This window comes from Hemibagrus wyckioides, linkage group LG06 (assembly GCF_019097595.1).
Source record: "Hemibagrus wyckioides isolate EC202008001 linkage group LG06, SWU_Hwy_1.0, whole genome shotgun sequence".
Classification (NCBI taxonomy): domain Eukaryota; kingdom Metazoa; phylum Chordata; class Actinopteri; order Siluriformes; family Bagridae; genus Hemibagrus; species Hemibagrus wyckioides.
Genome location: NC_080715.1, coordinates 29,802,398 through 29,921,453, shown reverse-complemented (window position 1 = coordinate 29,921,453; position 119,056 = coordinate 29,802,398). Strand labels below are relative to the sequence as shown.

The following is a 119,056-nucleotide window of genomic DNA, read 5'->3' as shown; positions in this document are numbered from 1 at the left end:
CAGAGATAACATACACTATTTACTTTCCATGCAAAATCTAGCATTCATAAATCTCGCTCGCAGTCTCTGCTCTAATTCATCCCAAAGGTGTTTTATCGGGTTGAGGTCAGGACTCTGTGATGTTCCTCCACACCAAACTCACTCATCCATGTCTTTATGGACCTTGCTGTGTGCACTGGTGTGCAGTCATGTTGGAACAGGAAGGGATCATCCCCAAACTGTTCCTACAAAGTTGGGAGCATGGAATTGGCCAAAATATCTTGGTATGCTGAAGCATTAAGAGTTCCTTTCACTGTACCAAAGGGGCCAAGCCCAACCCCTGAAAAACAACACCTGAATTCAATGATTTGGAGGGGCGTCCCAAAACTTTTTGGCAATATAAGTGTATTTGAAATGCTTTCAAGGAACCACAAGATGGCAGCAGTGACCACATTTTCCAAACATCAATGCCTTTTAATAATACAGTAACGTGAAAGTATTAATCATCAGGTAGCGTCGCTCGTACCATTAAGGAGCTTTAGTTTGTGTTATATAACTAGCCGATAGATTTGTAAGTGTAATTGGGATGTGTGATGCTAATGGAGTATGCAAACAACTGATCATAAAACAAATATGGCCTAAAAAAACGGTGTTCAACACGGTGTGATTAATGAGATCTCCAGAAAATCCCAATCAACAGTATTTTATTCACGTGCATTTATTAGAAGCACATGCACTTATTTATTACATTATATTATCATTTATATATTTCACATTTGTGGATGGACAGTAGGTTTTGTGCTTTTAATGCGTGATTTATTGTTAATGTGCCTGGAGATGGCTGTACTCTGTAACTGGTACCTGCAGCTTCCATAAATAACCGAGTGGGGAGGAACACAGTAGTTTCTCCACCTATTAGTATCAGGTGAAGAAAAAAAAATCTCGGACAAACTGGATGACTGCAACACGGAAGTCAAGAAGCAGTGAGCTCAGTCTCGAGACAGGAGAGCTTGGAATTCATTCATTCATTTATTTATTCTTTTATTTTTCCATTTTATTTATCTACAAACTCCAGGAACTGAGCTCTAATCTGGACACTGCATCGAGTTGATTTCCAGCGGGACGTAGACGCGTCGCAGCCTCTACATCCAGGATATTTCCAAAGATGCTTTTCCTGCTGGACTTTTAAATCTTGTGGAAATGTCGTCGGAAGTTGAGACGGGGAAGGATCTGAGCAGCGGCGAGGTGAACCGCGCTTTCATGGAGTTCATGGTGTACGTAGCGAGGTGCGTGCTGCTGCTCTACCCGGTGTTCATATGCGGCGCGTTCGGCTTCAGCGCCAGCTGGCTGCTGCTCACGGTGCTGCTGTGGGGACTGTGGGACAAGAACCGGCGGCGCAAGGTCCAGCGAGTGGATACCGCCATCGACTTCGTGGAGAACGAATGTCACGTGATCAAGAATGAGATGTTGACCGCGCTCAACTCGCCCACCTGGGTGCGTAACACAAAAGTGGGGCGTGTCGGGGGGGGGGGGGGGGGGGGTAATTATGGGGTGGCCAGGTTAAACCAGTCACTTAATTTGGGGTGGCAACTTAATACTGAACTTAACAGGCACAAGCACATTTGTTTGGCACATTTGCTGTTGTCTAGGAAACTGAAAAAACTCACAAGTAACAAAACATGGTATGAAGTTCACTAGTGGTACAAATTACATATGAGTAGCTAATAAAGAGTTAAGAGTTTTATTAACATTTGCCAAGTTTTTGTTTTACCAGAGATGTTGCTGTGGGGTTTCAGAACTAACCAAAACAAACTAACCATTTCCCAATCACCAATTCTCGAACATATAAGATTGGTAACCTCACTACTGTGGTGGAAGCTCAAATGGTAAAGGCTCTGGGTCGTTGACTGGGAGATCGGGGTTCAAGCTGCCACCGTTTGGTCGTTGAGCAAGGCCTTTAACCCCACCTTCTCCAGGGGTGCTGTATCATGGCTGACCCTGTGCTCTGACCCCAACCCCCAAGGACGGGATATGTGTAGAAAGAATTTCACTGTGCAGTAATGTATATGTGACAAATAAAGACAACTTAGCTTAATACTATTACTACTACAAATAATAATAATAATATAACGTCTTACTGGCCGCCTCTTAGCTACACACTTGGGTAAAACAAGTGGCTTCAAAGCAGTGTGATTTATCATCTTTTGCCTATTGTCACAATAATATCATTCTTTGCCGTTCTGATATCAATGCAGTAACTAAATGTATAATTTCTAGGAGCACCTTGAGCAATCTCAGATCCTGTGCAAGAAAGTTAACTGTCTTTTGACTAATCACACCATTCTACGTGTACCTTTACCCTGCAGTGTTTAGTTAATTTGAGTCTAATCCTGGTGTGAGTAATGTCTTGGTGCACTTTATTAAGGCAGGTGTGAACACAGCAGTAACGTGGGTTTGACTAGAACAACCGGTCCAAGGATTCCTCACAAACAGTGTCTGTCTGCCTGCTACAAACATTAGCATGATTCGACTGACAAATGAATTCAACCCTATCATCCCTGCTGCGTATTTTGTATACTTAATCTCATTTCATTAGTACCAGATCATTGTTCTCTGTACTTTTTCTCCATACACTTGATTTCTCTGATTTCTACACACACTTAAAGGTTTGTTTACCTTTTCCCAGCTCTTTTTTTGTCCAGTGATAGAGTTATACAGTGGACATCATTAAAAGCAAATGAAGCAGCAAATTTTATCATTCTGTGTTTTAAGTTAGTAGTAATTTTCCCTAAATTTCTAAAATGTTCCTGCAACACTGATGCTACCTTCCTAGTACTAAAAATTTTCCATTTCTGTTAGTCTGAGCTAAACTGAACCATCAGGCCAGGTTTAATTCATACTGCAAAAGGTTTCTTCTTAATTATTCTATGATCATTAACCATAATCAGTTCTGTTGACCTCATGGTGTTTGGGGGTCTTAAACCCTGCAATCTACTCAGGATGTCCAGTCATGCTTGCTTCATTTTAAAATAGAAAATATTAAACTCTATGAGTTCTAATGAGGTATTATGCTGCAGTGTGGATTTGTTTATGTTCATTATGGTAACTCTTGAAAGATTGTGGTGTTTTGTTTAAGGTCAGTCTTATAGTGTGAGAGATTCACACTTCTCACATGTTCAGCACTGGTTCATTTGGAAGTATTGAAACACCTGACCATTCCACAAACATTCCCCTGTCCCATTTGCAGCTATAATATCATCCACTCTTCTGGGCATGCTTTTTACAAGAGTCTGGAGTGTTTTAGTGGGAATTTTTGCCCATTCATCCAGTAAAGCATTTTTGCAGGACAAGAAGGCCTGGCTCAAAATCTCCGTTCCAGTTCATCCCAAAGGGATTGAGGTCAGGAGTCTGTGCAGTCCAGTCAAGTTCTTTAACACCAAACTCATCCAACCATATCTTTATACATCTTTCTTCATGCACTGGGGAACAGTCATGCTAAAATAGAAAATGGCTTTTGCCAAATTGTTCCCCAAAATGTCTTGGTGTGCGGAAGCATTAACATTTTCCTTCACTGGAAGTCAGGGGCCTAGCCCAAGCCCTGAAAAACCATTATCCCATTTGCTGGCACAATGCAGTCAGACAGGTAACACTCTCCTGGTATCTGCTAAATCCAGACTCACCCATCAGACTGTGAAACAGCGAAACGTGATTTGTCACTCCACAGAACACGTTTCCACTGCTCCAGAGTCCAGCAGCAATGTGCTTTACACCACTCCATCCAATGCTTGGCACTGTACATGGTGATGTGAGGCTTGCTTGCAGCTGCTCAGCCATGGAAACCCACTTCATGAAGCACCCGCCATGCAGTTTTTGCTAATATTAATGTCATTGGAAGTTTGGAACTCTTCAGCTATGGAATCAGAAGCATCTTGGCGACTTTTATGCGCCATTCTCCTCAGCAATCATGTCCCCGCTCTGTAACTTTACATGGTCTTCCACTTCGTGGCTGAGTTGCTGCTGTTCCTAAAAGGTTTTGACTTTCCAATAATACCCAGCAGGGATGTGATTTCATGAACTAACTTATTGCAAAGATGACATCTTACCATAGTACCACCTTTCAATTCACTGAGCTCTTCAGAAGGACACATTTTTTCACAAATGTTTATAAATGCAGACAGCATGGGTGGATGTTTGGTTTTCTACGCCTGTGGCAATGGGTCTGATTGAGACAATTCAATAATTATGAGTTCCCAATACTTTTGTCCATGTAGTGTATGATTCAAGCCATTTTAGATCACACGCTATTTCAAAACCTTATCAGTCGAATACATTCCTGAACATTCAGGTAATGGATTTTGTTGGCTGGAAATAGGATTTATGTTTATTGTGTATGGTGTCTGAGAGGTAGTGAGGCGAGTAATATTTTTTTCCATGCAGTTTTGCTGTAGTGTGGTGTGGTTTTGGATTCAGGACAGAGTGTCAATCCACTATTGTGTGTTCAGAGGGGTGTGGTCTTTGTTGCGTTGCCTGGGAACCTTACAGGCAAAGCAGGTTTCATTTCGAAGCTCCACCTCTGCATTTTGGTGTTTTTGATGCCAGTTCCATGGCACAGCCCTATGTGTGTGTGTATGTAAAAACATGAAAAATGTTCATTGCAGTGATATTCTGCCTCTAGAGCTGTTCATAACATTGCGTTAGAAATGCATATAATGTGTATTTTAGGACCATTGCTTGATTTTGGAAATCTTCAGCAGTGTGCCAGCTATCACAATGGCATAGCTGGAACATAAATTACGTTAATACAAACCAGAAAGCAGACGTGATTGACATTGACAAGGAAACGGTAGCCCACGGCTTTTGCACTGTTGTGCCATTATGTATCATTGTGAAAACACTCGAGCAATACTCTTCAGTAATTTTCCATGCATATTTTAGAGAGGCCACACCTGAGTGCTAATGGTTCTCCTTAATTTATGAGGCCAGAGTGGAATTTTTCTGTAATGGCTAAAATTTAGCCTATTGTTTGGATAATACTGAGACAATTTCTCGGTTCAGTGTTTTGTATACATCACTCCCAAATACCTGGTGTCTGTAGGCTACAGTAATTCCTCTATACACAATAAATATCAGCAGTGTCATTTCCTTCTTTCTGTATTGTATACGAACTCTATTTGATGCATCCAGAAATAGTTTACCGTGTGTAACTAATATGTTCAGGTCATATCCATATTATAATCTTACTTCAAATCTTTATTAGTTTAATGCTATGCAATTTGTTATGTGCATAATACACCCTGCATACTGTATTATTGTTACAGTCAGTACTAAAGTCGTTTTTTTTTTGTCATTTCCTGCCATACATATTTAATTCATTGGACAAAACGTATTGGGTGTCCAACACATAGTTGCTTGGCTTGCAGGGGGTTTATTGTAATGTACTGTATATAATTGCAGTATTGAATTTTGTCGCCAGGGATAAAGTGGAGTCTGAAAGGTTAGGGAAGAGTTTGCCATTTCGATTAAAGCTCATGACATGTATAGAAAAAATATTGCTGAATTGTTATGAAACAAAATGAAAAAATCTCACACCAGCCCAGTGTTCATGACATCACATTGCATTGTGGACTAAACAGGTAGCTAAACTAATCCCCAAGTCAACAATCTAGCCATAATCTTACAAGCAAATTTGGATGAATTATAGATGATTATTGTATATATCATTACAAACTGACAAGCACTGTTTAAATTCGACTTGATCATCTTGCTTTCCAGCGTACATTCGGACTGTTCGCTCGCTCCTCTTACTTCAGAATACATTATGGACATTATAGTTTCTGTGATGCAGTGACCGCAAGTTTGGTTCCTGCTGTCATTCACGCCTCAGATCATTTCAAAGCAGAACATTTGAATGTTTAACCTCTCGAAGGTTCCAGAAGGATCTAGATGAGGATTGGTTCACCAAACTTCAACCCACTGATGTCACTTTGGAATAAGAAGAACTGTTCCTGTTTGACTTTGGTACCTCTTGAGGTTTTTCTATTTTGTATCATCTCAACTTATCCCTTGCTAAATTGTGATCTCAATCTACATCTGGATTTGTGACAATTGTCTGTTGTCTAACAGAGATAAAAGGCAGATATGGGACTTTGAGGACTTTGCTGTTGTATGTAATTTTGTTTTTTTTTTAATGACAAAGTATTAAACCTACATAAACTGCCTTATTAAGGTATTGGGCCAAAACAAGCCAAAACATCAGTATTAAATTAGTGCAGATTCTACAGATCTCTGCTAGACTGGATAGATGAGTAATATCACTTCTTTCAAAACATACTGGTGTTTTATATGGTGGTGGTGATTGTGGTGGTGGTCCAATGAGCATGCCAAAATATCCCACAGGTTTAACTTTGTTTTGGTTTGCAATTATTCTTCCCTTTGAGGGAACAAGTGGACACAAATGTGCCATGCCGGCAAAATGCTTCACAGAAGAGCCACTGGGATTTCCATTTAATTTCTGACCTGTGTAGACAAACTGTCATTTTTGTAGAATTAATCTTTCCATATTCTTTGTTTTTCTCTGCTCAATAGATTAATTTTAATGAAGTTGAGAAGGCTTCCTGGATCAACAAGGTAAGAATAGATGCTTGAATAGAACTGAATGCTTGAAATGCAAGGTAAGAATAAATGCCTCAGGAGATATATAGACATGCACAGTGTGTATATATACCAACACCAAAACATCCAGAACATTCTCTTTAATGTCTACTGACTGGTATTATTCACTTTATATAACATATGATGTGTTATTCTTCAACAAATGTGAGGTCAGTAAGAACAAGGAAATGAAGGTCTATCCTTCCATGCTTCATAAAATGCTTCATAAAATTCTCTTGACAGCCAGGCTGTTTCGCCATAATATCCTTCAAGAACTAGAAGAGACTATTTTTTTTTTATTGTGGCATTGTCAAAGAGTGTTTGTTTTTCTTTTACTGTGCCATATTATAGGATATACTAAATTTAAGCGGGTTTTGTCCTTGAATTTTGTAGCAATAAAACTTATTGCTTCTTGTGATATGTCAAGGTCAAGTATGCTCATTTTCATGAGATACATTACCTAGAAAAATGTTGATAGCTACATATAATTGTTGGGTGAAAACGTTCACAAATAAGGCCACAGAAATGAGAAGAAAATATGCTCTGGCCTTTTCTCTATACAGTATTATAAAAATGACTTTTTCACAAAAAGCGACATTCTTTATATTTGCAGGAAAATCATGTGCGATTATGTGCTTCGACAGGAATGTCTGTGCTGTCATGATATCTTCTGAATTTTCTCAGATTCTACATCAAGCCTGGCCGTTCTTTGGTGTCTACATGGACAAACTCCTGAAAGAGAACATCCAGCCTTCGATTAGACAATCCAGCCCTCATCTCAAGACCTTCACCTTCACCAAGGTCCACTTTGGCCAGAGGGTGAGGACAACTGCTTTATCAGACACAGCATGGATTAGAGTTGATGTGTAGACATTCATGGTGATTCTTAGACAGCAGTAGATGTTTTTTAGAGGCTTGCTTCTTTTCCTTTTGCTGAAGAGTGTAAAGTTGATAGACTAATCCACACCTCTGGTTGGTGGTGTTTCAGGCTCCAACAATTACCGGGATACGAGCATACACACAAGAAGCAGACATGAGGGAAGTCATCCTAGACTTCAACATTGCGTAAGTTCTGTGGTCAGTGTGAAGGTATGCACTAGACCAAAGTATCATTTTCGTTTTCAGTCTAAGATAACATTTAATACATGTTTCATCCTTCGATAAGATCAGAACAGATACAACTTTTCAACCTTAAACATTTCTTAACTAACTTAAAGATAACATTTATAATCCTACAACCCTAAGGTCAATCTGTGTTGGTGGATCTGGTGCAACTTTTCTCACAGATTCATCAATAGTTGAGGTTCTGGTGACGTTTATTGGTCATCAATACTCATAAAATGCTATCACTGATTAAATATTTCCTGATTATTTTTTTCTTAGTTACGTAGGGGATATTGACATCGATGCAGATGTAAAGCCACGCATCTCAGCAGGAGTTAAAGAAATTCAGGTTGGCTCTGATTGCCTTTTATTATCAATATTCTTTTCATTTTTGGAATAAGAGCTAAGCTGTATAATTTGTTTGTGTGTGTTTTAATTGTCCTTATATTAGACAGTGACAGCTGTAGGGTTTGTCTGTTGTAGGATCAAGTGATATATGAAATTTGGTTAAAAAGGCCATTGCTGTATAATTACATAATAACTTTTCAAATGAAAAAACATCAATACATACTTTTAACATTTCAGTTGTTGAATATTTATTTTCTCAGATGTATTTAGGAACTTTTCAGGCAAATATTAAATTTATTTAGTTTGGAACATCTATGCACATATATTCATTCATAAAGTTTGACCACTATTTTACCAAGAATTAAAGCAGTTATTATTTCTCATTCAGCTTCAGGGAATGCTCCGAGTGATTCTTAGCCCATTGATTGGCCAGTCCCCACTTGTGGGCGGGGTCACGATGTTTTTCATCCGTCGACCTGTGGGTAACATTTTACTTAATTTACATAAATCATTACTGCAAAAATTACTGACACGTTTCATTCATTTAAATTTCCAGACCATGCACTTGAATTGGACTGGCATGACCAATCTTCTGGATAGTCCAGCTCTACGGTATGCGCGGTTTAATATTGCTTTTTATTAAATCAGTCATGGGCAACATGCTGGTGCAGCAAGTAGCATTGGCGCCTCATAACTCTGGGGTCCCCGGGTCAGTCCTGGGCTCAGGGTGGCTCATGCTGTCCTTGTATCTGTATATGTTTCTACAGGTTCTCTGGTTTTCTTCTCCCAAAAATAGTGTTTGTAGGTTGATTTGCTATACTAAACTGCCCTTAAGTGTGAATGATTGTGTGAATGTGCATGGTGCTCTGGAATGGACTGGCATCTCATCCAGGGTGGATTAACACCTCACCAGCATTCCCAGTACAGGCTCTGGCTCCACCATGTCCCTGAATAAAATAAATAATAAAATTCACACGTTTCTCTGCAGACAATTTTCCGAGTCGGCCATCATGGACATCATCGCTTCCCTAATGGTCCTACCAAATCGTATGTGTTTCCCATTAATAGACCAAGTCAAGGTGGATGAAATGAGATTTCCTCTGCCTCGAGTGAGTGTGATCACTGTGTCTGTTAAAATGCATCTGTTATCAGTGGAATTTTTATGTGCCCAGGTTTTCTTTCCAGTACAGTTAAAAAAAACTAACAACCTATTCCTCTTTCATTTTAGTCAGTGAAATTGTTTAGTGATAAATTCTAAAGATCTGACCTGTTGTTGGTCAGACTAGAGATTAAGTGGCATAAACTGCAGTAAGATAACACACTGAGTGACTGCTGTCGTGTTGGTTTTTTTGGACAACATCTAGGGTGTGGTACGAGTCCATGTGCTAGAGGCTCAGGATTTGAAAGCTATGGACACAGTAATGATGGGACTAGTAAAGGGCAAGTCTGATCCTTATGTAGTCCTCACCGTAGGCAACCAGCGCTTTCAAACCAAGACTATTAAAGAGACCTTGAACCCCAGATGGAATGAGGTGTATGAGGTAACGGTTAATGCTATGCTTTGCACGTATAACAACTACAAAATTTGCATTCAAACTGATGTTCAATCAGCATTTTGCATAATTGTTCTTATCTTGCAAATTACTCTGTATTAAACAAGGTTTTTTTTGGTATTTTGATATAGTGTAAATGCTCTAAGCATACAAATGAGGCTTGATAATGAATCTTGTTAAACCTGCTGAAATTTCCTGACACAATCACAGCAAATTAAACAACTGTTGTGTTACAATAAGGAAATATCAGGATCAGGAAATGATCCAAGACCCTGTTGATTTTGCTTTGTCAGATAAATCTGATATATCTGTATTTATTCCCTTTGAGTACAGTTTGTGGTTCATGAAGCTCCAGGCCAAGAGCTTGAAGTAGAGCTCTATGATGAGGACACGGACAAGGATGACTTCATGGGCAGGTGCCAGTTTCTGTTTTGTTTCTGTTTTTTAGAGTCAGTCTATGATGTACAAATCAATCTGAAGCCTGTGTAACAGACATAGGGTTAATCTGAGGTAACATATATTACACTCTTTACTTAACACAGGTTTAAACTGGATTTTGGTGAGGTGAGGAAGGAAAGAGTGATCGATAAGGTATGTGTCATTGCATGATAGAATTCCCCATTTGGGAATAAAATCTGAAATATGTTAATGGTGTAAACAGCTAGACCATTTAAGAAGAGAAGTTGGAATGTTCTATTGAAGAAAACAGTTTCACTATTTAAGTATAGCATTTTTGATATTCTAATAATTTAAGCCACTAGATTATTTATGAATAGAAGCTTAAATCCACTAGATGATTTTAGGATTAGATTCAGAAATATTCTACTGATCAGATCATTTCTGAAAGAGAATCTGAAATATTCTACTGATGTCAACAGTCAGATCATTTCTGGAATAGCATATGTAATATTTTTCCAATGTTAACAGTGAGATAATTTTCAGAATATAATCCGGAATACTCTTACTTATCTGAACAGTTAGATAATATTTGGAATAGAATCTGAAAAATTCTACCAATCAACAGTGAGATCATTTTCAGAATAGAATCTGGAATATTTTTCCAATGTTAACAGTGAGATCTTTCTTGGAATAGAATCTACAGTATTCTTCGGATGTTAGCTGTTAGATAATTTTTGGAATAGGATCTGGAATATTCTACCAATGTTAGCAGTTAGATAATTTTTGGAATAAAATCTGGAATATTCTACTGATATCAACAGTGAGATCATCATTGGAATAGAATCTGGAATATTTTTTCAATGTTAACAGTGAGATCATCATTGGAATAGGATCTGAAATATTCTACCGAAGTTAGCAGTGAGATCATTTTTGAAATAGAATCTGGAATATTTTTCCAATGTTAACAGTGAGTTCATTTTTGGAATAGGATCTGGAATATTCTTCCGATGTTAGCAGTTAGATCATTTTTGGAATAGAATCTGGAATATTCTACTGACGTCAGCAGTGAGATCATTTTTAGAATAGGATCTAGAACATTTAACCAATGTTAGCAGTTAGATCTCTCTTTTTTTTTAATAAAATCTGGAATATTTCTCACAGTACTTATTTGTTCCTATTTGTGTTTTCTTACAAATTGCGGGAGTGTTAAGAACTTTGAGCTGGGACTCAGCTAAGCTAAGCTGGGACTTAACAGTTAATCTTAAAGCTTAATCCATGAGTGCACATGATCTAGCGCTAATTCTGTTGTATAAAGGGACAGCGTTTTTGATGTAGAGTACATGTCATCATATAAATCAGAAACTTTTGTTTCTAAATTCATCCCTGTATGTTGTTTGTATTTGCAATAAGTGTTTAGGAAGAAAGGTTTACACACAAGGCCCCAGCTGATGCAGACCTTTACTGTATTCATATAAAATGATTTAATGTTGATATTGATAATATTACAGTGGTTCACCCTGGAGGAGATTGAAAAAGGAAAAGTACACATGAAAATGCAATGGCTCTCTCTGCAGACTGATCTGGAGCTACTGAAAGAGGTAACCTGCAAAAATCACAGCACTCAGATTATTATACTTACCATAAATATTATGAAGATCACTTGTGTTTGTGTCTTCTTTTTTATACACATTAAAATAGGTAATGAATTATTTTTTCCTGATTAAAATATGTGAGTCGGGTCTAATTCGGTGTGTACACAAGTCTAGAAATCTAATATTCATGATTGCGAATATGCAACAAAGCCACAGCGACCTAAAAGTAGACTATTTTCAGGATAAAGTGTGCACTTTGGAGCCTATATTCTGTTTTCCTAACAGATGTGATTATGTGTCTATGAAAATAGACCAGAAATGTATGGGAAAACATTCAGGAAGTATTCATAAATGACAGCACCTGGAAAATCCTGCAGATTTTCAACCGCCATGTTGACCTTCTTCACTATTACCTTCTAGCTATTTTGCACATCTGTGGTCCATATTAGCAGTACAATGGGTGCATAGAGCTTTAATGGGACTTATTATTAATTTCAGCCTCAGAATGAAACCATAATAATGAAAAACATTTAGCAAATATGAGAGATTTTTGTCATTTATCATTTGTTTCTAGTATCATTTTGAAATGGGTGAATGCAACTTCGACTGTATGACCATTCTGAATGATTGAAATACGAGACATTACTTAAGACGTTTTTTAATTTTCTTTAGGCTAAGGATGGCTGTGCCTGTGCCATGCTCGCTATATATTTGGACAGTGCCTCTAACCTTCCTGTGAGTAAACTATCAAACATTTCATTTTAGATACAACAGGCAACAGTTGTGGGTTAACATAAAATGATTTCCAACTATATGCAATATTTTTACAAAATACTAAGCAGAAAACCCATGCAGCTAATCCACATACCAGCTTTTTTGATTTACAAGATTTATAATTTTTTTTAGTTTGATATTACGACTGTACGTTCCTTTAGATTTTGTCTGTCGTTCTGATCTTTCTCTGTATTTTTAGAAAGACCACAATGAATTAACCCAGCTAGAGAAACATGGGAAGCAACCCAAAGAGGCGAGGGTAAGTCGTCATCGGTTAAGAATGTATCTCTCCGCATATCATTCCTATGTGACGCCACATCATCGTTCAATCAGTCAAAGGTGACCCGAAAGACAGGATGCTTTTCATTCTTTTGGTTACTTGACCACAAAGCAGTATATTTGTATTCATACATAAAAGCCTGCATTTACTGTTTGTGGTAACATTATGTTTGAATGTTTGTGCAACCACACTTCTATAATATTTCAAACAGCCAGAGCCTTGCTTTAGAGACTCTTGCTACCTGAAGCTAAGAGCTTCCTTAACTGAGGAATTGTTTTTTTTTTCCTAAGGGCTAAACGAACCAATCCGGGATTTGCCGTCCGTCCTGTTCTCCTGCGCTCATCTTTCCATTTTCTTAACATGTGCATTCCAGTGTGTCCTGTTGCCTAGAGGTTTTGTTAACACTTTAGAGGAAGAGTTGACAGCCAATACTGCTTCTGGGAGTTTGGAACATGTGACCTGTTAAACAAATCAGTAGACAGGAACTAAAATTCCCTGTTTAATCAGTGCTCTGACAGGGATGATTGAGGGATAGAAACTTCGAGAACGCTTCGAGCTTTGTCTTTCTTGAATCCTTGAGAAATAGCAAAATACATAGCAGCTTGGGTTTCCTTTTAAATCATGGTGATCTTTTCTACATAGTTCTGTATATTTGCACCTTACAATATCATTTTTTTCAGGAGAACACATGAAAACTTCCCACTGTTCCTAAAATTTCTTGCATTTCAATAGAGACGGTTTTTTTTCCTATGCAGATATTATTTGCATAAGTCAAAAAAAATGCAGCATTTTTTTTTGTCATATTGGTCAAGAATGCAGATGAGCATGAGCTAAAAAAAGCATTCCAGAGTTGCATACAGACGTGGTGGTAAGGCTTCTGTCTTTAGAAGCAGGTTTTGTTTTGTAAATCACTCCTGAGACCGGCTGAACCGGTTTCTTTCAGGAACACATGATCATAGATGTACAGCTTAGTTTCACTTACACAACTGTTGTGATTCTGTATTGTATGCATCATACAAACTGGACAACACTGCAAAATACCAGTTGATGGTTAAAATAATGTTAGTTTCTATTCCTTTTGTTTTTTCTTCTTCTCCATCCGTTTTCCTTCTACAGCCCATCTTTAAATGTTAATTTATTCCCCTGACTTGTGCACAGGAAGCCTTTGAGGATTTATGGGTTAAAGTGGGGGTTTTTTGTTCATTGCAGCTTACAAGGAGGCAACACAACCCAAACTCCTATGTGAAGTTCTTCATAGACCAACAAAGCCAGAAAAGCAAGGTACCATTTGCATATCATTTGCATTACTACTACTACTGACAAACGTAGACCTTGAGCGCCCTCTGCTGGAATACATTAGAACACACAAACAAGGTGGAAAACGAAGAAACTGTCCATAAGCCTAATGTTTACGCCTCCTTTTTTTTTTGCTGTTTCTAACCTTTGTGTGTGTCTTTTCTTTTATTTGAGATCGTGTACGCATCCAGAGATCCTGTTTTTGAGCAGTACTTCACATTCTTTGTGCACAATGTAGAAAGCCAGGTGCTTAACATTCAGGTATGAAAGAATTAAACACTGCCAAAACAACCTCATGGTCTGGTACATTATATAGAATTTAAACTGTTTAGCTGTTTAAAATAGCCCAGGTGAGAGCTTTCTTTCTTTGCAAAAGTAACCGTGTTATCATAAGTTGATAGATGAATGACCATGCGTAATAAGGCAGATTAGTGAAGTGATTTAATTTATTATTATAATCACACTCTCTGGTGTCACCCAAATGAGGATGAGGTTCCCTTTTGAATCTGCTTCCTCTCAAGGTTTCTTCCTTATACCATCAAATGGAGTTTTTCCTCGCCACAGTCACCTCAGGATTGCTCACTAGGGATGATTTTGCATAACATCTAGGACTTTTTGCACTTTGTTTCTTATGTTCTGTAAAGCTGCTTTGAGACAATGTCCATTGGGAAAGCATTATACAAATAAAATTGAATTGAATTTAGAAATGAAATCCCATTTTACAGTCTGCTATGTCCTCATAATCATGCGTAGTTTAGTGAGGGTTTATGCTGACTCACGCTAGCTGTTGAGGAAGTCCTAATTGGAGAAATAGAAATAGAACAGTGTGTTGTCAGAGGGAAGCACAAAACATGCTGTTGATAGGTGGTTTTCACACCCGGCGCATTTGCTGTGTAATCAGCTAAAAGACACTTTACTTCTTACACAAGTGTGGACCCGAGCACAAGTTGTGTTCATTGTGTTCAGGTGCTACTGAACTCACTGGTATTTTTTGGACTAAACTGCTAATGTGAAAAGCCCCCGGAGTTGACCATCACTCTGATCCTGTAAAACACTTAAGATGAACTAATTAGTGCCTTAAATGCACAAGTGCTATTCTTCTTCTTATTATTATTATTATTATTATTATTATTATTATTATTATTATTATTATTATTATTTTTACTTTTATTACTATTGTTATAACCATACCCAGAGTCATATTTGTCTCCTATTATTTATTTGGTTTCAGGTGAATATGGCTGAAAAGAAAACCTCCTTGGGCATGCTCACTCTGCCTCTCAGCCGTCTAATCAAGGTCTCAGATCTGACTCTGGACCAGTCTTTCCAGCTGGAACGTTCTGGGACCAACAGCCAGCTCAAGATGAAAGCCATCCTCAGGGTGAGCTGCTAAACTGAGATCTAAATGGGTCCATGCTTCTGCGTGTGTGTGATAAACCGTTTACATTTTAGCCTGAAGGCCCTCTAGTGCTTGGTTCCTCTTTAGTATAATTAGTTCTTGTACATTTTCTCACTCATGAATAATGTTTAATGGTTCCTATAGTGCCTTATAGTCTTGCATTTAAGTGTGCTTACAATACTTTTTTACACTTCCGTGTGTACACTTTGGTTACTAAGCTCTTTATCATCCCAGATCCTGAAACTGGAGAAGCCCAAGCCCATAGATAGAAACCCTCCAGTTGCCAAACCTCGAACAGAGATTCAGAGCAAAGATCCTCAGCAATCCCACACCGAGCTTAACTCCTTGAGACCTGAGGAGAAAAGCCAGGCCTCCTCGCTGTCTCAGACGCAGGTGCCCAGCAACTCCTTCAGCGGGGCCCAGTCTGAGTATAATGCCCGGAGAGGTTCTCTCATGGTCTCTGATAACCGTCTCACAAGCTCCGCTCGAATGAGGCGCTATGACTCCCACAGCCTCCTCTCAGAAAACTCTCTCGCTTCTTCACGCATGGACCTGCTCGACGGTGTCCCTTACCCAGAGTGAGTGTGATGCACAGTATAACACCATATGAGTATGACAACAGACGCGGAAATATATATTTGCAGGCGTAACATTTTCATTTAGAAAATGCATAATCTATTATTACAGGCTTTTAAGTCAGTCTAAAAACTATACCTTCTAATGAATTATACTTCGGGATTTCTTTAACTGTAGGGGTTATGAAAAAGTGTGAAACAGCCACCAGAGGGCGCTAAAGGTTCACTAGTAAAGCTATCATGATATCGCCAAAGCTTTAAACGAAACGGTTTATATTTCATATATATTTAAACAGAAACTGTCTATATGTATAATCATATATCCATCTACATACATCTAATTTTCATTTAATTAATATTATTTATGTGTATAGTTGTTAATAGTATTGAGTAATAGCTCATAGCCATATACACAATCAGTCATAATATTATGACCACCTGCCTAATATTGTGTTGGTCTGCCTTTTGCTGCCAAAACAGTGCATTCTGACACCTTTCTATCAGAACCAGCATTAACTTCTTCAGAGATTTGAGCAACAGTAGCTCGTCTGTTGGATCGGATCACATGCGCCAGCCTTCACTCCTTACATGCATCAGTGAGCTTTTGCCGCTCATGACCCTGTCACTGGTTCAACCCTGTTCCTTCCTTGGACCACTTTTGGTAGATACTGACCACTGCAGACCGGGAACACCCCACAAGAGCTGCAGTTTTGGAGATGCTCTGATCCAGTGGTCTAGCCATCACAATTTGGCCCTTCGTCAAACTCGCTCAAATCCTTACACTTGTCCATTTTTCCTGCTTCTAACACATCAACTTTGAGGACAAAATGTTCACTTGCTGCCTAATATATCCCACCCACTAACAGGTGCCATGGAGATCATCAATGTTCTTCACGTCACATCTTGGTGCTCATAATGTTTTGGCTGATCAGTGTATTAGCTATTAGTTTGAATAAACTCATGGCCTTGTGCCAACTAATAGTTTTGATAATCTCACAGCTGTATGCTAACTACTAGTTTTGATAACTTCATAGCAATGTTCAAATTGAGTTTACATAATTATTGTCTTTCCAAACAACTATTTGACACAACGCTTTGTTAGAGCACTAGGGATCTTTAATGCTAACTATCCAAAATTAGCTTTCATGTAATATTTGCAGTGTTTGTGGTAAAATATTGTTCTGAAATGTTTAGCATATTCACCCAAGTAGCAGCTTCGCATATTACTTGGGAAGGCTGCTAAAATCTTAAAACGATTATCATTACAGTGCCATCCTGAATCACCAGGGCAGCTTTGGCCAGATCCAGTTAACTATCCGTTATGCCACACTGAGGAACAAGCTCACTGTGATGGTCAATAACTGCAGGTGAGATTATAGACACTGCAGAGGCTTCTGCTTCAAGACTAAAACTAATCAGTTAAAGCTAAGATCATACATATTAACCTGCTGAGGTTAGCATTTTGTAATGTAAAATAAAAACAAGGTTATATATTGCATTGCTAAATTAAAATGGCATCTCCTGTAACACTGCTAGGAACCTGTTCCCCTGTAACACCCACGGCTCGGACACCTACGTGCGCATTTACCTGCTTCCTGACCAAAAATGGAAAAATCGCATGCGCACAAAAGTGAAGAGGAAAACCGTGGATCCTGTCTTCGAAGAGAAGTGAGAGTTTGTTCAAATGATCTACGCAGGATTTATAGCGCTGATTATTTGTTAACTAAATGTATGTACATGCTCAGGTTCGAGTTTTCGGTGCCATTTGAAGAAGCCAAGACCCGGAAGTTAGATGTTTCGGTGAAGAACAATCGCATGTTCCATACCAGAGAGCGAAAAGAGATCGGGATGGTAAGAAAGACGCACGCATTAAGAAGTTCCAAATATTTAGCTTTGGTTGTAAATCGATAAAACTGTCATCTGTCTGCTTTCTGCAGGTCTTGATTGATCTGGCTCAGTTGGATCTTGTGAAAGGTTCCACAGAATGGTCAGTCTCTCTTTCTCTCTTCTCTCTTTTTTCTCATATGTTATGTAAAAATGTAGCTTCAATTTCATTAATCAGGAATTGTCTCTGCTTTTTCCCCCCAAATCCAGGTACGAGCTCACTATCCCAGGGCTGAAGAAAGCTGCCTAGAGGAATAAAGATCAACCGTATACAAGACCCTCAGATCAAAATCCGTCACCATTAAAAGTTCTGAATTTTCTTAATTTCTACACCTCTGTTTACAACTTCACTGCTGAATTTCTCTTACCTCTCAGGTAGTGGTGAATATGAGAATGATGAAATTTTCTATTTTTATTCTAACACTGAAGAACTATAAAAAAACAACAACTGTATTTTACATATTCTTTTTTTTTTCATCAATTGTGAGTGGATTTTTCACCTGATATTGGAAAGCAGTCATCTTTCTGTCAATCCTTATGTTTTTCTTTGCACTCTATGCTCAATATCATTTTTAACATCATACTTGAAGCACTGGTGCTGCTTTGTGTTATATATATATATATATATATATATATATATATATATATATATATATATATATATATATATATATATATATATATATATATATATATATATGCACTCTCAATATCTTTTCTCTTGGCATTAGAAGTTTTAATACATTGTTTGCTGGCTACTAACTAATTTGCGTCTATGTGGATCCACGTTCCAGCTCTTGATAAACCAAAGGCAAGTAATCAGTAACTCTTCAGTAACTGCTGAGCACTATAACATAACAAGCACTATAATAAAGCAAAAAGTGCACTCTCAGTGATGGCCTTAAGGACTACGTTCAGCTGATATTTATATAAATAAGCATCAAGGAAATATTAGGGATGTAATTAAAATGGAATGTAAATGCACTGCATACTTTTTTTTATGTCAAGATAACTGTCATGGGTTTCATGTTCACTACTTGAGCATATTTATATATTTTTATCTGTATAAAAAAAAGATATTCTGTAATCAATTTGTATAATCCTATATCATGAATTGATGAATTGAATTGAATTGAAGTGTTGACATTTTTCTGTTTCATTTTCCTCAGTATTTTTCTGTATATTCGTTTAAACTGATCGTGTTGTAGTAAACGCTGGGAAATGTAAAGAAAATGAAATAAATTTATATCTTATGACAATTATTAAATAAACTATGCCTTTTATTAAAGTTAAACTGAGTGTCAGACGTTTCTACACAGGAAAAAGTACATGTTGAGTTACCGGTGAATAATGTTTACAGACAAAGCAAACTAAAGCGTGACTCGATTCTTACATTTTGTTGAAAGGTAGAAGTCATATACCAGACCCAACAGCCCACGTTTCCATGCTTTTGCTTTGTGCATAAACATAAACATGCATTGTCTTGAAAGTGCAAGAAAGGTTCGAATACTGTAGTCAATGATTTACGGATAACAGATTATATTCTCTGTAAACATGATCACAGTGTATCATCGGGTAAAAATCAGCAGGAAGACAGCAACACAGAACATGAACAAGCTGTAAAAATCACCACACGATATCAAATTCCTTAGTTTTAGAATGTAAGCTATATAAGGATATTGCTATTCTTTAGATCTAGTCAGAAATTGATGTAACTAAAGTATCAGTGCCTTGCTTGACTTTCATAACAATGATCACATGCAAAATGGGAAAAAAATCCCTTCAAACTTCAATATCAAGAGAAATAGGAAATATAATGGTCTCCCATTAATAGTTATAATAGTCTTGAGCCAGCAGCCATGCTATTTCAGCAATCCGTGGTTTTAAGGCATACAGGGGATTAGCATGTGCTGAAATATTCAAGTACACTATAAATCTAGTAGACCTGAAAATTAGATCAGAACCATGAGAATCATTTGTCAAGAAGTCTCTAGTTATTGAGATGTAGTTATGCTTCTCAGGCTCTCATCAATAAAAGCAGAAGTCAATTCTAATTCAAACAAACCTAAAAGCAGCAACATGTTTTCGACACTTGATCGTCGGTTAGTATTACACGGTTACAATCTGGAACTGACATGGACTGAAATATGTATTAAATCTACACAAAACACTCTATTTGCAAAATTAATTTGGTGCAACCATTTTCCATCAAACATCACTTAATTAGTTGAATGGAATTCACTTTAATTATGATTTCAAAGCATTTTTGTTTCTGGAAAAAGCCAAAAGATATCTTAGAGAATATATCTGGAATTCTGGAAAAATATGTATTATGGTTTGATTCTACAAATATATACATTTTCCAAAAAAAATAAATGCAAAACACCAGGGTCTCTGCCTAGAGGAGACCATCCTCAAGATTATCAGGTGATAAAAGCATTAATCTTAGAAACAACCAAGAGGACAAGGGAAACGCTGAAGGAGCTGAAGATATCCACAGCTCAGATGGGAGACACATGATGACCATAACGCCTAAACATCACACTGCTTTGCTTTATGGACAGTCATGTTACAGGCATGTTGGAGACTCAGGAAACGTAGAAAAAGTAAGTAGTCAGTTCTGAGACCTTGACATAAAGCGCTATATTTGGTGGACACAGAGACACAGCCGCCGTTCCCTACAGTGAAGCATGGTGGTGGTAGAACATAAGTACCTTGGATGCTTTACCGGGTTACTGGTTTTGGGAAGACATCCTCCTCACTTTATTTTCTTGCACCAGAACTAAATTTTACAATCACAATTATATATTGTAAATATAATTTTTTCAAAATAATATAGACCCTGCCCCCCCCTTTTAATATTGTCAATTATTTTATTTTAATTTATGAAAATGGAGTTTATTTCAGTTCCAGGTTGCATCACTACACAGGTATTCATGAATCGTGCAGCCATCTTTGGTTTGCAGTTCAGGTAAAAGTAATTAGATAGTCCGGATACGCATGGTAATCACGGAACACCACAAAGATGGTTGGAGTGGCTGTGTTATCCACCACAGTGTCATAGAGATCTGTGCCGTTGGCGGTTTTGGGAGGGGGATCGATCATTGTTTTGTTTCCAACTGTATATTCTCCAGTGAGAACTCTGCAATAATACATGTGCTTATTTCCTTGTGCATTTGGTACTGAATATGTATCCTGGGCCGAGTAAGATGCATTAAGTGCAAAGTAGGTTCCTTTTCCATAAACTGCAGCTGCAATGAATCAACATAAAGAGATTAGTGGATCTAGCCACTGAGGCTGACGGAGTCAAGATAAAAACTAAAGACTGTAATCCGTAGAAAGATATATTAACGTACCATTTTTCCCTGCATAGCTCCGGTTGAAGCCATTTTGGTTTATGTGGTTTATTGAATCTTCTCTGGTTCCATGAAACAGCATTTTCTCATTGTTCTGATGGCCTTTCATTTGTTCCATATATTGTTTGTTAATTTGGTAGTTCTTCCACATGCGAGGATTCTGGATCCTTGCGATCTACGAGAAGCAAAAACAAAAAGGATTTTATACATAAACCACTACAAATGTTAAGAAATGGAAACTGGACTAATTTGTGCTTTACATACCGAAAGAACATTATTATTATGGCATGTTTTTCTAAAGTTGCCCAGGACATCGTTGTACTCTTGACTGCCAACTTGCAGTGGACAAACCTTGTGTAACTCATTAGATGCCATGACTTCCCATTCCTTCGGGAGGTTCTCAGTAGCTGCAATTAAAAAAAAACAAAACAACAACAATGGTTTTAATTTCAATTGATCAGAATTGCTTAAAGGTTATAAGGAGATTTCATAATAGTTCTGATTTACTAGCTCGGGGGTGGTGTGGATGAGGACCTGAAAATGTATTTTAGTTGATTTAAAAAAAATCAGTAGTTCACTGATGAGCAGTGGAATTCTATCCAAATACATGCATCTGTGTAAATTATTTAGCTGATGGAAGCTCACTGGACCAGAAACTAACTACAGGGCTAAACACATTAGTTCACAAATGGGAGAGTTTCCAGAGACTTATTTTATCTACCAGCTTTGGTCTGTTTAATGATGAATATATTTATTCTCTTTGTGTCGAATTCAGAACAAGTATCTCATCACTTCAGCATACATGTTGCTAGTTAAAAGTGGTCATGTCATGCACCAGTATGAAACAAAACTTAAATACCTTGAAATTGTCTTAGATATAACAACAAATTAATCAGTAATTCTTAGGTATTACACGTATGTTCTTAGGATTTTTATGCATGTTTACCTTTATGAATGTATGAATGTATCCTAGTACTTGTTTAAAATGACCTGGATGACCCATGCAGAAGTAATTAAAAATTACCTCTTAATTTGTCAACACGTCTGATTTCCATCTGGATGCCACCACTAGCACTCACAGCAGGACCCTCAGGCATTTTGACTTTGTACACTTGTTTTTGAAAATTGATGTCCACTTCTTGAGAATTCAGATGAAATGCTTCTTCCAGTTTGAAGTTTGTAACTTGGTCAAAGCTGTGGAACTGCACACCCAGTTGATATTGCCAGTCCACCATCTCAGCTGTTAATTCCATTCTTTTATTCAGGTTCACTTCCTCTCTGGTTGCTCTTAACATCTCATTGATCTCGCCTACAACCATCAGAACATCCCTGCTGATACCCTCTACTGTAAGCTTGACCTGGTCTGAATCCGCCTCTTTAGCCACCTGATCCTTGTGTTCTATTCTCACATTAACGTTCAGGGTCCGTTGCAGGTCCTGGATTCGTTGCTTGTACTTATCGGACAATTTCAGGATCATCGAATCACTGATGGTCTGAAACGCCTGCTCCTCTAAGATGAGCTTATCAAGTAACTGCAGGGTTGCATCCACAGCGTTTTGCGAAGGCCCGCAGATGGAGAAGCAAGCCGCAGTCACCATCTTGTTCTCGATTACAAAGTCAGTCTCTTTTGGTGGCTTGACATCTTTTGGCTTGGAGCTTATAAAAAACGATTTGGTAAAAGCTGTTGAAATAAAAGACATGTTGTATGAAAAAAACGAATCAAAATCTCACATTAGTTAAGAACATCACTTCTTGTTCATACTAAAGCACTTTAAGCAGACGTACATGTCAATCTTGCCAGCACACCCTCATTCTTCGGCTTCTCGGTGGCTTCTCTTCTCTGCATACTCTGATAAAAATCTGGTAGCATGGGTGCTTGGAAGATAACTATGCGCACTGTTTTGAGTGAAGAATGTGGAATCTTCTTCAAAAAGTCAATTACACCATCCAGCATGTGGTCTGCAGCATAGCCTGAATTAATTCCACCCTGACCTGTAAGAAAAGACAGATTTATTTTCTTTGGTCCATTCTTCATTAGGAATCATTAGGGATAAATGTTACCCCTAAACCATTTTAAACTTTAGCATTTATATCCTATACTTCTGTAAATCTGAGACAATGTTCATTGTTGAAAGCGCTATACATATAAATTGAATTGAACTCTGTGGTGGACAATGAAAGGGGGTCAACCATTGAAGGAATTGAAGGTATTAATGCAAAATGGGTTACCAAATTTGGAATGAATCAGTATTGAATCAGCATCATTTCCCCAGTGATGTTAGACCAGAGATCACACGACTCAAGAAATAATGATTTTAAACACTTTTTACCTCAGAAACTCATGCAGATGACACTGATATTATCATCAAAGTACTTAAAACATTTCTTACTGTAATCTTCTCATTCTAAAACATCTGTCAGTAGTGTTGTTTTTCAATAAGCATGTATGGTAATAAATATTGAGGTACACAGCAATAACATAGGAGCTTCCGTTATTTCCGTTTTCACAGTTTGTAGCAGCCATGTTTTAAATGCTACAACAGCGAAAAGGGAAACATATTTCAGTTCAGGAAAACCCCTAAGTCACGTTTATGTAAATGCTCCAGTATTACTTATGAATGTGTTAAAGCCTAATTCTAGATACTTTTTTTTACAACATGCTATATACAGTGGCCGGGAAGTGCAAAACAAAATAACAAATCCAAATCCAAATAAACAAATCCAAAAACACGACAATTTAGACAAACTGGAAAAGGTAGGTATAGTTTGAGAATGGAGTTCTTAGCGCTCATTGGACAAGACATCTGTCACTCAGGATATACAAGAAGTCCAGCACGCTGCAGCAGTAGAAAGTTGATTGGTGTGTGTATGAACACAGCTCTGCTCTTATAGCGCTCCTTACTGGAATAGCTTTGTCTTTAAGACAAATCTGCGTTCTTTAGATGTGTTTGCAAACTAATCTTTATGCCATGATACATCACCAGTATATACAAAATCACGGCATATGAACGTCCTTCCTCAATGTAGCCTTGAATGAATTCCACTCTCTTATAAATATAAATATATATGTTTGTTATTTCCTCTAAACGATTTAAAGTTGCACTATAGAAAGAAATGGTTTAAAGTGAAGGCAGAACTCCACACATGTACAAGAAATAAAGTTAGATACACAATTTCCTACTGCTTGTATATCTTGAGTGACAGATGTTTCTCGGTAAGAATGATATAAACCTACCTTTTCTGCTTTGTTTGTATTGTCCTTGTGTTTTTGGATTTATTATTGTGCTTTCGGATTTGTTATTTTGTTTTGCACATCTCAACCGCTATACAATGTGTTGGCAAAAATTTACACCTAACACATACACTGTGTCAAATTAAACATCCTATAAGGCTTTTGTCATATGCAAAGTTTATAAAAGTGTTGCAGCTCACCTGTTCCAAAGGCAGGGAAGGCAATGGAGGTGAAATTGTTTTTCACACACATCTCTAACGCGTTGGTAACTAGTTTTTGGATCCTTTTAAGATCATTTTTCGCTGAAATGTGGATGATCTTTTTGCATTGCAGGTTGCCTTGCTGAGTCACTATCAGTCCATTGTTTGGCAACGCTCCTGTTAATATATAATGTGATATGTAACATGTATTAAGTCACATGCAGGAAACAATGAGAGACATTTTCCTGTTATTTTAGAAGCTGATTTCAATAAGGTGATCAGTTCTCACCTTGCTGCTGACACTCAGCTTCAACGTTTGGACCTGCTACGTCTAAAATAGCCTTTGAGACACCTGAAATAAGAGAGATACGTTATGTATTAATTATCTTGTCACAGCTAGTTAAATAACAACTGGCAAATTTTAATTATAGGGAAATTATAAAAGTTGCACTACATTATCACATCATGTAGCATGTTGGAGGTGTTTCACCTATACAAATCAACTGCAGCATATAGCAATTGCTTATTAACTGAGCATCTGGCAGATTTTAATAATACAAATAAACTTTGGTGTAACAGCTACAACCTTAATTTTACTTTCCCTGGCCCCAAGCTGCAATTTGTTTAAAATTCTTTCATTGTTATGTGAATAGGCCTCATAGCTTCCAGGACGCTATGAGAAGACTGATACATGACATAAATGTGTGCAAATAAATAAACTGTCACATTGAGCAGAATTTTCTAAATGCAATTATCAGCCACAGAAAGTTTTAGGCCAATGCTAAAAAATTAAAAATATCCCATATCACACGATCATCTGGTCTGCATATTAGACTTGAAACAAGTTTTACACCAGATGCCCTTCCTGACGCAACCCTCTGATTTAATCTGGGCTAGGGACTGGCACTGAGAGTTAGCTGTTCAGAGGCCAAGTTAGATCCCTGCCCGGGAATCAACCTCAGACCACAGCAACAAGGGTGTGGGATGCTGCCGCCGGACCACCAGGAGGCTTAGAGTGCAATAATATTCTTGCAAATTAGATCAAAATTCTAGGATGAGATTTCAGAAGTATGGATTTCAGCTAATTTTAAATAGATCAAATTCTTACAGCAGAAATATTAATCAGTGGTTCAATGGATTACGACTACATGCCCTTATTGTCCATTAAACTGGATAAAAATCCACCAAAATAGAGTTTTTGCACTCTAACTATTATAACTATTAACTAGGGCTATCAATCGATTAAAATATTTAATCATGATTAATCGCACGATTGTCATAAGTTAACTTGTGATTAATCGCAACTTAATTTCACATTTTTATCCGTTCTAAATGTACCTTAAATTAATGCTTTTTTAGTTTTTAATACTCTAATCAACATGAGCATGGACAAATATTGAAATGTATGTTGTTTATTATTAGTGAAACCATACTCAACATAGAACATGAAGACTAGACATGTTTCAAAGGTCATAGATATTTTTCTTGTTCATGTCTATTAAACATATGAAAAAAAAGAACATAGAAAACAATTACTTCTTTCTTTGCACTGAGCTATTTACTTACACAAGCCTGTTAACATTTTCAGATCACTTCTTCTAAACATGCAAAGTGTACATTTATTACTGAAACCACCTTAAATATAAAGCATAAAGAACATAGACATGTTTTACAAATAACTTGTTCATGACTATTAAACACATGAAGAAAAGAACATAACCCAGGTTCACATTACATCCCCGCTGAAAACAATCTAGTATTGTCTGCCTTTGGCGAGGGGCAGGAGAGCTCTCTGTATCACATGTATGCTTCGCCATCAAGTGATATTTTAAACTCGACGTGCTGCGGTGATAACTTAATTCACATCCACAATAAATGCAGACTTTCTCGACAGAACCATCAGACATTGTTTTATATATAAAGAGAATGTTTTTATTCCTCAATTTCGGTTTGCTGCTGCATCTCCCATTTCCCAAACTATGGGCAAGGCCAAGGGTCAAACAGAAAATGTGCGCTGCGTTAATCACGTGTTAATAAAATTAGTGCCGTTAAAATGAATTTGCATTAACGCATTATTAACGTGTTAATTTTGACAGCTCTTCTATTAACCCTAGCTACAACTGATGGTATGTAGGTAACTGTAACCTGGCAGCGGTAATAGGTGATAGAGAACTAGCTGAAGTTCTTGGTAGTATATACATAGTGCAAAGTAGCCACGCTCCAAGAATTGCATTATGAGAGTTCCTGAATCCTTATCTAATATTAACTGCTAGCCCTTTCATTTAATATCGCAACTGTACATCACTGTAACATGTAGAAAGTTGGAAGAGAGATAGATTTTCAGGCATGATCTTTGTAAAAAAAAAAAAAAAGATTACCTGATTTCAATGTGAAATTCTCATTGGTTGAGTTCACAATGACATCAGTTGTCTCCTTGCTGATGTCTCCACTGAGAACCTGAATCACAACTCCTCCCATTATAGTCTCATGAATCCCTGTCATTGATGTGGTGACCTTTGAGAAGTGGCCTAGAAATATCAACATAAACAGGAAATTAACACAACTGAAAGCAATGAGAATGTTACTTTTCCCATATCTGTTATATTTGTGCATTTTAAAATGTCATTAGATTTGAACCTTTGATGGAGCCACTTGCTAAGGATGACTGGATGTTGAACTTTTTGTTGAATTCATCTGTGAAAGCCTGGGAATAAAAAAAAAACACAAATTATTATAGTGAATAGTCAGCATTCAAGTACATGGCAATGGTAGCTCAGTGGTTAAGGTGTTTACTACTGAGTGACTACTGAATGGAAGGTTGTGAGCTGAAATCCTGGGAACAAAAAACTGCCACTGCAGTATCCCTGAGCATACCTTTAACTCTCAGTTGTACAAATGTGATAAATGAAAGTCACTCTGGATAAGGGTGTCTACTAAATGCTGTACGCATGTAGTCAATATCCCACATTACACCTTTTTAATTGATCTCTTTAAAGAAAACACCTTCACAGTCTACTTGCAAATGATATTCATTCTTCCCATCCTGCTCTTTAGCCCTCCATCTAACCTCCATTGTGTCAATGACAGAACCTTAAGATTACCTCTTTATCTCTAAAATCATATTCTTTACCTTACCTGAATAGTTGAGTGGTCAGTGGGATGGAGAGCAATCATTACTTCTTGTACATGATGTGAAGCTCTATTCTTGCTAAACTTTAGAAGCGAGTCCAGGATAATGGTAGCCACCAGCGTCTTTGGAAAACCCAAGTTCCCTGTTCCGATAGCTGGGAAAACAATAGACCCCTGCTTCTTCTTTTCAGCCAGATCTAAACATGCATCCATGATGCCTTCCATCTGTAGGAAGGAGAATCCATTAAAATTGAGTTACAACCTAAACCTACAAATATCTACTATAGAAGGAAATTTTTAGAATGGATAAAACTGTACCATCTGGTCTGAACCTTGTCCCTGGTTCCAGTGTGGGGCTACAGCATGAAACACCAATTTGTTTTTCAGATTGCAACCGCTAGTGATGAAGATCGCTCCATTGTTTGCCTGGCCTGTAGCCTGCTGGTTAAGTTCTATCTGAATCTGTGGCCCTGCTGTAGCTAGAATGGCTTTTGCAATAGCTCCATGGTTAAGAGCCAGATCAGCTGATACAGAGTTCACAACCACATCCAACTAATGACAAAAGAACAAGCAAAAAATAAGACTAAAATTTTGGTCCAGAAGAATTATAAAATTTAATAAAAAAGCATATTAAGTAGGAGAATTGAACTCACTGAGGTGTCCTGAATGTTGCACTTTGCAAGAGTAATAGTCAATCCTTCATTCGTCTTAACACTCTGGGTCGATCCTTGGTTCGAGGAGCTTGATGGTTTCGGGTTTTGCTGTTGACTGCTGGAAATAGTAATCAATGTTGGGCCCTGACTTGTGGAACTGCCCCCATACACATTTTGCACTGCTGCTTCGAAAGCCTCAATGGTTTTATCATTTTTGTCAACCAGATGGATCTCCTTTAAACACATGTCTCCATTCATGAGCTCAAAGAATTCTTTCAGGGCTGAAACAATGGTGTCTGCACAAAGGACTAGTGGGAATCCAAGGTTGCCAGAACTTATGGCCGGTATTGCCAGTGACTGACAATACTCTCTGTCCGCAAGATTCAGACTTCTCCTTACAGCATTTTTCAAAGTGCTAACTGCTTTCTGAGGATTCGAAATATCATATTGTGGCCCTACTGCATGAATTACATGCTTGCAAGGCAAATTTCCAGCCTCAGTAATGACAGCCTCACCTGCATTCAACCTTGTCCGCAGTTTGATAATCTGGTTACAGGCTTTCTGCAGTTGTGGTCCTGCAGCATCCGAAAGTGCTTTTGATAGACCTCCACTGAGTTCAAGCTTGTCATTGGCTGCGTTCACTATAGCATCTACAGGATAGGAGCACATGTCACCATTGTTGACTATAATCTCCACTCCATCAGGTGTGCGAACTCTCTTTTTCCCTATGATGCTAGAAGAAACCTGCTTGCTGTAATCTTCCTCCACCAACTCAACTATACACCCCATTTTGGTCTTTGCTGTTTCAACAATCATAAATTCCTTATTCTTAAAAACCTTCTTGGCACCAGGCTTGTCTACTTTAAATCTCTGGTAGTAAACAGATGAACATAGGTTCTCAAAGACAGTCTTACACCTAGACACATGAAACCTTGGGCCATTCAGTGAGATTGCATTATCCACAAAGCTAACTTTTACCTTGTTTTTCACCATTTCACACCAATCTTCCTTTTTGTGCTCTTTTATAAATTTCACAATAATCTTATCAGCCTGTACTGTTGTGGTGATGTGAGAATTGTTAATCACATAATCAGACAGTTTTTCCTGAACTAACTGAACCGATTCAACAAATCCAGAAATCACAATTTGTCTGTCTGATATGTCTATTAGAATCATCATTATTGATGAATTTACTGTGTTGCATAATCTGTCAACAAGATTTTGGCATTCCGTGCTCCTGAGCACACTGGGATCATCTACTTCAATGCATGCATGATGTAATTGTGCGTTCAACTGATCTTCACTATCTTGCAATGCTTTCTCTGTTTTAGCAAGGAGAAACGCCTGGTTATTTTTAATCTCCAACGATGCACAGATTCCCTTGGATAAGAAAAGTTCTTTGGTCAATTCTTCTCTCTCCATCTTTATCAGGTACTGCAAAATAGATGGTGGGAGTGCTATCATTCTCCGATTGAGGTCAACAACCGCTTGTAGAATTGTATTCTTTGACTCTAAAACGTCTTGTTTTAAACCATAAAGAGTTAACTTTTGAGAAGGAGCATTGTAATTCAGCTTCAGTTCGGGACATTTGCTACAGATTTTGTACTGCAAACCATCTTTCATGATGATCTCATAAACTGATGGTGTCATTTGGATCTCATCTTCAATGCTGTTCTTCTCTCTTTGGATTCGTTGGGTAATGCTGTTAACAGTGCTCTGCACCACATTCCCAGTTCTGTGTACATCTTCTGCGAGGCCAGCCATGATCATCCTTCCTTGATCTTCATTAAGGATCAGTGTTACAGGTTCATAAGACAACATCTGGTGGACTTGTGCTTTCAATTCAGCCCATGCATCTCTCTCAATCTTGATTTCTAGTGACTTATATTTGGACACTGTAGCAGTAAACTCAGCAGAGGCCTTCTGTCTCCACGTCTGGAGAAGTTTTTTCGTTTGTACACCTTGATGAAGGATGGAGTCCAGAGGACAGAGTCTCACAGCTGGGTCTTGGAACTCCAGGTGGCAGAAATGCTTCTGCATATGTTGCTTGATTAGGTCCAATGTTTTTTGGTGTTCTTGAAGATATTTCCAAACAGATTTATCAATATTTTCTGTAAAAGATTCTGGGAGTTTCAAAATGGGTCTCTCATCACCATAGAGTGCAACTCCCAGCGATTCGTAGTATGGAAATACCCTGATCTGGCCTTTTCTAATATAATGTTGTTTTCCGAGAACTGTCTTTACACCTGAAAAAAACACAAAGTAAAGCTTTTTGTCTTGTAATATTTATTAAGGTTACCATTGAAAAAACAACTTTACGTAATTTAAATTTACATTTACCTGCATGGGTTTTGAATGTGATTATAGCTGATTCATCATCTTCAAGCATTTCCACGTCGCCATCTACTTCACCGTACTTTTCGAAATAGAGCACGATAAAGTCAGAGTTCAAGTCTGAAGATAAATCTTCTACTTTCACCTTCATGGTCATCTCAAGGGGACTGACTTCCAGATTCTTCTTCTTGAAAATTGAGTTACTGGGGCAAGAGTCAATGAAGTCTACTGCATCTAAATCACAGAACATTATTACATTCACTTTAAATGAAATTATCATATTGGCTTAGTGGGGCATACACCGATCAGGCATAACATTCTGTGCAGTGACTGGTGAAGTGAATAACACTGATTATCTCCTCAGCATGGCACCTGTTAGTGGGCAGCAAGTGAACATTTTGTCCTCAAAGTTGAAGCAGGAAAAATGGGCAAGCGTAAGGATGTGAGTGAGTTTGATGGTCTGCAATGGTCAGTATCTATTAATATTGGTCCAAGGAAGGAACAGTGGTGACCCGGCGACAGAGTCATGGGCAGCCGTGATGCATGTGGGAAGTGAAGGTTAGCCCGTGTGGTCCGATCCAACAGACGAGCTACTGTTGCTCAAATTGCTGAAGAAGTTAATGCTGGTTCTGATAGAAAGGTGTCAGAATACACAATGCATGACGGGTCAGGCTGTTTTGGCAGCAAAAGGGGGACCAACACAATATTAGGCAGTTGGTAATAATGTTATGCCTGTTCGGTGTATATTATTATTAGATGTTGATACAAATATTGAGATATACAGCAGCTTTGCTATTAATTGATCATTTATTCATTTATGTGATGACAAACTACACTATGTAAAGAAGGATGAATTTACATTAATCAATTTTTCTAAATAAAATTGAATAGGTTTAAGTATTAAAGTTTTGATGTGATTTTTTATGTAATTATATTAAATTATATAATATTTTTTATATAATTATATTATATACTACAATTTGAAATAATACGCACCAATAAACGTATATGTTTTGTGTCATGTGTAATGATTTACCTTTGTTATTAGGAAAAGTAACCACAGCAAATCCACATTCAGGGATAACTTCTATGCTGATGTTTTTTTCCTCAAGATTACACCCGAGGACATTCTCTACCAGCATATAAAGATACTCCTCTTTCAGATTCTGGACATTTTTAATTACAGCTGACGTTGGAGATGACTCCTCACTGTCCTCATTTGGCTCAGATCCTGCTTCATCTTCGGTCCGAGATTCAGAGGATGTTGGCTTTTCATCTTTGGTAGATGATTTTTTTTTAAAGAAAAGGCAGTTATTGAATTTGGTCTAAGTAAACCTTTTAATTAAAGCCAGTCATTCTCAGTTATGGGAACAGCTTGCGTTTGTTCTGAATGAGACAACCATTCATGACACTAAGCCTATGTAAAAGAGCATGGAAAGACTGAGGAATGAGACTGAGAACCACTGTAAATGGCATGTTTACAACTGAAAAAAGTGAAAGTGAAGCTGAAGGTATCTAGAAATAAAATCTCAGAGGATTTTACACCAACAGTTTATAACCCCAGCATAAAGGGTACTATGTGTATATCAAGAGAAATTATTAACTCATTTAAACTTCAAAGACCAAGATCATTTGGTCAAGACTTCACAATAAGCTCACAATAAAAATATGTCACATAACTGTTTCACCTCTAGATGGAAGCATGAACAAAAAAAAGGTTTAAATCATGACAAAATGGCTTACCTGTTAGATCTGTGTTAACTGAAGACTTTGTTTCCTGAAGAAAATATATGTTTCGAGCAGTCACATTTAAGCATTAACAATTTCTATTCCAATTCAATTACTTCTACATTTTTAATTTTTAATTTCTTAATATTTTTAAAATAATTCAATAAAATACTCACCAGACTAGATTTGGCCTCATTTGGAGGAAGATAAACACTCAGGCTCAGGAGACCTTTACCAAGCTTAATTTCATGCCCTTCCTTCTGAAGAACATTCTGTCTCACTGAAGCACAATAAAAAAGTTAAAGGTTAGTTAAACATAGGTATTATTTGTGAAAGAACTGGTTAAATAGGTGGACTTGAATAAGATTTGAATACTGATAAGATTTTGATACTGAGCCCACCCATGTACAAGAAAACTCCGTCCAAATACTTATGTGGGATCAACTAGCATGCTAGTTGCTTAGCATTCTATTTGCAAAGGATGGTCAAGCCATCGCTTTCAAGCACACACTGAGATTCAAATGCCTGAAAGTTCTTATGTAGTAATTGATAATAAATAATAAATTAATATTGAGTAACTGAACACTCTGGACACAGTATGGCCAAATGTTCTGTTTATTTTTGCTTTATGAACAGAAATAGATCCCGAAGCCTGCTAACTAGCTGAAAGTGATTTGTACATTTATACATGATGAACATTCATATTTTCAGTCAGACATTATATACATGAAAAATATATTATTTGCCATGCCACGGTTTCAGTGAACTGTTGCTAGAATTGGAGTTTTATTTGGCAAACACAGACTATAGAGTGATACACAGATACAGTGAAAAAGTCCCAGTGCGGTTTATAGTAAAAATAATAAACGTATCTCGCCCCGATCCTTTCAGCAGGATGGGAATAACTGTTATATGAAACTCTATAAACATGCAAAATTCCCCTCAGGATAATTTAACAAGATGCGTACTGGAGTGTGTACATAATAAAATGAATGACAAAAAGCCGATCCAAATACAAGCCAACATTCCAGACTGGAAGTTTACTGGAAGATTTGTTTTGCTTTTGTTTGTTTGGGGTTTTTTTTTCTTTTCTTTTCATGTTCAGCAACAACATCTTATATTTTAGCATTTCTACATAATTTAAACCATAAAGACTGTCGACTACGGCACTTTTAAGAGATCCAGCTAGACTTTTTTCTCGTTGCTGAGGTCTATATCTTTTACCTGCAAGGAAGCATGTGACATGTTGTGTACCTAATTAGCTGTTACATAAAGCTTTACATGTACTTCAGGGTTTAATAAAGCACATTAATCCTTTTTTTTTTACTGTAAAATATATTCAACTTTCCAGGTTATACAGTAAATACATTCATACTACAAGTACAAAACTCTTGAGATGGTAACAGGCCAGGAAACGTATCCTACAGTCATCAGGTTAGTTTGTTAGAATAGAGTTTTAAAAGAACTGGGGGGAAAAAATGATATCACAGGAGGGTTGAATGTCTGCAAGGTTTAATTAAGCACATTAATTCATTTTTAAAGTAAAATATATAAACCTTTCCATGTTATACAGAAGACACATGCATACAACAAGCACAAATCATGTCCCCCTCGAGATGGCAGCAGGCCAGACAAAGTATCCTACAGTTCAACAGGTTATTGTCATTTCTGAGTGTGTTGATTATGATTTTTATCTTGATCTTGTGGTCATTTTTCGATCAACTTTCCACAGATTGGAGAGTAAATAATGGTAGCCTACCTTCTTCCGTTTTGAAGCGCACGCTCGCCTTTTGGCCGTCAGAAACCTCGAACTCTACCACACAATCTCCTCCGTTCGACTTTTTGCTCTGGAAATAAATAGTCAGTTTGTTTTTCAGCTTGGGGGTCTTGGGGTCCCATTTTCCCTCGACGACCAGGGCAAAGGGAAACTCTTCGTCCATCGCTGTATATGTAATGGCGCGACACTCTTAGGAGTAGAGGCTTAAGTGCTTAATAAGTTTCGCTTTTGTTTTATCGGAAAGCCCCATTTCGGTACTAAAGGGCGGATGTGTGCATAGGATTGAGAACCTCAGCTTGGCTTAAAGCACAGCACATGCATTATACTCATATATAAAGCTCGTAAAATGTGACAAAAACAATAAGAATAAATTCTGACAAGTAGTTTTATTGTGAATGCTATAGGTCTTGTTGTGTATTCTTTGACACAAGAAGGCGGGATTTACCAGGAAATGCTCTTGGTTTCCTGTAAATGTAACTCCGCACCAGAAGCTTCACAAGGAAATGCTTTTACTTTCGATTTTTTTGCACCGTCGTGTGACCCTCGCTCGTCGTTTTTGTGCTTGACCAAAGGCAAGGTAAGTTTAAATAAGAAGCTCTAAAATCTGCATAGCGCCTCGTGTTCGTTGCAAAAGTACAAAATGTTCACGAAACCGCGTTTGTGCGACGCTGAAGTTTTGCGATGGTCTGTTTGTTTTCATCCCTAGGAAAAACTCTGTACTTCTCTGTTTGTCATTGAACAAGGTGGTCTATATACAAAGAGTGGTACATTTTACCACAACATGTTGCTTCTAAAATTCCTTAGAAGAAATAGAATTTAAAAAAAAAAGAAAAAAAAAAAGAAAAGAAAGTTGTTGTTGTTTATGTTTGGTATCTGTAGGACTTTTCAGCTGTATAAATGAGATAAATGTACATTGTTCTGGATATGACACGATCGTTTGAATTAGATGCTTAGATTAGATTAGAGTTTTAGAAGAATTGACAATGATATGTTTTATACCACAGCAGGGTTGAATGCTTGAATGTGATTGGTCGGAAGGTATTTTCGTTTAACAGCACAGGTAGTTCCTGGTGACAAGCTGCTAGGGGAGGGGGGAGACAAAGAGAGAGAAAGAGAGGGAGAGAGAGAGAGAGAAAGAGCAGGAGCAAGTAAGAGGGAAAGAGCAAGAGAGAGAAAGAGAGAGAGAGATTAAGAGAAAAAGCAAGAGAGAGAGAGCAGGAGAGAGAGAGAGAGAGAGAGAGAGGGAGAAAGGGTGAGGGAGAGAGAAAGGGCGAGGGAGAGAGAAAGAGCAGGAACAAGAGAGAGAGAGAAAGAGCAAGGGAGAGAGAGAAAGAATAGGAGCGAGAGAGAGAAAGAGTGTGCACGAGAGAGCGAGAGAGAGAGTTATTAATCGCAGACAATCTAGGTGAGCACAGGATCTTGATTCTTGGACATTCTTTATCAATAAATCTAACAATAAACTCTTAAAATATTATAAAAAGTCATACATAAAAGAATATAATAGAAAAGGCAATTTTCTCTTGAGGCTTGTTCACCTTAAGGTTTCTTCCTCATATCGTCTCTTTTTTCTCTTGCCACTGTCACCTCTGGCTTGCTCATTCGGGATGTAAATCTACCTCAGAACTTCGTTAAAACTGCTTTGTGACAATATCATTCAAAGCGCTCTTGATATCAAAGCAAATTCACAGAACATTCCCTATAGAAGTCATCACTAAAGGGGTCTAAATAAACACCAAAACTAGCAACAAAGTCACTGAGCTGGAAAGACGCCTTCAATCCTGCGATTGCATATATCTTCACTATGCACTTCTGCTATAGAATAAATGTAGAGTTAGTTCAAATCTTATTATTGAACCTTTTTCTGGATGTTCAAACACGTACAAAGCAGAGAGGTGTAGATGTTCATTATTTGCTTAAAGCCTGTGTTCTGCTGCTACTGTAATGAATAGACTGAATTCTAAAATCTCACTTACTATTTAGTTACGACCAATGCCATGTCATTATAAATATTTTTCAATCAGTCTTTACAAAGTTGAAGCCATCTTTACATTTTCATCACAATATTGTAGAAAATTAAATTAAATTAAACTAGATATGAGGAAAATTACCTTAATAGACAACATAATAGACAAGACAATACACATAGTTTACTATTCAGCAGTGAGTGGTTAAAACTATTACTCCTATTTGATGCGATCCCTGAAACCTCTACATGTTGAAATTGTTTCAAAATTTTAAATGAAAACACTTTATATGTTTTGTAGAAATATACTGAGATACACTGTACATAATGACCTTTATAAATATGTAATAAATACTGGTGTAAGTCAGAATCAGTCAATGACTACCAGTGGAGTGAGGAAGCCACAGTTTCCTTCCAGTTAAACTTTCAAATGAAAATCCTTTTTTAAATAAACTATTCTCATGCTTTCTTCTTTTTCTTTTTTTTTCTCTTTAGTCATGGAAGATTACCAAAGGTTTGCTCCGTTGCTGCCAGAGGGGGCTGAGGTTCTAAAACACTGTCGCTCTGCATTTTGCTATGCGCTAGAAGGAAAATTTCAATGTACTGCTCAGATTCACAATGTGGAGGATGGTGCAGCTTCATCCTTTTCCCACAGCAAAGCAAATATTGTGCCTGAGATTAGGTACCACAAACAGATTTCTAAAAATCTGAAGGTATCCGTGTGGAAAGATGATCTTACTACACATAAGGTTGATGCAGTGGTAAATGCAGCTAATGAGTATTTAAGTCATGGTGCAGGCCTCGCTCTAGCTCTGAGTCAAGCAGGAGGTCGTGTGATCCAGGAGACTAGCAAGGAAATCATAAAACAAGTGGGCAAAGTCCCCACAGGTAAAGTTGTTGCCACCCCAGCTGGAAATCTCCCTTGTAAAATGGTCATACATGCCGTTGGACCCTGTGTATCAAAAGGTGCAACATCGAGAGAACTTCAGGAAGCATCAGCACTTTTAGAGAAAACTATAGTGAACATCTTGAGAAAAGCTGAGTATGACAGTATGCAATCTGTTGCGATCCCTGCAATAAGCTCAGGAATTTTCAATTTTCCACTGTCAAAATGTGCCGACATCATTGCAACAACTGTAAAGGACTGCAGTGAAAAACGCATGCCAGGAGCCAGGACCCTCGAAGTTCGCCTGGTGAATAATGACAGTCCATCAGTTCATCAGATGGAGAGAGCTTGCTGCCAATTTCTGGGATCAAGTGACCCACTTCCAAAAAAAAACCAAGTCAATGCAAAAACCCAGTCTCCATTTCCCAGTCTGGATCTGGGGAACGTGACCCTCTGCCTCAAAAAAGATGCCATTGAGAATGAGACAGTAAGTTACAAAACAACGTAGACTATCTGGTCAAAAGGTTTTAGATACCTGACTAATTACACTCATGTGTTTGTTAAACATCCCATTTTCTGGAGTGCAGTCAGCATTCCAGGGGTGTTTCATCCCAAAGGTGTTCCATGGGGTTGAGTTAAAGTCAGGGCACTGTGAAGGACACTCGAGTTCCACTCAAACCTTAACACACCATGTCTTCATGGAGTTCACTTTGCTTTGTGCATGGGGGAATTGTCATGTTGGAACACTTTGAGTTCCAATGAAGGGAAATTGTAATGCTACAGCACACAATGATATTCTGTACAATTGTACTCTTCCAACCTTCTGGCAACAGTTTGTGGAAGAACCACACATGGGTGTGATGCTCAGGTGTCCACAAACCTATGCCTATATAGTATATAGATGATGTTTAACCATCTGGTTACATGTGTGACACATCTGAGTCATGTCAAACTTTATGTAGCCATATCTGTGACTTTTGTCAAATATACCTTATCTGTTGACTCAGATATAGGTTTGGATGTGTGGTGACCATTTATTGTTAAAATCAATCTGAAAAAAGTCATCTTTTTAAACACAACATCTTTCAGAGAATTGCTTTGAAAGGCAATTGTCTGAATACACGATCCCCCTCAGCCTGATAAAGCACAATGACCAGGTGAATAAGTCCACGAGGGTTATAGCAATGTAAAGAAATACTATTTCCATCATTTATGTTCCAGTATTTTAAAGCTTTAATTGTCTTCAGTTTAACATTACTGTTAGCCTCTAATGCTGTGACCATTTCATTATGTTTGTATAGAGTGACGTCATTGTGGACACGATAGGCCAAGATTTAAATTTATCAAGCGGGCAGGTTTCATGTGCTCTACTGAAAAAAGCTGGCCAGAAGATGCAAGAGGAAATAAAACAGTTTAAACATGGATTGGCTTCTGAAGGTGACATTATTGCAACTTCTGGATTTTACCTGAGCTGTAAGGAAGTGTACCACATTGTCTGTTCAACAACCAAATGGGTCAAACAGGTTGGATTTCTGATATATTACCTGTTAAGCATGTCTGAAGTTTATAGCATGTCAGTATAGCACTCATTTCTTTTCTTTGGATAGCGAATTCAGCATGTCTTCCATCTTTTTTTTCTTTCCTGTCTTGAATGTTGACCTCTTATAAAAAAAAAAAAATTAAAAAAAAATAAACATTGTCTTTTCTAGATTCTTCAGTCAGGGATAAAAAAATGCCTTTGGAAGGCAAGCTCTGATGGTTACACATCCATATCCTTTCCTGCTCTTGGGACGGGCAACCTTGGCCTTCGAAAAGATGAAGTTTCTCAAATTATGACTGGTGCAGTACAGGACTTTGCTGAAACCTATACAGGCCCGAAAATACAAATATTTTTTGTAATTTTTCCAAAGGATACTGACACACTGAAGGTACACTTAAGGTTCCATTTATTCTAACGTATTACACCGTATTAAACACAGCATTATACATCACGAAATGTCAGAATGTACATTCGTTGATGATGTATTTGATGTATTTTAGGCTTTTGAGAAGAAAATAGATTCTACTAGCACAAGACTGCAAAACTCCAGGAGCCCCAATGGCAAAAGTGAGGACACTATTGTTTTTCATTGCTTGTTTTTTTAAACCTCTAAGTGATAATGGTTTCCTGATATCACTTTGCTGCTTTAAGTAGGAAAGGAATAATGTCTGTGCATGATTCTCATTAGAGAAACATTTCAAGAACAAGTGGTTAAATGTTCATAAGGATTTATCTGGAGGAATCAATGTAACCTGCAAATGATCTGATTTTGGAATCGGCCCAAAAAGGGTCAAGGTCAAGAGAGGGTAGTGATAGTTTTAAAAGCTGATTAATGTTTGAAGATATATGTATGATATTTTATTCCTAGGGTATTTCTGGCTTACAAATGAGTAACAAGAATTCTTATCAAAACGGTTGGCTTTCATTTTTTATTTATTTGTTTTTTAACTTGTTGTGCATGATATGGTGCAAATGGTCACTTGGACAAAACAAAGTGAAGTACTATATAGTATATAGCAAACAAAAAAAAAAGAAAAGAAATATCAAGAGCATATAAACGGATTCCGTACCATTAAAATGAATAATAAGTAATTGTTCCCAACCCCACTTTTTATTTTTCTGACAGGTCCGGGTTTTCACGACAGTCCGGACATTAGAAAAGAACCTGCTGTTGAGATCATTGCCCCCTCTCCAGAGGCACTAAGAGAGGCCAAAATGTGGTTATACAAGATCCTGCATATACACTCTGGCTGTGTGCAAATAAATAATAATAATATTATGCACCTGAGCCAGAAGGATCATGAAAGGCTGATGTCCCTTCAGCATGATTATAATGTTGTCATCACAGAATTCTTTAAAGAAGGCAGAGGAGGCATCATCATCAATGGTGAATCTGTTGGTGTCCATTGTGCAGCGGTGGAGGTGGAAGCCATGTTATGTCAGGCCCAAGAGGACTTTGCTCACAGTGAAGAGAAAGAAATGCTGGGCGATTTGGATAATTTGGGGCAAGGACAACAGATTGACAGGATGTGTATGTTTTCTGTAATGTATTGTATAATTTGACAATACACACATTGTCAACGTTTGTGTTTCGTTGCATATGTAAATGTATAATTAGTCTCCTTTGCCTATACTAGCAAACAAATTATATAAGAAGACTCCCCTAATTGAGTGGGACAAGAAAGATAAGATGAAATTCTTTGAAAAATTTAAACTCAGAGTTGTAAAGGTAAGCTATGAAATGTTTCGCTCATGTCCTTGTACTTAGGTTAAAAATGATAAATGATCATAATCAAATGTTTAATTGCTCATAATACCATTTAAAAATTGCTCAGACTTAATAGAGATCGATTTTTTTGGTTGCTTGTAGGTGGAAAAAATCGAGAACCCTGTTCTGAAGGAGCTCTTCGACTTGAACTGCAAACGTATACAAGCTCAACCAAAGCGATTGTACCAGTGTGTGAACGCTCAGTTCTGTGATCTGACCTGCAGAGTGGGCTTCCAGAGAGAATACGCACCACCTAAAGGTATAAAGCCACCATTGCTGTACTGAATGGGATATTTCCCAATTTCTCAGGTCGAAAATGTTATCAAAATACCCTGCTGTGGAAGAACAAAATCTAGACAAGGCCGATCTGGATTACTCTAGTTAAGGCACATTTGTCTTGTAACACTTGTAAGCCAAGAAGCAGCTTAACCAAGCAAGTCCACTTACTGATTGAACATTTTATACTTTTAATTGTTATACAAAAAAACTTTGGGGAAAAAAGTGATGGAAATACACCAAAAATTCAGTTCTGTTCATGTTACTTTCTCTTGATAGTTGATAATGTGACCGTCTATCTATCTATCTATCTATCTATCTATCTATCTATCTATCTATCTATCTATCTATCTATCTATCTATCTATCTATCTATCTATCTATCTATCTATCTATCTATCTATCTATCTATCTATCTATCTTCCTTTCTTTACCCCAGCACAAAGGGGTGGAGCTGGAATATACTTCACTAGTGACTTGCGCAAAGTAACATCCCTGTGGCCGGAGAATGAAGAGGAGTATTTGTACATCATTGAAGCTCAGGTGCTCACTGGGACAGACACACATGGTTCACCAGACCTGATTGTGCCTCCTCCAATCGGAAGGGACCCTCTGGTTTGTTATGACAGTGTGACTGATGGGAGAGACACCCACATCATCTTCAATGGCCAACAGGCCTATCCTGAGTTCCTTATTACTTGCACAAAACAAGGCAAAGAATCTTATATTTAGTTTTGTTTTAGCTAAACCCTGCATTTTCCATTAAAGTGTTCTGTTAAAATTAATATAATGTTTTACATTACATTCACCGATCACCAAAGCCTCATTCAAATTTAATTAAAGACAGAAATGGCAGAAATGAAACTTAATGCTCACTAACTCTAACCAAACACTGTTACAGCAGTAAATTGATCAAGCCAGTATTTAATTCAGTGAGCTTAAAACAGAGCTTTAATATTGTACTAAAAACGAAGGATTGTATCTGCACTTTGTAAAAACACGGACGTGATTGAAAAAAATAAATGGTTTTAAGGGGGAAAAAACTGGAATTAAATTACACAATATGATCTCAACAAAACATTTTAATTAGCAGAAGCAGGATATCCTGGTGTACATGTTGATAATCCTCTTTAGGATACTATGAGCTGTCAGGTTTTCTTTTCTGGTTTGTTTTTACTTTAGAGGTTACTGCATCTGTTTCAGTTTCGTGGAAATTAGATAAGGGCTGACAAATTCAGAGACTATAGTTATACGAGTAGGTTAGACGTATTCTAATGATATTTAATAATAAATCTGTCTTATTCTCTTTTTTTTCCACATTAGAAATGGTACATGTAGTAAGAAAATGAATGAAGGTGGGACTAAGGACTGCAGACATATTATTTTTTATAAATTTTCTATATTATTTTAAATATTTTATAAAAGAGCAACTCAAAATAATATGCAGATTTATGTAGGATTTTTGATTGCACTTTTGGGAAGCTAAAGCTGGGAAGTTTTATTTTTCATTTTCAATATTATAATAGATAATTTTGCCGATTAGGTGATGGGTTGAAATTGTGTAGTGTTTTCTGGTGTGTCTTTTAATTACAGCAGTAAAAATGTAATGGATTTCATATTCCGTATCTGGCTTCATTTTTTCAATGGGTTTATGTCAGACGCGCATGTGTGTGTGTGTGTGTGTGGAATGAATGAGCCAGCAAATTGGATATATAGAGAGATTTAATTTGTAACACAAACACACAAGTACTAATTTTGTTGAGCCACATTTAGAATCACATTACTGCACATAGTTTTAAATATAAGAACACTATGGCAAAGGGCTGATGTTGAAGTCTTGCAGTCTTCCTGATTTGGAAAGAAAAAATCATTTCCATTTTTTTTAATATTCCTAATAACCCTTTTATAGGATTTATCAGAGATGTTTTGGAGACATGTAGGCACTTTACAATTTTACATTCTGCCAAATGAATACATAACAATCCCTAAACCTTTCATAAAGAACCGCTCAAAGCAAGTTTTAACACAGAGAATTGCCAAACACTGAATTTGGAAAGTCTGTAAATACTCTAGCCCTCCTATCTACAGTGACACTGACTTCCAAGTGCACTTCCACAGGAATGTTACCGCCAGGAGATGGTGGCTGGGACCTTTAAAAGTACTTAAAGCAATGTTCTAAACACCTGTAGTTCATATGTGGTTCATGTTGGTCTTTAAGGATGCAAGCAGTGATGCCACCACACATAAAGGTAAGTCTATCCAGAAGTGTAGCAGCTCCATTTTATTGTCCTGAACTCTCCACTGTTAAAACTGAATGTCTGGATTGTCTAATTTCAACAATGCATTCTCATCTGTGTGAAGTTTCTCATTCTTTGCTTCACTGCTGGTGAATGTGTGCACATAATACAATGTGTTATTTTAGGAATCATGACGAACCCCATAAAAATCACATGAGCTAGGAAATACCATTTCGGCTAATCGTTAACAGCAGGTCTACTGGGTCTGATATGCTTACGTTTCAAGCTGGAGCCATGATTGGCACCTTAAGCCATGGCTTTAAACAGGTGCCTTAATAACACATACCTGCACTCAAATGTTTGTGGACACCTGAACATCGCACCATATGTACCATTCTGAATACTGTATAGTCCCCAGATTTAGCTATTATAATAAGCTTCACTCTTCTGGGAAGGATTTCCACTAGATGTTGGAGCGTGGTTGTTGGGATTTGTGTTCATTTAGCCAAAAGATCCTTAATTAGATCAGCCACTGATGTGAGGTGCAGTCAGTGTTCCAGTTTATTCCAAAATAGTGTTCAATGGGGCTGAGTCAGAGTCCTGTGCAGGACACCTGAGTTCTTCCATTCTAACTTTAACACACTTGCTGTGTGCACAGGGACACTGTCATGCTGGAACTGGTTTAAGCTTCTTAGTTCCAGTGAAAGGAAATTTAATGCTACAGCATACAATGGCATTGTATACAATTTTCTGCTTCCAGCTTTGTGGCAACAGTTTGGAGGTAGGAATACATTTAGGTGTGACAGTCAGGTGTCCACATATATACTGTAGAGTACATGAGGTCACTTAAAATCAGATTTTAGTGGGTGCCTTATTCCCAGAAGAGTGCACCTATGGACACCGTTTTTTTTTTTTAATTCTTAGTGCCATGATTACTGGGAATGTACTACAGATTTATACTAAATGTCACATCTGTATTGCTTTACATTCTAAAGAGATGGCCTGAGTCAGTATGAGGAGCACTGTAGTGAAGAACACGAGGGTCAAAACCGCAACTTCCTACGACACAGGATTTTCAGACGATCATTCGGTGACCTCGGCCATTTCGTTGCCGTCCACCAGGAGCGTGTGGATGATGCCGTCTCTCCTCCTGCCGCTGCTCACGGCCTTAATGCAGCAGTCATGGTCTCCCAGAGTGAAGTGCGTCTCTGTGCCATCTTCCACAAATTCCCCCTGTAGTCAGAAATCAGAATCCGGGTTAGTGAGGAAATTTCAACATGTTAAAAAGAGTGCAAACATTAATCTGTTTATTCACACTGTAGCTTATTCTGGGTTTATGTATTTATGAATGTTCGTGCCTTTCAGCATTCCCATTCTCTCTCTCTAGCACATACTTACGGCTGTCTCCATTTTCTGCCCATTGCACCAAATGTCCATGGTGTCTTTTTCTGTTGAGAGAGAGAGAGAGCGAGAGAGAGAGAGAGAGAGAGAGAGAGAGAGAGAGAGAGCAATTCAAGTTAATTACTGACGTGTTGAAGTTTTGATGATAACAACTGCAGTAAAATGTAGCCACACTCATTTTCACTCATGACTGCAGTTTCCTCTTCTTATTCACCAACAACACAATGCAAAAGTCATTTAAAAGCCCAGCACAGACTTCTCTCAACTAGTACCGCAAACAGTTTGGAAAGTCCCTGAGCCTTCAATGGCATCTGCCTTAACCAGTCCTGGCAGAAAGTCTCCTTCTGGAGGAAACAACTGAAGCTTGTTGGAATGTAAAAGTTGTTCTGCAATGTTTTAGTGAAAGTGAAATGTGTGAACATGCTAAATATTTTTGTTTGTGTGCACTCTGGGTTTTGACTGGACCAGTCTAACATTCTCCGGTTCTTAGTCATAAACCAGTCCAGTGTAGCTTTAATATGTAGCCATGTTCAGAGTTGCCCTGTTGGATGTTTCCCAGTCCCTGCTGATGAAAAAGATGCTCATGCCATGATGCTACCACCACAATGTTTTAATAATAAAACTTCCACTCAACCCTAAAGTTTGGGAATCCCTGATTGCAACTTTATCAAAACTTTGTCTCAGACTTATGATATCTCAGTGCATTTAAACAACATGTAACTTACTGGACACTTTATTAGACACACCAACTTTAGAGTTAGAGGCTAAATTTATATTTTTCCATACACCACTGTGCGTCACTCCTTTATCAGTGTCAGTTTCTGACTGTTGGAAGGCACATCTGATAAAAATGGTCAAGGATTTTAGCTAGAAAAGCAAATAAACTGCCATCTTGGGACTTGAGGATTTGCATGATTATGCTTGATAGCTGTCCAGAAGAACTTATTACCCTTGTAAAACTCTTAGTTTGTCATTTAGAACTTAACACAGCATTGTATGTTCATTAAAGTATTATGGTTTCTCACCCAGGACGACTCTACAGTCTACACCGTCCAGGTTGAGCAGCCAAGTGCTTGTCACCTTAGATCGGTTCTCCATGTATTTCTTCAGGCTCTTGCCATTGATCTCCAGTGTGTATTCGTAGGCAAACCCACTTACAGCATCAATATTAATGGTGGCCTTTGCTTCTGTGCTTCCTACATAAAACGTCTCCTTGCCGACCAGCTTGAACATCCAGTCTCTCCTCAGGACTTCCTGATAAACAAATGAACAAACGTATATGCTCATAGGTTAGAACAAAAATATATCATACACTTAGTCACTGGGGGGTTATTATATTTCTGTGAACAAGGTTGATTTACTATATTTACACTATATGACCAAAAGTTTGTGCACCTCACATCAGTTATTCTCCCCTTATAATAAGCACCACTTTTCTTTGAAGGCTTTCCAATACATGTTGGAGCATGGCTGTGGGGATTAGTGATCATTGAGCCACAAGATCATTGTGAGATCAGACAGTGATGATCATCCCAATGGTGTTTAATGGGATTGAGTCAGAGTCAGGGATCTGTGCAGGACACCGAGTTTTCCCACTCCAACCTTAACACAAAGCTGGGGGCTTTGTGCACAGGGGCATTGTCATGCTGGAACAGGAGACATTATATACAAGTGTGTACATCCTACTTTGCATTAACAGACTAACGAAGGAACATGTCCGAGCGTTACGGTCAGGTGTCCACAAACTTTTGGCTATATAGCGTATCCTCTTAGAACGAGCGGTTAAATCTAGGCAGGTAACAGTTATAACTTCCCACACCTTGCCATCCACATGGATGACTCGTTTCCCCGTGGTTGTGCCGTGTTCAAATTCAATCTTGTGAACCCCATCACTCAGGGCCACGTCCCAAACCCCGACCAGGTCTCCGGACATAATCCCTCCACTCAGAGATGACCACTAGAGCTCCAAGTTACCTTCAAAAAGCAAGCAGACCTCAGAAAGACTTTTCAGGAACTTTTAATGATCCATACACTATCAATACAGTTACAAAAGCCATACTTTTTCATTTTAGGGCTCAGCTGCTTTTTTTTTTTTTTGCTCCAATATTTAACACTGTTAGACTAGCAGTGGATCTTTAAGTTTAACAGAAAATGTCTTCATTGCTAAACTGTGAATGTAATTCGTGTGACCGTTTAATTACGTATTTTAGTGTTAATCGGTTTAACCGCTGTGTATCCAAAGCTAGCTAGCAAGCAGCTTCGCTTTAAGCTCAAGGCCGTATCCCAAATTGCTCTCTGGTTCACGTTTAGCGCGCCACACAGCGCTATTACTTCACACACTACATAGTGCACCTACACACAAAGTCATGAACCATTCGGTATTCGGCCTGTGTGCATTTCAGCGGCTAATGCTCAAGTTTCTTCTGGTGTGACCTAGCGGGCTAACTACCGCGCCGAATAAACAGTACTTTACCTTGATTGTAAGATTAAAATACCAGTGTTGCATAAATCTTTTCCGTTAAGTTGTCTATCGTTTTTACACAATTCGCCTAGTTAGCTCAGTAGCTCCCGAAAAGCTAGATAGCTAACAACAAATCACTTATCCGCTTAACAACATATGTAACCATGGTAACAGTCCGCCATTATCCCCGTCCCGTTATCGCCCTCTACCGGCCGTAATGATAGCGATTTAATGTATTATCACTGGAATACATTTCTTCTCGCATGGCTTGTTTACCTCGCTGGATATACCCCTGTGGATATGAGATAACACCAAGCACTGCTTCTTCTCCTTTAGCTCTATCACCTACAATAGGTATTTATACAGTATAAACTGTGCTGCATAAGTATTCACCCTCCTTTAACCTTTTCCCCATTTTGTAGTGGTACAACATGGAGCCAAAATGCATTTATGCAAAAAAAAAAAAAGAAAAGAAGTTGTGATTGTGTAGGGATTTATTCATCCCCCTTTCCTTCATGAGTGTTTACAAAGTTTCTTAAAGAACATATCTAAACAAAGAGCATCATACCAGCGGCTGTCAGACTTTACAACACTGCATTACTGTGATGCTCCTATGTGCAATATTTTACCATTTTATAATTTTATATTTTATCATTTTTTATATTTTGTAATTTTATATTATCTTACTTTCTTTTACTATTTGTATTGTTATTAGTTTGTTATTATTTGTATTGTGCGATATTGTTTATTTATTTATTTTCTTAATAATTAATAATTATTAATTATATAAGTATATAAATTATATATATATACAATTATATAATAATTAATAAGTTAATTTTTACAATTTTCTTTTACTATCTGTCTTTTTAAATTTTCTCTCTTTCTATCTGTAGGTTAAAAACCTGCACATTAACTGTCTGTTGAACTGCTGTGACAATTAAATTTCCCCACTGTGGGATCAGTAAAGTTGTTTTTTTTTTGTTTTTTTTAAAAATCTTTTTATCTTCTATCTTTATGAGAAAACATGCCTGAAACAAATACATAAACAAAGAGGACCAGAGAGAGAGAGAGAGAGAGAGAGAGAGACAGACAGACAGACAGACAGAGAGGGAAACCGAGAGAAAGAGAGACAGAGAGAGGGAAAACAGAGAGAGAGACAGACAGAGAGAAACAGACACACAGAGAGGGAAAACAGAGAGAGAGAGAGAGAGAGAGAGAGAGCAGTGATGAATAGGTATTCTTTGCATCTTTCATTTAAAAAAAAGGCCAGAAAGATAAAGTCAATGCTTTAACCCTGATGTTATGCAAATCCATGAAATGATTACATTATTAAACATATCAGTAACAGGCCATTTAAAAAATAGAAAGAGAGAAAAGAGAAGAAACGAAACTGCAGAGACAAAAGTAATGAAGATTGCAAACGAATAGTGAAAAGTTGCTTGGATCAGTCTAGATAGTGTAACATCAAATATTTTGTTGATACTGATTGTTTAGACAGAAAGCTCTTTTTCTTTTTCTTTTTTTTTTCTTTTTTTAATATCCATATTACATGTATGGAGGAGACGAGAAAACAGGAAAGCTTATTTCAGGAATTCCGCCACTAGAGGGCAGTGTAACATTCCCATTTATCCAAACCTAAACGCTAGGGAAGGATTCAAGGCGTTACATTATACAGCTCTAACACACAACCAATGACTTCTACTATATAGTACTATATACTATATAGTTGTTGAAATTAGGTGACTATGTGATCGTGCTTAAATTGTTCAAGCATTATCCCGGTTGTAGGGGATGTGAGGCTTATCCAGGGTGCACACTAATGCACACTGATTGGGGCAGTAGTCTAAAACAGGGCACCTTGGGGTCAACTCACCTGGTGGCATGGTTTGGGGAAGAAAATTGAGAGCCACATTGGGAACAAAGAGTAACCAAAAGTAAGGATCAAATTCAGGGCCTTGCAGCAATGCTACCTGCTGGGCTACTGTGGATATATGAGTACCAGGAAGTACCGTAACTAAAGATCTGATCATCAGATGCCACTTTCTCAGGTTTCTTTTGAAATGGAGGAAACGTGTTTAGACGTGTTTGGTATCAAACCTTCAGTGTCCTTTGCATTGGTATGACAACGAAAGTATGCCTCTCTTTCATTCTTCATCACCTTTGTCTTGGCAAGTTTATTAGGTGTTTTCACTCGAGTTATTGCTGTATTTGTATTTCAGAAAATAGCAAAGTAAATGGCCTGGTGATAGAACCAAGTACATAGTCATTTAATTCAAAGTCATTTCCATAGATTATGACCAAGTGAGAAGTCAGTAAGGATTTCTTCATCACATCGATACCTGCTTTCTTGAACTCTTTGGGCTCTCTTTCTGACGTGAAAAGACTCATAGAATAATTGAAAGCATAATTTGATGCATCCATCCATCCAGTAGTGTACACAAATGTCTTCTTGATGAAAAGAAGAAGAAGGGAAAAGGGAATCGAAGGAAATGGTGCTTTGAGATGCCTAATGTTTCTGTGATGTTAGAACTGAGTTATTAAAAGATGTAATATATTTTTTTTCCAGAAATATCTTCCAGAAAGCCATTTCCCCAGGTCTGTGCAGAAGCATAATTATTTTGTCCTATAGACTACTTGTTTGTTTTGCAGACTGCTGTAGAAGGACTAATTCATGACGTTTGCTAATTATACATTTAAATAATTTCACTGTGTAGGAATTTTAAAGAATGATAATAAAAAAAGAAGCCCAAATTGTCCTTGTCGGATTTTATTTAAGGAGTCAGGTATAGGGATGGATGGATTGAAAAAAAAGGAAAAATTTTGCTAGTTAAACAGGCTTATCATCCATCTTTGTCAAAGGCCTTTTTTTCTCAGAATGAATAAACAACCCCTCAAATGTCTCTGGCGACCTTCAGGCTAGCACGACATTGCCCTCCTTTTTTTTTGTCTTTTCTCCCTCCCTGCTCCTTTATTTCTCCTCACTTTCCCTGATCAAAATAGACCATATTTATAACCTAGCCATATTTTTCCATTCAATCACCCATTATGCTCTGGGCCATACACACTTAAGTGATATTCTATTCAAAGTTAATGTCCCAGGAAATATAGTGTAAATTTTTTTTTTTTTTTAAAGTGGGATGGGGGGGTTATGATACTACACAGCTGTGCTGTACTAAATATCCAGCAAAGGCTGAATACAAATAAACAGACAGGAACATAAAACCCAAAACACAGACTGTACCAGCTAAACAGATCATCTGAGAACCAGACCCAACAATAATCTCATTAGAATGTGATTATGGATTTGGGTTGTTTGTAAAATACATGGTATAAAACATTAGAGAGTGTGCTGTTCTAGGAAAATAATCAGCGATGGGTTTGGGGGAAGATGTATTGCAGCCAATGGAGCAGTGTGTATTTTCCAAAACAAACAGTACACCCTGAAGTGTTTTATTCTTATTTTAATATTCCAGTGCTATTTTTAAAAACGACAGTATGCTCTATGCTTATAGTTACTTTTGATGTTGTGGGACATCTACATAAATAGGTTCCTGTTATCACTTGCGTTATAGCAGCTATAAACAGTCATTTCTTAAGATAAGATAAGACACAATATTAAGCAGATGGTCATAATGTTATGCCTGATCGGTGTATGTCCCTGTGTATGTTACTGTTAGTGTATAGAACTGTTAATGTATTAGAATGAGCACATTTATTTAGACCTGTGATTCACACTGTAAGTATCAGAGCCATGCTGAAACTGAATCACCACCATCTGATCGATCGGATTTGAAAGTTTAACAGTGTAATTTGGCTATGGTAAACTATGTCTAGGAGAGTTTGAATGTTGGTGTGTGTTCATGGTGCCTTATAATATACCGGTGTCCTATCCTGGCTGTCTTCCTGCATCCTCCTAGTGTTTCTGGGATAGGGTCCGACTCCTCCTCAACCATGACCAGGATAAAGTGATTACGGATGGGATATTCTACTGCTGGAGGGTTTTAAAACTATACAGGTCTGAACATTCTGGATGACAAACCTCAGATACTCACCGGTAGTACTACAGGGATGAAAACTATGCCTATGAGTCCAGCACTGAGGTTGTCTTTCACACTAATAAGAATAGCATAGGCTCATGCTACATACCCAGTATTCAAGAACTTTTAATCCTTCTTTGAATGATTTGTGGTATTATTGGGCCAGAACAAAGGCTTTGTAAATTGAGATTTTCTGTAGATTCCCACAGGCATAGTAAATTTCTTTTCAACTGCCTTCAGGAAGCTTATTATTTTATAAGGAAGGAAGTCATTAGCCACAGAAGCAAACCCAATTGCTCCTGTTTTGAGCAACTTGTTGATGTGTGTTGATGGGGAAAGCTTGAGCCATATGAGGTGAATCCCTTTTCCCACTTGTCAGGGTCAATACATGACTTTCATTCCTCATTAATAATAATATTATCATTAATGATAATCCAGGAGGATTTATTTTACTTATCCCAGAAACACTGTTGTGTATTGCTAGTTTATCACAGGGCACCATTCACACCTTGAGTCAGTTTATCCTATAGTCAGTCCATCTAGGCAAGTTTTTAGAAGGAATGGAGAAACCTAAGGAAACCCACATGAACATGAGGTGCACTGTATGCTCTTTGCCTCCCAGCCTACCAGCTTGCACTATTAACTCCAAATGATCCAAATCATGGAGACACATCTTTGATTATTATGTTATTACCCTCATACATATCACTAAAGCCTAACACCAGTCTCTTCATACTCATAGTTCAACAATAGGAGGAAAGAACATCATTTGTTTTGAAGATGCTCTCTTGGCCTTCATGTACCGCCTGAAGACACAGCTATTCCGAGAGTACCTAAATATTGACGTAAAAACATCATCGTCCCTCGCAGTCTGCATCTATGTGTTTATGTCTTTCAAGGTTAGCTCTCTTTTATCCTGTGATTAGCTTCTTCATGTAAGCCAGGGTAATTTCTGTTTACTCATACTACTCCATTCATGTTATTCTTAGTCATTCTGACAAGAAACATGATTCAACAGGTAACATGTCTACATTTTCAGTTTCGGTACTCTTTTACTGAGGGAAATGAAGGAACTAGGCAGCAGATCTTGTTTTTGCACAGAAATTCCATGTTTCATGGAACTAATTGTGTAATTTACCCGAGTCTAATGAGTAGCTAATGCTAGAAGAACTATATGCTCCAGTTTAAATAGTTCCCATTACAAGATCTTTGTAAAGATGGTGTAAATATGATGAGGTACCACAAAAATTCTGGAAGTGGTTTTCATTATTTTGGTGGTTACTGTAGTGGGAAGATTTATGGAGAAGTGTATAAATGACTGAAAAGAACCCAAAAAAACAAAGTTTCCACCTTGATGTGTTTACATGAACTCCTCTGTCTGTCTTGTTATCCACGCTCTTGTTATCCAAGGACTCTTCACTCCACCCCTATCATTAAAACCTGAGAAGGCAAACCTGTCAGTATTCTATGCTAAACACTCAGTGTCACTAGATTCTTTTGCTGATAGGACCAAAATAACACGTAATCGTCTGCAAAAACAAATCGACACCAAATTTATTTCAAATCTACATTTTAACAACTGGTTTCAGGTAACAAGTATGAGATTTGGTGTTGCTAGGCTTCCAGACAGACAGACAGACAGATAGATAGATAGATAGATAGATAGATAGATAGATAGATAGATAGACAGACAGACAGACAGACAGACAGACAGACAGACAGATAGATAGATAGATAGATAGATAGATAGATAGATAGATAGATAGATAGATAGATACTCTTCAACTTTAATGTTTCTCTACTATTCTACACTGGTTTCTTATTACACATCCTCTCATGTAGCCTTTAAAAGATTTTCTATACTAGTAAATTCTTCTGAATGCGAGACTGAGCTTGTCAGTCTGTTTGTCAACACTGCTGTGCGTGAAATCGCTAAACATTTTGCAGCTCCACTTGGAAACCAGACGGACAGGGCTGTTTTGGCTCTGACATGCCATGCAGTGAATGTCTTTATTATGCCTCCAGATGCACCTAAGATACGCAGGAGAGTGCGTGTGCAATACTGCTGTTTCTGCATGCGCACTCACAAGGATTATTTTCGTATAAGAACAAACACTTTCCAACAGACTGGAAAGTCGGTGCAAAGAATATTCCATTAATTTGGTCGCTTACACACACTCTGTGTATGTTTCACACGTACATTTACAGCATTTAGAAGATGCCCTTAAACAGAGGGCCTTAGAATTTCTATACACAACTGAGCATTAAGGGCCTTGCTCAAGTGCACAGCAGTGTCAGCTTGGTGGACTTAGGATTTGAACTCATAACCTTCTGATTAGTGGTTCAATGCCTTAAACACTAAGCTAACACTTCCCTATCCTCACAATCTACAAAATGTTACACTAGTACTAAAATACAAATTAGAATTAAAAATAGAGGTCAAGGCTTAGGGAGAAAATTCATACTGCTGTTTTGCACAGACCATTTGGGAAACCTGTGGAATAAGAGTTTTGTATCTTGCTAGAGGATGAACAAATATATCATAGGCATAACATAATGACCACCTGCCTAATATTGTGTCGGTCCCCCTTTTGCTGCCAAAACAGCCCTGACCCATTATACACTGTGTATTCTGACAGCTTTCTATCAGAACCAGCATTAACTTCTTCAGCAATTTGAGCAACAGTAGCTCGTCTGTTGGATCAGATCACACGGGCCAGCCTTCACTCCCCACGTGCATCAATGAGTCTTGGCCGCCCATGACCCTGTCGCCGGGTTCACCACTGTTCCTTCCTTGGACCACTTTTGATAGATACTGACCACAGCAGACTGGGAACACCCCACAAGAGCTGTAGTTTTGGAGATGCTCTGATCCAGTGGTCTAGCCATCACAATTTGGCCCTTCGTCAAACTCGCTCAAATCCAAGCCATGATGAGGAGATAATCAATGTTCTTTACTTCACCTCTCAGTGCTCATAATGTTATGCCTGATCAGTGTATGTGTCACAGTGGAGCTCCGGCTTGGGCTAAACACTGATAAGGAAAGCCAGTTTCCTTTTCTCCATCATTTTCTCCGGATGTGACTTAGTACCTTGCCCCACCCTACACTGCTATCCTGGTAAAGTCATTAGGTCTAACTGGCCACCCCATAGCTACACCTCTGTCCTCCTAAGGCAGTAAAAAGTTGTGCTCTAAATTGTATAATGAAACCATCATTTGCTGTACAATGACTGGGCGAAGTATTTATAAAAGCCAAATATAGAAATCAGATATCCTATCAGGTATTATATATAAATTATTATTTACTTGCGCGCGCACACACACACACACACAGAGTTGTGAATGCGCTTTTTCGAGTGTGCAGTCCACCTTAAAAAAAAAAGTAGTATAGTTTCCTGAAACGCCCCGTGCCTAAAGCCACACGCGCGCGCGCACACACACACACACAGACACACAGACACGCGCGCACACACGCTCGCGCGTACACTACCTGCCGAAATAGTCTGTATGTCCCAGTTATAGTCAAAAGACAGACAGGATTTGGATCGCTTTGTATTTTTGTTTTGTTATAAATAATATCTTTTTATATATGTACATTGATATATATCGAAAGGATTTCAGTGTGTGTGTGTGTGTGCGCGCGCGCATGTGTTTGTTAGTATGTGTGTTTAAATGTCTGCTCTGATTTAAGACTAAAAGCGGAACACAGGTTTGTTTGTTTTTTGTTTTTGTTATGGAGTGTCCGTTTCATTGAAGACACAAGACACTAATGAGTCTGGAGCTCGCGCACTTCTGGGCTTTAATCCCCTGCTGGACTTTAACTTCACCTTGACGGATTTCTCGCAGGTAGCTGGACTATTTCTAAAAGCGTGACCATGTTGGACAACGACAGGTATGCAGGCAAGAAGAGGAAGAAGCCAGTCCAAAAACAGTAAGTTGGCATTTTCTAAAATATATACATATATGCTGGTATTGTAATAGAAAAAGTGGTCAGTTTTTTAACAAGTTTAAAACACGTATGCTGTAAACATGTACCAACAGGTAGCAGTAGTAGGCTATAAAGCTATAAAGTGAACAGCCACATTATTGTTTATTTGTTTGTTTTGATGAGGAAACCTGCTTTTTCCGTATTGCCATTCATATAATTGAGCATAATTGTTAATCCTTACAGACTGAATGGAAAGCCTAAATCGCGCCCTAGTCGATATTTAGTGCGCTCCGCTTTGTGTGGGCGCCATTATTTCATGTGGTGCTTAGGGCGCCTATGTAGAGAACAGGAAGGGATTTGGGTACGACCGAACATTGAGCGCGGAGCTTTGCTCGCACGCGATGCTCGCGAGAGGGAGGGGGGAAGCCCCGGGCTCCGCTGGCCTCAAGTATGTTAGTGTAATGTGATATACGCTACACCCCCCACCCTCACCACCACCACCACCCTTCTCTCTCTCTCTCTCTCTCTCTCTCTCTCTCTTTTAATGTGGGAAAGCTCTTTTCCCTCTCCACTACCCCTCTGTTGACATATTTTAGGACCCGCTCTGTTTTTTTCCCTTAAAAAAAGAAAAAAGTTGTTCACACGAAACGAACTGAGCAACCCCAGAGATGACCGAAACGCACGCGAGCCGAGAACCTCCTACTGCGCATGCGCACAAGATATTGTCCCATTAGCGCTTTAAAAAAATATTATTTTATTAGCTGTATATAATGAAAAGTTCAGCTAATGACAGGTGCTACTTTTTTATGCTCAGCTTTTTTATACACAAGCGAATGCATTAGAAATATAGTTTAACGAACAATAAATGTACATTTTAAATATATTACAATATATTACACAAGGGTGGTCAGATAGTGTGCGTGCGCGTGCGTGCTTGTGTTCCTCCAGTGTTACCTAATAATTAACATTCTCATTGCTTACAAACAACAAAAACAACAAAGCATTAACTCTGGAAACTTTTAAAATTTATTTTATTTGTAATTAAATTATTTAGCTGACAAAATGTCACATGTAGCATGTTGAGTTTCACATTTTGTTTTTTACATTTTTACATCTTCTGTTTTTAATTTCTATATTTGTATAATATATTTTTCCCTTTTTTTATGTCGCCTCCATCTGGCATTGATTTGTTTGCCTTAGTTGTGAAAATCTCCTTCTATGCCCTCTAGTTTTTGGGATCCTGTATGATATATTTAATAATATTCTTAAATATCATCATACTGTCATACATATGTAACTAGAGTGAGACTGTACATGTACAGCTTACACATGTAAAATGACCTTAATCACCTCATTTTCCAGCAATCAAGTCAATCTCTGAATTCACCCCGGCCCTGACCGCTACATCTCTTTTAGACGTATAACATGGTTGTTGTGTGATGCGTTCACATTTCATCAGAGTGATGCATATTCAGCTGGCCTGAGTGATACATATTTAGCTGGCCTGTCTTGGATGCCGGCCAGTCTAGGATGATTGAAGACTGTTTCACAACCTCGACGCATACACATGTTTAGATTTTAAACCCAAAGAGAGCATTCACATCACATCTTGACTACACCTGCACATGCTTACACTCTGTGTGTGTGTGTAATTATGTTTTGCCTACTTGTTTGCATTACATTTTACTAATGAACCGTTGAACAGAAACTCGAATGTTCAAAGACAAATACGGTCCTGCCAGTCTAAACATAGTCCCATTATTAGCATGGAGGAAGTCTGGGAGTGTTTTTTTGATGTGGCTTTGAGGGGAGGGGGTTTAAATGTTTCTTAAACAGACGTCTCCTTTTGGCTGTCAGGATTGTGGAAGCCGGAGAGGAGAAACTCACAACAGCACAAGTCTCAAAAAATGTACTATGTAGATTATTATACACCAGATCTATTGCTTGTCTGACTCTTAGCACATTCTCACCCAACACACTATATCCTTATCATTCTGACAGCATCTTACACTGTAATTATAAAACTATACAACGTAATAGCACACTGTATACACATAAAAAGCTAACTTTTTATACGGCTGGATGATGGTCGGATAAAAAAAAAAAAAATCCCCAGACGTTCCATTCTTATACACTGTAATGACTGTAATTATAACAGAAAGACTGTAGTCTACAATAGATGTGGTCATTGTGTCACATGATTGCGTAGTGGCCCATATGGGACACATCAATATGAGTAGACATTGACGTGTACAATCGTCACTCACGCTAGATTCGAATAAAACTTCGCCTCCAGCTAGGAAACGTCAAAGAAAACCCGTAATTCTTACTTGAAGAGCTCCGATCAAACATGGGTTTAGGAAGTGATGTCAACTGAACATGAACGCTCGCAGCATCAACAACAAAAAAATGGCACGGCTAACATTTAAATGAGTTGCCGTATATATACACTATTATATGGTAACCTTAAGTTACTCATCAGAGTTAGCTGGATGGAACATGAAGGTTTATACACAGGTTTATGTAACCCTTTATACAAGTCATTGTGTCTTTATGTACTTGTTTTGCAAAGTAACAAAATGGAAACAAACAGATGTTACAGAAAATCTGAGAAATCTGTTCTGCTTCCAGGTAACACAGTGTCTCAACTTTTACCATATAAAATTATTTACAAGAAAAGTGATGATCTTGTTAGATATGTACTTCTTTTGTCACGCTTCTCTAGTTTAAAACAAGACTGCCTATTTAACCTGCTTTCATTTTCCCTTTACAGGAAAACGGCTACTGATGTCACCAAGTCCAATCCTTCGAAGAGGCACAGGGATCGCTTGAACGGCGAGTTGGACAGGCTGACCAACATGTTGCCCTTCTCTGAGAACGTACGCACTCGCCTGGACAAACTGTCTGTCCTGCGTCTGAGCGTGGGCTACCTGAAAGTGAAGAGCTACTTCAACGGTTAGTTTGAAAGCAGTTAGTTTTATTTGAATAAAAGTCCACGGTGTCCATGTGTGGGTTGTTTTTGGTTTGTTTTGTTTCAGTCAGTCAGAAATCTGTAACGTTTATCAGTTCGGATGACGGACAAAGCATTTGCTTTAGGGTCATTGAGTCGAGTCAGTAACCTAATCTAAGGCAAGAAGGAAATCATTTTTTGAAACATACTCCAGTATCAGGTCATCACCGTAATCGAGTCCAGATGCGTTTCCATCGTGATTTAAAGTTACAAAACACTTCATGGTACTAGGCAACCTCTAACAGCTTACAGAGTTCTTCAGTTTGTTTTTTGGACATTAACCCATTGCAGTGCATTGTGGGATTTTATTAGAACATTGGAAATCCTCCATGGCTAAAAGAGAGAAAGAAAAGAAAAGAAAAGAAAAAAACGCCCAAATTGACTGTACTTTCAGTTCTAGAAAGAATTCAAAGAAGAACCTCTAAGCAACTGTCCAAAGAACCTTGAAGAAAATTTTTGTTCCCCCATTATCTCGAGCCAAATCTGCAGATGTTGTCATGATGTCACAACACTCTATCAGGTCTATAGTGACTATGGAGGCCATCAAGATGAATATCCTGTGTAGAGGAATGATTAGCACGTGGAGAATCTGATTCAACAAACCAAGAACACGTCCTTACGACTTCTGCTGGTGGCTCCTCTATGTTAAAGATCAAGCTAGTTGATATCAGTAATGAACATCTGCTGTGAGACAAATGCCATGCACGACCTGCAATAATGACCAAATGTCTAGACGGTTTGACCTTTAATCCTTCACTGGATTTCTCTCCATTGGCTGTCACAGCGAATCTATCCGCGGTCCAAGACGCAGGGATACACTGTCTCTAAATATACTACGATAAAAATCTGTTTGGCCAGGATTAGAATAAATTGATGCCAAACTTGTATTGAACAAAGGAGAAACATGTGGCATATTGAAATAACCATGCCAGCAAAATGAACGTACACGAGCGGCTTTTATCTCACATCAAAGCAATTAGTCATACAAAATGCCATTGAGTCAGTCGTTTGGCTTCATTCAGTCATGAAGCGCTCATAAAAAGCCTGGGCTGTCTCTCTGTAGCTTGAGCTTGACTACACTTCTTGACCACACCTTATTGGGCCTTGTCTATTGTCAGAGAAAATAAAAAGAAATAATTATTTGTTACATGGCCTGATCTCATTCAGAAGTGGATGGCAGCGATTGCCTGAAATGAAAATCCTGAAATGAAGCAGGTTAAGAATAACTAGCAAGATGCTGATTGGTCAAAAAAACTACATAGCACAAGAGCTAGACATTTTTTTCTTCTTCTTCTTCTTTTCCATCTGTATGTATAAATGTCTGTATGTCTGTGCCTGCTAGGGTGACACTGCTGACACGTTGACTCCTCCCCTTGTTCAGGACACCTCTACACCTCAACCCCATGCCCTCTTACCCAATTTCTCATTTTGCATTTTATGTCTGAGCGTGCCACATGAAACTTCCTGTGTTCAGCAAATTAACCTCCAACAAACTTCTCGTAACATCACAGACAATGCTTCAAGCTGGTCTCACGCCACTCGGTAAAAGTTTCTGGGTTGTACAGTACTCTCTGAGGATCTCTTGGCTAGCTAGTAGGAGAGCAGGAGGTGTATCTGAGTGGAGCTGTAGTCTGCTCCAAATTATACGATACGAGAGCAAATTCCCTCTCTTTATATTCTTTGGGCATCAGCATTGTTTTTTTTCTAGAATTGTGAAAGAAAGCACACAAACCAGTAATGTTGTTAGGAAACTTCCTGCTATAAATCTTCTCTGAGCACTCAGACAGACAGACAGACAGACAGACAGACAGACAGACAGACAGACAGACAGATAGATAGATAGATAGATAGACCAACACAGCGACAGACAGACAGATATATAGATAGATAGATAGATAGATAGATAGATAGATAGATAGATAGATAGATAGATAGATAGATAGATAGATAGATCATCCTTTATTCCTGACTCATCCTCGTCCTCCTTCTGTCTGACTGACGAGTGAGAATCTCTACAGCTATCGCTATAACTAGCAAAGCATCACTAGATGACAATAATACCTAACGTACGAAGAACCAAAGAATTGCTGCAAATTTCCAAATTCTAAACACGAGCTGCATCTCAAATCGCATACTTATGCACTACGTCATTTTGTAATATATTACATGATGCAGTTATTCAAGGAGTGGAATGTTGGACGCTTCATGCACTCAACACTTGTATAGCAGAAATGGGGCGGGGCCAGGCGCTGAGGCTGGACGAGAAAACATTTTCAATATGGCTGACGACACTCCGGTGGACAAGACGTCTTAGAAACAGCTTATAAATGATCCGATTTATGTTTTTAACATTTGAAAGATCCAGCATATTCTGCTAAAACGAGCAGCATCGTATTACATGTGTTTAAAGTCATTTGGCATCGATTGGGAAACGGCTTCTACTTCCGCTTAGTAAAAAATTGTTTTTGAGCCATTTTTATGTTTCTTGTTGTCATTCTTGTTGTGATCATTACGTAGCTTTATGTCTTGACTAGTTATAATGGTTAGTTATATGTAGGTTTTGTTTAGTATTAGATATGGGTTATGGCGCTGTTTTCAAGCCGACCTACCTGTTATGCCCAGGTCTTCCATTTGAGACGATACAACCCTTCTATAATTCATACACTCATTCAGTACAAAGTGCAGAGTGTGTAGTATTACATTTAGGATGCAGAAACATGAGAGTTCTCACGTTAAGACCATTCATACGACCAGACCCTGTTGTGTTACAGCGATATTTACTGATCGCTTCAGAAACAGACTTGATTTAAGACAACAGCTGTAAATTTTGTCATTCGTTACCCGTAATTCATTGCTTACACACTGTCAGTGATTTCAAACCATTTTACAGCTTTGACTGCTATAAAAAAATGATTAAGTGCCAGGAGCCACTTTTTATATGAATATACAGTGTAGTACATCAAAGATATCCATCAGAGGAAAGACGATAGCTCGACTCGCTGAACGTTTTCAGGCCCAAACTCATCCCAAGGAAACTTCCAGAAGAACTATTAAGATAACTTTTCTGTAAACTACATCCTCACTAACGCATTTTGTCACGCAATATTAAGTAGATCTCAAGCACAATTGATTGAAGGAGTAGTTTCTGAGATTATGTTGGTTATAGGTGCAGGCTTTTAAAAGAACAATGCGTAAAATGGCTGACATTCTGTAAACTGTCCAGTATCAGATGGCTGTATTGTGATTCCAAGCCCGATTCCTTTACAAGCCTTTGTGTGCACTTGAATGTGATTCATTGTAGTTGTGCACATTGTCTTTGCGCTGTTCCTCTGACTGAGTTTAAATGTGCGTGATTATGTGTTTTTGAGCATTTACAAAAGAAAACGGGTTTGGCTGAGATCCATCTAGAGCCGCACTTGGACGCCGCTCAAAGACGTCGTCTTGCAACTTTTCATTCGGTTTCACAATGACACAATGACATTCCAAAACAAATATTTTCTTCCTTGAGCGATCGAGGAAATGCTTAGCACGCAAAGTGGATCTGTGTAGAAAAAAAAAATAATGCACCTCTTGTTAAGGAGGGGACAGTTTACACCTTGAGATTTGACTAGGAACAGATGTTTGAAGCATTTATTAAGAGCTAAATCTTTGCTTTGGAAAAAAATACACAGGAACGCTGGGAACTGACCCAGCTAAAACAACTGCTTAAAAGGCTTTTTTTTGCTTTCCTCAAACATATGTCTTATTTGTAATGTCTTTTGATAATCCTAACTTCATGGTTTGGGGCTTTTGTACCTTCTGTGATACACAGTGTTCAATCAAGGCACCAAAAAGCCTTTTAATTTTTAGCAAATGTGCACCTATCAAAACAACCTTCCACCCCCATGCAAACCGCCGCCTTATCAGATCCTGGCGTCTAAATTTAGACGTATATTGGGCTAGTCCATCTTTGTTTTAAATCGTGATGACGCCAGTACACCGGCTCCCTTTCTCAAGCCTTTGATTATCATTTTGGAAAATGATAAAGATCAGACGAGCAAAATCCTCAGTGGAGAAAGATGGGCCTCAGCTGAATCCAGATAAGCGAGCACACATCAGGGCTTGTTTGGATCTGAGCTGGCTGCAGATAAATGAAGGCTTCTAGCTTGTTCGGTTAAACCGTACTTGCAAACACATCACCTGACGGAAAGGTTGGAGCTTATTTACGTGAATCTACGGGATACTTGACATTAGAAAAACAGTGAGAGCCACTGCTTCCTTCTGGTGAAATCACTAGAGGAATGTGGTCTGGTTTGTTCCTGTTTATGTGCATAAACAGAATTGAATAGAGTGAAGACATGATGAATAGATCTTTCATCATCGTGATGATAGGGAAGACGGATTCATAGAAAGTGAGCGCAGGAAATCGCAACAACAGCCTCCAATCATTTGCGAAGTTGGTGTGCCCAAATAAATCAATAGATCTCTTCTTTCCTATTCAAATGACTCCTTGTGCTTTGAATTGTGAGTAAGCTCAGAATACCGCGTGCTAGAGCAAGCGCACAAGCCGTGAGCTCAAGATATTACGCAATCGTATCTAAAGATTTGTAAAGATGGAGTCATACAATATGTTGTATTATTGCCCAACACTCCACAATGGGCTTTAACTGCAACCACAAACAAAAAGGTACAACAAATACTAAACACATAAGATGTAATTAAATAGCACGTCCTTTGAATTAAACCAGAAAACTATTTTTATTTGTTGTTAAATGACACTATCCGTTCTTATCTGATGCTCAACTTATAGCTTGCCTCGACTTCCTGTCTCTGACGACTGGAAAGCAGAAGTCCAACGTGGTCTAGTCTCACATCCATCCATAGGAGGAAGATCCGGATTTCCTTTGACGGTGCAGAGGGCAGGATTTCCATGTTTCACTAGTGTTAACAGATCATAATAAATTAATTCCCTATTATTCCGTCCTTCTGAGAAACAGTATTCAGTTCTTGTTTATACAAACAGCCTTGATGAGACCTGATATTTATCATAAAATTGCCTTTCGCAGTGCACTGAAATTAGCGATTTAACAGAAGTAGCAGACGGAAAAGAGCAAAGAGCTTCTCCATCCTTGTTCAATTTGGTGTTTAGACGGTAACTTTGCATTGTACAGAATAAACATCTCAGATCTCACACAAACACCCCAGAACCACCGCCACCACCACCGCCCGGTTTCCACTCATCACTCAAACTGCAGTCTCGCTACAAGCCAGACTTTTAGCTAGTGTGTTTGGTATGTTTCGTCAGTAAACACACAAGACGAACACACAGCTTTTCCCGTAACTTGTCCTGAGCTTGCACCTACGTCTCAAACTTTCCCTAACAGGTTCGGAGAAACAACGTGAGATTCCTGGAACATTGGTTTTGCCTTCCACACGTTTTGAGCATGTGTTCACTATAAATTTGACAAAAGTAAAATTATTTATATCCATTGGAACCTTATGCGTAAATGATTTGCCACTTAAGAAGCTATTTAGTTATTTACTGTTTTGACTTTTTTCAAAGTTTACTAACAGATTTTGCTGGATGTTTTCTCTGCCATTCTTCAGTTTTACCTATACTATAGAGTATGACTATAGAAGCTAGAGATACATCAGTGTCATCAAGTAAGAGTACATATTTTTTGGCACTCAACGATGTTAATAACAACGACTTTATTTATGTTTCCTCAGCTTACATAGTGGCCATTAAATGTATCAGGCTAACAATCCTGTTCTTTTATACCACCGGCTGGTTAAATAAAATGCTTTTACTAGCTACGAGTAGAGTGAGTTGCACAGCAGAGTTGGTAGATTGATGCTGTAGGAGATGCAGTCATCCAGATCACTGTAATATAATGATGCTGGTAGCAAAACTTTTATTTATTTATTTATTTTATTATTTTTTTTAGAAAAAAAGAGCTCAATCTAGGACTAATCCCAGTATCAGTATCAGAAGCATTTTATTCTCCTAATCCATTTACATGCATTAGGAACTTTTCTTGGTGTCTCACAACCAACACGAACGTCGTCATTTCTAAATATTACCTTAGACAGAAATCGATGCATCTGTAGTAATTTGAATCTTTGTTTTTTTTTTTTAACCCTATATCCTTGCTAACGTCACATGAAAGTGGGTTTGGCTAATCTTAACAGTCTCAATCGAAGCATCCTTAGATTCTGATTCCTTGCAGATTTCTACCATATTTATAACTGTTTCATGTGTTGAATGTTGAACGAATGTTGTTAGGAACATATACAAATTTTCTTTCAGGCTGAACATTTCTTTTTCCGTTCTCTCCGTGAGCGAGTTTACCTTGTAAGATTTCTGTGAAAAACGTGATTTGGGATGGCCTCCATTCTGTTTTCAGTCCCAGTTCTTTGCACCCATGAGTGTGAGCATGAGGTTAACGGCAGGCGACCCAGTGTTTACCGCAATCAACACACTCACGTCTCTCCCGCGAGGGTCCCTCGGGTCTCTGTAAGCACCGCTGACAAGAATGCTTCCTTATCTGAACAGCTGCTGCAGGAAAAAGCCAGGATGTGGCCTCTCCCTGCTCCGGCCGTCTACTCTAGTCACGCAACTGTTTGGCTGCTACCCATTAGCTCTCCATTGTCTCATTTATTGTCCACACACACACACACACACTTTACTCCAAAATGCTACACATCATTGTAGATCGTTGTTTGTTTTCAATGTTCTATTTCAGCCTTTTTTTTGTATATATATATATATATATATATATATATATATATATATATATATATATATATATATATATAAAACTCGGTCTTTGTTTGCTGCAGGAATCTGCCTGCTGCTTTCCTTCACTCTTACTTAACTACCGAATATAGACACGTCTTTTTACTGACTCACTCCTCTTGCTCTTGGAATAAGCGTCTTTGCGTGTTATTTAAAGCAGGGCCACCTTTTAGATTGCCGGTTTCAAGAACAGTGAGTTAGTTTAGTAAATCCCACATTTTTTTTCTTCTTCTTCCCCCTCACTCTTTGTCCTTATTCAATCTCCCAGAGCAACTCGTGCAAGTCTGGACGTGCCTTTCTGTCTCAGATGGTGCATGGTTCCTTTGACATGAAACAAAAGCTTAGTTTAAGATTAAGAGTGCGGTGGATGATGAGGCCAAGATGTGAATGTGGTTTCTGTGTATTTTGGAGAAAAAAAAGAGAAAAAGTTTGCAAAGTTTTGCTGATCAAGTTTTGCTGATCTAACTTTAGAAAATTCTTAGCAAATCTCAGTGTCTTAAATGTTTTTTTTATCCAGGATCATGAAGGATTATTGATAAAACACATGTCAGTACTTCAAACATTCAAAGGCTTCTTGTTCATTGTACGTGTGATGTCTTAGGGAGAGCGTCCAGCAAAACTGGGACTAAGAACTTCATATGCCTCAACTTTATGGTGTGCTCTAATGACAGAAAGGACTAATCTACGTTGCTAGTTAGGTGCGGTTTAGCTCGGACCTGAAGCCATAGTGCTCATGGGAAATCTCAGAGCAGTGTGGAGAGAGAAAAAAATGTTTTTCATTTTGTAAAAACCAATAAGCAGCTTAATCTGTACACTGTAATTATAGATCAATATCAATAACACGCTTCTACTGAACTTTCTGTCCCATTCAATTCAATTTATTTGTATAGCACTTTTAACAATGGACATTGTCTCAAAGCAGCTTTACAGAAGTACAGAAACATAAAAAATATATATACAGTTTAAAGTTAAGTTACTATTTATCTCTAACATTTATCCCTAATGAGCAAGTCTGAGGCGACGGTGGTGAGGAAAAACTCCCTGAGATGATATGGGGAAGAAACCTTGAGGCTCAGAAAGCCATCCTCATTTGGGTGACACTGATAATGTAAATAATGTAAATTTGATATTATCCTTGGTTCAACAGTGTATAGTCACATGGAATTGTGCAATTAAGGGTTCCTGAGGAACTAATAAGCCAGCGTAATTTCTGAGTTCATTATAGACGCTAACACTAATTCCTTCCTGCCGAGGCTGACCGACGCAACGAGCATTCTTTATTATTTGGATTTTTAAATTTCTCTTGATTTCTGTGGGAGAATTAAGCCAAACAAGCACACTAGTACTCAGAGTTATTAGCATGCAGCATCTGCCTGAATATATATAAAATATATATAAAAAATACAGCAACTGAAAACAATACAATGACTGATGATATGAATAGAGTATGAGGATAAACGGTATGGACATTTATGTACAACTTGCTTCAAAGCTATTTATACTCCAAATTTCTAAAGGTTTAACACCTGCTGTCTTTCATCTGGAAACTTTACAACCATACCAACGACTCTGTCAAATTGTCAGCAACTTTTTTACTACCAGTGTGCTTAATGCTGGTGAGGACATGTTCCAAGGTTTTAAGAAGTGGTCCAGATACAATGGAGAAAGGAGAGAGAGAGAGAGAGAGAGAGAGCAAAGAGCTGTGCTCACTTCATCCACATCTTTTCTGTTTTACTGTGAGAAACAGGAAACCAGCAAAGTCTGCTGGGAGCTGCAACCTCTGATTGCGCAGCATAAAGAAATATACAGTCTTTACGTAAAGCAAAGCAAAAACAGCAAAACCTAAAAAATGTCAACATTCACTACAAACCGAAAAGGGAACATCTTGTAGACATGGATTATCACAAGGAAAGAAAATGACACTTTTTCAGTCTGTTATATAGTCAGAGAAAAAAAAAACATTTAAATCATAGTTGCTTGTGTTATTTTTTCCTACTCAACTCGGCTTCCTTCGGGCAGGTTTTCATTTGAATCCTCATCAATCCCCATTTTCAACCTTGAAGCAGCTGACAGCAGATTTAAAATAACGTTATATAAACTAATTGGCTCAGAAACATTCTCTCGGACTGACACGTGCTGCAGCCAATCAACAGCGAGCGTGTGGTGTTCAGTAAATACTGGATATTCAATTCCGTTTCAGTTCAATGCGGGTTTTATTTGTTGAACTCTTAACTGTGGATATCATCACAAAGCAGCTTTACAGAAATATATAAATTCAGGAAATATGAGTGTGATTGTAAATTGTTTATGATTATACCTTCTATTAATGTGTACTAAGTTAAGTAGCCAATATATGTCATATATACATTACTGCACAGTGAAATTCTTACTTTGCATATCCCATCTTCAGACAGTTGCGGTCAGAGCGCAGGGTCAGCCATGATGCAGCATCCCTGGAGCAGACAGGGTTAAAGGTCTGCTGGGGCCTGAACCCCGAACAACCCAGAGCCTATATGGTCAAAATGTTTAAATTGTGTAACCAGGAAATCCATTCTAGTTTTAACAAGAAGTTTTCTTCAGTCAAAAAATTCCCCAAAGCTATCATAGGAACTGTAATCCTAAGTTTTTGGGGTTTTTTTTCATTTTGTGATCCACCATTTTAAGTAATCTCAGCATGATAGTGTGTACGTAAATTATTTAAATACACCATGAATTGGCATGTTCCTGTGAGTGAATGAATGTATTGCAATTTAATATAACATAATGTAATGTGTAAACTTTTGTATATTGTTTGCTCATTTGCATGGTGATGAAGGCTGAGTTGTTTCTGTTCTTCTTCTCCATTACAGCCACCATGAAGAAAAACAGTCTGGAGTTTCACACAGGAAAAGGATTAGACACCAGCAAAATGGATGCCATGGGCTTCTCAGAGGGTGACCTTCTCCTTCAGGTGATTAAGAGGATATTATTTCTAAGACAGATTTTGACTGGTGTGATCAATGACGTGTTTATGTACACCGATCAGGCGTAACATTATGAGCAGTGCCAGGTGAAGTGAATAACACTGATGATCTCCTCATCATGGCACCTGATAGTGGGTGGGATATATTAGGCAGCAAATGAACATTTTGTCCTCAAAGTTGATGTGTTAGAAGCAGGAAAAATGTGCAAGTGTAAGGATTTGAGCGAGTTTGACGAAGGGCCAAATTGTGATGGCTAGACCACTGGATCAGAGCAGCTCCAAAACTGCAGCTCTTGTGGGGTGTTCCTGGTCTGCAGTGGTCAGTATCTATCAAAAGTGATCCAAGAAAGGAACAGTGGTGAACCGGCGACAGGGTCATGGGTGGCCAAGGCTCAATGGCGCATATTGGGAGTGAAGGCTGGCCTGTGTGATCTGATCCAACAGATGAGCTACTGTTGCTCAAATTGCTGAAGAAGTTAATGCTGGTTCTGATAGAAAGGTGTCAGAATACACAGTGTATGACGGGTCAGGGCTGTTTTGGCAGCAAAAGGGAGACCAACACAATACTACGCAGGTGGTCATAATATTATGCCTGATCTGTGTAAACTGCTTTATTCTTCACAGACAGCAGTCCTAGACACATCACAGTGCACATCGCATTTCACATTGTTATTAAGATGGATGAAGGTGACGGCAGGTCATTTATGTAAAAAAAAAAAAAAGTGAGGAAGTTATGACAAGACAGTTTGTTTATAAAAGAATGGTCACGCTTAGCAACAGAAAACAAAGCACTGTGTTCATTCTCTCCTTCGCGTGGCTTCACTTGGACCATCTGCTGTTCTCACGATGGTGCCAAAAGTTTCTGTGTTGAAAACTGTCACCTTTGCGCAATAACTGATTGACTGGCAAGTACAAGGCTGTTTTTTTTTTGTTGTTTTTTTTAATCAAATGATCTTATAGTGTAAAAACACCTGGAAATCTCTTAAAGGTGCATTACTATCTCAAAATTACATGATTACTTTCTTTTATAGTCACATGAAGTGCATAATAACCCTCGCTATGTTCAATCTATGGACCCTTTGGTACCGTTCGGGTCAAAGTGACATTCTTGGGGTTTTAAAAGCACTTCTTCTTCTTCTTCTTCTTCTTCTTCTTCTTTCGGCTTTTCCCTTCAGGGGTCGCCACAGCGAATCATCTCTCTGGGTTTTAAAAGCACTACAGAAATAAAAAAAAAAACAACACAAATTTGTCTTTATCTAAATCCCTAACCATATAGATAAGATAGATTTGTAATGTTTGCAAGATCACATTTAACGATGAAAATCTCAGTCAGTTGTGTGATGAAGTTATCATTAATAAAGACTTTGGTGACATAAATCTAGAAAAAAATTGAAATGAAATGTTGGAATGTTCCAATTAATGTTTATTATTTTGAACAACGATAGATGCACCAGAAACTGGCTGTGAAATCCAGCTCTCACATTTTTAGTAAAAATATAAAACAGGAACACTACACAAGGCTTAAGGGTTAACTGTATCATAATTTCTTGCTATCTTTGTGTTTATTTTCTCTAGGCTCTCAATGGCTTTGTACTGGTGGTCACTGCAGAGGGTTACGTCTTCTACGTGTCACCAACCATACAGGACTACCTCGGCTTCCATCAGGTGAGATAACTGTTTTTTTTTTTTTTTTTTACTGATCGATGGCTCAGCTATTAGATAGTTGGTTTTTTTCAAGTTTCATCAACAAGAAGATCCCATACCGAACACTGATATTGGTGTCATGACTCAGTACACAGCCTACAGAAATGACCGTTGAGGACAGTGCAACATTCACCGGCTACTAATCACACACACCTCGACTCCATCACACCTCCGGCAGTATAAAGGGCATCCAGTTCACGCAGTCATCGCAAAGTCTGCGCTCTGTGTCTCTCCGTTCCAGCCGCCGCCATGCCGCTGTTTATCGTATGCTCTCCCGCCTTTTGACTTTAGTCTGCTTATAGTTTCCTGACCCTGTGTACACTCTTCATACATCACCTAACCCATGCCCGTTCAGCCACTATGTTTTTGGATCATTAACTACTCAAGTCCTGACAAATGGTATGAACCTCACTATTGTGCTGCTCCTGCATTGAATTTGCATTCTGAATAAATCCACTGCCATATATTTTATACTGAGAAAAAAAAAAACATTCTGTATACAGAAGCTTGCTCTGGTCTGTTATAACAGGATGCTAGTAGGGATCGGTATCCAGTATCTGTGATACTTACGGCTTTATCATTATGTGGTACATTTTTAAAAAAAAGATGAGATGAATGATAGAGGGCAAAAAAAAAGGATGAAAGGGGCAGAGTTTATGGATTTTTTCAGAAAGCTTGATCTGTAGCCTTCTGGATTTTAATCAGAAAAAGCAAAGCTCAATGTGTTTCTATTCAACTCAATGATATTTAGCATAAACAGCTTCGATTGCTCTTTTTGTTCACTCCTGCACTTATTGTTCATTGTTTTTTGACTCTGTTTTACAGTCTGATATGGTCCACCAGAGTGTGTTTGAGTTCATCCACATAGATGACAGAGCCATGTTCCGAAGGCAGCTGCATTTCGCTCTCAACCCAAATCTGTTAGATGTGGAAGCTGACGGTTAGTCTGTCTTCATTTACTCTTTCATTTATTTATTTATTTTTTCCTATTTGACAGCGTACACTAAATATTCTTGCGCTCTAGAGCGTTTAATAAATTGTGACAGTAGTATTATTAGGGTTTTATCTGGTTGAGGAGCCGCTATGAGGCTTTCCGCATAGCGAAACCGTAAAGCAGTGAAATGTTCATTTCAACTTCACAAGGTCTAAATTTTAAGTATTCTTCCGATCAACATGAAAGCTCTGAGACTAAATGGGTTTTAAAATTCTGCCCAAACATGGAAAGACGCTTATTACTTTAAAACTCAGGTACTCTTTCGTTTTTCATGTCCTATCAGACTCCATTTCTCAGTTACTCAATAGAGACCATCTTATGATCTTATATACGTTTTAATGAGTTTTAGGTATTATATTATAATTTAAACGTGTTGCCTAAGACCTACAAGAATGACAAGAAAATTTGTGTTCTTTCTATACTAGATATTTTACTTTAATATTTTTAAAAACATTTACCTGTCTATGTGTTAAATATATACACTACTCACAAAAAGTTAAGGATATTTGAATTTTGGGTGAAATTTATGGAAAATGTAAAAATTTCACACTACAGTGATATTATATCATGAAAGTGGGGCATTTAAGTAGAACCATGCAATGGTGATTTCCTCATCTCAAACAATTTATTGAAACAAAATCCAACAACAGTGGTGGGTATACCACAACAAAAAGTGTCAGTGTCTCAATAATTTGTCATGTGCCCTTGACCATCAATTACAGCTTGACAACGACGTCTCATGCTGTTCACGAGTCGACTTATTGTCTGCTGAGGCATGGCATTCCACTCTTCTTGAAGGGCGGCCCTCAGGTCATTGAGGTTCGGGGGTGCATGGTTACGAGCCTCTACATGGCGAATCAGCTGATCCCACAGGTTTTCTATGGGATTCAGGTCTGGAGAAAGTGCAGGCCACTCCGTTTGAGGTACCCCAGCCTCCAGCAGCCGTTCCCTAATGATGCAACCTCGATGAGCTGGAGCATTGTCATCCATGAAGATGAAATTATGCCTGTGTTGCTCATGCAGGGGCACAATGACTGGATTAATGATGTTATTCAGGTAGTATTGGCTTGTCACTGTACCAATCACAAGATGTAGGGCAGTTCTGTATTGAGTAGACACACCTGCCCAGACTGTAACACCACCACAACAGTGCACTGAGGCCCACTGGTTCCTCGTCCAGCATAAATGCTCCCTGGCCCGACGCCTGTGCCTGGTGGTGTGTTCAGGTACCCTTGCAGGTCATCTAGCACGCAGACCACGCTGATGTAAATGGTTTCGAATGGTCTGACATGACACTTGGGTGCCTCTCACCTCCCTTAATGTGCCTGGAGTTGAGTGGCATTCATCATCCGGTTCTGCAGGGTACTGTTCACAATGAAGCGGTCATCAATGTGGGTTGTGGCCAAAGGACGTTCACTTCTATGCCTTTCTGTGACTCTTCCAGTCTCTGTGTATCTCTGTCGCAACCTGCTGATGACACTCTGTGACACTGTAAGCTCAGTGGCCACTTCCCTCTGAGAACATCCTGTTTGAAGCCTCGCAATGGCGAGGTACTCTTGATCAATTGTTAGGTGTTGTCTTATGACGTCAAAATGTGAACAGCATGATGAAGAGGACTGTTTAAATACCAATTCTAATTGAACCAGAAAATTTATTGGTCGATTCATGGATCAAACACCAGTTGTGAGTTTTGCCGTTAAGCACCTTGTTAGAGAACAGCAAGTTATGCAAAAAGTACTGAAACACTGAACAGTTGGACATGTGCATTCAAAAGTGTACAGAAGGTCAAATTAAGTTCACCTGTAAAGGTTATAGTGCATTTTAGGTGCATCCTGAAATTTTACCCGAAAGCCGAATATCCTTAACTTTTTGTGAGTAGTGTGTATATATATATATATATATATATATATATATATATATATATATATATATATATATATATATATATATATATATATATATATATATATATATATATATATATATATATATATATATATATATATATACAATAATGTAATATTTATTTATATTTATATATAATAATGTAATATTTCATATTAAGACATTTGCTGAAATATTACACTGTTCCTAATCAAGACAGAATGTTTACACGTTGTAAGGCTTACAGTGAATACAGACTGAGCCTGATTTGCACACCTACTTTTACTAAACCAGTATAATTCACTATATCTAACTACAAGTTTCTCCTCTGGCTTGCCGTACTGAGGCTTTGGCTCTCCTCTCCTGACAGGATGTTAATTGCCCATGGCTGTCTATCTTGTGTCATTTTAGATTTTGGGTTGCTGATAACAAATGATTTGGAGATATAATATTTATTTTTTACTGCTACAACAGAAAAAAAAAACTTACAGGAAAGTGGTGATGCTTATGTGGGTTTCTTTTTTTGTCTAAAGTGCCAGACCATATAAGGTCACAACATGTACTGGAACTCAAAATGAGATTTACTTGCTGTATCGACAGGATGCTCACTGTTTGTCAGTTTGTTTATCGCTGTGTATTTAATTTCAACCCCCAGGTACCCAGAACAGCAGCGACATCACGAGGAACCTCATGGCCTACGACCCGCAGCACATCCCACCCGAAAACTCGTCTTTCCTAGAGAGGAGCTTCATGTGCCGCTTCCGATGCCTCCTGGACAACTCGTCTGGGTTTCTGGTACAATCATATTTCAATAGACAAATAGTATATGTGATCACTGTATAAAGGTTAATGTCCATGTTCTTTTTTTTTTCTTTTCTTTTTTTTTAAGAAACTGAACTTTCAAGGAAGGTTAAAGTTTCTGGTCGGGCAGAACAGGAAGGCTGAGGACGGTTCTCTAGTCCAGCCTCAGCTCGCTCTTTTCGCCATTGCCACTCCTGTTCAGCCATCAGCTATCCTAGAAATCCGTACTAAGACTCTAATATTTCAGACCAAGCATAAGCTGGACTTTACTCCTATGGGTATTGACTCCAGGTAAAATTGAGTTTTTATTTATTTTATAAACAATTCTCTTTTTGTTCATGTTCAAGTGACCCGATTTCTGTTTTTTTTTTTTTTTTTAGAGGCAAAGTCGTGTTGGGTTACACAGAAATGGAGCTGTGCATGAGAGGGTCTGGATATCAGTTCATTCATGCGGCGGATATGATGTACTGTGCCGACAATCATGTCCGAAGTATGTATATGTCCGTGTCTAGACAGAGAAATGTTGAATGGAAAAACATAAAATGATGTTACATCATGTGTTGGCATATAGTTTGAGGCAGAGATATTTATTAAGTTGTTAATTCAAAAAAATTCCCTTCATCTCACACTAGTGATAAAGACCGGGGAAAGTGGAATGACAGTTTTCCGACTTTTAACCAAGAATGGAGGATGGGTTTGGGTGCAGGCAAACGCCAGGCTTGTCTACAAAGGAGGACGTCCTGACTTTATTATCGCTCGACAGCGTGCCCTAGTGTACGTATGAATGAAATCTAAAGAGAGCCTACAGTTCACAAAAGGATCGAAAGATTAATTATTTTCTATTTCCCCTTAGAAATGCGGAAGGAGAGGAGCACCTGCGCCAGAGGAGAATGCAGCTTCCCTTCAGCTTCACCACAGGAGAAGCGATGCTCTACGAAACCTGTCCGACGCCTGACATGATGAATCCCAAAGACACCAACAGAGTTAACCAGAAGACCATGGTTCCGAGCTCAATCCTCGATTCGATGCAAAAACAGGACAAGTCGATATATCATCAGGGCACCAAGCCTCAATTTACAGCAGACGATGCCTTCACGGATAGCTGGGCTCTCTTTAATGTGCCCAGTCACATAGTGCAAGATGAACCTGGGAACGAGGAGGAAACCATCGTGTCCATGATTGACACCTTGGAACAGCTGGCTCACGACGGAGATCTGTGCACGGCACTTCAGCAAATGGAAGTGGACACGGCCGAGCTGAAAGAGTGGGAAAATGCCATTTTGAGGATGACCAAAGACAATAATGGTAACGACAGACCTCTTAGTCTCGATGAAATTCTCACCAACGACATATTCTCCTACGTGGAGGATGCCTTATACAAGGAGAACAGCACTTGTTCCCTGTTGCAACCAAACACCACCACCGATCTGTTTGGAGGGCATTCAGAACCTATGGCGCGCTCAGGATGTGAATTCGCACATCGCACCTTCAACAGCACAGGAGCAGACAACAACGATTTAAAGGCTGACAGAAAACTGAACACTATCGCCGTAACTGGGCAACAAATGGACAGGATGGTTAGTACAGATGCTACCATGGGAAACAATGTTCCATGCTATACAGAAATATCTTCCAAGAATCACATGAATAACTCCTCCAACTTGGAGCAGACCGGCCTGTTCACGTCCGCTAGCAAAGTCTCACAGCTGATCAACCAAACTGAGACGCATCTGGGTTTAAAAATGACACAAAGCATGTACAGTGTTGCCCCTTGCAATGGATGGGGGCCGCCAAAACCCACTGAGAACGGCAGAACCTCCAAGCTGGAAAGTACAGAATCCTACTGCCAGTTTGTGTCCTACACTGCCAACAACACAAAAAATCCACAAATGAATCATTCACCAAATCATATTCACAAGCTAAGCCAAACAACTCCAAATCTTTGGAACAATCTGAGCACAGGGGACCATAATCCTTCCTTGTCCCCATCCACAAAAAACCATGTCGCGTCTGTCATCAACTGCCCAAGTCTCTCGAAATTCCCCCAGCAAAGCGAGATCCAAGCTTGGCAAAACACATCACCAGAGCAGCCCTGTGCCAGCCTGGTCAAGAACAGGCTTGTATCTGAGGGCTGTTATCAGAGTTTGGAGAGCCCTGGCTTCCCTCCAGCTGATCTTCTGCCAGAGAGCTCTCAGAGCTGCAACGATAAACATATCAACTTCGTCAACAGCCTGTACCAGTTGCCGCAGAATGGGTTGGCAGCTAGCGATTGTTTGCCACTCGGCAGCTGCATGTTTGAGAACCACTCTCCACTTAACACCAACGCGGAACAGCAGCATCCTCAAGCACACGCCGTGACCATCACATCATGTGGCAAGAGCACATTACCCATCAACCAGAGTCCACCGCAAGCATCCTGTTACTTTCAGTGGACATGCAGTGAGCCACTAGTGGGCACATCCTCGATTCCACAAGAGGATACTTGCATCAGTCCACAGTCGTGCCTTCCAGGACCTGGCATTGCTACTCTCGACAGTCACAGTGTCTTCCAGAGATACCTTGGCTGCAATGGACACATATAGGTAAAACAAACAAACAAACAAACCATCGTGTCATGTACATGAAGCTTGTATAATCTATAGGATACCTCAAGGCGCATATATCATGGCAAATGAACTCCAGGTAAACAAGTGAACCAGAAGGCTCTGATTGTTCTAGGTTCTTTCTACCTTGGAGTGTCTGCTGTTCAGCATATGCATATATAATAGTCAAATGTTTTATATAATAGTCAAATAGTTTAAAGGCTGATGTTTGAAATGCCTTAACATGCTGAAATTCAAAGATTTTTATCATACATATTTCTCAAAGCAGTTAATCTTTTTTTTTACTGAAGTACAATTCCAGAGCAGTTAAATAATGTATTTTAAATAATAATGATTACTCCCCCAAAAAATTCTGCTTACTTTGACTACAGTCCAGGAGCATGACGAACATTGCCACAGCTACCATCTGATTACAAACAGTGTTGATTAGGCTTATGTCTATTGGGCTATTGCATGTGACTATCCACTATCTTGGTCAAAGTGTGACATTAGCTACGTTCAAAAAACATACTGTGACAGTACCTACTGCATTCGATTCAGTACATGGTGCATTTGATTCAGTACCTAATAAAACCTATTCTCCATGGATTATTGCTGAAAAATGAAGATAAATTGGAACCTCGGCATATGAATGCCCTCCCTTATGAATTTTCGCCTTAAGAATTGAAATTTTGCAAGAAATTTGCACCGACATAAGAAGCATTTTTGTCAGATGAATGAACTGAACCGAAAACTTTTTTGCGTCAGTGGAAAGCCAAGCGAAGCCAACCGAAGTGAGTTTAAGCTGTTTCCAAAGAGTCAACCAACGATGCCAACGTTGCCTTCGGCATGCGTTCAAAAGCTAGGTGATTTTTCTGCTATTTTTTTGTGGACAGATTGTTGGCATGGGTGGTCTGTTCTATTTTTAGCCCAAGCTTGGTGGCATGACTTTCTGTAAGGACCCTTGACATGGAATGCTTGGCTTGGGTCAGTTCTTTGTAAGCAGCCATACAGTTTACATAGGCTTCGTATTGATCATATTTTTGGGTGGCTGGAATGGATTATCTGTATTTACATTACTTCGTATTGGAAAATTTGTTTCGCAGTACAAATTTTCACCTTAAGAACTCACCTCCAGAACCAATTAAAATTCATATGCCGAGGTTCCACTGTATATATAAAGCTTTAGTCATGTGTGATGCTTTGATCACAAACTGTCTCTAGGATTATCTTGAACCACACATTCTTCTCTTACAGGCAAGCGTCCATCTCCTTGAAGACGTCACTATTTCCTGTCCTGGCTTTGTCACTAGACTTTCTGAGAACAGCGAATGCAGCTGAAGATACCGGACATGAGGGTGTCGAATAATAACTTCCGAGCTCCTTCACGTAGACGTCGAAATAGACGCCTCAATGAACCGTACTTTAAGTTCTGTCTAAAGAAACGAACCATAAATATTGGAATGCACCGTGGAAGTAAAATTGATCGATATTGTTTAATATTAAGCATCATTCATATGTGAGATAACTTCGGTCCAAATTGGAGCCATTGTAATGAAATCTTTCAAGTTGTGTTTTGAAATGTAGTGGACTGTTTTGATGGCTTAGACAAGATGGTGTTGTTGTTGTTGTTGTTGTTTAGCTCGCTTTCTTAATTTCTTTTAAAGGATATTCCTTTTGCACAGCATTTTTTTCACGTCCACAGGGTATTTTATGCTATTTCGCTCCACGTGTATAACGTCAGAGTGAAGTCCAAAAACATCCAATAGTATTCTATTGCATGCTCTTTTTTTTTAATTAAAACAAATATACATACTACATACTACAGAATTATCTACACTTCATATCCACCTGACTTTTAAATAACAATAATAATGTAACAGCATTATGTTTAACGCACAAAAGATTTTAAAAGCAAGATGCAGTGACATTTTTTTTGCACACTTTTACATACACTGTATGTATATTCTATATAATGTATATTCATCGTAAAACTCAGCATATATTCCTTTCGAGAAATGTTTATTCAAACTAACGAAATCGATTTTCCAGAGAACAGTTATGGAAATCATTTTATATGCTATATATATATATATATATATATATATATATATATATATATATATATATATATATATATATATATATATATATATATATATATATATAATATACACATTATATAAAGTTTAAAAAAAAGCTTCACTCAAGTGTCTGGGTTTCTTTATTCTGTGTGACATCCAAAATGTTATACAAATGTTATACTATATTTCCTGTGTCAAGTCATTTAGGGCTTCCATACAAGGTCACCTCAAAATAATTGCTAAGAGGCTATTTTTTTTGTTTTCAGCTTTTATTTCCTGTATCAGATTTCCATTGTCAGCACATAGCTAGTATTTATTGTGGTTGCCTTTTAGTTGCTTGAACTCAAATCAAACACTTGGGTGTAGGCTTCTCCTCCACAAGCTTCTCACAATAGATTACTTCCCGACAGAACTGGTGGAACTGGTGGTTTGCGGGCTTCCGTACTCAAACTTTTGCAGGTCAGGACATTGTAGTGACTTTTGTTGCCTTTAAGCCATTTTGTTCCAACTTTAGAGGTTTGCTTAGAAATCACTATCCTGCTGGAAGACCCAGTATTAACCTGCTGCCTGATGGCTAATGGTTCTGCTTTTTTAAGCTAATTTTCTGCTTCCTCATGATGCAATATACACCGATCAGGCATAACATTATGAGCAGTGAGAGGTGAAGTGAATAACGCTGATAATCTCCTCATCATGGCACCTGTTAGTGGGTGGGATATATTAGGGAGCAAGTGAACATTTTGTCCTCAAAGGTGATGTGTTAGAAGCAGGAAAAATGGGCAAGCGTAAGGATTTGAGTGAGTTTGATGAAGGGCCAAATTGTGATGGCTAGACCACTGGATCAGAGCATCTCCAAAACTGCAGCTCTTGTGGGGTGTTCCCGGTCTGCAGTGGTCAGTATCTATCAAAAGTGGTCCAAGGAAGGAACAGTGGTGAACCGGCGACAGGGTCATGGGCGGCCAAGGCTTATTGATGCACGTGGGGAGCACAGACTGACCTGTGTGGTCCGATCCAACAGACAAGCTACTGTTGCTCAAACTGCTGAAGAAGTTAATGTTGGTTCTGATAGAAAGCTGTCAGAATACACAGTGCAGGGCTGTTTTGGCAGCAAAAGAGGGACCAACACAATATTAGGCAGGTGGTCATAATGTTATGCCTGGTGGATGTATTTCCTGAAGTCCTTTTTACAGCTAAACTCTTCTACAGTGTGATGCCACCACTACCATGCTTCACAGCTGGAATAGTATTGTTTCATATCCCAGATATTCTACTGGACAGCCCTTTGTGTTCCATAGTAAACACAGAAATCCAAGTTTTTTTTTAATTTGACTATATATTTCAGGTCCTACAAAATAAATTCGGCTTGTTTGCTAGCCTAAATTGCAATTAGCCTAATTAGGTTAATTAACTTTTAAATAGACGAAAATGATACAGAGCTCATATGTTTCATGTAAATAGACATAGGGACATAGTTTTGGTGTCTATACCCATGTTTTTAGCATCTAGAAATTCAATGCATACAGTACCGTGCTCATATGACACATCCTTAATGACGTTAATTCAAAAAGGCTTGTAGCTCATATCCTTCATGAAAAATTAAACAGAGACATGATGTTGGTGTCTTTAACAATGTTTTTAGTATGTAGAAATTCAGTGAGCATTATTCCAGCTTGAATTCATGAATGATAGGGTCTGTGTGGTTAATTTTACCCATTAATATTATTTAGAATTACATTACAGCTAAAACAAACATTGATATAGTATTATGTATAAGTCAATAATATAAGTATTATGATTTGATAAGAATTAGTGTATACCCAAAGCTAATACTACAGAGATTAAAGGGTTAAATGCCTCCCTCCTTATGAGGTCTTCCTCACAGTTGCTGCTCAAATGTGTATGTATATATATATACATATACTACTCACAAAAAGTTAAGGATATTCGGCTTTCGGGTGAAATTTCAGGATGCACCTAAAATGCACTATAACCTTTACAGGTGAACAAAATTTGACCTTCTCTACACTTTTGAATGCACATGTCCAACTGTTCAGTGTTTCAGTACTTTTTGCATAACTTGCTGTTCTCTGACAAGGTGCTTAACGGCAAAATTCACAACTGGTGTTTGATCCATGAATCGACCAATAAATTTTCTGGTTCAATTAGAATTGGTATTTAAACAGTCCTCTTCATCATGCTGTTCACATTTTGACATCATGAGACCAAGACCACACCTAACAGTTGATCAACAGTACCTCACTATTGCGAGGCTTCAAACAGCATGTTCTCAGAGGGAAGTGGCCACTGAGCTTAGAGTGTCATCAGCAGGTTGCGACAGAGATACAGAGAGACTGGAAGAGTAAGGCATAGAAGTGGACGTCCTTTGGCAACATCCCACGTTGATGACCGCTTCATTGTGAACAGTTCCACTAAATGCCACTAAACTCCAGGCACATTTAAGGGAGGTGAGAGGCACCCAAGTGTCACGTCAGACCATTCAAAACCGTTTACTTCAGCGTGGTCTGCATGCTAGACGACCTGCAAGGGTACCTGACCACACCACCAGGCATCTTGCATGGGCCAGGGAGCATTTACGCTGGACGAGGGACCAGTGGGCCTCAGTGCTGTTCTCTGATGAAAGTCGATTCATGTTGAGCAGAAATGATGGCCGCCAACAATGTTGGAGACATCAAGGAGAGCGCTATGCATCAGTGCACTGTTGTGGTGGTGTTACAGTCTGGGCAGGTGTGTCTACTCAATACAGAACTGCCCTACATCTTGTGATTGGTACAGTGACAAGCCAATACTACCTGAATAACATCATTAATCCAGTCATTGTGCCCTTGCATGAACAACACAGGCATAATTTCATCTTCATGGATGACAATGCTCCAGTTCATCAAGGTCGCATCATTAGGGAACGGCTGCTGGAGGCTGGAGTACCTCAAATGGAGTGGCCTGCATTTTCACCAGACCTGAATCCTATAGAAAACCTATGGGATCAGCTGAGTCGCCGTGTAGAGGCTCGTAACTCTGCACCCCAGGACCTCAATGACCTGAGGGCCGCTCTTCAAGAAGAGTGAAATGCCATGCCTCAGCAGACAATAAGTTGATTTGTGAACAGCATGAGACGTCGTTGTCAAGCTGTAATTGATGGTCAAGGACACATGACAAATTATTGAGACACTGACACTTTTTGTTGTGGTATACCCACCACTGTTGGTTTTTGTTTCAGTAAATTGTTTGAGATGAGGAAATCACCATTGCATGCTTCTACTTAAATGCTCTACTTTCATGATATAATATCACTGTAGTGTGAACTTTTTACATTTTCCATAAATTTCACCCAAAAGACAAATATCCTTAACTTTTTGTGAACATATATACATATATATATATATATATATATATATATATATATATATATATATATATATATATATATATATATATATATATACATAGCCCAGATAGGGTTGCGTCAGGAAGGGCATCAGGCGTGAAACCTGTGCCAAGTTGTCAAGTTGTTGTGCGGTCCTCTGTGGCAACCCCTCACGCACGTAGGGACCTTAGACCTCACAAATGCACTTCTAGAGGAATGGTCAAAAATTCCCATAAACACATTCCTAAACCTTGTGGAAAGCCTTCCCAGAAGAGTTGAAGCTGTTATAGCTGAAAAGGTCACACTCTAATTCCACCCAAAGGGTGTTCTATCAGGTTGAGGTCAGGACTCTGCAGGACTCTCCATTCAAGTTCCTCCACATCCACTCATTCATGTCTTTATGGACCTTGCTTTGTCACTGGTGTGCAGTCATGTTGGAACAGGAAGGGTTCATCCCCAAACTGTTCCCACAAAGTTGGGAACATGAAACTGTCCAAAATGTCTTTGTATGCTGAAGCATTAGGAGTTCCTTTCACTGGAACTAAGGGGCCAAGCCCAACCCCTGAAAAACAACACTCAGTGACACTGACACTCAATCAACAATCCATGATTTGGAGGGGTGTCCCAAAACGTTTGTCAATATACCGTCAGTATAATTCAGTATATGACATTTATGGTTTATAAATAGTTAATAATATTTCTAATATGGCACGAACGTCTACAAATTAAGAGTCTTTTGTTGCTCAACCGCTTGGTAGTGCTTGTAATGTAATGGAAGCTTTTGTTGCTTTTGCTTAATTTAATCTTGATACTACCTCCTGAGTTTAATTACAAATCTGATAAAGTCTGTCCACAACAATGACTGAAAAGCACCAAAATACACGAATCGGCGAACCTTTATTATGAAAACCAAAACTGATGACGCAAAATTTGCGCGACGCTAAATCTGCCCCGGTCAGACGGTCGCCTTCGGTGTCGGAGGGACACCAGGATTTTTTATTTTTTAGCATTCTCTATTAATTCATCCAATGGCTTTACGGATTGTCCGGCTGTTTGTGCCCACGGGCGCGGCGGCGTTTAAAACCGTCTCACTCTCACAAACGGTAAGATTTAAAGTCATTTTTAAAACGAGGCCTCGACAGCCCCATAAGCCAAGGGCAATGAAGCAGCAGCCTGCAGAAAAAAGACAACAAACCTTTACCGAGCAGTTTCTCCACTGAGAGACAGGAATAATAAGAATGTAAAGAAAATAAATAATTATACATTTCATTTGAATCACAATTACATATGCAAGGTTTTCAGAATTGTATTTACTTAGCACGCGCTGGTGGAGAGCTCGCGAGATTTCAACGAGACAGAGCACACAAACAGCATAATAATAATAATAATAATAATAATAATAATAGAAGCCATTGACAACAAAAGTTAAATGTTTGATTCAGTTTTGTTAAAAAAGAAAACGAACAAAAAAAGTGGCACATTAAAAGAAAGCCAGTAAATACTGCTGTTGCTTATTACTGCTGCTACTAATTATTATGATAAATAAATACTAATTATGTTAAAAATAATAATAATTAAATAGCTTTATTTTTTCGCACATTAATACGTTATATAAAAGTTAGCTTTTGTGTTTTGCAAAAAAAATCTTTTTTTAAAGCTTTTTTAAAACTTTTTTTAAAAGTTTCTATTTTTAATATTTGAAAATTGTTTATAAAAAAAGAAATATATAATCTATAAACGATTAATTAAGGAATAAATCTGTAATTAATTTTATTAGTAACATTTTAGAGTTATTGTGTTTCTAATTACAATTATCTTAAAAATTCAATTAAATAAAACTAGATCAGCATATCCATGTGATCTCAGCTGTGATCATTTTTCACTTTATTGATTATGTATCGACAGTAAATCCTTGCTAAAGTTGCAGACCTGAAGTCCATCTAAAGTTTATTAACTTGTGTTATTATCCTTATTGACCTACTTCTTCTGATGAAAGGCCGGGATTCACACGTGTCCAGTGAGAAGTCTGCGATACGGATGGTGGACCTACGCTCTCGGTGAGAGGACCACGCCCAGGCTGAAGGAGAACAGCAAGATTTTCTGTATAGACGGCAACCTCGCATCTGGGAAAGGGGCACTGGCGCAGAAACTGGCTGACCGTCTGGGTAGGTGGTGCTACTGGACAAGTTTTTGGTCTTGCTTCTGTTCTCCGTTATCAAGCAGTAACTCATCAGCTGCTTAACCGGGGCCAGATCTCGTAAGAGGAAAGTAGCGAACTTGTGCTCACTAGCATAGACGCTCTATACAGGTAACATTTAGTTGAATATCAGATTGCAAGTAAAGGTGATGAGTGATTGGTGAGTGGGGGTAAAGGTGATGAGTGATTGGTCAGTGGGGGTAAAGGTGATTTGATTGGTGAGTGGGGGTAAAGGTGATGAGTGATTGGTCAGTGGGGGTAAAGGTGATTTGATTGGTGAGTGGGGGTAAAGGTGATGAGTGATTGGTCAATAGGAGTAATGGTGATGAGTGATTGGTCAATAGGAGTAATGGTGATGAGTGATTGGTCAGTGGAAGTAATGGTGATGCATTAAGTCTGCTCAGTAGGTCACTAGATTTGTCATTTGGCACATTTTAGAATTAAGGTTGCTAAAGGGGTTTTAAATGTTGCCAACTCTAATGACAGAGTCTCTAATCCAAAGGAATCACCAAGCTTAACTTTCCAAATCCTCTTATTTGTTAAACAGCACAGTGTGAAGCTGTACTGTTCTTGCTTAACCTGAAAGCAGGAAGATACAAAACGTCCAAAAGTCATTTGAACTTAAAATGACATACTGACCATTTCTGAACCTAAAACACTGCCTTTGTAATCTCTAGACTGCAGTAATACCTGGTGTTTTTGTTGCTGTTGTAGCTTGAACCTGCTTGAGTCATTAATAATAATAAGGAGAAGGAGAACAACATATTGTTTAAATCTGTTAGCCTTTTATTCTCTCACTCGTGATGCAACAGAAATCTTAACTTACATCACACTTTGGTTGAATATCTGTTAGTCCACCTTGAACCTGCCCTCGGAAGAGTAAATAATCTGCAGCAGGCCATTTGTAGAGAAAAGAGACACACCTACACACAAACTTGTGCATGGCTTTTACATGGATTTTTTTGTGCATGCTGATGAATATAATATAATTAATGTAATATAATCCAAAGGTGCTAAAATTGCCACACACACATGCATTTTTGGGAAAGAAAAAAAAATTCATTATCAGTAACTTCATCGTTCCCGAATCGTCTTCAGTTGCTGTGTTATCGTGTGTTGTGGGGTTTGTAGACTTTATCCTGCTTATCTCGTCTGTATCTAGGGATGTTGTACATGCCTGAGCCTGATGTGAATTACATGGACAAAATGACTAACGAGAAAGTCCCTCTGGATTCAACCTACAACGGCAAATGCAGCCTGGAGAAGTTCTACTTGGATCCCAAAGCTGGCGACGGAAACTCGTACCGTCTGCAGTCCTGGATGTACCTGATGAGGCTGCTGCAGTACTCGAACGCCGTCGAGCATCTACTCAGCACAGGTTCCGAACAGCTGCTTCTGTCTCGTCTGACTCTGAAAACCTTTGTTAATCATTCGTTTTAAACTCTTCTCCTCTGTTCCCTCAGGCCAGGGAGTCATCCTTGAACGTTCTCCTTTCAGTGACGTGGTGTTTTTGGAGGCCATGTTCAATCAAGGCTACATCAGGAAGCAGTGTAAGTCCTTGTGGAGGTTTATTTTCGGTCTCTCTTTAGTCTGTTCAGGTCAAAATGGTGAAAAAAAGAACAAAACAACTAAGCTGTCTAGTACACAGAGCTGGAAGTGTAAATGAGGCTGGAATAAAAATGTGTGAAAAGAAGTTGTGTAATGAGTGTGGAGAGGTGGAAAGGTCTGTGAAAAGAACTGCTAAAGAGGCAGGAAACGCGACAGAGTTACTGCTCTCACCCCAAAGTGGAGTCTCTTCTCATAACAGCATGCTCCTCTAATATACCATTAATACCACAGCCTGAAATTATTATATATATTTACAATTTACTTTTAATTTTTTATATTTACAGTTAACGTCGTGGGATGTCCATGAAATAGCATAGTTCTTACTATTACTTATATTATAACAGCTATAAAAAGTAATTCCCTCTCTCTTACACACGCACACACAAATACAGCATAGCATGGTACCTAGAAATTGTAAAAATTACAAACTAAATAAAAAATAATAAATATAGATTTTTTTTATATGTATAATGTATATATACACACAGTATCTCACAAAAGTGAGTCTTTTCAGTGTTGTCTTTTCATGTGACAACACTGAAGAAATGACACTCTGCTACAATGTAAAGTAGTGAGTGTACAGCCTATATAACAGTGTCAATTTGCTGTCCCTTCCAAATAACTCATACAGCCATTAATGTCTAAACTGTTGGCAACAAAAGTGAGTACACCCCTAAGTGGAAATGTCCAAATTGGGCCCAAAGAGTCAATATTTTGTGTGGCCACCATAATTTTCCAGCACTGCCTTAACCCTCTTAGGCATGGAATTCACCAGAGCTTCACAGGTTGCCACTGGAGTCCTCTTCCACTCCTCCATGATGACAGATCTACATCTACAGAGCTGGTAGATGATAGAGACCTTGCGCTCCCCCACCTTCCATTTGAGGATGCCCCACAGATGCTCAATAGGGTTTAGGTCCAGAGACATGCTTGGCCAGTCCATCACCTTTATCCTCAGCTTCTTTAGCAAGGCAGTGGTCATCTTGGAGGTGTGTTTGGGGTCGTTATCATGTTGGAATACTGCCCTGCGGCCCAGTCTCCGAAGGGAGGGGATCATGCTCTGCTTCATTATGTCACAGTACCTGTTAGCGTTCCTGGTTCCCTCAATGAACTGTAGCTCCCCAGTGCCAGCAGCACTCATGCAGGCCCAGACCATGACACTCCCACCACCATGCTTGACTGTAGGCAAGGCACACTTGTCTTTGTACTCCTCACCTGGTTGCCTCCACACACGCTTGAACCATCTGAACCAAATAAGTTTATCTTGGTCTCATCGGACCACAGGACATGGTTCCAGTAATCCATGTCCTTAGTCTGCTTGTCTTCAGCAAATGTATGGGGGCTTTCTTGTGCATCATCTTTAGTAGAGGCTTCCTTCTGGGACGACAGCCATGCAGACCAATTTGATGCAGTGTGCAGTGTATGGTCTGAGCACTGACAGGCTGACCCCCCACCCCTTCAACCTCTGCAGCAATGCTGGCAGCACTCATACGTCTATTTCCCAAAGACAACCTCCGGATATGACGCTGAGCACGTGCACTCAACTTCTTTGGTGGACCATGGCGAGGCCTGTTCTGAGTGGACCCTGTCCTGTAAAACCCTTGTATGGTCTTGCCCACCGTGCTGCAGCTCAGTTTCAGGGTCTTGGCAATCTTCTTATAGCCTAGGCCATCTTTATGTAGAGCAACAATTTTTTTTTTCAGATCCTCAGAGAGTTCTCTGCCATGAGGTGCCATGTTAAACTTCCAGTGAGTGTGAGAGTGATATCACCAAATTTAACACACCTGCTCCCCATTCACACCTGAGACCTTGTAACACTAATGAGTCACATTACACTGGGGAGGGTAAATGGCTAATTGGGCCCAATTTGGACATTTCCACATAGGGGTGTACTCAGTTTTGTTGGCAACGGTTTAGACATTAATGGCTGTGTGTTGAATCATTTTGAGGGGACAGCAAATTGACACTGTTATACAGGCTGTACACTCACTACTTTACATTGTAGCAGAGTGTCATTTCTTCAGTGTTGTCACATGAAAAGATATAATAAAATATTTACAAAAATGTGAGGGGTATACTCACTTTTGTGAGATACTGCGTAATATATATATATATATATATATATATATATATATATATATATATATATATATATATATATATATATACATACATACATTCATACATACATACATACATACATACATACATACATATATATAATTAATTTAAAATCTTAAAAAGAAAATCTATATATATTTTTTTTCCATTTATATATTTATTTATCTATCTATTAGGGTCAGATGATGTGGCTTAGGAGCTGTTACTATATTTACATAAACTTCTAGAAACACCTTCTGACCAATCAGGTTTGAGAATTCTGGGCAATTTTTTTTTTTTTTTAATAATGACTAAAGTATTATTCCCAGGTCAGGCCAAGCCTAGAAAAAATGGCCTGGTTATATCATCTGCACTCATTCATTTGCACTCACTCAGTGTTTTTAAGCCTGGAGTAGTATTTGTAGAGGAGATAAGTGAGAGAAAGAGAAAAGTTTGTTACGTCACGTGCCTTAGCCTTGTGTAAATTTTTTCTCTTTATTCGCTCATGAAAGTGGAGCTTAAGTGTGTGAGGCATTTCTGTGTCTGGCCTGCAGGTGTGGATCATTACAACGAGATTAAAGACATCAGCATCTGTGAGTTTTGGGCCCCGCACCTTGTCATCTACATAGACAATCCTGCTGAGGAGGTACAGAAGAAGCTCAAGGCATCTGGAAAGGTGTGTAGGATGAACAGCAACACACAGAGAGCTGAACAGAAACATGACTAATTTCAAAAACATGAATCAAACCACATTTAAAGAGGGTTCTGGTGTTTGTTGAATGAATAAAACACTAATGCTGTGTCTTCATGGTGCTTTAGAAGCAGTACTTATAGTGCGAGTCCTTATAATGCTGATTCTCACCTCAGGACATTCGATGTGCGAAGAAACGTGGACGTCTGCATGAAAGCATGTCTTATTTTTGATCTGTCGGATCACGTAAAGCTCATGAAAAGCTTCTCTCAGTACATTTCTGCAGTTATTTGTTTGTTCTAGTGCAGTGAACTTTAAACTTGCAGCATTTTCTGTCTATGTATGCTGCTTTGTGGCCAAGTACTATAAAGGAAGAAAGAATTTCACCACAAAATGTATAATATTTTTAAATTTGTGATGAAGTTGTTTGTGTTCTACACCTGTTGTGAAGGATTTAACACAGATCTCTTCTTGCGTCTCTTCTCCAGCCCTATCTCCAAAACGTGCCCCTCTCCTACCTTAAGAGTATCGAGACAGCGTACAAGAAGACCTTCCTGCCCAAGATCAGGTAACATCTCTCCACCCTTTCATCTGCATCGATATAAAGCAAGCGATCTCAGTCGCATTATTTATATGCTGTATTGTTATGTAACAGTCCTATATCGGGATGGCTCGGGATAAGCCTGGGGTCTTATTTATCAAAGCATGCCGCAAACAAGTACTAAATTTGTGCGTAAGACCCGCCCACACATGGCATGTTCAATAACAGGTTTTTGATAAATCCCCCGCATTCTGAATAGACATGCGGTGGTAGCTTAAGTGGTTAAGGCTCTGGGTTGTTGACCGGAAGATTGGGGTTCAAGCCCCAGCACCACCAAGCTCCCACCGTTGGGCCTTTGAGCTCCAGGGGCACTGCACTATGGCTGACCCTGCACTCTGACCCCCAACCCCCAAGGATGGGATATGCGAAGAAAGAATTTCACTGTGCAGTAATGTATATGTGACAAGTAAAGGCTACTTGTGCAAAACCATGCCCATTCGCATAAAGAAACATCCTCCATTATCCATATATGATAAACAGCTTCCCTTTGAAAAGCGTGGAAGTGCAAAACAAAAATGTCATATTTGCCACATTTCCAAGTTGTTTGGCTAATCAATAAGTATGAGAATGATTTTATGAGCAAGTGTTGCGTGTTCTGTTTCAGCAGCTACATCGAGAAACTCTGCAATGGCAGAAATGTTTGCAGTGTGAGCGATATGAATAAAGGTGTAAGACGAGTTGGTTTGGTAATGCTGTGACAGTCACCAGTTTCTGAAATGTACTCCTAACCAAAAGTCCTAGAACAGAGTTCAGTAACAAGTTTGCTCTGGATTAACAAAATCAACTGATGTTTCCAATTAAATCCCTGCTCAAAGCAGATGAACAGCACATGATCGAGAAGCTCTGCCAAGTCAGTCAACCTGCTATTACACTTTCCTGCCACTAGGAGTGCCACTTCTCTTCCCCCAGTCAGGAGTGTGTAGAAATATACACACATCACACACAAGCAAACTTCAACACATAGAAACAGTGTATGCAGTGCACACTGGATGAATGAGGACTAAGGTCTTTTCACTATCTGTCTGTCTGTCAGTCTTTTTCTCTGTCTATCTGTTTCTCTGTCTGTCTGCCTATCTTATCTGTCTGTCTAGGTGTCTGTCTGTGTTTGTCTATCTATCTATCTATCTATCTATCTATCTATCTATCTATCTATCTATCTATCTATCTATTGTGTCCATATTGTGATTGTTTTATACAAAATGTGATTTTTTTTCTATTTCCATGCAAGAAAAATTGTGTTGAAATTCACTTGAAATATTTTCTAGTATCTTCTATATCGTTCTTCTATCTACTATATTACATTAATTTTTAGGGTCATATATGTTATGGTTTCATATTGGCTTATGGTATTGTTTATTGTCAAATATACAGTATAGTTTCTTATTGGATGAAAATCTTTTGGTGAAAAAACACTAGAGTTTTTTGTTTTTGGCTCATTCAGGTGCCCCTGTCTGACTTGCTTTGCGATACCTTTAAGAGCTTTGCACTTTACACCGACAACCAATAAGATAAAGGATACTCTTTATACACTCGCTGAAAGCATTATTAGCCATCTCTCAGGGTAAGAGGTAGTTGTACATCAAAACTCCTTTCTGTGGCACTGAGGTGGATTGAACTTCACCTAAATGTCCAAACAGCCGAGTCAGGTAAAGACCTACCTCTTCCTGAAACACTTAAACTAGCGCCTATTTTCCCTGTTTGCTTTACGGATGAATGAGGACTGAGGTCATCTGTCTGTCTGTATGTCTTTATGTCTGTCTATTTCTCTGTCTGTCTATCTGTTTGTTTCTTTGTCTGTCTATCTATTTCTCTGTCTGTCTGTCTATCCATCTGTCTGTCTGTGTGCCTGTCTGTCTGTCTGTCTGTCTGTCTGTCTGTCTATCTACTTGTCTGACTGTCAGTCTGTCTGTCCGTCAATCCATCTGTCTTTATGTTGGGTGAAGACCTGCCTCTTCCTGAAACACTTAAACTAGCACTTATTTTCCCTGTTTGTTTTATGGATGAATGAGGAATAAGGTCATCTATTTATCTATCTGCCTGTCTATCTGTGTGTCTGTCCCTGTGTGTCTATATATGTGTCTGCCTGTGTGTCTGACTGTCTATCCATCTGTCTATTTGCCTATCTATCTTTCTGTCTGTCTGTCTATCTACTTGTCTATCTGTGTCTGTCTGTCGGTCTATCCATCTGTCTGTCTGTCTATCCATCTGTCTATCTATGTGCCTGTCTATCTGTGTGTTAAATGTTTCAAAAATTCATTTAAATTCCATTCAAAAACAAAATAGACATGTCCACAAAGCAGCTTTAGAAGAATCAAGATGTAGCTTTCAAATCTTGAAATTGAATTCCCTCACGCCAACGTCCGATGGGTTTTCCCAGCCACTTGCACGTTTATTAAGACGATATGCAATCATAAAGTGTCTCTAATCGTCCTTGTCTCTAATTTTAAACACGAACTCTGCTTTTATTTCAGCGAGGAGGCTGAAGTTCTTGCTTACGATGCAACACAAGCACAGGATATCGAGAAGGTATTGACGTTTTTTTTTACAAAAATCACGCACACAAAATGTTCTTCAGATTTGAAAAAACTATGAGAACTCTTGAGTTTTTTAAGGCTTGTTTGTGTAGTGTATAGTTTATTCTGATCTGTGTGTGTGTTTCTCAGATTGCAGAGGATATCGACTACCTGAAGTTTGATAAAGGCCCATGGTTGGAGCAGGATGACATCACGTTCCATCACATGAGAATCCTGTGAGTGTGTAACACCGTAAACCTATACATCAAGCATAAAGAAGAGAAAGCGCTCTTCAACCACGACATGTTCTTGACCTTTTGTCACAGTTAGTTTGAAATATATTTCTCCGTATATTACTTTTTTTTTTTATCAACCTTAAGGATGGCTTTTAACACCGTGATAACAAGCAGATGCAACATGTTATGCCGTTTTCTCTCCGTCCAGCATCCATAAATTTTCTCCTACACCTGTTTATTTCTGTAGTGTGGAAGATAAACAGCGGGTGGCCAGCATGACCTGCATCCCCAGATACATCCCCGAGGTCACCATCGGCGCTCACGAGTTTGACAAAACCTACTTCTCATACAGATCGGTACGTGCACTGTGAACATCCACAGCGTGCGAGTTTTTTGTGTGTGTGTGAGAGAGAGGATGGTATAGACGGTCACCTCGATTAACTCCCGGGCCATACTGTAGCATCTCCGGCTAATGCGTTTAGGGATCGTGGAACAACTAGAGCAGAAAAGCAGCAGTCCTTCAAAGTCCTTGAAAGCTAATTTAGTGGAAGAAAACAATAAGGAGTGAAGATTTGCCCAAATGGAAAGGGATTTTTATTTCATCAAAAATGTATTACATTGATAGGTAAAATGATTAGGTATCAAACTGCAAGTTGCTTTTGTTGCATATTAAATCGCCTTCTCGCCTCGTAGCAGGCAGCAGATTCATATTTTCTGTCAGCCTGAGAGAAGAATCCTGAGGAGATTCCTCTTTGAATAAATGTCGGAAATCTGTACAACCCTAAAGAAGGAGCACAAATAATTTGAATGCAATTGCGATTTCCGAAAATTTATATGTATTATTATACACAACTATGCGTTATAGAATTTCTGCTTTATACAATAGACATGTACCAGGAGATTAATAGAAATGAGCCATATTTTTATATTTTGTCTGTGTATTCTAGCACTTTCCCAAAAACCTGATATCAGTACTTATGTCTTATATTTGGCAACATAGTATTTCAATAATAATAATAATAAATTTGATTTATTTCAGGCACTTAGACTTTTATTTTGAAGTGATTAATACTGAAACATCACCCAGAAATCCTACTGTGTTAATTAAGTTATTTAATGATTTCCCCGACTCTAATTGATATTTCATTATTACGATGTACAGCAATGTTCAGTCTGATTATATTATATTGCTTGCTTTTGCCAGACCTGGCAACCTTTTTGTATGCTAGTAAAGATGCCTCTCAGAAGAGCAGAGAGTTTTACTTCCTTAAAAAACAGGGGATATGGATACCAATGATAAATTTGCATAGCTGCTTAAATATTTTTCACTATTATCCGACTCTGCCTGGAAGCTCCGCCCCTTTCTGCTCATCTCACAATCTCTGTCTGCAAAGCTCAGTATGGAGCTCGTTAGCATGAAAAGGACAACTTCAACTTGGCTAATGTTAGACACATGCATACACTATATTGCCCAAAGGTTTTTAGTTTCTATCTAAATCATTGAATTCAGGTGTTGTTTTTCAGGAGTTGGGCTCGGCCCTTTGGTTCCAGTGAAAGGAACTCTTAATGCTTCAGCATACCAAGACATTCTGGACAATTTCATGCTCCCAACTTTGTGGGAACAGTTTGGGGATGACCCCTTCCTGTTCCAACATGACTGCACACCAGTGCACAAAGCAAGGTCCATAAAGACATGGATGAGTGAGTTTGGTGTGGAGGAACTTCAGAGTCCTGACCTCAACCTGATAGAATATCTTTGGGGTGAATTAGAGTGGAGACTGTGAGCCAGACCTTCTCGTTCAACATCAGTGCCTGACCTCACAAATGTGCTTCTAAAGGAATGGTCAAAAATTCCCATAAACACACTCCTAAACCTTGTGGAAAGCCTTCCCAGAAGAGTTGAAGTTGTTATAGCTGCAAAGGGCGGGCCAACTCCATATTATATTCATGTTCATGTAAAGGCAGACGTCCCAAAACTTTTGGCGATATAGTGTGTATTTAACATTTCTTAGATTTATTAAGTGACATGTTTTCCATTTTTAGCCAAAAGAGAGAAAATAAAAAGGATATAAAAGGATTCAGAATGAAAAGGATTCAGTATGCTGACAAACGAAGTGTCGACTCTAACACGTTTGCAAGTGATGTATAATGGTCTTAAATGAGAAGATTTCAACCGTGTAGACACTATCTCTAAAAGGATAATGTTTTATGTTTGCTTTTTTTTACACATTACTCTAATGTTCCTTAAAATATTCAACATCCAGCAGAGTTTTTGCAGTTGCCTCTGCCAGCAAGCAGTTACCGACCACACAGCTATAGAGAATATAGCTACACACTTGTGTACGCTTCTTTAAAAAAAACTAAAATGGTGGAAATGCTCGCTTCAGGATGATCAAGCTGTATTGCACACGCCTCATGAACCACACCAGGGTGGAGCCATGAGCCTACAGGATCTGTAAAGTATGCCTCTCTGTTCTTCCCTGTCCTTACTTCTGATTTTCGCTTGGTCATGTCTTTTTGATTCATTCCCTCATGTCTGTCCCTAGCTCAAATAAAACATCTCGATTCAATTTATAGTGATATTGATCTACAGATGAGTAAAGGCGGGTGGGTTGCCCGTTTATTAGGCCCTGCCCTCCTTTTCAAGCAAACTTTACATTTCAATAAGTCATGCAGCATAAGGTCTGTGTGTGTTTGAGCGAGATAAATCAGTGTTTTTAATTATTCAGATGTGTGAGCCTAGAGATTTTTGAATGTGAGCCATGCGGATGAAGACAGGTTGTAGATCAGAGGGGAGAGAACGGAGAACAGTGGGAACAGTTCGCACAAACAGATGGTTCACAGCCAGACGAATGACATCAAACCTCAGCTTGTTGTAGCCCATTTCACACAACTGCAAGTGCCAAGAGAGCATCAAAACCTTGACTGGTAAAGAGTGGAAGAAAAGTTGGACAGGTCAGGGAACGATCATGGCGAGCATGAGTCCAGAGAAACGTCCTGTTCGATATCCTCAGGCCGTCGCACTTTGTTTCTTACGATCCAATAGCCGCCATTAGAATTCATGCTATTCTTCAGCACCTGCTATTGGATGAATATAAACTGGCGAACTATGTGAATTATTCCATTGAATATTATTATATACGGTAGCAGGGATGCATTTCCCGCTCCTAAACAACAAAACGACTCGTCTTTTATTTTTCTCACTGCTGGCATTAGCTCATATTTACTGCAAAAAGATGGCCGACGATTCCTAAATGGCACTTGTTCAATATGCTGCAAGTGATTTGGTACCATCATCTCTGCCAGAAAAAACATTCGCACCTGACCTTTAAGCCCGAGCGCTCTGAGAATGGCTTTTCACGCGCCGCGCCTCGACCAGGAGGTGTAAATTACGCTATTGGATGTTTCCGACTGACATTTAATTCCGCGCTGTATTTTATTGCGATATGTGCGAGGGGCAATGGGAATAAGTAATACAAGGCGAGTGCCTTGACTTTTTCCTTCCTACACTCCAGGGAGTCTGATTCTGTTTAATTTTACTGCATACAATGGCACGGGTGGTCGTTCAAGTAGCCGTGAATAATAATCGAGGATTCCTGTCTTCCGTTCTTCTCCACCTTGTTAATATTCATGGAAGTTTCCAGTGGTTTCTTTGCTTACCCTTGCTTGCTTGTCATTTTTTTTTGTATGTTAGCTGTTAATGGGTTAAAATTCAGTACAGGGGAAGCAACTGGGAAGCAACGGTAGTTGACTGATTAGCTCTCTCCTCTCGAAGCGGTTATTCCGAGACTCGGGCTAATTCAGCTCTTCGTCTGGATCAAGCTGTCAGTGGGATTCCCCTACCATTAAATTAAAACCCCCTTACCTCTTACCGGCTTGATCGGTGTTGGCAAAACGAGCCCTGAGAGCCCATTTGTCGACTTAACTGAACATTCCGGAAGAGCCAAGAGTCACTCTACACTTACGCCCACTGGGGAAAAAGAATTTATCTGCTTTTGTTATGAATCTTCTGAGTCCACTTTGAGCGTTTAATGCTCCGGCTTTCTGCCTTTGCACGTGCGAACGGTTTCCTGCTCTCGCTCTGGCAAATGTTCGTTTCTGGATTCAGTTGTTGCACTTTGTTTGTTGAAAGTGAGTGCTACATTTTTATCATTAACCCAGACAACCTTGCGTGCGTGTTCGGGTTGTTGGCTTTTTATTCTCAGTTGACGAGAGACTCAGGAGGCTAGCCGTCAGTACAGCTGACTTCTTTTTTTTTTTTTTTTTTTGGTGTGTGTATTTTTTCTTAAATCTAACACTGTTCCTGATGCTTTGCTCATTCTGAAGGCCCCCTCCCTAACCTGTGATTCATATGTCACCTCACAACAGCCAAAAGTTTACACACCCCTGACCATCCCATCACAGTCATATCCCTGTCTAAATTCTGTCCTGCTCTTGTAATAAGCTTCACTCATTTGGGAACATGACTGTATGGATTTGTGTTCATTCAGCTATAAGAGCATTAGTGAGATCAGACACTGAGGAGAGGTCTGGGGTGCAGTCGGTGCTCCAGTTCATCCTACAGGGGTTGAGTCAGAGTCTGGACACTCGAGATCTATAACATTGTGTTCTTCCAGCTTTGAGAAAGGAACATGTATGGGTGTGATGGTCCGGCGTCCACAAACTTTTGGGGTTATGGTGTAGCATGAGGGAGAAAAATAGCAAATAGACTCAATTTTACCTGAGAAAATATGAGTGCTCGTAGTTAAGCTTCTGACAGAACCAGTCATTAAACAGGAATTTAGTTTGCTATACTGCCTAAGTAGCTTGTGATTATTTTTTTTTGTTGTTGTTTTAAGCTACGTGAATTAATCAAATGAGTGTAAACAAAGCATGGAATGTCCTTCCGGCTAATAATGTATATCTTTACACCATTTGTGAAATCTTTAGAATCCGGTTGTTGATGCATTTCCTTTTGAAATAGGAAGTTGATGTGGGAGCCAGGTCAAGGGGCTTGAAGAACATATAACTTAACAATATAGAATTTATTTAGGGGGCGGAGCAACCATTTTCTGGAAAATATTTGACTGGACAATGAATAGATGAGTACAGGATGAATCATCCGAGATTTTTTTAAATGATAAACTACAAAAACTACTTTACACAGGCTGGTTCATTTTGCATCCACAAAGCTGAGTGACCTTTAAACACAAAGACTGTGTCTAACATCACTGTTTTTTTCTCTCTTTAGCTTCCAGGGAAGCAGTACGCAGAGGGTTACAACGAAGACGCAGGAGACAAAGGCATCTGGCTGAAGTGAAACATTATCTAAAGGGAAAGCCACGTAGAGGACTCTTCCGTCTCTCGGCTCTCTCGTTCGTCCACGTCTCGGAGGAGAGATAAGTTCGATCAGACGACGTATTCTGCTGTTTTCCGACAGCTGTTCTGTAAATTGTTATTGAATAAATGCTATATGTTGAAATCAGCAATCGCTTCTCTGTAGTTTTATGAGTTCAGGGACATACCTGGTGACGTATCAAGAGAAAAAAATAATAAAAAGCAAACAGAGTTTGGTGCTTAGCATTCGTACCCACCAACAAAACCGGGCATGAAGAAGCGAAATCTGCTTTCATCTCATTTCAGCGCACCAAGACGGTGACTAATCGCCCCAATTAAAAGTCGCTTTTGAGACACGCGACGAAGAGCGCTCGCCACAACTCATTAGCCACCCGAAACCACTCGTTTCTCGTTAGTCCCAGCTCCTCCTCTACCAAAGATGCTATCTTGGGCCGGTCTGCGGCTTTTCTTTCGTTCCTGCTGCCAGGAAGTACGCTGATCCAGAAATAGCAGCATGCCACTAGTGATTAATTCCTGTCTTTTGTGTGCCGAAGAGGCTTCAGATTACCATAATCAGCTCGTGATTGCACTTGCTGATACTTTTCCGTCCACCACCATCACCAAAAAAAAACAAAAAAACCCACTGAATATTCATGCAGCCCTCCAATTACGCTGAAGAAGTTAGACGTATTGTTTAAAAAAAAAATAATAAAGAAATAAATTAAAAGAAGTGGCGTACTTGTAAGACGCCGAGCAATCACACAGCTTTGATCTGCACATGGCAGAATATCAGTGTCTCTTTGATGGTGCAGAAGAGCAGCCAGGTCCTGCGATGAGTGATTGGGTGAAGGATGGGAGTGGAATAATGATGTGACGGTGGGGAAAAAAAACGAGTTTTAGAAATACTTTGAATGATTCTGCAGCCTCTTGAGTTGAGACTGCGGTGTGAATGGGGGAGGTGACGTGTGCGTCTGGGAGAGACAAGACAGTGAAATCTGTCCATCTTTGTTATTATAATGGCAAGTGAAATGAAACTTTGAGAAAGTGATTTCTCTTGTAAGTTTTTAAATTTTTATTTATTTATTTACTTTCTTTCTTTCCTTATTATTATTTAATTTATTTAATATAATAAAATTTATTTATTATTGTTGTAATTAATTTATTTATTATTTTATTCATTATTTGTTTTTATTCATGCATGTATTTTTAGTTATGTATTTATTTTTTATTTATTTTTTCTTGGTACATTTTTTAAAAAGCTATTAGTGAGAATTCCGCACAACAGGAAGTTGCTTTCAGGTTTTTTTCCATTTGTCACTGCGATGTCCGAATCTCTTGCTCATGATTCCAGGGTTAATGTAGATGATCCCAAAGATCCATATTGTTCCATATCTCCAGCTGCTGGAATTTACAGCAGGTGAGAAAACCACTGGATGGCAGACTTCATACATGCCTCGAAGATCTATCCTAGTTGTTTGTTTCTGGTCCTTGCAATTTTCTCTACTTGCCAAACGAGGGCACTGTTGAGACTGCTTCCTCCCAAAGTAAACATGGCTGAAATATCACTGATTCATGCTTCATGGTGCAGAAGACTTTTTTCCGTTCTTCCCTTGCCCCTCAGTTCGTACCGTAGGTGTAGCTGACATTAAGAGGCTTTTATTTTGACAGTGCTCTTTTAAATATATAAATATTGCATGGCCTGCGATCCTCTCGTAGTTGTTATTTTAGCTCTGCTGAACCCAGCACAGGATACTGCAGCTTCCACAACTCTGGTAATGGCTGGGGAGGAATGGGAGAAGGAAAGAGAGAAAGGAAGAGAATGAGAGAAATAAAAGAGAAAAAATAAGAGAAAAAAATGAGGGAAGAAATGAGAGAGAGAGAGAGAGAGAGAGAGAGAGAGAGAGAATGAGAGAGAAAAGAATGCGAGAGAGAAGGAATGAGAGAATGAAAGAATCAGAGAAGGAAAGAGAATGAAAGATTCAGAGAAGGAATGAGAGAAGGAAATAGAATGAAAGAATGAGAGAAATAAAGAAAGAAAAAATGAGGGAAATATGAGAGAGAAAGAAAAAGGAGTAAGAGAGAGAAAGAAAGAGGAAAAAAATAGGGAAGGAATGGGAGAAAGAAAGAGAAATGTAGAAGGAAAGAATGAGAAGAAAGAGAGCAGGAAATAAAGAAAGAGAAAAAGAATGAGAAAAAATAAAGGAAGGAATGGCAGAAAGAAAGAAAAAAAACAAGAATGAGAGAAATAAAAAGAAGGAAAAAGGAATGAGAAAGAAGGAAAGAGAGAGAAGGAGAGAGAGAAAGAAAAAGAAAAAAGAATGAGAGAAAGAAAGAGACAAGATTGAGAGAAGAAAGGAATGAAAAAGTTCCATTTTGCATAATAATAATAATAATAACAATAGCATTAGCATAGGGAAATAACAGTAGTGTGTGAGAGGAAGTACTATTACTAGCCAGAGGTTGATTAGTTTCCAATAACTGCATGTCCTAGAGGGGTTTATTCATCATTTTTTCTTTTCTTTCATCCCTTACTGCATAATTGTTACAGAAGTTATCCTTTACCAGACTCATTTTCCTCTCCACCTTTTCTGACCTGAAGATTTCTCTGTGCTGGAGAAAGTAAAGCAAAAACCTCAACATTGATCCACACCTGACACTGGAGACTCCTTCCAAAAGCCTTTTTCGTCTTCTTCTTCTTTTTCTTCTTCTTCTTATTATTATTATGATTACAGTTAGAGATTATGCAAATGAGCCGTTACTATAGAAACAATGCCTCCTGCACATTGCACATTAATATTAATAAAATCCCTTCAGCGTCAGCGCCGCTGTTAGAGAAAATGACTTTCCGCCTGACCAATCAGATTTGAGATTTCAGCACGGCTGTGGTCTAATGAGTTTGGTTTTTGTTTTTTTTTTGTTTTTTTAAAGGGCAGATTTCTCTGATCAGGAGTTGCAGGAAAACCGTGAGGCCTGTGTCACGCTCTGACTGGTTTAATCCGGTGTGACATTACCATCTGAATCGCGGATCGTTACAGGCAGCTTGTTTAGAAGTGGAGAATAAATGAGCAGGCTGGAAAGATAAACAAAGCCTGTGTTGCAGTGTTGACACACAATGGACACAGAGAAGCATGACAGACCGCGTGAACATCTGTCACGGGCGCTTAGCATAGCGGAGAAGATCGAAAAAACTGATCTCTGGCACTCCTTTTCCTTTCTGTGTGATTAGGGAGAAGCAGTATGAGTAGCTTATTAAAGTACCGGCGTCCATATACAGGAAAGTATACAGAGAAAAGTCATTTAAAAAAAAAAAAAAAAAAAGAATTTGTTTTGCTCTTTAGTGGCCGAGTTCTGCTTTGCTAGTCGACCGTGAGTGTGCAGTGAAATCAAACTGCTCCTCCGGCAGCCTAATAGATGCTCTGATAATCCGCTTTTAACCGCCAGACATCTAGCTTTTCCTGTTAACGCGGTGGAAATGGATTGCGCTTTGCAAATCCGTCAGCAGGAAGAGCGTGGCGTGGCTGGCGTGTACTGGAAATCATGTTTTAATATTGAATATTTTATTTCGGGCTCAGCTGGATAGCAAATGCAACACCTTTGTGTGTGTGTGTGTGTATATATATATATATATATATATATATATATATATATATATATATATATATATATATATATATATATATAATATTTATTATATATAATAAATATTATAAAATGGCAGATAATAAAATATATAATATATAATAAATATATATATATATATATATATATATATATATATATATATATATATATATATATATATATATATATAATATTTGTTATATATTATATATTTTATTATCTGCCATCTGCATGTTAAGTTGAGTAATTTCCTGATGTTATGAATACTGGGGTGGAAAAAAAAACCCACCCAGATGACTAGCATGTGCTTTCATACTGCTTGATTGAAGTGGCATGTATTCTGATTCCCAGCTTTAATCAGATCATAACTAATGAAATTAATAATCAGATCCAGAATCAGATTTTAATAACCAGGTTATGATAAAAAAAATTTTTATAGATATTTACACAGATCAGGCATAACATTATGATCACCTGTGTAATATTGTGTTGGTTGCTGCCAAAACAGCCCTGACCCGTCATGCACTGTGTATTCTGACAGATTTCTATCAGAACCAGCATTAACTTCTTCAGCAATTTGAGCAACAGTAGCTCGTCTGTTGGATCAGATCACACGGGCCAGCCTTCTCTCCCCACATGCATCAATGATACTTGGCCGCCCATGACCCTGTCGCTGGTTCACCACTGTTCCTTCCTTGGACCACTTTTGATAGATACTGACCACTGCAGACCGGGAACACCCCACAAGAGCTGCAGTTTTGGAGATGCTCTGATCCAGTGGTCTAGCCCTCACAATTTGGCCCTTCGTCAAACTCACTCAAATCCTTACACTTGCCCATTTTTCCTGCTTCTAACACATCAACTTTGAGGACAAAATGTTCACTTGCTCCCTAATATATCCCACCCACTAACAGGTGCCATGATGAGGAGATAATCAGTGTTATTCACTTCACCTCTCAGTGGTCATAATATTATGCCTGATCGGTGTATACATGTCATACAATTCCCTCGGAAAGTATTGGAACGGAAAATCGATCCGAATTTTGGCTGTACATCTTGATCTCAAGGCACTTTTTGACTTGGCACTGTTTTCTTGATGTCCAGGTGTGTCCTGTTAGATTGATTGGTTAAACAGTTAATAGCTCTGAACGTCTACTCTTGGATTGAGTCCTCTGAAGAAAGCACTTGTTAAAAAGGATAAACCAACAGGAAGACCAGAGAGCTGTTTATGGGAGAAAAGACAGAAAATGGATATTACAGATGCACTGGGCATTGGGGATACAACAATATTGTAAAAGAAAGAAAGCACTGGTGTACTAACAACCAGATATAGGTCAAGACAGCCAAGGAAAACAACAGCAGCAGAAGACAGTAACATTGTGAGAGTTGTAAGGAAAAACCCATAAAGTACAGAATGTACAGCCTTCACAGGGCAGGGGTGAAGCTATCACAATCCACTGATGGAAGAAGACTTTGAGAGCAGAAATAAAGAGGCCATACCACAAGATGCAAACCTCTCACTAGCAGTATGAATCAGAAGAACAGACTGGAAATCATGAAGAAATACAGAGATGAGCCACAAACAAGATTAACTACTACCAATGTGCTGCAAAGGTCAAAGTGTGGTGGTGGTAGTGTGTGTCCATCTGTGTACAGCAAAAAAACTGTCTGTCTGTGAATTTGTCTGTTGTGTGTCTGTATGTCTGTCTGTATGTGTGTCTGTGTATGCATCTGTTGTGTGTGTCTGTATGTTTGTGTGTGTCTGTCTGTGTGTGTTTGTCTGTATGCCTGTTTGTATGTATGCTTGTCTATCTGTCTGTATGTTTGTGTGTCTGTATGTCTGTGTATTTGTCTGTTGTGTGTGTCTCTCTTTGTTTGTGTCTGTCTGTCTGTTTGTATCTGTGTATGCATATGTTGTGTGTGTCTGTATGTCTGTTTGTCTATTTGTGTTTGTATGTTTGTGTGTGTGTGTGCCTGTCTGTATGTCTGTGTATTTGTCTGTTGTTTGAGTCTGTATGTCTGTCTGTATGTATGCTTGTCTGTCTATCTGTCTGTCTGTTTGTTTGTGTCTGTGTCTGTCTGTCTGTATGTTTGTGACTGTGTATGCATCTGTTGTGTGTGTCTGTATGTCTGTCTGTCTGTGTATGTGCGCGTGTGTGTGCATGTCTGTGTGTCTGTCAGCGTGTCTGTCTGTGTGTGTGTGTGTGTGTGTGTGTACCATCTTTTCTTCTGATATGAATTCATTCTTTTCCCCTGTGGCGCAAGATCTCTAAAACATCTTTTGATATCTTTACAAAGTGAATTCGTGACCTTGCAGTGGTCAGGAATGATAAGTTCTCATCTGAATATCCAAAAGTATTTTCTTTCTTTGTAATTTCACTACACTTTAACTTTCTCAGGGAGCGAGCCAGTACATACGTGCTCTCTGCTCCACCTGCAAGTCCTTGGCATTTCAGCCGTGTCCTTCAGAAACCAAACGAAAATGGAAAAAGACGGAAAAAAGGTATCAGGGGCATGGAGAAAGCCCTCGGCTACAATTTCACAGCCCTGACGTCGAGAGCGGTCATGTTTTTTTCTTTTTTTCTTTTGAACAACTTTCCGTTTTTTTCTCTCATTTCAATCATCTTTCCTACATGGTTTTAAACGAGTCATTAACATGCGGGTTGTCGTGTGATTTGTGGAACTTTGATTACTTTTGCACTTCTGTCGCTGTGGATTTATTCCTAAAAAAAAAGTCTGCTAGCTTTTACTGAATCGGGAAACTTCTGACTTCCTGTGTGCCACTTGACTATAATTTTCTGTCATATAATTGTGTGATTAGTGTCAATTCCACAGAAAACCAGACGTTTCTTCTTGTAGCAGTGTTAATGGACTACAGTGCTTTCGCTTCCTCTTTCTCAGTTGAGTTTCTCTCTGTGAAAATTTTTAATATCACAAATCCTGTATATGGATTTATCCTAATTTAAATCGTAGATGATTTACTGCTATACTGGTCAAAATTGGCAAAGTCTTCACATTGCTATCAGGATGTGTGTGTGTGGTTTTTTTTTTTTTTGCACTTGGAGGCGGCTGTGATAAATTGATGCGGTTATGCTAATGGCAGTGGCTTCACAGCTTAATAAGCTACCTGTCAGTATCAGCCTTGAATCGTACAAATTGTCAGAGTAAACAAGGTTTTTCTCACATTTAGGAATACTTTCCCTTAGAGGCTACAGAGGTCTGCTCCAAAATCTGGCAACTTTCAGTTGTCACGTGAAAAATCTATTAAGAATCGCCAATTAGTAATATTGCATTATGAGTTAGGTTTTTTTTTCCAAACACCTAAATGGACAAACTGTTATCAATATACGATCAGGCAAGAAGATATACCTTTCTTTTGGATTTCCACCTCCTTCCAGAAGATCTAATACATTCAGTGCTGCAAAACCCTTAGGTTAGGAAATTGGGAACTGCTGCTCCATTCCAGTCTGCCACTCTTTCTAAGTGAAATGTCCCTCCGGCTGTCGTTCATATGCTGCCTTGATCGAAGCCTCATACAGAGTCTCAGAAATCTGATGAAGTGCCCAGGTGAAGTGCTGGACTGGCCGGAACCGAGGCGTCCGGCTTTGTGCCAAAGTTAATCACTTTCTCTGAATGGGGAAAGTCCAAAACGATCCTGGCTCCTTGCACATTCAGCGATTTGAATGACCATGGAGAGTTTATAAAGATGAATAATGCATCATAGGGATGGGAACCACATATGAATACACTATTTGCACTGACCAAATAATACAGTACAGAGAATATTACACTATTTCTAGAAAAGTTCAGGGTAGAGTCAAAATTCCTGAACTCTGATAAAGAAAACGTCCCTCAACTCGGAATTCCTACTTGTAAGGAAACGGTGAGTTCCTTCCAGTTCAGTATGAAACACTGCTGCACTTTATAAGGACATATAAAGTCAAATCTCTTACACTGACTATACAGTTTGCTGTTTTGAGGAAGAAAATCACAATTATCTGGCTAATAAAAGACGATCCTAAAGGCGTCCATGTTTTTATTCCACTTTGTAGAGGAAGTTGAGAATGATGCAATCCCAATCTCTGGCATTTCTGAAGTAAGTCGAAAACACGGCTGTTCAGTGGATAGGAAAAGTCTACATGCTGCTTAAAAAATTCCTTAAAAGTCCAGATAAATCAGTTTTGACACTCTGACACTTCATTTTTATCTGTTGTAATTTCACCTTCTGACATGATTTATTATAAAACCAGCCATTTCAAGGCTTTGTATATCCGTTGTATGCAGGACTGGGATTGCTTGAGGGATGAAGGAAGTCCTAAACTGTGGTGCATGAGCTACATTTACAGCATCTTCAGTAACCACGCACAGTTTAAGTGAAGCTACTGATTTAGGCAGGAGGTAAGTGGTTAAGACTCTGTGGTGTTGTTTAGGAGGTTGGGGTTCAAGCTCCAGCTCTGCCAAGCTGCCACTGTTGGGCCCTTGAGCAAGGCTCTTAACCCTGTCTACTCCAGGGGTGCTGTATCCTAGCTGCCCCTGTGCTCCGACCCCAACTTCCAAAAGTGATACAGTCGGAAACAACGTGTGTTGTATGTGTGGCAAAAATAAAAGCTTTTTTCTTCTAATTTGTTTAAACAGGATTATACAAACTCAATTTCTAGGAAAATAACCAACGGCAGGATGGTGATGTGACCTGATATGGAGTAGAGTTACTCTTCCATCCCTGAAGTTGATTATTTTCATGCTGTTGAGCATTTTATTTCTCTTTCACCACTATGATTTTCAAGCAATTATTGTCTTTAATGATGTAAAAAGCAACAACTAATGAGTCATGAGTTACTTGTTATCAAGTCCTGAAGACGGTCCTGTGTTGGAAAACTTACTGACTTACAAAGCGAACTCTTGCCCTATACATGAATGAGTTGGGAACCATAATGTGTTAAAACAAACCCATGATTTGAATTATAGCCGGAACGAGAATTTATTTGTTGTATAGAGCTCTTAAGTTTGATATAATGGGAATGTGATTAAAATAAGTTTTCAGTTCAATTCAGTGCTAAGATCTAGTCACCTGTTGTAATTTTTTTTTGTCAGTTTTGCTTCAAATCTGAGATCTATAGTATTTCATCCACTCTACACCCTGTTGGGATCTTGATTTCAAGTTTAGTCATGAAACCATAGAGTCGGTGATAAAGAACAGAGGAACTCAGTGACATGGCCAGATGTCAGAGATGACCTTAATGTGATAAACCAGTACACCATGTATCTCTTATCATCCCCGGGTTTGGTTATGGCGGCCCGTGAAGCCCATACACGCCGGATTCAATGGAGAACGGTGCTGTCATCAACCCTAACTGTCAGTTACAGTAGCGCATCATGCTGTGGCAGGCATCCAGACGAAGAACACAATATGGTTAGGGAGGGGTTGAGAAATTTACCTCAGTCAGGAGAACCTGTAAAATAATAAAAGAGGCTTCAACGGGGTGTACATCTGCAATCTTTCACATGAAAACTAAAGATACTGAACAAGAATCTACAGCATTGGGCAGTGATTCAAAATCCTCATCTGACTTTGACCCAGTTAGACTCGGGCTGATCTGGCTGTTGATGAAAAAGCAGCTGAGCCTCATTGGAAAGGTCCATGGCATCAGAGCACCTGCTACCAGTCATTCTTGAATAATGATAAATTTAGGCAAGACAAATCGATTCATTTTCGACGAGCCGAATTCAAGCTCAAGCCCAGAGTCAAGCTCCGGTCCATTTATGAGTCAGTGTGTGACTTTGCACTGAAGACAGTATTTCAAACATCTGTTTAATAATTTCCTTAATTATCAAACACCACAATCCCTTTAGGTTATATTAGCACTTTGGTCCGAAACTGCCATCAGCTTCAGGAAATAGAGCTGACAAAAAACTCACCACATGCGAAAATCTGTCTCTCAGTAATGAAACCTGAAAAGAAAAAAAAAAAAGTGCAAGAAAATCACCAAAAGCGCAGCTTGCAGGCTTACCGCTTGCTTATCAGACGCACTCGCTGATGGATTTCCAGAAGCCGTCAGAGCATTAGCATGGATGCAAAATGCTAAACTGATCAGACTGTTATCAACTCCACCGAATTATCCATCAGCTCTCGGCCTCGCTAGCGGCCCAGGTGTTTTAAATCCTAACATCGTTAGACTAATAGCATCTTTCTATACTGAGAAAACAAGTCTCTCTCTCTCTCTCTCTCTCTCTCTCTCTCTCTCTCTGAATTCACTAGATTTGACAAACACTTTGGTGATCTAAGCTTTAAATAGAAGTTTTAATCATGTTTTCATATGTTAAACACGGAGGCTACGAGAGGGAGAAATGACTTTAGGGAATCCATGAAAATCCAGTTAATTTGCTCCCTGGCCAGAATTAAGCCCTGAGCTCTCATAAATTACCATTTCATTAAGATTCAGAAGGCAAGCAGATTTAAATATTCATGATTTCCCTCCCCTCTTTGATTAGATTTTAATTACATGACTTTGTCTTAAACAAATGGGGGGGAGGCAGTGGTGTAAAGGAGCTATTTGTTTTGAGGGATAATGAGCGCACCTGAAAGGTAGAGAGGAGAAGGATCATTCAGCGGAAGAGACAAAAAACGACCCTGGGGACCTATGCTTTGTCTCATCGGTTTTGAAGATATATATATATATATATATACACTATATTGCCAAAAGTATTCGCTCACCCATCCAAATAATCAGAATCAGGTGTTCCAATCACTTCCATGGCCACAGGTATATAAAATCAAGCACCTAGGCATGCAGACTGTTTTTACAAACATTTGTGAAAGAATGGGTCGCTCTCAGGAGCTCAGTGAATTCCAGCGTGGAACTGTGATAGGATGCCACCTGTGCAACAAATCCAGTCGTGAAATTTCCTCACTCCTAAATATTCCACAGTCAACTGTCAGCTGTATTATAAGAACGTGGAAGTGTTTGGGAACGACAGCAACTCAGCCACGAAGTGGTAGACCACGTAAACTGATGGAGCGAGGTCAGCGGATGCTGAGGCGCATAGTGCGAAGAGGTCGCCAACTTTCTGCAGAGTTAATTGCTACAGACCTCCAAACTTCATGTGGCCTTCAGATTAGCTCAAGAAAAGTGCGCAGAGAGCTTCATGGAATGGGTTTCCATGGCCAAGCAGCTGCATCCAAGCCATACATCACCAAGTGCAATGCAAAGCGTCGGATGCAGTGGTGTAAAGCACGCCGCCACTGGACTCTAGAGCAATGGAGACGCGTTCTCTGGAGTGACGAATCGCGCTTCTCCATCTGGCAATCTGATGGACGAGTCTGGGTTTGGCGGTTGCCAGGAGAACGGTACTTGTCTGACTGCATTGTGCCAAGTGTAAAGTTTGGTGGAGGGGGGATTATGGTGTGGGGTTGTTTTTCAGGAGCTGGGCTTGGCCCCTTAGTTCCAGTGAAAGGAACTCTGAATGCTTCAGCATACCAAGACATTTTGGACAATTCCATGCTCCCAACTTTGTGGGAACAGTTTGGAGCTGGCCTCTTCCTCTTCCAACATGACTGTGCACCAGTGCACAAAGCAAGGTCCATAAAGACATGGATGACAGAGTCTGGTGTGGATGAACTTGACTGGCCTGCACAGTCCTGACCTCAAACCGATAGAACACCTTTGGGATGAATTAGAGCGGAGACTGAGAGCCAGGCCTTCTTGTCCAACATCAGTGTGTGACCTCACAAATGCACTTCTGGAAGAATGGTCAAAAATTCCCATAAACACACTCCTAAACCTTGTGGACAGCCTTCCCAGAAGAGTTGAAGCTGTTATAGCTGCAAAGGGTGGACCGACGTCATATTGAACCCTATGGATTAGGAATAGGATGTCACTTAAGTTCATATGCGAGTCAAGGCAGGTGAGCGAATACTTTTGGCAATATAGTGTATATATATATATATATATATATATATATATATATATATATATATATGTATGTGTGTGTGTGTAAAATAATGATAAAAAGATGGATCACAATCTTGCCTGTGCAGAATCTTTCATGCCTCGTCAAGGAGCATCAGTACTTTGCTCTCGAGATTCAATTCCTCATCAATGCGGAATATTTCATGACCTCTAACTATTATTCAGTGCATGCCGCATAAGACAGTCTTACAAACAGGATTACGCATATGAGCTGTAGGGTTTTGCCCTGAAAAAGAATTGAAATAGGCATGCAAATCGTTCTGTTCGATTTAATTAATTCAGTCTGTCACCTTGGCTCGGACATAATGCTGCGGTCATGACGTTCAAAGGGAAAGAGAATTGATTCTGAAAATCCGGATCAGGATCTGTGTCATATTTCTATTATACACAACAACTGTCATCATGTTTTGCTAAAATGTCTATTCAGGGATGTATCCTAAGTCCACGGATTTTGAATAGATCCTCAGAGACCACGGCTTTGCATCATCCCTGACATCTTGTACTTACATAACGACTGACTTTTAATGTCAATATATATATCGAAAATCCCTCCGTGTTCTCTTTTAATATTATAGGCTGCACACATTTAACTGACCTTTTCGGCAGCTCCGAGCATCTGTCACCTCTAAACGAATGGTGCTCTGCCCGAGTTTAGTCTCCGCAAGGGAGCCGTGCGCCTTAGGCAGGGTTTTTACAGAAACTGGGACGTTGCTCATTAATTCCTATACACTGCAGGAATTCTGACGTGACAACACCCAAATTGGTTTGTTGTCCTCAACCTGGCTTTTTTTCCCCAAAAAATGCTGGAACAAGAGTAACATCATGATCCATGTAACTGCATGTGTTTTTTTGTCATAATTAATTTGCGTCCTGATTAATGGAGCAGGCTGTCGTTGAAACAACACGTGATCACTAGAACGTCTGAGCAGGAAACTATGAGCTATTAGGCTGCACTTTACACTTATTGACAAATTATTCTGGCATAATATGGAATATAATATGAGCTGTATTAAAATATGAATCTATCATAACAAACACTCAGGAGAAATTTCAGACAATGCAATCGATTTCGATTTAGCTTTCCAGTTTCCTTCCTGAGGTGTTTATTTATTTATTAATTACAAATTTTATTTATTACAAATTTTATTTATTTATTTATTTATTTGCTTACTTATTTGAGGAATTCCAGTGACAAATATTACATGAAACCAAGTAAATTTCCAATATAACAACCTAAAAAATGCATAAAATTTTGAAGCTATATTTGCCTCCAAAGTTTAGAGAAAATCACATTTTTTGTTTTGTTTAGTACGCAGTCTGATTAGATTTATGTAGTGCATTTATTTGTTGCTGCTGCAGTCTTTATTATGAGACCCATAAGGCAGAGATAGCACAAAATGTCTTTATGGTTAGTTATTGTGCTACATTTCTGCTGTCATGGCAGATTTATTTCCGGTCTCCACAAAGCACACAGCTATTTGGAGCATCAATGCTGTATTTAAGGATGTGTTTTTTGGAGTGGAGGAAGGCTGCAGGGAGATACGGCCACATGCGCTGCTATACGCCGCGAAGCATCAGCTTAAATGCTTTGTGCCTTTTTCTTTTAGTTTAGTTTAGTTTTTGCAGCTTTGGGCTTCTTGGCTTTCCGCCAGAGAGCAGAAGCTTAAATCCTGAGAGAAATTTGCAACAAACTAATTTTTCTACACTAAAATTCTCTCTCTCTCTCTCTCTCTCTCTCTCTCTCTCTCTATCACTCACTGTCTCTGTTTCTCTATCGCTTTCACTCTCCCTCACACTTTCCTGCTCTCTCTCACTCACTCTTACAATCGCTCTCACACTCTTGCCCTCTGTCTCTTTCTCTCTCTCTCTCTCTCTCTCTCTCTCTCTCTCTCTCTCGCTTTCGCTCTCTCCCTTTCTCTCACTCTCTGTCTGTCTGTCTGTCTGTCTCTCTCTCTCTCTCTCTCTCTCTCTCTCTCACTTTCACTCTCTCTCTTCCTCTCAGTCTCTGTCTGTCTGTCTGTCTGTCTGTCTGTCTCTCTCTCTCTCTCTCTCTAGGTGCTGTATGGACATATTTCCTCAAGGATGAATTTCCTTTTGATGTGTTTGAATCTGCTGCTCTAACACCTCCCAGTAAAAAGTTTTTCGAGAGCTTAAGCTGCAGTCTGTTATCTGTTTCTATTATCTACAAGCATAAACACTTTAAGTTTGCTAATGTACATTCATTTACTCAGAGCTGTTTTCTGGCTCGGATGTGGCTGTAATAAGGTCCAATAAATCAGCTCTTTCCTCCAGTAATTGAGCCTTTTGGGGATTCGCAGGCTCCATGTAATGGCTCTCTTAAACACACTGATTAAGATGACAGCGTGCGCTGACTCGTCCGATATGCCTGGACGCTACCACGCATCAGCAACCACAAGCTTCTTCATGAGTCGTCTAATGACTCAGTTCAATACATAGATGGAGTTAAAAGAGTTCTGGGTAAAAAAATAGTTTGAATCTGGAAAAAAAAGATGTTTGCATTTGGAAAAAACTAACGAAAACAAACAAAAAAAAAACAACACACTGTGTCAAAGTCATTGTGTAACTTCGATGCGCAGTTGTAACAAGGCTAAATGATGAGGTCATTAAAAAGCAATCCATGTGCACTGATGGATGGAATGAGGATGACTGCTGTCAAAGCTTGTGCTTCTTAGTTCATTACGTTATCTAGTTTCATTTCATCGCTTCAGTACCACTCCCAACTTCCAGAAAGCAAAAAAGTGGAATATCAGACAGACTAATACCAAGAAGCGGGGCGTAGTTATAGATTAGACCATGCTAGCACTAAGAATCGAAAATATGTAATAGGACAGAACTGTCAGTGTCTACTTTACAACCTATTATTACTGAACCAAGCAGTGTAGAGTACACACTATGCAAAAATTAAGACTTTTCACAATATACTAAACCCCACTTTTGATGTTTCACACTTGTAATTTAGAAGCAAGATTATAAAACCCTGCCCTGAAGCTTATACTGTGTTAACACCACACTGTGGTGCCTGAAAGTGTACAGAGAGAAACAATGTGGTGTCAGTATCAGAAACCCTCATATCAGGTAAAAACCAGGATGTAGCTACACTTAACAAAAACAGTTTGGTAGATAAATTCAGGACGCAAAACATTGAACGTTATGGAAGTGCGTGTTTCTAAAGGGGTTAAAATTAGTTGGTCAATGAATCTCTGGTCAACTACATGACTTAAAAAAGAGCAAACAAAAGATCTGGGTGAAGAACCACAGACATGAACTTTATTTCCACCCTGATGTGAAAGCATGAGAGGAGACACTATTTAAAGCAGTGAGATGCTAGGGTTGTTGAGACACCAAGCATGCAAATAAGAAGAAGGTTAATCCAGGGTTTAGGGATGTTCAGTGTGAAAAATTATGAAAAGCCAGGATTCGTTATTAACCCCCGGGTTAAGTATGAGCAGTGTGAAACCTCAACCTACACAACCCAGGAATCCCCCAGAGGAAATATTTAAAGTTTCTAAATGTTCGGTCTGTATGACCTGAAATGTTGAAACAATCTAGATGAACTCTGGGCCAAAACAGATACAGAGTTAGCTGGATTGTATTCATGACCCTGAGCAAAATGTTGGCTGTAAACAAAATTAGATCATTTATTCGGAATGGTTATATAAATATATTATTTTGTGCATAATTTGGGTTTCATAAGATGCTAAATTAAAACCTGTAGTGCTTTCCTGTGCTGTCAGTTGCCATGGTGAGTCTTCATTCAAATTGGCCGCATTTTGTGTTTGTGTCTTAAGAAAAAAAGAAAGAAAGAAAAAGAAACCTCAACAAGCAGCTTACAGCTCATTTGAAGTAGGTGGAGGTCAGAGGTCTCAGCTTTTGGTCTATGTATTCTATAAATAGACATTTTCTACTGCTCAAGTATTAGCATGAGATGTAAGAGACCACATCTGTGGTCATTACCAGCCACAGCATTACTGTAACCAGACTACTGCACATAATCAACACCATGGCTGCTTATTTGTTCTGGTGGTTTCTCTTAGACAAGAATTTGACAAATAAAGTAGTTAAATGCGGTGCATGCATTACTATTATTATTATTATTTACTGATTTCTATTTAGTGTCCCATAGATCCTATAAGCTCCATGGTGTGCTATATAAAAATGTCACTTGGCTGATCATTTACAGCATTTGGCAGACATCCTTAACCAGAGTCACTTACATTCTTATCTCATTTTATATAATTGAGGGTTAAAGGCCTTGCTCAGTGGCCCAGCAGTGGCAGCTGATGGTGGAGCTGGGATTCATACTCACAACCTTCTGAGCATCTTGAGCACTAAGCTACCACATCCCTGTTCAAACCTCTGTCCTGATCTCATTACCCAACTAATACCCTTCCAATCAAGATCTCAATATTTCTAATGTTCACAGACAACACAGAAACATGCTATTATCATGTTTTTATCATGTTTTTCATGTATTTAGTTCAATCCACAAAAGCTAATCCAGTTCTTAGTTTTCACAGAACCAAAGTGAGCCAAATCTGAATCAAAGAACTGCATCTAGCACTTGTCATCTTAGAAAGACTGTGGCAAAAGCTAGCAAATAAAACACAAAGCAACAGGGCAAACTGCCCCTTTGTTACAGATGCTAATTAATGACTGAAGGACATGATTCACATCGAGCTCATGAGACAAGGGATGAAGTGTAAGGTCAGTAATCCTAGCTTTCCTTGTATCTTTGTCCAACATTTTACATTTGGTAGATGCTCTTATCCAGAGTGACTTACGATTTTTATCTCATTTTAAACAAATGAGTATTAAGAGCCTTGCTCAGGGGCCCAGCAGTGGTAGTTTGAGGGACTTGGAATTTGAACTGTACAACTGAGCAGTAGTCCAACACCTTAACCACTAAGATACCACATCAAGGAATCAGTTGTCCATCTTTAGTTTATATTATTTACACTCTCATGCAACGTATCTCTAGCCAATAAGCAAACATGGAAAATGTGCATTTTTAATCTTCTGATAAAACATCTGAAATATTCTGTTGGAGCTAAGAAAACAAACCTGCACACTGGTTGGAGATCCCAGACCTCCATTAAGCACCACTTATAGATACATAGCATTTAATGTGACTCTGAGAGAAACTGCTTCAGAAACGAGAGTCACGGTCCATCATTGACTCACCTATAATCTTCTCTAGAACCATTTCTTGTTCAACATAAAAATCAGCCACACTCGGCCTGTTCAAAGTCATTTCCAATAAGTGTCTGATGCTTAATGGTAAAAGACTACCAAATATGAGTGCCGTGTATTTCACAGGCTTCCAGACTCTTTAAAAATTCAGCGTTTCACTCGGATCCAGCCAATGGTCTGTCTGTAATGAGGCGATTCAGACATAATGTCAGGAACACGTCCATTTTCAGTTTACTGTCTGTTGGTTCGGCTATCGAGAGCCACTGGTGCTTTATTTTTGTTTTATCATCAGCACCAAAGCTTGATTTGATTAACCTGGATATGCTAAATGGCCAAAAGGTTTGAGGACACCTCACCTGCATATTCATATATTCTTGCTGAATATCCCATTCCAGACCTAGTCTCTACATTTACAAAGTGGTCATTTAAGTACAGTACCATGGTGTTCTGTTCCACCAACTGAATGGAAATCGATTCATCAGAAATATCTGAGTGTCTACTTTCATATGATGTTCATACAGTATTAACTACCATGACACAATGTAACACATGGACACAACAAAACAGACCCTTTAGAAAAAATAGCTAATAAAAAAATAGGTCTAGAATCATTATTTGGAGAACTTATCTTAGTTAGTTCTTAGTTAGTTAGTTCATTGCACTGCCTAGCTCTGAAAACAGAGAAAAGCCTTGTCTTCCTTGTACTGTGAGAGAAGGAGGGTCCAGTCAAGCAGTGCTGGAGGATCAGACAGCATATGGAGTAAAGTGGGGGTGTGATAAGTGCTTCTTTAAGGTAGGTGTGTGATCGTCCATTTTTAGCTTCAAAGGTGTTTTAAATCTGATGTGAGCAGCTACAGGAAGCCAGTGGAGAGAGTGTGGTACTAGAGTGGTGTGAGAGAACAGTTTATTCTCAAATCTAAAAACAAGTTGCAGCATGTTGTCCTGCAGCGTTACCACGGACATCAGGGTTATCTGGTGCTGCGGTCATTCTCACTTTGGTCCTAACGGTCTAAATATAACAGGCATAACTCAAATGGTGTGTCCAACCCCTGGTCCACCTGCAGTGTGTCCAGATGTTTGCCTGAGTGTCACTTCGGCGACCTTCACAGCTGGAGAAAGGTTGGCGTGGCTGGAGTGGATTTGGCCTTAGCTGTGGGTGAAGGCCAGAGCAGTGGGAAGGAAATCATGAACGAGGGAGAGAAAAGTAGGTTAATGGAAATAGCACTGTTTCTCTCTCGCTTTCTCTTTCTCCCCTCTAGAGATAGAGGCATATGCTTTCTTCATCATGAATTTCCCTAACTTGATTTGCCTAGTGAGGGATTTCAGTACTGAGTGTGGCCCCGGCTTGATTGTACTGGCAGCTGCTTAGCTCGTTGTTCTACTCTTGGTGCATTTCATTATGTAAATGTGATATAATAATACAATGAAACCACACTATGGGTACAGTGTTTCAAAATGAAATGAAACTCATGACTGGGTGTAATATATTGCCACGATGTACGGTTAGCTGCGTTGCTATTATACCCACACAAGCCGACTGATTGCGGCGCTGCTACATACAACCAGGACGTAAATACAGATTTCCTGTTATTGCCTGTAATTACTCAATTGGCTCGACAATCAAAGTGTATAGGAAGGCACATGTTTGTGTAATTATATAGCAAAATAAAAAGATTTTCTGTAATAATACACATACTCCCAATAATCTAATTATCTGATATTATAGAATAAAAGCTACTAATTATAAAATTATATAGTTACTGAGGAAGTGATTTCTAATGAGTCATTTGGTATCGTCTTAATCAGCTTCATGAGGAATTTCACCCAGGAGGATGCTGCATTTAGGAGAAAAATATTAATTTTAATTAAATATATATAATATATTGACTTGAACTTTAGCATTAGCTACTTTTAGCAACCTTTTAGAAATAAATTCTGACCATAAGCGCTCATTAAAATACACGTGTGCAAAAGCATAACATCCATGTCCTTTGTTGAGCGTCACATTTCAGATTTATTCCTACTTTACTGTTTAATAAGCTCCGCTCTTTTGGGCAGGCTTTCCACTAAACCAGGAGCATTATCATGTTTGAACAGGTTTTTGACTCAACCACTTAATTCCAGTAAATAGAAACTGTAGACGTTCTATACAACTGTGAGTTTCTTACACGGTGGAAAAAAATGTAGGGTAGGAACACATATGCGTGTGACGCTCAGGGGTGCACATACTTTTGGCTGTATAGTGTATTTTGTTTCCTAAATAACATCATGAATTTTCTTTAAATATATTTATTATTAGGCATAAATTGTGTGTTTGCCAAACACATACACACACACACTCGAACATGTTAATAATAATAAAAGAAAAAGATGACATCCACACACTTTCTATCAGGATTGTATACTACTTCTCTTTATTCCACTAATTATTCCGTTGTTTCAAACAGTGCAATATCGTAATTTTTCACTCGGGATCAGAAGACAGATTATCCCACGCCCATAAAAAGAATTAAACACAATGCCGTAATGTCTTTCAGTGTCCTGCCTGCATTTCTCCAGCAACGAGCTCCCTGTGACATCTATTAAGATTGAGTGTTCACCATCTCTTTGCAAATCCCGCAACGTTTCGAGCCACTTGTGGAAGACAAATTGCTTTCTTGAGGTTTATTTCAATGTTTCCTGACCCCCCATTCTCCTCTTCTCCTCTTCTCCCCCTCTAAAAAAAAAGAAAAAGAAAAAGAAAAAAAAAAACCCCACAGAGAAACCTTCTTCTCTTTTGATGTATGATAAGACTGGGAGGAAATAAGAGTTGGCAACATGGTTTTTAGCCTTTGTGTTGAAAGCATTGAAAGCTTAGCGAGGCTGTTTGATTCACACACATGCTTTGGAGCAGCGTGGCATGCTGGATATTGTCGAATCAAAGACGAGCTTCAATGGCAAGACCTTTAAGCTTGCTACCTTTCAAATTTAGCTTTTGCAGCAAAGCGCTTTAGACTGGCTTGTTTTCTCTTTTAGATGTAATTTGTTGACTTTGACTTGGATGTATTAAAGGATTTTTAACAGATATGACTGACATTGTGTCATATGACAATAGAAAATAGAGAATTTTTCTGAAATACTTTATAAATAGGCATGTTTTCTCAGTTGCGTTTGATTAATCGTATCTATTAACCGTTTGAAACCTGATGTCCGGACCTGTGCCGTCAACCTACGTCCATTAATCACTGGATTAATGTTTAATGCATGGTGAGATGATCTATAAGCTGTACACACTGTACTGTTCATGCATTTATTAGATTTTTGCACTGTATGATTTCTACTAGGTTCATAGTGTGAGTTACCTCGCTGCACTCTGGGTAAGAATAGGCTGCATTCACAATGGAAAACAAAATTGCACAGCAGCAACAGCATGATCGTTTGACATGCTGAGTTTATTGAGTAAGTAAACGCATTGTTGCAGTGCTGCTGGATTTGTTCCTAGTGTGCTCCTGAATTATCGGCATGAATTATAACTGTACAGCACGTTCAAATCTCAACAGAGTTCAAACAGCACCTTTCACAAACCCGGCACTTCAGACCTGCTCTAACTGTATTTCCTCTGTTTCCATGACATCTACAGATTTCTATGAGTTTGGCCTTTTTCTTTTTTTTCCTGACACAATGCTCATCATGATGATTGTCTACTACACCAGCCCAGGACCTTCTCACCTCTGTTTTTAACAAGTTTTTGTAGAACTTTGTGAAGTTTTGCGGTTGCGTAAGAGCCGAGCTTTGTTTACAGTTGATCGTCTCTGCTGTGTTTGACCTCGTGCCTGTTCATTTGAATTATTCTTCAGATTATGTGTTTGAATCTGACTGTGTTTTGTGTTTTGATCATTTCTTGTCTCACACTCGAGCTTCGAGTTGGGTTGCGTGGATTTTAATAAAAAATATGCCTCCTCCTGAGTCTGTTCGATTACAGTATGATGTGTTATATAATGCAGGCAACATAAACAAGCAAAAATCACTTGAAACTAGAAATAATTATTCTGATCTGTAGGTTAGGTTGGAAAAGTGTCATGGAAACCAGAAGAAGAGGAGATCTGTCAAAGCTAAGGACGCACTTTTGTTTAAGAACTTGCAGATCCGGAGTTAAAGACCACGAAAAAGCATCAGCTCTAATCCTACTGAAAACCTAATCTGTGCATACTTACAGTGGCTTGCATAAGTATTCACTCCCTTGACCTTTTTCCAATTCCTTTACTTGCTACACCCTGGAACTGAGATGCAATTAATTGGCCTGGAATTGCCAATAAATCCATGAAAAATACACAAAAGCTACCATAATACTGAAGTCTGTAGGTGTATTGACGTATCTCTAACTTCACTCTAACTTCATATGGCTAATTAGATGACTTTTGACGGCACTAGAACTAATGATGTGTTTTCACAACGACTTATACGTTTTTGTATTTGTTACACACACAAACAAATACACACACACACACATTTTAATATTACAGGTAATTTTGTATAGACTCCCAGAATAAATTGACTCCCTATCATTTTCAGCTTGTAACAGTACAAAGGGGGTGAACATTAGCACAGCACGGAGGTGCTAAGTATGAAAATAAGAACTTAATTAAATCTTGATGCTCCTAGACACCAAAACATACTATCTGATAAAAAAGACATGAAGAATTAAAAAACCTGACTGCATATGATTCATCCAACTCTGTAATTTTGAGATTATTAATATTCTGTCTTCATATCAGCTTTAGCTTTAATGCACTTTTAGCGAGAGCAAAACTAGCCTTTTACATTTAGCACAATATCAAACGATCCAAAACAACATCAGAATCATGTGTGTTACTGCTAGTCTTATGATCATACAACAATCATACAACAATCAGTCAGTTTTACTTTAGATGCCATGCCACTGATCATATAATGTGAAAAAAAGCAGATCAGAGGATTTGGTGGTCCAATGTAATTTGTTAATTCTCAGCAGTTTACACTGTTTCACAGTTAAACCTCTGTTTATGATCCAAAACCACAGTGTCATGCTGTGTTCAATCAACCGAGCAGCGTCTGTTACACCCCTCTCCATCTTACTCCACTGGATCCCTAAAGCTGCCTGCATTAAACTTTACTTATTATTTGACTTTAGAGTAACCTAAATGGGCTCATCAATGGCTTTGGTTCAATCCTCCAGGCACTAAAGCTACGCACTATACACTCTATCTCATTTTTATAGGGTTATAAAGTCTCAAATAGAACATTAAAGTTTTGCTTTAACAAATTTCTATGCACTTGCGTATATAATTGAACCACTACAAAACAAGCACTGACATTTTTTTTTAAAACTCTTTGCTATGCAAGCTGGGCTGTGAGTGCAGAAAATGTCCATGGTTTTATTTACAGGTTTAGTGCATCGTCCAGGTAAAAATAGTGCACTACACTCCTGCACTAAAAGGATGCAAAATGCATCATTTGGGACGCAGCCTTCCCAACCCTCCCAAGAACAGCTGTAGAGTGATATAAACACACAAATTCACTAAAAAATGCTTCATATTGTGCAATCAATCTGCAGTAATCACTCATTAATGAATATTTAGGCATTAGTCATGTATGTGTTGTAGACAATGACTTGACTGATTCGTATCGGTCTTTGGTAGATTCTTATTTTTTATGTCAAAATAAATAAATGTGACCAGAGTAATATTAGCACACAAATCATTTACTCTGTTGTTTAGCGTTTCTAAAGATTTTTTGCTTTCTATTCAGATGTTTGACCATGTCATCACCAATACTGGTGTAGCAATACAGACCCATCTTGGTGAACTGTTTCTGGAGGAGTTTACCACTGAAGTGATTCTCAGGTCCACAATGAAGACAAATACAGCATTTCATGATGTTCTGAGTGATGGTTTGTTTGGTTTGGGCCATCTTTTCTTTATTCCTGTAGGACGTTCTGTTGGTGCCAGTCTGACGTCATGCGAGGACATGATAGTGTGGTTACAGCCCTTACCAATTTCCAGTGACGTTTAATTTCATATTAATGAGAATCCCATATAGATGTTGGTGGACTTC

At 38.8% G+C, this 119,056-nt stretch overlaps 6 protein-coding genes across 10 annotated transcripts; 4 read left to right on the top strand and 2 right to left on the bottom strand.

The window, feature by feature from the left end:
- The first annotated feature begins 918 nt into the window (after positions 1 to 918).
- On the top strand, positions 919 to 18,439 carry esyt3 (extended synaptotagmin-like protein 3). Of its 3 annotated transcripts, XM_058392746.1 has the most exons (23): positions 920 to 1,473; positions 6,565 to 6,606; positions 7,315 to 7,449; positions 7,619 to 7,695; positions 8,014 to 8,083; positions 8,471 to 8,560; positions 8,639 to 8,694; positions 9,071 to 9,191; positions 9,447 to 9,623; positions 9,969 to 10,051; positions 10,178 to 10,226; positions 11,543 to 11,632; positions 12,299 to 12,361; positions 12,600 to 12,659; positions 13,890 to 13,961; positions 14,151 to 14,237; positions 15,208 to 15,357; positions 15,610 to 15,953; positions 17,219 to 17,317; positions 17,487 to 17,618; positions 17,696 to 17,801; positions 17,888 to 17,937; positions 18,045 to 18,437. In XM_058392746.1, the coding sequence occupies exons 1-23, from the start codon at positions 1,180 to 1,182 to the stop codon at positions 18,082 to 18,084; spliced, it is 2,487 nt and encodes an 828-aa protein (XP_058248729.1). In that variant the 5' UTR covers positions 920 to 1,179; the 3' UTR covers positions 18,085 to 18,437. The 3 variants fall into 3 exon arrangements, with proteins under 3 accessions (XP_058248728.1, XP_058248730.1, XP_058248729.1); XM_058392745.1 differs by having other exon boundaries at positions 919 to 1,473; positions 8,471 to 8,694; positions 18,045 to 18,438; XM_058392747.1 differs by lacking the exon at positions 14,151 to 14,237 and having other exon boundaries at positions 919 to 1,473; positions 8,471 to 8,694; positions 18,045 to 18,439.
- Positions 18,440 to 19,093: 654 nt separating this feature from the next.
- On the bottom strand, positions 19,094 to 34,412 carry parp14rs1 (poly(ADP-ribose) polymerase family member 14-related sequence 1). The gene is made up of 17 exons (XM_058392744.1): positions 34,226 to 34,412; positions 32,643 to 32,746; positions 32,482 to 32,515; positions 31,775 to 32,014; positions 30,745 to 30,972; positions 28,405 to 30,650; positions 28,070 to 28,303; positions 27,758 to 27,976; positions 27,260 to 27,326; positions 27,001 to 27,150; positions 24,912 to 24,974; positions 24,623 to 24,799; positions 22,976 to 23,182; positions 22,215 to 22,871; positions 21,455 to 21,597; positions 21,191 to 21,365; positions 19,094 to 21,085 (listed from the first exon to the last, which is right to left on the bottom strand). Exons 1-17 carry the CDS (start codon positions 34,404 to 34,406, stop codon positions 20,802 to 20,804), a joined length of 5,409 nt encoding a protein of 1,802 aa, XP_058248727.1. The 5' UTR covers positions 34,407 to 34,412; the 3' UTR covers positions 19,094 to 20,801.
- A 243-nt stretch (positions 34,413 to 34,655) lies between these two features.
- Positions 34,656 to 42,278, top strand: parp9 (poly(ADP-ribose) polymerase family member 9). 2 transcript variants are annotated; one of them, XM_058392748.1, is made up of 9 exons: positions 34,656 to 34,815; positions 36,702 to 37,579; positions 38,394 to 38,615; positions 38,802 to 39,020; positions 39,133 to 39,199; positions 39,759 to 40,163; positions 40,270 to 40,361; positions 40,503 to 40,659; positions 41,115 to 42,278. In XM_058392748.1, the coding sequence occupies exons 1-9, from the start codon at positions 34,695 to 34,697 to the stop codon at positions 41,405 to 41,407; spliced, it is 2,454 nt and encodes an 817-aa protein (XP_058248731.1). In that variant the 5' UTR covers positions 34,656 to 34,694; the 3' UTR covers positions 41,408 to 42,278. The 2 variants fall into 2 exon arrangements, with proteins under 2 accessions (XP_058248731.1, XP_058248732.1); XM_058392749.1 differs by having other exon boundaries at positions 34,657 to 34,820; positions 41,115 to 42,277.
- Positions 42,279 to 42,384: 106 nt separating this feature from the next.
- Positions 42,385 to 46,965, bottom strand: faima (Fas apoptotic inhibitory molecule a). Of its 2 annotated transcripts, none has more exons than XM_058392752.1 (5): positions 46,373 to 46,754; positions 46,133 to 46,287; positions 45,339 to 45,567; positions 44,311 to 44,360; positions 42,385 to 44,145 (listed from the first exon to the last, which is right to left on the bottom strand). In XM_058392752.1, exons 2-5 carry the CDS (start codon positions 46,244 to 46,246, stop codon positions 43,996 to 43,998), a joined length of 543 nt encoding a protein of 180 aa, XP_058248735.1. In that variant the 5' UTR covers positions 46,247 to 46,287; positions 46,373 to 46,754; the 3' UTR covers positions 42,385 to 43,995. The 2 variants fall into 2 exon arrangements, with proteins under 2 accessions (XP_058248735.1, XP_058248733.1); XM_058392750.1 differs by lacking the exon at positions 46,373 to 46,754 and adding an exon at positions 46,787 to 46,965 and having other exon boundaries at positions 42,386 to 44,145.
- A 7,289-nt stretch (positions 46,966 to 54,254) lies between these two features.
- On the top strand, positions 54,255 to 77,266 carry LOC131354723 (aryl hydrocarbon receptor-like). The gene is made up of 11 exons (XM_058392685.1): positions 54,255 to 54,745; positions 57,516 to 57,697; positions 67,380 to 67,480; positions 69,068 to 69,157; positions 70,022 to 70,136; positions 72,730 to 72,869; positions 72,964 to 73,166; positions 73,256 to 73,365; positions 73,508 to 73,649; positions 73,729 to 75,457; positions 76,715 to 77,266. Exons 1-10 carry the CDS (start codon positions 54,690 to 54,692, stop codon positions 75,455 to 75,457), a joined length of 2,868 nt encoding a protein of 955 aa, XP_058248668.1. The 5' UTR covers positions 54,255 to 54,689; the 3' UTR covers positions 76,715 to 77,266.
- A 4,581-nt stretch (positions 77,267 to 81,847) lies between these two features.
- ndufa10 (NADH:ubiquinone oxidoreductase subunit A10) lies at positions 81,848 to 96,333 on the top strand. Its single transcript, XM_058393183.1, has 10 exons — positions 81,848 to 82,026; positions 82,920 to 83,088; positions 84,283 to 84,498; positions 84,584 to 84,670; positions 87,383 to 87,504; positions 88,008 to 88,087; positions 90,592 to 90,646; positions 90,784 to 90,869; positions 91,117 to 91,225; positions 96,100 to 96,333. The coding sequence occupies exons 1-10, from the start codon at positions 81,952 to 81,954 to the stop codon at positions 96,166 to 96,168; spliced, it is 1,068 nt and encodes a 355-aa protein (XP_058249166.1). The 5' UTR covers positions 81,848 to 81,951; the 3' UTR covers positions 96,169 to 96,333.
- The last annotated feature ends 22,723 nt before the right edge of the window (positions 96,334 to 119,056 follow it).

What these genes read in the sequence shown, in the direction of transcription:
- faima (XM_058392750.1), bottom strand. Translation starts at nt 46,246, where the DNA reads ATGTCCGGAGACCTGGTCGGGGTTTGGGACGTGGCCCTGAGTGATGGG. An exon ending in AGACTGTAGAGTCGTCCTGG is followed by an intron (nt 44,361 to 45,338) that starts GTGAGAAACCAT and finishes CTCTCTCAACAG; the next exon opens with AAAAAGACACCATGGACATT. An exon ending in GGCAGAAAATGGAGACAGCC is followed by an intron (nt 44,146 to 44,310) that starts GTAAGTATGTGC and finishes TTCTGACTACAG; the next exon opens with GGGGAATTTGTGGAAGATGG.
- parp9 (XM_058392748.1), top strand. Translation starts at nt 34,695, where the DNA reads ATGCTCTTGGTTTCCTGTAAATGTAACTCCGCACCAGAAGCTTCACAA. An exon ending in CAACCAAATGGGTCAAACAG is followed by an intron (nt 38,616 to 38,801) that starts GTTGGATTTCTG and finishes TGTCTTTTCTAG; the next exon opens with ATTCTTCAGTCAGGGATAAA. An exon ending in AGAATACGCACCACCTAAAG is followed by an intron (nt 40,660 to 41,114) that starts GTATAAAGCCAC and finishes TCTTTACCCCAG; the next exon opens with CACAAAGGGGTGGAGCTGGA.
- ndufa10 (XM_058393183.1), top strand. Translation starts at nt 81,952, where the DNA reads ATGGCTTTACGGATTGTCCGGCTGTTTGTGCCCACGGGCGCGGCGGCG. An exon ending in CGAGCATCTACTCAGCACAG is followed by an intron (nt 84,499 to 84,583) that starts GTTCCGAACAGC and finishes CTGTTCCCTCAG; the next exon opens with GCCAGGGAGTCATCCTTGAA. An exon ending in AGGCTACATCAGGAAGCAGT is followed by an intron (nt 84,671 to 87,382) that starts GTAAGTCCTTGT and finishes TCTGGCCTGCAG; the next exon opens with GTGTGGATCATTACAACGAG.
- parp14rs1 (XM_058392744.1), bottom strand. Translation starts at nt 34,406, where the DNA reads ATGGACGAAGAGTTTCCCTTTGCCCTGGTCGTCGAGGGAAAATGGGAC. An exon ending in GCGCTTCAAAACGGAAGAAG is followed by an intron (nt 32,747 to 34,225) that starts GTAGGCTACCAT and finishes ATTGTGCTTCAG; the next exon opens with TGAGACAGAATGTTCTTCAG. An exon ending in CTGACCACTCAACTATTCAG is followed by an intron (nt 27,327 to 27,757) that starts GTAAGGTAAAGA and finishes TTTTATTCCCAG; the next exon opens with GCTTTCACAGATGAATTCAA.
- LOC131354723 (XM_058392685.1), top strand. Translation starts at nt 54,690, where the DNA reads ATGTTGGACAACGACAGGTATGCAGGCAAGAAGAGGAAGAAGCCAGTC. An exon ending in ACTACCTCGGCTTCCATCAG is followed by an intron (nt 69,158 to 70,021) that starts GTGAGATAACTG and finishes TCTGTTTTACAG; the next exon opens with TCTGATATGGTCCACCAGAG. An exon ending in GTTAGATGTGGAAGCTGACG is followed by an intron (nt 70,137 to 72,729) that starts GTTAGTCTGTCT and finishes TTCAACCCCCAG; the next exon opens with GTACCCAGAACAGCAGCGAC.
- esyt3 (XM_058392745.1), top strand. Translation starts at nt 1,180, where the DNA reads ATGTCGTCGGAAGTTGAGACGGGGAAGGATCTGAGCAGCGGCGAGGTG. An exon ending in CGCTCAACTCGCCCACCTGG is followed by an intron (nt 1,474 to 6,564) that starts GTGCGTAACACA and finishes TCTGCTCAATAG; the next exon opens with ATTAATTTTAATGAAGTTGA. An exon ending in GATCCTGTCTTCGAAGAGAA is followed by an intron (nt 17,619 to 17,695) that starts GTGAGAGTTTGT and finishes GTACATGCTCAG; the next exon opens with GTTCGAGTTTTCGGTGCCAT.